This window comes from Anguilla rostrata, chromosome 1, assembly GCF_018555375.3.
Source record: "Anguilla rostrata isolate EN2019 chromosome 1, ASM1855537v3, whole genome shotgun sequence".
In the NCBI taxonomy this organism is placed as follows: domain Eukaryota; kingdom Metazoa; phylum Chordata; class Actinopteri; order Anguilliformes; family Anguillidae; genus Anguilla; species Anguilla rostrata.
Genome location: NC_057933.1, coordinates 61,379,318 through 61,523,496, shown reverse-complemented (window position 1 = coordinate 61,523,496; position 144,179 = coordinate 61,379,318). Strand labels below are relative to the sequence as shown.

Genomic DNA, 144,179 nt, shown 5'->3' with positions numbered 1-144,179 from the left:
ATTAAAGGTTAGAGGAATTAATTGCCAGATGCAAGGCGTTTTGCATTAAAAACAGAATGTGATGTTCTATAAATAGTGTGTCAAATTAGAAAAAAGTAACCATGGCTGTTCTTGCATTATTGGAAGACATTGAAAACCGTGCTTTTAGAAGGGAGAGTTTTCAGAGACTGGAGTGACTTTTTTGTGCATGATGCTCTTCCAAAAAATTTGGAAGATCATCTCTTTTGGTCCATGGTTATTCCTGACTAAACCCTTATTTGTACTAGCATTATGTAAGGGGAAATCGCTGATTGTAAGGCATGTTCAGGTGGCGTCGATTTCAAGTTAATTTGAGATTTATAGATCACAGGTGCGTAAGTTACAAATGGGCTTCTTAGAACCTGCGTAAGCAAGGTTTTTTATGCTCAGTATCTTTTATGAATCGAACGTAAGCACACCATTGGAAATGATCTTAAGACTAAGTTCAAGTATAAATCTAAGAACATTTTTATAAGTGAAGCCCCAGGCAGTCTGATGGGTTGTCATTATCAGACAAGTTTTTCAAATATTTATTCTACCCTTTGAACTACCTGAAATAAAGTACAACTGCACATATAAGGCCTCTTTGTAATGTAGTATGGATTCATTAAGATAGAAAATATAATGTGGGTGAGATTTTCTCATTCCTTCAGAACTTGAATAATGACATGTTATGTGTGTGAATGTATGTGTTTGTTAAATAAAAAAAATCTGCATTATCATGTGAAATAAATGTGAATAAAATGAAATCCCAGGTAAATACTTGACTAGTTCTTTCCATGTGGGTTGGCAGGATATAACAGTTCATACAGTCATAACGAATGCTGCTAGATTCTTCTTTTTTCACTATTTCCCCCTTTTTCTTGTTCTCCAAAATTTGGGATTGTCAACTGGGCCTCTCAACTACCACCAATATCACCTGCACCCACACAAGGAGGAAACCACCGTGAACTCCGATGCATTGGTGGCTAATGATATAGACATGGGTCTTGCATCTGCAACTGTGGGGTCTAATCCGCATTTGTGGTTAGCATCTTAACTAAGCCACTTAGGAGTCCTCATTTCAGTGGGTTTTCTGAATTAGGTTTACATGGCAATTCTGTATCCAGGACAATTCGTACAGACACCCAAGGCATTTAAATGAAAAACTGTCTCTCTAATTGTATTATGGTATTCTGAGTTCTCTAAGTTTGATGTTCCCTAAGTCAGATTTGAGCTGTTTCAAAGGGTTGTTAGTTAGTTAACCATTGCTTGTTAGTTAGACGTAGAAACACAGAATAAAAATTCTCAGAATTGTGCCTTGTTAGAAGCCTCTCTCAGGCTAAAATTGTTTCCAAGAAAACAATTTTCTCTCTCACTGAAGTATATTACTCATGCATGGTGTCACGGCCACCACTCAACCAATCACAGAAGACACCTTAAAAAAGCTGATTGTGTGGCTTTCAGGAAGAAGGCTAAAAGTAAGCTGAAGCCCCAAAATAAAAGAAATGACCACACCTACATGACCACATCGCACACTGTGTGTGTCCATTCAGAACCAGGAAGGTCACTGAGACACTAGCTTAGCTTGTATTAGACATTCTGTACCACCATAAACCGCCACATATTCAGTTCTCTTCATACAGATCATTGTAGAGACACTGTAGCATGTAGCATGGACATTGTTACAATAGAAATGTTTGACTGAACATGGACACTGATACAATAAAAATGTCTGACTCAACATGGACGCTGATACAATATGTTTGACTCAACACACAAAAGGCTGTATTATATATTAACGTTCTCAGATTACACTGAAATAATTGATTTATTCAGCTTTGGCAAGGTTTTTAAAGAGCATTTGTTTTTTGAAAAGATCCTTAGGGTTTCAGTGTTTTACTATTTTCCTGATCATCCTGAACACTGCTGACTTTCGAATGTCTTTAAAATCTTTTTCTTTTGCAGAACAACAACCTAGTCCATTTTCACATGAAAGCTGCGCTTGATTGTGATCCCTCTCTGGCTAACGGCACTGAAAACGTTTTTCCATTAAAGTAAACAAGAATGTAATTTTCCTCTCCCACATGACTCATCCTAACTGTATTAAAGGCTCATTTGCATAAACCAGATTGATGAGGTAAGAAGAAAGCAGTCAAGAGTGCAAGTATATTTCAGTTATCGATGAAAGGACATTTAAATGAGACATCGTATTCTATTATGAAGCTAATGCTTTCTAATTTTATGAAACTCTTTATTAAAGTAAGATTTTATTTAAATTTTTTCTCAAATGACAAGAAAAAGTAGCAACACTTTTTACTGCATATTAATGAAAATATAACTAGAAAATGAAAGCAGTTAATATAACCAAGCAAGATACAATTGTTACAGACTTCATGTTCTTATAAAATCATATGTAATTCTTCACATCTGTCTTTTCAAAGGGAATGAAAATCTTGACAAGGCAATTCTTCAAACAGCAATTACTATCCCCTGGGAAATAAATGGCTTTTATATTTTATCCACCATTTCAGTGAACCATTTATAGGAACTTTAATGTTTGTGCTACACTTGCATGTTATCTTGAGTACACACATACTAATGGTCTCACCATTAATCATAGCTTTCCTACTCTTTCACTGCCTCCTATGCAATTGAAAGATTGGAGAATGTCATTGAAAGTGTATTATGGTTCTACATCCAGCATCTGAGCAATAATGCATTTTGGTCTGAAGTCATATTATTTGAATTGAGTGGTTATATTGTGGCACTTAAGATGAGTGTTTAGAATATTAATTTAATCTTCACTGCATGTAAGAAATTTCGAGAGTCTTTCATTTTACTTTGGTATTAACTGGCTCTATGCAGAACCTACAGACAGTAAAATATTTTAGTTTCAGTATATATTTATATAAATAATTACTTTTCTAAAAAAAACTATTCAAATTGTATTCCTAAAAATACTTTTCTGTTATAAGTGCTATTGATTTATGATGGACTATACTTAAAAAATGAAACATATTTTAAAAAATTATTTCTAATTTGGTTAATGCATCTAACAGAATCCTTTTTCATGCATAAATTCATTGCTAAATTATGTGCAGACAGCACGGGAACTAAGCTCCTACATCAAAATCAGCAGAAAAATATTCAGTATCTGTGTCCCCAGCTAAGTAAACAAGCCATTATGCCACAATAACATTATAAGCAAATTACCTCAATTATTTACTCCTGTGCCTTAATGAAAATACAGCAACATACTGAGATTTTTAAAAAATTTCTTCTTTTATTAGTTGCAATCAGTGACAAGCCACTCAATAATCCATGCATTGCCTCAGGCACCCGTAGAATAATGTCCTGTTACTGGAGCTACAGTAATATGAACTGCAGTTGGTTTATTCGTATCTTTCCAGCAGTAAATAATAAACTACTGTATAATTTATGTATCTATTCCAAAAGCTCTGCCGTGTGTTTTAATCAGACTTCAGAACAATGTTCTGGCTTAATTCTTACTTCCTTTCTGCTGTTGCTCTTTTCTGTGTATCAAAAAAGAAGTGCCATCCGTTGACAATATTATTGACTACTATGCAATGCCACAAGTCAGTGCTGTAGGCTTTTTTACCTTTCTGTGTGACTGCGTTGAGTATGATTGGAGAAGCAAGTTATGTGGCACACACGTTTTCTCCAATCGAGTATATTTAATAAAACATTTTCCCTGCCATTCTTTGACAGATGAAACTGACATTACTCTCCCATCCTGTGAAATTCCCCTGGCCCCTCAATCGGTAACAGATGGCTACAGTCAGCGCTGTGTTCACTCTCAGTACTGTATTAAGAATTTGACAAGTGGCCTGGAGAGTGTTGGCATTTATCTGTCAGCATGACCGCGTTACCCTGTATTGATTTTCAATAGAGGCCACTGCCTTCCAGAATCTTCTCACTCTGCATTTTCAAAAATTCTGAACAACCTCTGACAACATGTAAGACCATCTCCTTTGCCTCAGCCTATTTTAATCATGATATTATCAACATTGTGCAAAGAAACAGGACAACATGTGGGCACGGCTGCTGTCTACATGTGTCGTTTTGTTTCTGGTACGCTGAATGATGTCAGTACAGTGTCAGTACAACATCAAGGACAATTTGTATTTCCTGTTAAATCGGGACCTGATTACAAAAATCACACCTTTTACATTTGTGTACTTGATGGCAAAAGTCATCCTCTGTGCCATTCTATCTGAAATAAAACAATTATTGAACATATTCCCTGGAGTGGAGAATAAATGCATCACCTTGTCCCCTTATTCAAAGGTAAGTAAGCCATTTAAAGAGAACTAAGTTTAAATGAAAAGGATGAGTAAAAATAGATGTCCATTTGCAGGTGAAAAGATGGCTCTTTTGAGGTGTAATCAGACGTATCCAGATTCAAAGACGTTTTTGTTCTTTGTTCGATTGGAAGAATCTCTGTGTGCATCTGTCTGACAGTAAATGATCTCAGTGGTTTCTGGGTGTGCTTGCTAAAAACAACAGTGGTGCATTCACTTTTAAAGTCCATACTGCACCACATGCAAGCAATTACAGTGAATCATATCTCCCTTTGACACTTTTGAAGTGGTGGAACTCTCCAATTGCGTGTGCTATTGATTAATATTGAATGACTGTTAGTAGGTTTTGTAACTTATCCAATCAGGCTTTATAAAAATACTGGTAAACACTTGGCAGAGATGATAAGTATATATTTAAATCTTATGTTTTCTCTTGTAGCCTAGCTACAGTGAACTTGATGTACCTGCTATGAGCCCAGCATACATCTGGCTTCCCTTCTATGTGTTTGATCACACACCTCATAAGACACATGCTGAATGCTTTTTGTTCTGCCCTTTAATTTGTAAGTGGAATTAAAGATCACCTCATTTGTTCCTCTTTGTTGCCAAAGTCGGGTGAATAGAGATAACTATATGTCTCACTGAGCTGTCTCACTGCGCTGGTGTGACCTGTTCAGCTTCTCACCTGTTTGTACAGCTGAGAACAATGAGACTTTGAAATAACAAGGCATGCCTGTCATAATGGCAGGGTGTGCTCTCCCTCCAGCTGCTGGTGTTCACACACACACACACACATGCACATGCACACACACACACACACGCACACACGCACGCAAAATTAGATACAGTGGTCCTGGAATTGCGCCAAGGTCCCAGTCAACAGCACCATCCCTGCCAAAAGCCTAATCACGTTGTTGCTGTTGTTGTTTTTAAATCAACATTTTGTCACAGTAACAGCACCTGCCTTCAACCTGTGAAAATGACAATTTAGAGGCTGTTAGGAGAAATAATTCAAATTATATGCTTAGCTGTATTGTAAATGAACATGTGCTACACACTAATCAAGCAAGTCGTTTTACTATTCTATGCATTTTAGTAAATATGAAGCTAGCAGGTAACAGAGATCTATGGATCCGTAACCAATGATATCATTCATCAATGATATAAATTCAGATGCCTGAAACAACAGGACTGGCACAACTCTGCAATCAATTGTATGTTATACAGTATGCAAATCATTAAATCTCAATCCAATCTGGCATAACCTGTTTGAATGGAACTGACAAAAAAGAATATGGCATTATATTGCCTGAACTATATTTTAAAGTGTATGTAGCTATGTTCCTTGAACAACGTTTTGTCAAATGCGTATGACCACTACAGCCCGTTTTCTTGTTGGCACTGTTGCAGCATAAGGCCCTTGGTTCAAATCTCTCTAAAGGAAAGTTTTTATTTCCCAAACACTGAATAATTCCATAATACATTGCATGTAATGGATCATGAGATGAAAGGCATTATAAACACAATCCATCATAATTGCTATTGCAAAAGCATGAATTCTAAATTTCTGCTTCCTTAAATTCCAATTATTTATTTATTTATATTCTTTTGGAGAAGATTCCTTTTAAAAATAATTCTACGGATGGTTTGGTCAAAGGCTTTCAAGTGAAACCATCAAGACAACTTATTTTTTTACCTCTCCTTCACAAGGAAGCATGATCCCTGACATTCTCCCAATGCCCTGATAAACCACTGCTATTAGAAGTCTGCTTGATTAGTAATGTCTAACATGGTTGTTTAATCATTAGTGTGGAACAGAAAGAGAGGGATGTAGATGTGAAGTAGCTCCTATTTTAGAATACAGATTCTGCGATGCTTGTCTGACTGACTGTGTTCCCTCCTCTGCTCTAGTCCGGGCTGCTGGTGCTGAGGTGTTGATAACTGACAGACCCGTGTTACTCCCGCTCCCTCGCTGAGGCACAGCGCGCGACAGCTGGGACTCGGAGCGCTCAGATCCGCGTGACTTATCTCGCATCTGCCCCGCGCGCTCAGGAGAGATTCTATTAGCGCGCGGCTGGCTTTGATAATGAGCTCCCTGTTTCAGCGCAGCTGCCCACCTTGACCTCTCTGCAGCACCGCTGAATTAGTCTTACTCTCTACTGTACCTGTTTCCCTGGGCTGTGACCTGTGGATATGGATAAGCTGGTTTGATTGTGTACCTGCGCTATCTACCATACCCAACCTTATCATAACGTCCTTCCAAATGTGCCACACCATCGCTGCCACAACAGGCCATGTGATTCCTGTGAATACATTTGAACGGTATGTCCAATCTCCAGATGAAAAAAGTGTCAAATGTAAATCTGTGTATCGACTGTATGAAAAATGCATGCAAAAACAGCAAAGCAAACCAACAATACTGTGCTCTCTTACACTTATGTGCATTGTGTATAGTGACATCCATGTAAAGAGGGAGAAGAGAGAGGTGCTTAGTGAGAATACATTGTGAATGTTGTCTTTTTCTTAAGTTGTTCACGAAAACACATTAGTATGAATATAAAAATTTTACAACACACTGAAAAAATGAAATACAACTCACAACAACTCACAAATGAGATGAGACTCATAACATGTGTGAGTGTGTGTGCGTGCGTGTGTATGTATGCCCGTATGTGTGCATGTGTGTGCGTTTGTGTGTTCATTCCTCTCCTTTAGCCTGTCCGACTATAAACCACAAACTTTGACATTTGAACAACAATTCCCCCATTGTGCTCATTTTAATACCATTACAGACAGTCCTCAGTATCCATTTGCGTTTCCAGTGCACGAAAATTAACCCCAGCCATTTTTACTGATGGAAATGTAGCATAAACAGCCAGAGTGCTGTCTCATGGGGACACTGTGTGTATATGGCTCTGTGCAAGCAGAATAGACAAACCATCAGGCATGTTTCATCTGTCTACATAATTAATAGACACTGCTACTCTTTCGAATCTTAAGAACCATCACATGGGCTGTGTACAAGAGCAATGCAAAGGATGGTTGGCAGAGGCCCAAATTAGGGTTTTATTTGTGATGCTGTTTGACAGCAGAACACGGGAAGGAGTAAAGGCATATTGTATACACATTCCTGTACAAACATGCATGCCCACACACCCCTGCACATGTGCTAAAAAGACTTAAGAACAAATATACTGCCCGTCTCTTCATTGTCAAGTAGACATAACCCCACTGCCTACAATTTCCTGTGACAATGAAATGTGCTCGTCTACAATTTTATTTTTTCCCAAGATGTTTCCTTTCTACTAACCAGGCTCTGCTCCACTTAACTTTAACCATTTGGTAGGCGGTTCTGTCACTACTGGTGTCTTGCCTGTGGAAATGGCAAAAGGTAAAGATATGTATCCAGGTGTTTGTGCTGAAAAGCCAAGATATTTTTCACTTATGCATGTTGGCAGGCAGGCAAGATTGAAGCATATTAAACCTTATTTTTTAAAAATCTTCTTTTCTAAAAAATGTTCTTTTTCATGGATTTTTTGTTTGTTTCTTATGCCTTGTTCTGTGCTTTATTGTTATCCAGGAATCCACTTTCATTTTAAATGTCCTGTTTGTTACCAATAACCCATTACTCCTCTAGCACGTTAAAATGTAATGCAATAGCTCTACATTCTTCCTCAATGCTTCTAATGGTGCAAATGCTATCAAATATTAATGTGTGTGTTTCTAAAGGCACATACTAATACTATTATAATTGACACAAACAGAGACTGGAAAATCAGTGTGGGCAATGCATTAGACTGAGTACTCACTGGTAATTAAATGAATGCTACGCATAATGCAATACACTTTAACAATATAGCATTACTGTGTATTGATTTTTACATTCAGAAACACTTCTGTGTCCCATTTGTGAGTCACAGGTACTTAAAGAGAGATGCCAAACACATGTCTAGGCAAACCAAGCATTACTTTGGTTGACATCACAATATAGGAGCATCCTGTACTGATACTTACAAAATAGATTAAACTGAAATAACCAAATTATATGCAAAAATGGCTCAATAACTAGAGACACATTCTTGTCGACTAGTCTCAATATTTCTTATGCACTTTCATTTGTATCTAAATTGTTTTAATATTCATATATTCATGTATATGCACTCTTAAACTGTTTTAAAAACTATAATCAATAATCACTTATTCAGTATAACAATTACAGTTGGACGGTTAGTTACAGTATACAGATATGCACAAACACTCTTGCCTGGACCTGGATCTTTGCATAGTAGATCAGCTACCTTGGTACATTGCGTCTGATATATAACACTCAAATACACACATATACACACACATACACAGACACACAGACACACAAACAAACAAACACACACACATGCAGACACACACACACACACACACACACACACAAACAAACAGACAAACACACACACACACACACACACACACACACAAACAAACAGGCAAACACACACACACACACACACCAGCTGCACAACATATGGACTTCAACTAAAGGAAGCACGCCAGCGCTGGTAATACAGGCAGGAGAAAGAAAATATTCTCTCAGATTCAGCTGAGGCTCATTCTCATGGGGACCAGCATTGTGACTCTCCCCAGAAACCCAGTCTGTTTAAAGCTCTGCTGCTTGGCCCAGTCCCAGCTCCTACAGCTATTCTGAGGTATTTTCCTCTATTTGGTAAACAGGAACATTAAGTGACACAGATGTTAAAATTGAGAGTTCAATTTTTATTTTATTTTATCAGCATACACCTGTCTGTTCTTGGTTCCTAACTCCACTTGTATTTAAATAGGATGTCCAAATTATCTGCTGTAAAAATCCAGGAGAGAAAAAAGCATCACATTTTTGTGCATTGCGAGTTCAGTGGTCTCAAAGGTATTCTTTATTGTCTATCCAACTTGAAGTGCCCCTGTCTCACTCAGTCTTGAACACACACACACACACACACACGCATGCAAACACACAGGTATGCACAAACTCACAAATACAGCTAGACAGATGAAGTGCATTATAATTCCACACAGACAATTTGTGTGTGGTATAGAAAAACAAAATTGTCTGTTAAAGCACAGCATTAATATACATGTATTTTGTGTGTAGAAAGGCAATTCAACTGGGATGGGAAATACTGATTCTCACATTCTCATACAGTACTAATTCTCCTCTCATAATGCATATTAATTTGGTTTTGCATTCAAGTGATACCGGATAGGCTTCCACTGAAGGAAGAACACATCACATCGGGCAATGAGATAATACTCCGGGCAATGAGAATAAGAACAGATGCAACCAACAGAAAACAATCGCTTTTCCCAAATCCTTTGTTCACTGTTACCACCATTCCCACCACCACCTCTCCCCCCAACCCCCTATTCCTGTGCAATCTTGATTTCTTCCCTGAAGCTTCTCTTAATCACAATCCCTTACATCTCAGAACTGCTCAGCTGTTCCTGGCACATTCCATTACACCAACGTACCCTTACAGTTAATGGCTCTTTCAGCGGAAAGCTGACCCCGGATCAGCTTTGTCCTCTGGGATTCCAGTTACATCAGGATATTCCATACTCTACCTTCCCAGGAGTGACACCGGAGCATAATGGAATTATTACTATACAATTCCCACATCACCACTGAAGTGCTAAACATCCCACATTTCTTATGGCTTTTTGTGCCTGGGCTCAGAACTGTGATAGTATTTTAAACATCTTTAATGCATATCATGCTGATAAACCAGTTGACATGGAACCACATGTTTGGCTTGTCGTGTATTCTTTCTGTCCAGTAAATATGAGACAGATTTACAGTGCAGTACTCAATACACAAAAATAAGGCAATAGGGTTACACTGTTTGAAATGCACATCACCATAAGTTACATTAGTGAATTATTATGTAAAACTTTCACTTCTCACAAACTTTGCAATTTACACTAATTTAAGAATTCCAACCCATTATAACCTTGCCTTTTCACAATTAAATTCACAATTCTATTTATAAATGATCTCTTTGCTGAAATCACCTTCATCAATTCAGGGAAATACAAAAGTACACATTTTCTTTTGAATAATGTTCTGCCAGCCACTGGTTCATTCACTCTGCAGTCCACCAGGTATGCCCTCGCTTGATCAGTTTAATTCTTGTGCACCTGGCAGGTAGCCTGTAGGAGCCTAATCAAGCAGAAGAGCTCCCCTTGTGCAGCGATACATGGACATTCCCAACACCTTCTTCTCCTAGTGATGTCATGGGCAATTATACAATTATGCTTTACCGAATCTGTTACCCAGTCAGGACTGACACACTCACAACTGGATACCAAGCACCTGCAGACTGATACCCATGGACTTAGCCGAATGAATGCCCCAGTAGTCACTTCAAACATTTAAAAAAATATTAGAATTTGTTTCTAATGTGAAATTGTGGACAGTATAACCTTTTTATTCTTGCACTGATCATGTACAGCCCCCACAGACATGCTATAACCCATGTAAATCAGAAGCAAACAACATGCAATCAAACAAAAACCAAGCAAATGTAGCAGATCATCAACAAAAGTCCCAGGGCTGGAGTTTTGCCTGGGACCCTGAATACTTTATGCTACATCAATGCATTGAGTTCATTTAAATTAATTATTGCAATAAGATACATTAATTGCACATAATATGGCAAATAATACAACAGATGTCATATATAGATCACATTTACTGTACTTCTAAACTGTTAAATATTAACTTTGACTGAAATTAAATAGACATTTGGAAAATATCCAATGTCTTCAGTGCTATATTTATGACAGCTATAAAATCATTCCCACAAACTTTAGTTATCAATTATGAAAAATGACAGCACATCTATATTGCTCATACAAGTAATTGTGTCTTTACCAGCCCAGTGAGCAATTAGAAAAGTCTTGGTGGCAAGAAACTTTCATAAAGAAACCATTTCCTCATAGCTTGTGAAAGAGGGACATCCAGAGAAGAAATTTGTCAGCTTGGCCAATAGTAAACACCTCATACAGTTTAACAGGTCTCTCTAAAGATATTCAACTGCACAAAGCAGATATTTATGTTTCACCATAAAATGCAGGCGTAATCTGGATGTGAAAGCCATTTTGTATGTGGCAGTAAATATCTTAACAATAACAACATGGTATGTATAATGCTTGGCCTCCTAATGGATCACACAGAAAATTAGAGTTAAAATACTCGTCCATGACTGCCATTAAAATAGTCAGTGGTAATTTAATGATGTAGGCCTACAAGAAAAAAACAAGCAAACATCTGACAAAGGTGAAAATGATATTTCTCCCAATTAGGTACTTGCAAAACATTTGCAACAAAGCCTCATTTTAAATCCTTTATGAATAACACAATGCAGCAGAGTGTCGACAATCAGTGAAAATGTAATGCAGCAGCATATGGTTAACCTACACTACATTAAACACGCTGGATTCTGCTCCTTCCATAAGCGTACATGGCAGAGTGCCTCGGTAAATAAATCATTTCTGACTGAGAGACTTATTGACATTGGCCTACATTGTACACACTCTGACTCTTGTCTCGGTAATGAAAAGTATCGCACCAGTCCACTCCATATTCCACTAATAAATAAGCACAGAAAATCGGTGTTGGGGTGTGTATGGTCGCTGTTCGGATTTCTGTTTTTCTACATTTAATCTATGCATAATGTATGCAAAGAGACAGAAGGCAGGGGCACAGTGTGGCGCAATCATCTCTACCTGTTTTTTCTATTTTCCAGGTGGAACAGCGTTCTTTGCTCCACACCTCGATATCTAATAATATCGTGGACGTGTAAATGTATTCATATTCATGAAGGCACAGCTGCGGCTAATTTAACAGTGGCGGGGACACGTCTCACTGCACGGAGTTTGCAATCTGCTTCCTCCGGTTACAAGAGGGGGAAAAAAGCTCGGGGAGGAAAAGTTTGGTGGCAAAGATGGCAGCAGATAGCGATGTAGAGGTCCGGATATCGAAAATGAGCGGCAACGTGCGTCGCGAGAGACCGGAATTGTACAGCTGGCTTGATTATGAGTGACAAATGAAAGGCGCGTGCTGAACTTCCCAGTCATATGAGTCGGTGCGAGTGGGGCGCCGGAGGAAAAGCCGGGCAGATGGAGGAAGGCGCAACGGCGCAGCGCAAACAGATGGCGGCTCCGAACTTGATATATGGAATTAATGACATTTTTCAAATAGAATTTGAAACAGGAATACGTTGCTTGAATTATGTTGACTGATTGTTTCTGTATTTATTAGCACAGAATGGGAAATGGCAAAACAAATAAGTTGTTATGGTCAAAGGAAGAGATTGCTTTATTCACAAATGTAAAAATAAATGCTTTTGAATCCAAAAAAGTGTGTGTGTGTGTGTGTGTGTTTTGGCCAATTAAATTATATAGCCTAAAACAAAGTTTTTCTGGGATCCTTTTTCATTGTTCATTTCACAATTTAAAAATATGAGTTATGCCCCATCCATTGTCTTTCAAGTTTAAAACACACCCTGGACTGTGTTTTGAAACAATGGAATTTTTAATTTACCCTTATGTTATTCAACTCTCATAGCTAAATGGTGCTGGAATTCTAAAATGCTCCTAAAAACAGCCCTTAAAATGCTGATTTACAAATAATGTTTGGTATCTCTGACTAAATGCTTTGCCTGGAATGTGCATTCACAGTTTTTGCAGAAATTTGAGATGTTAATCATGGTTTGTGAAAACAGTGGGCAATTACTTTCACTAAGCTTATCTCTGCATGATACAATCTCATCTTCTCAGAGAAATATGACAATCAGAATAAATTGAATGATTATTTCAATTTGTTAATCGTTTTGAATTTGTTTGTATAAAGCATATGATGATTTATTACCAGATATTGCCTTCCCTGAAAATCTGATATATCAGTCAATTACTTTTAGGATGACTGGATTCAGACACTTTGCTTTCCCTTGGAATGTGTTTTTAATGGCTTATATTATTTGTATAATATGTTTTATGTATTAGTTGTATTATTCTCCTTTTACCCTAACTCTACAGCTTCGATCAGGCTAGCATGTTCTGGACTTACTCCTGGGTGACATGATAAACAAACATGGAAAGTCCATGGGTCAGAAAGTAAAAGTCCTGCCATGTGTTTCGCCCACCCTTGAACTCAGCCAGCTGATTGCACAATTTAGTTCTACATCCTGGCTGAAGAATTGTGCTAATTAGCAAATGCAGGTGATTGGAATAAAATACTGGGGAGGACAGGTAAACACTGGAGCTTACTACTAAAGCTATCCAGTGATATAGTGGATAGTACTGTCGCCCTACAGCAAGAAGGTGCCCGGCACCGGAGTTTAAATATTCTCCCTGTGTCCAAATGGGTTTCCTCTGGGTGCTCCAGTTTCTTCCCACAGTACAACGACATGCAGATTAGGCTAATTGGAAATTAGCCTGTAAACTAAGAGGCTATGTATAAAAAGTGCTGTCATTTCTACATGATGAAACAAAAAACGTATTAAACAATTATTTATTTTGATTAAAGCAGGTCATCTCAAGAAAAAAAGGTTTTTGTGCCAAACGTTATTGAGGGCACTGTATAATATTTTATCTTTCTTGAAAATTGATTTCAAAACGCAAGACTACACATCATATTGCTACAAGAAGCACTTCAGTAAATACATGTGAAATGGGTCATGCAGAAGATTGAACCTTTCTGCACCGAAATATGTCAAATATTTTGGGCAAGCACCTACATAACCGGACAATGATGGAAGAGCATTATTGCAGACTAGTATGACCTCAGAGGCTGTAGGTGGCTAGTTGTAGCAACAGATTTCACTCACACATGCGTCTGGAACTATCAGAAATGTGACTGGACACAGAAGACACTTGGTATTTTTCTCCCTCATCCAAACCCATTATTTAGTGGACTTTTATGAGCGACAGCAGAACAGAATGAAGGTACTGTACATTTCAATCCACTGGGTGTAAGCTCCAAAAACAGATGCCATATTTGGCATGGTTGGGCACACACTGTGAGAGTTACTTATTGGTGATTGTGATGGTCACACTGTGTCCCCTATGGTGGTGTATTAAGGAACAGCATGTAAACACCTTCTGTTGAAACATCTGTGACAAGCCCATTTCAGGCCATCTTCCAAAGTAATGATAAAAAAGATTAGTTTCTCTCTCTTTCCCTGGCAGACTGCACTTTGATATACAACCTGCAACTTGTTCCCCCTGTATCTTTGTTTCTACCAACTCAGGCCTGAATAAAGACAATTCAGCATACCAAGTGAAAAACATCAATGCCAACTGCATAGTCTGTGTAGTCTACTAAACAAAACAGGACTGACAACTGACAACATAAATCCCCCCCACAAATTCATAGTTTCCCAGCAAGCAAACACCTATTGGGCTGATGTGGGTGACAGCTGTTTGCAAATTGGCTCTGCAGTGTTCACATAACAGTCAAGATGATCAGCTGTGTCTCAACAGCTGATCATCCTGACTGCTTCACCTTGACTGTCTGCTGGAAGAGCACGGTACCTCAGAACACTGACTGAGAACTGTGCCAGCAGAAGGCCACTTGCGGGCCACTGCTGGATTTTCATGTCCTGTAAGGGTCCATTTTTACAGAATGTGTTCCATTGAAAAAACCTACCCTCAATGGCCATCAGCTGTGGCCAGGGCCTGTATACCACAAATCATGGCACATGACATCATATGCATTAATATCAATTTGAGGTTTTAACACAGAGCTCTTCTTTGGACCTTTGTTTGTTGTGATGCATACCCTACTATAGTTTATTATAAGCTTCTTTTTTTATCACAGTAGTGCTGACCATGACCTGATCAGTGATGGGTACACAAGCAAATGGCACTGTGGATCATAACTGCAAAAGGAAATGAAGGTTTGAAGAGAATGAACGTTGAATGGAGCTTTAGCCTTCATCTCCTTTTCCAGTTTTTTAATGTTCCCTCAAAACAACTTCAAATGTTGTCCAGTATCAGTTTTGTGCTTTATAAATCAAGAATGACTAATAAAAAATACAGCCAAATATAATTTAATCTATGACTACAAATGGATCAAAACAGAACCAGATGTACAGCAGAAACATGGCTGCTTAAAATGTCTGGATTGGCTCAATACTCATTTTCTTTCATCTGTCACAAATTGCAAGAAAATTACAGAATGCAAGAATTTCTTTACTAGAGGCACTAGTGTGGAATAGAACAGAAGATTTCAGTTGGTGAGACTTGCTGAGAAAAAAACACATTTTGGTCAGAACAAAGTTCTGTACGGGGTATCGTTTATTTGTTTGCATAGTTCTTTGCTTTTTCGTGGTTGCATGCCATGTCAATTAATGCTTTTGTATGCAATTAAGCAGGATGCTTGTGTCAATTGTTTTTGTTAATGTGACCTGGTAAGATTAGGGAGAGCAATGGTATATTTGGGTACATGTACATAAGCAAAAATGGTTTGCAGAATCATTGCCACACAAAATACAGTAATTTCCAAGTGTTATACAACTAAAGTACACTATTCAAAGTATGCTACCATTCAAATATTCTCCACACTATTGTCTGCTGTCTCTTCTCCTTGACTGTATGAAAGGTTAAACACTGGTTAAACACCAATGCTAGACATAAACCAGTTACTACAGAGAAATAAATCAGAACATGGGGCCTGAGTCTGGCTCCTGGGTTCCCTGTCATCTTGTTGTGATGAAGCCCAGCCATACTGCTCCTTCTATGATGCAAAATCAAATTAAAATATATTTAATACCATACTGTATATTGCTTCAAAATGAAATAAAGTATTTAGATGTCTTCAGAATTATATAAAAAATAGAAACCTAAAAATGACTTAATTGATAAGCATTCTCTCCCTTGGCATTTACAACCTAATTTGGGCCAGGTGTGTTCCATTTTCTTGAGAGATCACATTAAATATTTTAACAAGGTCCACCTGTGTTGATTTTGAATCCAACTGTGTTCAATTCCATGATTACAGGAGAAATATCTCTAGCATTGTGAGGTCTTAACACTGAAAAAGGTGATCACAACAGTTATGCTGTCATTGTAGTTTTTTCATGATGACTTCCATATCTTACAATAATTTGTAGTTACCATTTATTAAGTTTCTCTGAAACAGAATAGTTGGATACTATAGCTCATGCAGGGATACTTCTGCAGTGTACCATGTGGGAATTAGCTAAGTTCCCTCTCCCTGGCACACTACTGCCAAAGTTTCCAGAAGTTTCCAGTTTGAATGAACAGCTTCTTCACCTGACATCCTTCTCTGTTCCATCACTTTTCTCTGCCCTACACCTTTTATAGCCCTGTGCTACGCCTCACATAAAATCCCTGCTGCTTTCATCATTTCTTTTACATCCCCTCAGCATCCATCAAAGAAGCACGTACCATGAGTCATGCTTTTGGCTTCAGACCTGTTTCATCCGCCTCCAACTTTCTGCTTTTTAGCCTTCAAGGTGCTGTGCAGCCTGCATATTTTCCACTAAATTTTACATGCACACCCCGTGCTCTGTGGCTCTGCCCTTCCTCAGACTTCACTTTCTGCCTCCATAAAAGGCTGTTCTGCCTTGTTGCCTTCTTCACAAAAAAAGTTCTGCAAAAGCAGACGTAAATCCCATAAGGGTACATTGTGTGGAGATTACCACAGCCACTTCCTGTGCGCTTTAAAATGCTGATCAATGGCAAACTTTGCGCAATAAATCAGGCTATGCGATGTTCTCAGAATAATGTTTGCATATGAATGGTCAGCCTTAAAAACAGCACAACAAAATGTGTCTCTAAAGGAGACTCTGTAATAGTGATGCTTAACTGAGATTCAAGGTAGAAAAAGGGCAATGGTAAAATTTCAACCTCAATGTATTATGCATGTATTTGACCGGTTCTTCCATCTTCTGCAATTTGCTAAAAAATATCCAAGGAGAAGGAGATATTCTGGTATGTTTTTTCTGGTCTGGATCACTTCTTCACTTTAGATTGACCTTTCTAAGAGTGCTACTATGAAGAAATGGTGGGACATCTGTCAAATAAATGCTTGTATTATATTTCTGAGCTTGGCAGAATGAACGAGAAACTTCAAGGTGGATTTTCAACAAAATATCTGCAACAGATGGGCTGCATGACTGGTAGATTTGGCTTTGTATAACAGATCATGTTTTCTACTGTATTAACCATATATTTATTTAAATTTTGCTGCCTTTATTTTACATAATAATATATTTAGACGTATTCAACCAACCAGCTATGCACAGGCTGGCTGTGGGGTGAAGGCAAAGAAATAAAAAATGAGATCCATATGAACAAGTGCTGCTTTTCCTTTTTCCTAACTTCTGACTTATTTTTGCTTGCCAGGCTCTGAGAAGAATGACTGGTGTTTTGTCTGAGGAAAACCACTTTTATGCAAAGTCAAAATGTAGCAGCCTCCATGAAAGTAGAGAAGGTATTTACGATAAGTGGGTGGAGGACTATTATTCATTATACTTAGTAGTTCAGACTCTCATTGGCCAAGTTTAAAACATTATCACTTATCACTCATGGTGTAACTAGTGTGATACTTTAGGGTAAATGCTGCTGTAAAATTGGTGACATTTTTCGGAAAATTTTACTTGTTGCTTTTCAAAACGTGGAGTATATCAACAACAATTAAGAGCTACATTTCCCCATTTCCCCTTCTCACTGTTGACACCATGGGCAGATGTGTGTATAGAACATCAAACTGTTCCATCAAAAGTTTCACTTGATCTTTTACTGGGGAGAGAGAGAGAGAGAGAGAGAGAGAGAGAGAAAGTGTGGAGGGGGAAACCACTCGAGATGGACACCTGTTAGGATAAACTGTGTGTCAACAGATAGTTTATCTCAGTGGCATAACACATAGCCATAAGGATATTCAGCACTGAGAAGCCAGAATATGAGTATGCATGAAAAGGAATTAAGCTGGATAGACACAATAAACACCTGAAAACTTCTCATATAACCAGTATTTTAATCAAAATGTATGAGGACTGCTATTTCTTCTTGAGTGACTACAATATATATACATATATACATCACTGTAGGCACTCAAGCATAATTCTTGATGCATATATATATATATATATATATATATATATATATATATTTGCATCAATAATTATGCTTGATAGGATATATCTGGAACTAGATATGATGCTTTGAGTTTGAGGTTTCTTTCTCAAGCACTTCCCTCAGTGCTCTTGTTGTGGTTAAAATATTGCCTGTTGCAAATCTGCAATCTTTCCAGTAATCTGAACTTTTTATAATGGATATTGTGGTTATGGATGATAATATCTATTTTCCTGTCTTGTTGGATTTCGTGCTCTGATCTTTTCGTATTTGAAGTTGCATTTAATCTTTTATTTCTTTCCATATTTCATTTGTTTAATATCTGACATTTTAATATCTGAGACTTTTATTTGATGATCAATAAAGTATTTATCGTTCCTCCTGCCTGTGCCACTAAACCACTGCAGCTGATACAGAATGCAGCTGTGCTCGTCAGCAATCTTCCCAAGTGCGCTCATGCCACATCCATCCGTACCTCACTTCACTGGCTGCCTGTTACTGCGTGCATAAAGCTTAAACCACTTGTACTCCCCAACAGGGCAGTTCACAGAACAACCCCACCATACCTCCAATCACCCTCCAAACCCTGCATAGCCATATCTTTCTGCTCTGCACCCTCAGAGCGACTGGCTATCTCCCTCAGTCCTCAATCCTCCCACTCATGATGTCTGTCTGTGCTGCCAGCCCCAGTGCTCCAACAAACTTTTCACCTTGGTCAGGAGAGAAACGTTGTCCATCTTCAAACACAGACAAACTGCAACACGCTTCCTCAGACTCCAGCTTGGTTCCCCTCGCATCCCCATTCCTAATATATTCCTATTTTTTTCCCCAGTTCAGGTTATGATATTTTTTTTAAGGTTATAGGGTTTCCTTCTTATAGCAGTTATGAATATATACAGATTTTTTTTCACTTAGTATAGAAAATCTATATGTATTCATATGTTGTGAGCCAGGTCTGCCGCTAATTTTCATGTAAACCAGGTGAAATGACCTACATGTTCTCTTATATTGTAGGTTGGTTTGTAAAAGTGTCTGAATATATCATTCTTGAATATTTGATGCACTGCACCTTCACCAGTAGGTGAAATTGAACTCTTCTCAATCCGTACCTTGGAAATTGAGATGTATGTAACACATTGAGACAAAGAAACGGCAACATTCAATCTATAGCACACAAATGAGATATTTAGAAATTTATCTAAATCTAGAGAGTCACAGAGCCTTGTTCGCATACTTCTATATCCATCAAACTAACACCAGTCTTCAAATCCACAGTAGATTGAATCTTTCATTAAATAATTTTATTTATTGAGTGTCAGTAAATCCTATTTTTCATGTGCATAATTTCTTTATCATTGTTTTTTGGCACATATTTTCAAGCATTTTCAAAACTGGGGAGCAGATGACAGCCATTTCCTCCTGGAATTCCGTTGCTCATTCTACTGGATCGAGTCGGATGTCCCCAGGCCCGGGAGGCAGGTGGACTGAACCTCCAGCACCAGCCGGGCCTGGCAGCGCCTCAAACCTGGCGGGCACAACCTTCAATTCTCCGCTTCCCTGGCACCAGACGCGGGCGCCATCTGCCCGGGCTGGAAGAGGAGCCTGCACCTGTTTGTGCGAGGATGGCACAGGCGGCGCCGGCCAGCTCGTGCCCACACAGGCAGCCCGTAAGTGCCCACGTAGAGCCATGCTCCCTCGCCCATATGGTGGCATCCACAAACTCGCTCTGTCAGCAGAAGACCCAGCTCTTGTCCAGGAAGGCCTTCCAAGTAAAGGGGCTAATTCTTAGGAAAGCCTTTTTTGGAGTGTCTTTAGAAATGGTAATATAGCACTGATTCGTTCAGTGAGCAGCTCCCTCAGCAGAGCTAGGCAGTTGTGACTGACCTGTAGCAGCTCATTCCCAACAGTACCTAGACTTACATATAAGCACATATATACGCATCTTTAAGTTTTCTGAAAGCTTTAATTTTGTATTTTTAATTCTATGGTTGAAGTAATGTTGCTTCCAAGATTTGAAATTTATTTGCTTCTTTGTCAGATTGGTTCTCCAGTAGCATGAATTAGGTTAGTTACTGAATTATGATAGTTGTCTTTGAAACCTGCTAAAGGTGTGTATCAATTGATTGAGTTAATTCTCTTGCATCCTACAATATTTTTTGTGTATGTGTTAAATACAATCTTCAACAAATAATATATATAATACAAAATATTTTAAGGGGCAAAATTCATTTAAGGTGCCAAATTAATGTGGGAAGGTCTTTTTCTTGTTTGAATAGCACTTCAAGATAATGTGGTGGTTTTAAATGAATCCAAGGGTAAGTCTTCACTTCCACATGTCTTTTCACATTTCAGTTGTCACGGCGACTGTGTCTTGCTGAAAACTTTTACTCACCCTTGGCATTGACGATGCTATAGCCACTGAAGCAATGATGCTGTTACAATGACTGTGAACAATAGGCTGCAGGTATGAATCCTGACTCTGTAACTGACCCTGTACCCTTTATATGGTACAACATGATTCTTGCTGGCAAATATACACTGGGACAAATGGAAAATATGAAAGCTATGTAAATCACCCTCTATAAAGGTGTCCAAGATTCAGATAGCATAATGATGAATATGACGATTTCATTAGTGCAGTGGTAACCAACACTGTTCCTGGAGATCTACCATCCTATAGGTTTTCACTCCAACCCTAGGAAAGCACACCTCCTTCAACAGCTAACGATCTGCTTTGAGCTGCTAATTAGTAGTGTCAGGTGTGCCAAATTAGGGTTGAAAATGAAAACCTACAGGATGGTAAATCTCCAGGAAAAGGTTTGGTTACCACTGCTTAAGTGGCTATGTATCAGTGTTGTGTGTAATAAGATGGAGGGGTCAGTTTTGCTTTCGTTCAGTCGTAAAACCAGTTTTTTCACCATGCTACCAATGTAATAGAGACGCAGCATATTCAGCCTTTGTGGAGATGTGACAGCTGTTTGTCCTGCGCCTCAGTTGCTGGCGCTCCCTGCGAGCTCATGTAAGTTTTATGAAGTGTTTGTAAGTGCTCCCTTGCCTAATAAACAGTGCAAGAAACAGCACCGACGACTGGAACACTGCCATCATGACCTTTGGTGAAGCATCGCTTTTAGCAGAATGACCTGGATGAGTTCATTACATCTAATGCAGCACCTCATTTTCCCCTCACATTACTGTTGTGATATTGGCCCTCCCACTCTAACTGCTTCATCTGAGCCGACAGCAGAGTCAGAGCTACTGAGAATATAGCCAACTGTTGTGTGTGCGTGTGTGTGTGTGTGTGTGTGTGCATGCATGTGTGTGTGTGTATGTGTGTGCATGCATGTGTGTGTGTGTGTGTGTGTGGTGCACGTATGTGTCTGTTTATGCATATGTGCGTGTATTATTGGTCTGTGTGTGTGAATGTGTGTGTGTGTGTGTGTGTGTGTGTGGTGCACGTATGTGTCTGTTTATGCATATGTGCGTGTATTATTGGTCTGTGTGTGTGAATGTGTGTGTGTGTGTGTGTGTGTGTGTGTGACTGTGTTTGTGTGTACAAGAGCTCCCTCTCATCTGCCTCATCTAGACAAAGTAGATTGGAATTGCAAATTGAGTTTATTCTCATTCTGATGTATGTCAAATGTTACACATAATAGGATGACAAGGATAATAAGAATGAATGATTCACCAGGAAAATCAGCAGGCCTGAACTTCTTGTTTCTTTGTTTTATTTTAAATGTCTTATCAGGAAATTGGATTTATGCATGCTCTCCTTTTCCAAATATAACAGCAAGCGATCGCAATCTAACAGCCTTTCCCTCCAGAGACAGAACACGCAGGAAATGGAGTGTATCCTCATATGCTTCATCATTGGTATTTAAGCAAAGGGGTGAGCTGCATACACTTCTAATTTCCACAACACAGGGTTCATTCTTTCTTTCTGTCCTTGTCCACACCTACTCTGTAGTCTGGCAGGGGCTGAAGATCCTGTCAGAGGAGCGTATCTCTGCCTGCCTGACTCCAGCCTGTCCATCACGGGTGCAACCGGGCTGCGCAGTCCGAGGAGGCACACATGCAGTGCAGGGGCCCCATCTGCAGACACAGGCCAGTTATCAGAAGACGGATGGTTTCATATCAGGTGTTTAAACTGAGGAGCCACCCCAGCTGGTAAATGGTTTGGGAAGTCTTGGTTTGATGAATGGGGACTGCCAGTCAGTATGACCTCGGTAGTTTCCCACTCTCTTTCTCTCTCTCTCTCTCTCTCTCTCTCATTATTGGACATCAGGGTGTCTCTCCAAAGTGTGTTTTTTATAGCTAAAGTATACATAATTAAACAAAAAAAAAGATTGATAATAATTTATATTTTCACACATGGTAATCCTAAAACTCACAAAGCTTAGATACAATTGCAATTAATCCAACACTGCATGGCTACAATGTGAATAATAATTCACCACGTGAAGCTGCAAGTTGCTTTCTAAAAGCTAAATCCTACCATGCGTATTGAATTTTTTTAGGAAATAGGACCATATCTTCAAACCAGCTCTGCTCGATTGACACCATATTCACCATATTTTACACCTTATGTGCTCTATCAGCTACAACATTCCCTTTATAACCTTGTACACAGTAAAATATTAAATGCTAAATAAAGTGATAGAGTACATTTGATGTTAGTACAGTGCATTTAATCCACTTGGATAATTCACTTGGTCAAATTTTCTTGCTCTGCCCCATTTCCCATTCCCGCCATTCAGAAAATCTGAGCTCTCCAGAAAACTGAGTGCATTATCAAGAAGCACTTATGTCTGCACAAATAGGGGTGCGGGTGAATTGCATTTATTTCATTTTTCACACAGTAGCATACATAATACACACATGGGGAATCATATACATATTATTTACTGACATATACCTGCACACAGAGTTGCATTACAAAGAATGAAATACAACCATACAAAAGCTTATTCAGCCTTTGTGGAGATGTGACAGCCTATAACCTATTCATAGGAAGTAAAATAAAAATAATGAGACTGACTACATTATTATGAAAGTAGGATTGGGTGGCAATTTTCTCCAGCTTAGCCTAACCCTTTGCTTTGTTAAACATGTATACCTTCTGAATTCAATAAGAAAAGCAAGTCTTCCATTTGATGGCATTGCTTTTTCAAGGATTTATGTTTAACATTAGTTTTGGTTACGTATGTTGTCAGCAATGGCCAGTAGATCAGGTTAATTACAACAGTTTGTCTTTAAAGTAAAATTAATTATGTTCATAGAGATACAGAGCAATAGTGGATTGTCATTATAACAGGGGCTTTACCAATGCTTACAGACACTTTTGGAGAGACTACTGTGCAAGCTGATAAATATGACTGCATGAGCTTGACTGTACAGGTACCTGAGCATATTCAAAGCAAAGTGCTTATCAGGCAGCAACACTGCAGCAATGCTGTTCCTGCACAAAAAAAAGAAAAAAAATGTTAAAAAAGCATGAGGCATAGCGATCTGTCTGAGCCAGGCAAAGCTGAAACTATTCCAAGAAAACAGACAGCATAAGCCATTATATGATTTAGCATTGGCTGTATTGCGTTTATTTACTTTTGGGAGACAATAACCTTATCTTTATCGCATGTGAAGATAAACAGGCAAGTGCAAGGGTGAGGGAGACCGAGTGAACAGAAGGATTCATTTGGCGAGGGGGGCGGGGGTGGCGGCGGGGGAAGGAGCTCTGACTGCGTGCTGTTATCAGGAGGTGCTTCTGCTAGCTCAGGCTGTGATGAGACACAGACAGGAGCCAGGGGCACACCAGATGGTCAGGAGAAAGTGCTTGTCGAGGGTAACTACAGGGCAGCCAGTGCTTTTGGAGGACACTAAACAATAAACAGACAGACAGGCTTGAGAAAGATCCGGCAGACATGCACACACACATATACATACAATTTTACGCAGCCTTAATCACACTCACACACGCACACACACACACACACACACACACACACACACACACATTTGAGCAAAAACACAATATTATTCACCAGGAACAGAGAATTCAAATGTATATAAATGTATATATTTCTGAAGAGATATGGCTCTTTTCGCCATCTCTGCCCTGACAGTATGTTAAGTGGGAGATCACACTGTGGGTGAAGGGGTTGAAGGCATTCAACTGCCTTTTTTATTATTAACCACTCATCAGTTTAAATACACTTGACTGCTGTACCAAAGTGGTTGTGACCTTTGATTAATGTTGAATGCGTCAGGCTACTATTTAACTTATACAATTTTTGGAACCTGGCCGAAAGGATAACCCACGGGAAAAGAAGCCCCCCTTAATTTTCTTCCTGACCAATATATTGTGCAAAATTTCCCCAACATGTTTGCTCTTTGGATTCTTGACATTTCTTCTGACTCACCCTATTTGTGAAATGTATTCCACCGTTTTGAGGCACGCTGATCTCATTTTTGTCACTGGAAAATTGTGTCCTATGTAAATGTGTTAAACTACATGTGACAGGTTAGTTTTTTGTGGGGAGAGTAATTAATTTGTAATTATTTGCAATTTGTAATTATTTGTTAATTATAATGTCAATAACTACTATTAGCATTGATCTATAGCTAGCTAGCTAGCAGCTTCTAGGTAGCCTGTTTTAACTAAATGCCTTGGAATAAAAATATTGCAAAAAACTTATTTTAATATTGCTTTGTCATAATCTGTGGCACACTTTGAACATTGTTGTTATCAGTAAATTAATATAACATCAATATAACAATATAACAAATTATTATAACACTTTAATAAAAAAACAAAAGAGCAATCTTTGTTCTGTGATTTCTCATTCACCATAGCTTATTGTAATTAAAAATGTCACTCAATTTAAATTTGAAACTGGATGTGTAGCGTTGTAAGTGTAAATAACACCAATTGACAGAATATGATGATGAAAATACTTTAAAATGAGTAAGTCTTATAAAAGGCTTCTCGCCCCAGGTAGGGGGATATCTTGCCCCAGTACTGAACATGAATAAACATTATGTAAATACTACTCTGATATCCAAATATTGTTCATAGCAGTAAATCGACATTCTTTTTAAGGCCGTCTTACCCGACCTTACGCTGTGTAGGGTGAAAAAGGAACGATGTTACCATAGAAAGAACTTCTTTTCAGCGCTTCCTCAGGCACCTCCCACTGATCTCACCCCGCCCAATCAGCACCTGGGTGAGTTCTGCTTTGCAGTTTGGAGCATATCGCCTTGCTTCAGGACCATTTGCAGCAGGGGCGCATCAGATGTTGAAGGCGTGCTCTTGTATAATATTATATTTTAACTGCGTGACTGTCGTAGGAGAAGTGCATAATGTACGGCTCTAGAAATTAATAACAACACGAGAGAAGAAGTTCAGAAAACGTTTTTAGTTTTGCAATTGTGGGTCTGCTTAATTTTAGTTACCACATTGCTTTATTCCGCTGCTGTTCTTGCAACAGAAAGCAATAGATTCCCTGCGGACTGTAATCTTGGAGGCTTCTGCCACGTCTTGGACAGCGCTGGACGTCGATCAGTTGTTCAACTCTTTGGACTTGAAGGAAGAAACGTAATGTTTTAAACGTTAGCCAGATCGGGGCCAGGAATGGAAACAAATAACAGTCTTTTCAACTAAATAACGAATGGTGGGAATTCCAGTCCCTATTCGAAGTAAGTGTCGGTTATGTTCTTAAAATAGTCAAGCTCTACAAAATGCTTCCAACTCCGTCTTCTAATTACGATTTGCAAACAGTTCTGGAAAATATAAAACACTGCTTTGTCAACCGTCTGAAATGACGAGTAGCCTATTAGTACAACAGATATCCTAATAACTATAAGGAATTACATTACGCACAGGTCTGCCAAACGTATTCTTGAACATACTGAAGTTACAGTAGCCTGTAGCCTAACCGGTATTTATTTATTTATTTATGGTACGTTTTTTGTTTATTTAGAATTTATTGTTTTATTTATGTATGCTATGGCTTGTTTAAAAACCAATATGATGGGCTACTTATTGTCGCGTTGTATGCCTAATTACTACCGTAGACACTAATTACCTGCAACTTTTTTTAAGCTTGGGGCTTCACTTAATCGACACAACAAGCTTATGTTAAGTTATTCTGTTACTGATAGAATAGAATACTTTAACTTTCGTTGTCAAACTCGCTAACATGAATTCACTGTAATGTTTGTGCATGGCAACGATAATTACACAGGCTATTTGCCAGTCAAATAAAATATGATTGGACTAGTTCCACCAGAATTAACGGGGCACTTAAAGCGAAGATGCTCCGGTGCCTATAGCCCACTACCAATCTCAGAATCCCTTATCAAGGAGAGCTGTGCCGTATTGTGACATTCATAATAATGCAGAAATGCGTTGTTCTAGTCACACAGAACCTTTACTAAAATATAAATAGGTAGCCTTTTGCTGTTTTTATTTTTGAAATAAGCAGAGAATTGATTTGTTAGGTGGCTGCATAAGTAAATAATCGGATTTTAGATGCAGATGCTTACACGACTACCATGGGCTGACAGTCGCCCTGTCGTAGGCTAAAATGTTTTAAGCAGAGACACAATAAGGATGAAGTAGTTACTTGCAATTGGACAGAACCGAGGAGTTCAACACAGTGTAAATTTTATTATTTACTTATATGCTGTGTTGTCATGTGACCGTATCCCCCATAAATTCCCCGAACTGAAACATGCTCATATAGTTGATCCCATACAGTTCATGGTGGATCTTCAGTGTGCTGCCCTCCAGGTGGACATTTTTTTTATTTGACTGTGTATTTTATTACGCCACTCTACAGTTATAACTCCCAGCTGTCTGTAGATCCAGTGTAATTGATTTTTCCAACCCAACTTTTTCTGTGAAATATTGGCACCATGGCAGTAATATGAATGAATGTTAAATGGTTATGTGTTGATTTTAAATTAAATGCTTTATTTTTGCTATGTCCCAGATTCAGTCTGTCCACTATAGGCTACACTATGTACATGGAGCCTACAGTATGGCTACTTCATAAATCCGGTTAACAATTTGCCCTGGAAGATCGCCCTCTTCAATGATTAAATGACTGGATTTTTATAGAAAATTGCCTTGACACTCGTTAATTGTGTATTTCTGCTTTTTACATGGTATTGCGATGGGATATTTTTTCCACAACCATTGTGTGCTTCACTAGACTGCCAGAGGGAGATTCTTTTAAGTTATGTTGATTGTATTTTTTGTCTTTTCCCAAATGGATACATTCACATTTTGGGAGTAGAGAGGTTAACTGTTGCTTATTACGCCCACACCCAAGCTGTCAGCAGGAGTTCCACTTGTGAGAAGAGCGCATGATTTTCTGCATAGATGACAGGGTATGTTTTGCACTTACCTATTCTAGTAGCGCAGTTGGTAGTCACGTGACTGTCATGTGACTGGTTCATGCTAGTGGTTCTCTTGCTTATTTGTCACAGTGAATCGAAAGAAAATCTTTTTATACATAATCCTTTTTTTGTTGAGCCATATTTGAAGTTCCATTGATTGGTAACTAGCTATTATTATACAATATAATAAGAGAAGAACAGTTGATATGGCCTGCACTTTATGACTTTTAAGAGTGGTATTATTATCTTAATTAAATTATTGTAATGCTGTTGTAGTTGTGAATTATTTGTATGTTTCCAGTTAAATCTTCTACTAAGCTAATTAAAATTATGAAAACATCTAGTTGTCAGCATCCTCTTATAACTCACATTCAATCAGTAAATATTACCAATTTAGCTGCCATTTACAGATGAGTAGCCGATATTTCTGGCTGATACATTTGTTTATTTCAGAATAAGGGCATATGCATTCAAGTCACAAGGCAGAATGTAGTTAAACGAGACATTATGTATATCCTTTTTGTATGAATGAATAATGTTTGAATAGATAAATATATTATGAATAATGTTATGATGCAATGAAGAGAAATGCATGCCTACTGTTATTTTTTCATATTTGACTCCTTGGGTTTGTTGAAACAGATGTCATTAGTTTGGGAATAGTAGTGGCAGAGAAGACAACGGTTTTTCAGAATTTCATGTAGACAATTAATTCTGCTTCATTTAATTCATATCTTTCATTTTATTTACCCATCAGCCCAAAAAAGAAAGAGAAAAAGCAATGACCATAAAATAAAAGCAAACACTAGCTGATGTGGCTAAATGTACCTGTGAGCACAGTTGTGTGTTGTCTATGTGTCTGTTCAAACAGTAAGCCAGTTCAGCGGTCACTGGGGCCATCTGTACAATAGGTCTCCAGTCTGGAAAGACGAGGTGATACCAGCTTTGGTTTAGCCACAGTTTATACACGGTCAAATGTACAGTGTAAATTAATGCTAACAGAGTTATGAGTCCAAGATGGATCAAAAAGGCTCTACTATGTTTTCTTCATGCTGGACACTTTACTGAGTATTACTGTGTGTATGGGTGCATATGGTTGGTATGGGTGTGTGTGTGTGTGTGTTTGGTGTTGGGGGAATAGAAGCATAGAACTATGTAGTGAAATCGGAGAGACTACCCATTTTTGCTTGGCTGTTTATACTGGCAGTCACTTGCATTTGTGGTAAAGGTGTGGTGACATTGTATTTAATTAAAGGATTGATTACCTGCCTTGTTGACATACAGTAGCAGGATTTAATTGCAATCTAAGGCCATGTTCAGATATGCATGTAGAATTCATATGGAACGGCAGTGATTCCCTGTCTTGTAATGCTGATGGAATTATGAAAACCATTTGGCAGAAAAGGTTTTTATTTTTATTTTTTAGATCCTGAGCTTTTGCTGAACTGTATACGTATGATACATAGCCCTGTAAAACCATCTTTGTTAAAGTCACCCTGCTTGCTCACATATATTGGACTATAGTAGGCACTGTGCGGATCCACTAGCCTTTACTAAATGGTATATCACTGTATGTGGTACATGGTATACTAATATACTCATTTGTGTCTACAGGAAATGTATCTAAGGAATTTGCTTCATGGGGCAAAAACAATGAGGTTTTTGTTAGGTCTTTTTTTTTTTGTTACGTATCACTATGGTCAAGTGTAAGAGTTTGTTTCCATGTTTCTGTCTTTTTGGAAATTAAATACCTGCCATGGTGGCACTTTATGTGTGAGTGGAAAGGCAGCGTATAATCACAATAATAGCAACAGCAACTTTTAGTTAGAACATCTTCAGGGTGATTTTCCTGAAAATCAAACAGGGGGTTGTCATTCTTACATGCACATGTCGCTGCCTGTACTCGGGTTTGTTTCATAGATTTAAGGCCGTTTTGAGACAAAGAGAAGTGAAAGTGACAAGCTGACAGGAATTGTCTACACATAGTTACAAGGCCTTGATTGATGAGACTGTGACTGCGCTGTCAGTCTTTTTATGAAGCGACATGTCCCAAAGGATGGGCTTGTTTGTCAATGAGAAATTGAAGTCAGAAAACTTCAAAAGAGGTCTTTTTTTCTATTAATTAGTACTTTGTTATTTTCCCTTTTGGAGTCAAATGACTAGTACTAAAAGTAGACATAATACAAAATGTAAAATTATATAGTATATAATATATAATGTAATATGCTGAACCATTCCCTTACCTGTCAAGGGTTAATAATTAAAATGTAATTAATATAACAAATTTTGAATGTTGCAGTTGAGAAATTAACAAGTCATTTACTGTTGTGCCTGATAAATATGCCATAATTTTAAAGGTGTTATCGGGGTTCCTGCTGTTTGCTGTACTAGTGTCACAAACACTTGTCGACGAGTGTGACTGTGTGGTGTATGTGAGAATAGGCACGTGTGGTGTTGAGAGAGAGGATAGGCGTTTGTGATGTATGAGTGAAGAGGACTCTTTTGTGTGTGGGAGAGTAAAGCTGTGTGGTTGCACTGTGGAAGATAGTGGAGATTCTGAATGACTAGTCAGTGATTAGTCAGTGCTTTTAAGGACATGCACATTGTCAGCTCATAACGATGTGGCGGACTGTGAAATTGCTGAGTTTCAGACACTGGCCTCTCAGCTTGTATAGATTTGCACTAAACATCTTGCTGCAGCTTCATTATGAGTAATGATAAATTCAAACAAGATCTTTGTTGAAATTAACAGGAGATTTAAAAAAAATGTTTAAGATGGTTGTTCCCTTCTTCTCAATGTGTCACCTCACACAATACTGTGAAAGCAAGATGCTATAAACAAACAAAAAAATCTCATTTGACTCCACAGATTATATTGGCTTCAGTAGGTTTTCAGCTCTTAACGCTGGAAATTCTGTCTCTGCCTTTGTTGAGACTAAAAGCCTTTTGATGGGATATCTCATGATGAATATTCATATTCCTCATATTTAATATTTTGTTGATAAGGTTAGGACATTTTTGAGACAAAAAATATGTTAAATAAATATTCCCTAGCTTTGTTAATAATGCTTTAACTGTGGTGTAACTGTAAACTTTTCATCACAGGCAACACCTGTGTAAATGACAGCTTTTCTCAAGAATGTGATTTAAGTTGGCTGGGCTGTCTGAGTTGGATGTGGCAGAAGGCATATTAAAGCTTTTCATCTCAGAATAAAATGGGCCATCAGTTTAGCTGAAAGTATTTTACAGACAAGAAGCGGCTTTGGTTTTTTAAGAGGCATAGTCTTGCTTTTTGATTATTTACTCTGTGGGAAAATACATGCGGTCCAATTTTGACAGCACAGACAGCATGGTGCTGGCACAAATACAGCAGTCACAAATGCAGATTGGTATTTCATTCACAATTAAATGCGATGGGTTTTTCCTCACACAGGCCAGGATTCAGTCAACATTTGTCCATTACTATAAATTTAAATTAAACGTTTTCACAGTTGTGTTTTGGTGATTTGCTGAAAAAATGACTATTTATATTTATCAGTGAGTTAAGTGTAGCAATGACTAAAATTAAGCAGGAAGAAAAGGATAATCATAATTTATAATAATACACTACCAATACATAACATTTTAATGATAGACTTGTTAGATTTGCAGCCCTCCTCACAGATATATGTGCATGATACAGCATATAGCCATAATGTGTGAGACGAAATGTTCCTGTCTCATACTCCCTGTAACAGTTTGAACTGTTTTGTGTTGCTTAGGTCTATTTGTGTCAGATACCGTGGACCAATGTGAGAGACTGCATTGCATCTTGGGGAATCTCTCTTGCTATGCACCTGTACTGCATCCTGCCTGTTTTGCATAAAAGGCTTAATTGCACCTTGTGCTGCATCGTATCTGCAACCTATCTGTGCTGCAGTGTGACTGTGTTAGAACCTGTGTGCACTGCACCACACTGCATCTTGTCTCTGCCTTACCGTGCGGTGCACTTTTGGTTTTGTTTCTTTTGCACAGTCACCTTACAGAGCAGCCTTTTCCATTTAGCAGCTGTAAGGCAGATGATTGTGAACTAATGGGAAATGTGGCCTTGCCCTTCTGCTCATCCCAGCAACAACAGGGGACGCTTTGTGACAGTGCTGCAGGAACTAAGCTTCCTTGTGGGGCACTGCCATTGTGCGATGTCAAATATCCCAAGGGTCTAAAAGGCCTGCAGGTAAATATATGAGCTCTGCATGTGGCCCTTGATATTGGTGACTGCTAAGGACATAAATAATATAATGCATCTCAGTGCTGTCTGCGCTTTGATTTAATGGGTTAAAGGCTGTCAGGCCAGCAGGCATGAAGACACTAATGGCCCACATGCTCCAAGACATAATTTTATTTTTATGAGTCAGACAGAGACTGGTCGATTTTTATTCAGGCAATTTGAACATAATTTAACCCTCACCACACGCTGCAGTATTATTTTTTTGCTTGTGTTGTCTTTCTGAAGTATTCGTTTTCTATCAGACTGCATGATGTAAACAGTAACTTTATTTAGCATCTTGCACAAATACACCTCCTGTGTGTTCCCACTTATTTTGCACTGCTGCAGTAGACAACAGAACATGTCTGAAATTACCTGTTGTCATGGAGACAACTGTGAGCCTACGAGCTGGTCCAGCATCTCTGCTGAAAACTGGAGGGCTCCCTGAGGTGGGACAATAAGGTGGGGGGTGGGGGGGGGGGGGTCCCAGGCGACAAGCATCTCCCTCTTCAGGCAGGCCTCATTGGTGCAATCTTAAAATTGGCACAGATGCTGATGTCACCATTTTTTAACAAGTGATGAAAATGCTATGGAGCCCCATAGCATAGTGGAGCTTGAACCTCGGTAGACAGTTTGACTTTGATCATCTGAATTTGGTTTGAATGTAAATGTGTGCTGTAGCGTGATTTGACATGACCGATTTGCAAGATATTTATTGTATGAAAGCATTAATGATTTTGTGCATTTATTTTATTTTCATTTAGCATTAAGCAGGGCATTTTAGTTTTGTTGGCTACCTGATTGCTTCTGCAATCAGAATTTTTTTTTTCTGGTTGGGTTTAACTTTACTTTGAAATGTTTTATCGGATTGAGTTGATATGTTGTAATATTGATATAAAATTTTGATCAGAAATTTTTATTTGAGTGTGGTTTGCTTCTGGGAGCTCAGCTATAGCCCCTGGAGTACATGTTGCACTCCCTCAGATTAACAATTGTTCCATATTCATCATACAAAATTTTTTGTGTATATTTGTATTTGTGCATTCACTTGGAAATGGAAGTCAAATGTACTCTTAAGAGGGTAAAACTTGTTTGCCTGAAAATGTCTCACAAGGGTATAGAGCATTCCTGCTGGAAAATATTAGCATTTGTATAGACTGATGAAGAAAAGTTTTTATTATGTATTTCAGTTTTAAACTTTTAAAAGTTCCAGTTACAAGTGATGCAATAATGATGCCAAATGGTTGTAACACTTGCATCAGTCAATGTATCTTGCCTTTCATACTTTCATACTCTTGATAGGGAAGCAGGATGATTATATGAACTATTGGGCCTGTACTAACTTTTGAAGTAAGTTCATACACCTTTGCATGAAAACAATTCTAAACCTTGGTAGCATTCATTTGAAGAGAGTAATTATATGAAGGTGATAGTCCATGAAATTATTTTGTGTACTGAAACACCACGATTTGCTATTTGTATTGATCAGTTTGACCTTCAACACTTCTATGTTTTGTGTCCATTTACGTGTAAATGATGAGAAGTCAGAGGTAGTGAAATGTGCTGTTTGCAGAGCAGATGCTATTGAATTTGTTTTCTTTTTTGAAACAAACACTGTCAAGATCATAACTTATTTATTTAAGTTATAAATTTATTACAAACCCGTATTCTCTAATTTGATTTATATGTGCACAAATTCATACTGTGTTGTTGCAGAATTAGTTTTTCTTTATGAGTGTTCTCATGTGCGGTCTTCTCTTTTCTGTGCACTGACTGTATTTGTCCTAATTGAAGGCATCTGATTGGCTGGTTAAGTGTCTTTGCTTGCACTCACTTTTCCCTCTCCCAGAGGCCTGTTACCCTTCATTCATCACCTGCTGTTGAAAGCTTAATTGGCAGTTAAAGCCTTCTGGGTTCAAAATAAAGAGGCACAAACAGACTGCTTGTCTGGTTAGCTCCTCTGTCCAAGCAGCTTTCACCCTCCCTGTCCTTTCTGCCTCTGTCCCAGTGCACTCTGGGTACAAACTTCTTCCCTTTCGGCGGCTTTTAGAAAATACATCCAACCGTGTGGAAAATCGGACCATTTGGGCTGGAGTGAAAGATGACTGGGCTAAATTGACAGCAGCTCTGTTTCCTATAGCCACTCCTCAGGGTCTTCCTCAATTTATGGTCTGTGGTTTAATAGAGAAAAGGTAGAAGAAGAAAAATGGAAACTGGATAACAGCTCAAACAGCCCCCACCCCCCTTCCTGTCCAAGCTGGCATGTCCTGAGCTAGAGGGTAGCCTGGTATAGTGGAAAGGTCTTTGCTAATATTTTATCGCTATTTTTGTTTTGTTTTTAGTCTTTCTGCCTGAATAATTTCAGTAAGTATTGACGATTACCTGGGAGAAAATGGAGACTGGCACATAGATTTAATTTGAAAGCAACATGCTAAGGCTTGCTCCACTTCCCTGTCAGGTTACAGCTCAGTTATACCCTGGTGATAGAGCCATGAGTTTGCATTGTATCAGGCTCTGGATGCTGTGTAGACATACGGTACCTGGGAGGGCTGGCAGTGGGAGGATTTCTCTCAGCATCTCTCAGTTTTCCTCATTTGGATGCTTCATTGAAGTAAATGCATTTTTCTGCTCTGCCAAATGGTGTGTGATGGCTTAAGTGCTGGTGGTTATAATGTTAGTTATTTGAATATGTGCTGATTTAACTGGAAGTGTTGGCCACTTTGTCAGACAAATAGAACAGAACTAGGCAAAATGCAGTAAGAGGAAGAAGCTGTCTGGGCAGAACAGAAGAGATGCAAAACTCAAAGATTTCACACGACAAATGTTTTGTTTCGTTTTTTTTTTTTTTTTTTTTTGCTTTACAGAAATGTGCTTCTCCTAACGGCATTTTAAAGTAGTGTTGGAGGGAGAGACATGGGTGATTTTCTCACAATGAGACATTTAAAGAGGGATACTGAGGGAGACAGATGATAGACCTGGCTTATGTGAGTAGGTCCATTCCAGCCTGGCCCTATATTCTCTTTCATAAAATGTAGTAAAGGGGCACAGGAGTACGAAGCACAGGCTATCATTTCAAGGAAAACAGTTATAATTTTGCACTAGAATATTTACTGCTCATGATAAATTCATCCAGTAAGAGCACAGCCCCTGTGCTTCCATCACTTCTCCTAATAAAGAATTGTAATGTTTTAATGGTGTCACATTTTTATCCTGGAAAGAGTATTCCTTCTACAATTGAGAGGAAATAATACTATCCGTAGCAGTATGAAGGTGTTATACTAGAGCAGGTAGAACTAGGGTCTATCGAGAGTCTGATCTGCTTGTTCTTGTTTTGGTTTTGGTTTTAAAATCAACAAAACCTAGGAAGCCAAATGAGTTGAGTTAACTCTGTAATCAAGTACTGAGTGACAATGAAAACCAGCGGACCCTGTGGCTCTCCAAGAACTGGGGCTGCAGTAAAGACCCCAAAGAGCTCAAAGTGCAGTGAAATGCAGAGCATTGAAAAACAAGCACATTCAGTCTGAATATGTGCTGATGGGATAAAAATCCTTAAAGGACAGAACAGTGTGGAGCAAGGGTGTAACTTTGAATTGGGGTCTATGCTTAGTGGAAATGCATAGACCCCGAGAATTGTTCTGGTACAATATGTTGTGGGCTACCTATTTTGCGAGGCTTGAGTCTTTGATGAGCACCTGTTGTCACTGGTGTTAATTAGGGAGGAAGCGCTTGGCATGAAGGGTTCATCAAACATCTGATTGCAACAAGTGATGGGAATCTTGATCCCAGTGCATTCCAGAATCTGTATACATTGTCCCACTTTGTTTCTCCCATGCAGCATTTGGCAATAGGCTGTTGTTAAAATGTGTAAGCCCATACAGATAACACTGTCGGCTATGTTAAGGTTGACATTTGCCATTCAAGAGTCTATCGGGAGAGGGTACAGAAGGAGAGAATGATATGAGAGATAGTAATTGAGGGGAGAGGTTGAAGTTCAGGCGAGAGAGAATTGGGTAATGATAGGTGATGGAGATTGCGATTGAAAGGGAAACGGTGGATGTACCTTGTAAGCATGAGAGAATATGTTAAAAATGTATTCTTATTCCACATGGGATTGATTGGAGGCCATTGGTGTTGTCAGGTGGAAGGCACTGGAGGGGAAGTGCTCATACTGAGAGAGACTGGAAACTGAGAAATTTGTAGTAGAGGCGGGCCAAAGGGAGCTATTCATGATTTTGTTGTTGACATAACTAATTAGTTGTGTTTTATGACAGATATTTCATTTTATTTATTTAATTCATTTCTATAAATTAACTGATAAAAGGAATGATAAAAAGGCCATTCAGAGATTCCGTCATTGTTGCCATCACTTCAGAACAATGCCCTTTTCTTCTTCTGAAAGGGAATCCCCATATTTATCATAGACATACTTGGACATACAGAAGCTGTTAACCAGGGAATCAGCCTTTTGTGGGCATTGAAAGTGATACTTCCTCTCAGCCCAAATGGTGAGCAGATGAGGAGAAGGCCACAGTCAGGCCTGTATGCACACATCACAAACGTCCCTGTTTTAAGAAGTGCCTCTTTCATCTCTGTATTATCATTTTATTGTTATATATTCATGTATTCATGTACTGGACACTCTTTTCCATCATGGAAAGATACTTTACATTCAGTTTATAGCCTTCCAACTCAGGCTGAAAGACTGAGCACCTCAAATCTTTACTACCGTACATATATTTGGCAAAGAGCTTCTTTATTTTCCTCTTTACCTTTCTCCTCCCCAATCCCCCTCTATTTCCATTTTTTCCTCCCTGTTCTCTCTGTCTCTTTTATTTTCCCTGTTCCCTCTCTCAGTGCTGCGGCTCTGGTGATGCTGATGAGATGAGCCTCCAGCTGCCCCCCTCCCCCAGTGCCGTTCTGCCTGAGGAGGCATGCCAGTCTGTGGCCACATGTGCTCCTGTCACCCCCTGGCATTTCTGCTCTGTGTGCAGAGCCGAGTGGCAGCTCTCCATCTGTCTCTGCCTGGCTCCTGCCCTGAGCGCCAGCCTGGTGTGTTAGGCTCAGTCTTCACAAGCAGGGGAGTCTGTGCACAGACACACACACGCACACACACATACACACACACACACGTGCGCCGTACACACACACACACACACACACGCACCATACACACACACAAACACACATATACACACGCACACACACATACACACACACATGCACTCACACACACACGCACACACACATACACACACACACGTGCTCTGTACACACACACGCACACACACACACACACACACGCACCATACACACACACAAACACACATATACACACGCACACACACATACACCCACATGCACTCACACACACACGCCGTACACACATACACGCATGCACACACACACACACACACACGCACACACACACATATACACACACACAGACAGACAGACACACATGCCCCCCCCCCCCCCACACACACACACGCCCGCATTCTCACAGAATCTCATGCACACACATCATTATCCTTGACATTTAGACCTTGGAAGTGTGTTTGATGTAGGCAGAAGAAGAGCAGCTTATTGCTCTGAAGGTGTTAAAGCGGTTGGCTGTGTGTCAGCACACGCAGTGTGTCTGGTACAGTGGAGGCATTGCTACATTATTTCACTCTGTCAGGGAGGTCCCTCACAAATAAAATGTGCTGTGGCCTGCATGCTGTAGTGGCCTGTATCATCTGCCGGATGATGTTGGCAGTAAGATGGAGTGAGGACTGAGGGGGGGGGGGTCAGGTGGCTGAGAGTAGCACCTCATCATCGGATAAGGCAGGCAGGCCACTGGCGGTATGTGTGTGCGGTAGAGGGGGAGGGGCTGGAGTGTTAGCTCAGAAACCTCTATCTGCAGATGGTGCTCTGGATCAGGATGTCCTGTTCCTGTCCTGTTTTCTGATTAAAAAGCCGCTGGAAACACCCCACCCCGTTTACCTGCCTCCTCCCCCCGAAGCCCTGCTTCCCCTTTTTTAACACACATTGACACATTGGGATACACTTTCTGCAGAGAAAAGCCACATTATTTTAGCACGGTCCTTAATAAGACATTTCACTCAAGTGTGTTGTTTATAAATTAGAGGAACTCTCCCCAGCACTCCTGAGTTGAGTGTTGGACCAAAGGGGAACATGACTTTAAAATGCTTCTGAGATCAAGTAGTATCATGGAAAAGATTTTGCTCAAGTGACAATAAGATCTAAGTGAATCTAAAGACTTGTAAAGACCACATTATCAGAAACAGCCAAGAAGGGCAACTCTTTTCTTGATATTGAAAGTTATGTCTATATCTTATAGGTTCTAGAGAAGCATTCCACCTTAACGCTCTTTTGATTTGCACTTTAGCTACAGTTATTTTATTACATTAATAAAGGAATAAAAGTACAATGATAATACAAAACATTTAAAAATGCATTAAGCTATGGGTGGAATGCCCCAACAGAGTTTCATGGAATAATTGCTTTCTTCAAATTTGTTCTGTTGCTTTTATTCATTTCACTTGCTGCTGATTATTTGATGCGGTTTGTCTGTTCTTTGTTCTCTGAAATATGCTTTATTGTGCAGACCGTTCCTGCCACACACAGAGAGAGTGGGATGTGTATTTTGATATTACAGAATGGTTTTGCCTATTGTTCTCCACTCCCAGACTAATTACACTGAACAAGTGCCAATTTTACTTTTCTTAGAATGATAAGTAACAATGGGGAAAAAAACTATTTAAGCCGTGTTATTTTTTTCCTTTGTCTATATAATGCTGTAGGATGTGATGTAGAATTGTTACCATGGATACAGTAAGTTAATTACTGTACAGTACATCATTTTGATGTGCAGTAATGGAGGGTTCCTCGAAATTGGTGCAAATTTGCATAGAAGTGATGTTTTGAGTGGCACTCTGCTCTGTAAGGGTGGGAGGTACCTCACACACTGGCTGATGAGGGAGATGTGATATGTGTGGAAATGGGGTAATGGTTTCAGCTGCTGGAGTTTCAGTTAGCAATTAGCAAGTGAAATATCACTTTAAAATGAGGGAAGTTGTCATTTCTTATCATGGACTCCCTGATTTAAAGAATTATGTCAGGCTTTGATGTAGACAGCAAAGTTTAGATTGGTTCATTATGTCTGTGATACACAGTGCCATGGATGAGGCTTTATTATCCTGTCAGGGCGCCTTTGATGTGCCCCCATTTTATTTCAGGGTCAATTGGTGTATTAAGAGCACATGCAGGCGATGAGGTGGGGAAGGGAGATAGCACCACACAATGCTGTTGTTGAGGAACTGTGCCGCATTTTTCCTTTGTCTTGTTCTTTTCTCCCCAATTTGGAATGCCGAGTCATATTTATTCAGCTGTCATTGGGTCCTCTGCTATCGGCTGGGGACAGCACAAACAAGCACATGCTCCCCTCTGAAGCACAACATGTCAACTTCCCCTTCTTATCACACCACAGTGTGGAGGTCAGGCTGGCACAGATATGAGCAGGAGGTACACACTTCAGCAGTGGCACGGACTGAGTGCATCAATGCGTCAGGCTGAGGGCCTCATCCACGCACTAGAACAGTGCCTTAACAGGATGCACCTAACAGTAGCCCATTGGGTTTTCTGCAGGAGTTTGAATGTCTGCTGGGGTGACAGATGCACTAATGCACACCCACACACCAACAAAAAACCCATGTTGAGTACATATGTTGAGATCTTCCCATATCTTGGTTTGACGTGAAAAATGGAGTGAACCTGAATTGCGTTTGTAACTGTCCAGTCATGTAGAAATATACAGACGGTGTTTTGAATTGATTCTTGAGTCACACTGGTTTATGTTGTCTCATAAATAAATATAAATGTATATATACAATAGCAGCCATTCCTAAGAAGGTGACAGACAAAAAAATAGAAGCTTTAAAGAAGATAACACTCAAAGATGACAGTTCTGTCCCATCCCTTGCATATTTCAGTATGACATGCATGCTGGATTAAACAACACAGGGATTTACATGACTGGTTACTGCTACCATAGATAACAGTGGCAGCTGGTGCTCTATGAATAGAAGCTACCTTTATTTGGTAATCACCCTAAACCTGTTTGTGATTGTTTTGCAGGATTAATAAGCAGGCCATTTGCTGCTGATTCCTTTTTGCTTGATTGTATTTGTGATACTGTAGCGTTACCTTTTGTGCACTTCAGATAAAATAAGTTATATTGAGGAAACTTCATATGAAACAATCGATTTCAAGTGATAATTACTTCCTGTTCTTTGGTCATAAGTAATATAATAATAATAATAATAATAATATATTATTATGTGACCCAATTATTTTGTCCTAATTAAAGTTTTGTATGTGTACAAATGTTTTCTAAGGCTGCAATATTAGACAAGCTACTTAAAAGAAATCTGCCACTGATGAGTGGTCTTTATTAAAACTCACAAGATATCAAAAGAAGTATCATGACAGGTATAAGTTTGATAGCTGGGTCCACGGACCACCACCAGACATGGGGGCATCTGAGCTTCAGTCCAGGCTGTTCCCCTGCCGCCTGCTGTGCTAAAAAGCGCAGTTGTGTTCTAAATGCATAATTGTTATTTTTATTTTCTGGCTGCAGTATTTAAATTCACTCACCAGGAAATAGCATGTGCTCGCTTTAAATATTTCATGTGCACAGGCCGTCTGCCAGTGCAGCTGGTAAAGCAAATGTGAGAGAGCCCTGGTGGACACAGTGCTCAAACCATCACCAGTGGTTTGTTGAGGCGAGGTGGATCAAGGCCACACTGGTGTAGCGCCCCGTAGGAATGGCAGTCAGGACTTGGTCAGGGATTGGAAACTTGGGCCATCCAGAAAGCATATGGGGCAGAGAATTCTAGGGAAGCGAATGGATCAGTAAGCACATAATATACATGACCAGGTTGGAACAGATAAATACATCAATATATAAATGCAGGCAATGCAGCCAGAGAAACAGGGACATTAATTACATTTTCCTGACAAGTTGGGGGTTTGATGGAACATGCACTGCCTACTGTTCCATCTGGTGCTGATGACTGCATAGTGTATTAGTGCTGTGTGAGTTCCTAATGTATTCTGGGGAGAGACTGCACCTGCATACCAATGGACACCCCATCCCCCCACAACCCCCCCATTTCCCCTTTGCATGTCTCTTTGACACCTGCCTCCCTATTTTAATCATCTGATGTCTCTTTTATCATCCTTCATTCATCATCTCACATCCATATCTTTCACATTCCCCCTTTTCACTCTCACTCACATGCTATTACTTTGTTTTCTTTTCCCCTCTTCTGCTTTTTGCTTTCTCCTCTCTTCTTATCTTTTCCTTCTGTTACTCACAACTCCCCTCTCTCACATTGTTGCTTTAGATAGTTTATTCTTAAGTTCTCCAGCTTTCCTTGTTATGCTGTATGATGTGGTCCACGATTAATAACATAATCACAGTATATAAAGTACATGAGAAATCATAAGCACATGGTCCCGCTGACATATACCTTCATAGTGTACAATGTTAAATGAAAGGGGGTCACTGTTGTTAGAACATGAAGCTATTAACCTTGTCTATTACAGTTCCAGGATTTTTGCAATGTATCTCTTGATCTGACGCTTTGTTATTCTAGAAATCCTTTTGAAGAAGTCAAGAATGTTAATCTGTGGCAAACACGCATTTATCAGAATATCTGAATACCTAGCCATTTTAAATCATTAAAGGAAGAGCATTGCTCGGAAAATATGTTTTGATGACGGCATTGTATAATGCATTTCATTAGTCATTCAGTGTAATTGCAGCTGTTAGTGACAGCTGATAATCATTGCATGCATACACTCTGGAGTGACTGTGTGCACAGTGCCATAGCTTTTATATGTGTTTTGTTAATAATGGTGTCAAGTAATCAATAGCAGAACAAGTGAAACGTTTATATTTCTATCCTGTCTGTAACAGGCTGGTCAGTACCGTTCTTTCAGGTGCTGACGTCCATTAGGAGGGAGGTGAAGCTGAGGTTGTTAGTGCACTTCTCTACTTAAATAAGCGGCTGGGTGCCCTCAGTTAATGGCTATTTATAATGCCACAGTGCTGCTCCAAATGCATTAAAAGAAATCTCTTTGCACGCAAAATGGAAAACACTTCACTCCTCTGGCAAGCACCAGTGAATCATTTAGCATTTCAATATCTCTCCTGATATTACCTATGAAATATTTATGGGGTCTGTATTTGGTTCCCAAATCACATTTATCATGAGTTTTTCTCTCTTTGAGAAAGCTGGAGCAGAAATATCTTATGAATGATCTCTGCATCTGAAAAAAACATGCTGTCTCCTACTTTCTGTCCACTTTCATTCAAGGCCATCAAGATTACATGGAGGATTTCTTACTAAATAAGTCAATGTACCCACTTTAATGATACACCACTGTGGTGAATGTTTGTGTGTTTATATTTTAAATATACTCTATATTTGTGTGGACGTGTGTTATATTTGGTGTATAAGAAATAATTTGATCTGCAGCTCAACAGCTGTTAAATGTGTCTGTTTAAATAAAACTGAAAAGTGAGAATGTATGTGAGCAAGTTTTGCCTACATTTGCATGTGTAATATACAATATTTCACAGATCTATTATATTCAGTGACTTTGCCTAGCGTGGGAATAGCCATTTTCAATTTTATAAAATACCTACATTATTCTTTCCTGACACGATGGCAAGGCTAATGCCACCAAGTAACTGAATGTTTATATAGTACCAATAGCAGCTTTTATTATTTGAGTAAGTTTTGAATTTAATTTTTTTTCCATGACAGAATCTAATGGATTTGTAATTTTTGTTCCTCTTATTTATTAATTTATACTTATAATGGTTGCTGAAATAGCTTTGAATCTCGGTGTATTATTTCTTTCATAGGATTATTATACAGTATTTATAGTCACTGAAAATCAACAGATAAAAAAGCCATGAAAATGAATTGCTTTTAAATTTCTTCTTCAGACAGAGAACAGAGTGTGGGTAAAATTGAGTGTGGAGCCTCAGATTCTGTGCAGCATCACAGAAGTGTATGACTCCCACCCGGTCAGGTGGGAGACTCGCTGGAGCAAATCACGGGCTCTGGGGAGCCTCTGGCCCTGCCCACACCATTGTGCAATATCCCCGCCTGAAGGAAACAGCACTAATTATCTTTGGGGGTGGGTCATTATTGTTGGTGCTCGGATGAGCTGCATCATCGCTGTATGGATGTCTCTCTATCTCTCTCTCTCTAAGATACCGAGGTATTTACGGTCACTGCGGTGATGAGTGGACGAGTGGGACGTTCATTAGAGGAGAAGACATCTGCCCACCTTGCAGGACAGGCGCGGCGGTGGTACAGCAGATGGGATAATGAGCCCTGTGCCATCTGAGGCCTGCTTGGAGCATTGCCTCATTGGGAGCTTTGCACAAGGCTCAGGGACTCATTAGACTGGTCTGGATTGCAGTTATCCAGCTTGCTCTTGGATGGAGCCCGATGTTGCTTGTTTTCACAGTTGGGTAGTGATGATGTGGAGGAGCGAATGGTGTTTTGACTCACTACCACAGGGGTGTGGGTTTGAGTCTCTTTAGGTTCATGCTGTTTAACTGCACTCTAAGCAATCATAGCACTTTAGTAGAGGTGGATTAGATTGCTCTGGATAAAGGCAATTGCAGAACAAATCAGTTCTTCAGTCTACTCTGCAGATTCAACCAACGGACTTTTGCAGTTACTTTGCAGACATTCTGTAGAAATTTCTCCCAAATTCTGTTAAGTGCTGCCAAAAGTCTTTGAATGAGAGTGAACCTGTTCCTTGATGTACTGCAGACTGTTACATGAAATGTACAGGATGGAAAAGTTTCTGGCATTGATGATAGTCCTATTGACGTTCTTAATAATGTTTGGGTAGTGATGGGGGCAGTGATATTGAATGGGAGCTTGAATGAAGGAATGCTGCATTATATAGGTTGTAATTATATAGGTTGTAATGAGTTGACCATGAGTTGTATATTTGCAGGGTGTTGAGATGGATATAATATTTGTATTGAATGCTGTCCAGGTTTGTTGTTGAACTTTTAGTCAAGTATTATTGGCAGTTGGCAGATGCATAATGTTGGGTCAGATGCATTATGTTTAATTTATTACTGTAACATAATTAACATTTTATTTTATGTAACTGATGTACAGCATTCCAACACATTCTTTCAGTCACCCAGTTCATGGAACAGGTGGCTGCACCATCATACAAGGACAACACCATTGAAAACCGTAATCAATTGTTCGTGTTAGAGCTGTCATTGTGCATTCTAGTCTGTGACAGTGGCCATTATGTATGTTTACCTGCATGGTCACACATGCAGATGATACTTGAATAAGGTGATAGGTAATACTTTAAGAAGCTGTCATCAACTGAAGTTAGCAGGGGTAAAATCAGTGTATTGCTAGGTGAATTACTTACTGGGAGACTGGCTCTTTTTGAGTGCTTTTATTGGAGCCGTTGATACCCAGAATTTAATTTAGGGGCTGTGCACTGCTATTGTTAATAATTTTGTGGCAGCACCTGTTTAACCTGCACTGGTCTGTCAGAGTCTCCTGCTTCTGCCATGGGAGAAGGGGCCCCTGGTTCTTCCCAAAGTTCACAGTCAAAGAGCAGTCTTTTAGCTTCAATGTGTGCATCCCAGCATCCATTCATATGCACACACACACGCACGCACGCATGCACACACGCACACACATAAGCTCAGAACTCAAACTACTCCCAATGCATTATGCCACTGTGAAGCTTAATGAATATCTCAATACCTGAATGTGGTAGTAGGCTAGAGATCCAGATAAATATATGTTCACTGCCACTGCTTCAGTTGGAGTTTGTAAAAGAGAAAAAACCATGTTCATTTTAAGAATAAGTTATGGAAGAAAGATACCACAGCAATGTGTACAAGTAGTGGTTTGGGGGGGGGCAATGTAAAGTGTATCTAAGTAATTTAAGTACTGATGGTTTTGACAGGGGGGATGCTTTTGAATTCTGAGCAGGCTCCAAAAAGCCAGGTTTTAAGCACACAAACAGCTACACCCTGGAAAGATAATGCAAAAAGAAATGAGAGACAAAGCTGTTTCTCTGTAGTGGAAGGTAATTCATAGGCTCATTGTGGAAAATGTCCCTTTCTGTATTCAGATCGGATGTTCAAGAGAAGATCATTTTTAAGTGTTTTTAGTTTTATTTTTTCCTTTTGTTGAAAGGTGGCTATATTTGGGACTTTTTTTGCCAAACATTCTATTTTGGTTTTTAATTATATGAAGAAGAAAGAAAATTAAATGTCAACTGATTGATTTTTCCAGGTCAGGCAAAATCAGCAATGTATGCAGTAAGAGCAGAAAAAATGAAATAGATCATGGTTAAGGGCAGGAGGTGACTTGACATTTAGAAATATAGTCAAAGCAAGGATTACGGCATCATTAATTACATCACAGATTAATTAAATGAATGACAGATTTGCCGAGGTTTGAAAAGACTAAGATTAAGCACTTCCTCACCAGGGAGAGCAGGTAATATGTCATTCCTTGTCTCGTGTGTGTTTATCATTTTGCTTGACATTTTGCATTGTTGGTCTTTGACCTTGACAAGATATGACAAAACTGAACATATTCTGTTCAGAGCTCAGTAGATTTTAAATTTGCTCATTTGAAATTGAGACAAACGCAGTATTCAGATACATCATTATGTTTTTAAATGAAAGTTTTTCCTCAAGAACTGTACAAACATGGCCAGTTGTCAAAGTGGATCTTTCTGAGCAGTGCTGAGTAGTGCTAGTGAAGGTCAGCCTCGTTTTACTGAACCCAAAATTTGATTGCTCTTGGTTTTACTGAGTGTAAGAGAGGAAGTGTCCTGACAGAGCCCTACATTTATTATACAGGTTTGTCTATGGATATGCAATATTCTTTTACGTAATTCAAGGTGATTTTATCAGTTTTTCCAGTTTTAATTTTGCAGTCTATTTGGCTGAATACAGAAGGACCCCATATTTTATTTAGAAAAAGAAGGGTGGGCCATATAAAGAAATTACATAATTTCCTCAAAATCTTTTCCCTTTTATAGATAATTAGATATTGTTATTACACAATAGGCTATGTCTCACAATATAAAAACCTTCCAGAAGCTCTAACGATCAGACCCAGATCCAGAAAGAATTGGTAGCAGGTTAAAACATGTTGACTCCCAAAGTGAAGCTGTACTTTCCCTGAGATCTGGCAGTCTATAATTTTATTCTTCTCCGGACTATTCTTGACAGGCATGTTCTAAGTGAGACAGTTTTAATCCCTGTTCTGCAGGTGACAGCAGGACAAAGTCACGTGCATAGACTAAGAATGAGTCATTTTTCATGTAGAGTAAGCGCAGGGGCTGTTGCAGTGTGAACTGACAGTGTTCGACTTAGATCAGCCCTGGTGCACACCAATACAAATAATTTCTTAATGGAATTATATTCTTTTTTAAATATAAATTTCATGATTTCAATCTTTGGCTCCATACCACAGGCTGATTTATGAACGTTGTACTTAATTAAATCTAATTAATTTTTCAGTAAAACCGGGGGAAAATGTACTGTCATGTAGATTGTAATGGTGTGCTTATTTTCCTGAAGGCTAATTAGGCTCCTACTGAAGACATACCCCAGATTTATTGCTCCCACACATCTTGGTGATTTTGGGGTTGGATTTGATTCCACTTTAAATATAGCCGTAGTTCCAGATCAGACACCCAACATGCAGGACGAAGTGTAAGAGCTTGCATTGGCCTTTTGGACCTACATTTTATATTTTATCGCTTTCTGATTTATGTTAATGTTCATTTATCTAAATGTTGCCATTTTCAGAATTGTTCTCTCTCTTTTTTTTAAATTTTACTTCTGATACTGCATATTGAGTTGCAGTTGGAATGGAATGGAATGGATTGCTTTAGGTTTTTCTAAATGTTGTTTTGGGATATTTATTTTCTTGACTGCCATTTTTCTTTTGGCATTTGTTAAATTTATTAGATGTATCAATTTTTCTCTCACAATTCCAAGGAGGGCTTAGTTATTTGGGTAACTGTAATGTGTCCCCTTTTTCCTATTCTGTAGCTTTTATTATGGTTTTATGCCCTGATAATATCCTATCAGGCCATAAAATAGAAACAGTAGTGTCTTAGGTCCTTTGTTATCACTGGGATCCCTGTTTTTATGTTTGAATAAATATCGATACCTCAGATGCATGCCAGCTGAACTGTAAAATGTGTGCATTTTTCAAAGCTTCTCTGGATAAGAGCATCTGCTAAATGTCTAAATGTAAATGTAACATTTTTATTGTTTAGATACAGTCAAAGATGAGTTGGGCTGTTCTGGTTTGCAAATGTTCTCATGTTAATGTAAGTACATTAGCTCTCTCCATCCCTCTTTCACTCCCTCTCTCTCTATTTCTGTCCCCAGGCCACACTGAGAAAAACTTTATCATGCCAGACTCACCTGTGGATGTAAAAACACAATCCAGGTTGACTCCACCCACTATGCCACCACCTCCTCCCACACAGACAGTACCCAGGACCAGCTCCTTCACTCCCACTACGTGTGAGCATTAAGCCACTACCCCAGCCATCCTTGATAACCTTATTTGCTAAATTGCAATCGCAGCCTCGCTATATAGTCGTGATTTTGAATGAATAGTACTAATAAGTCACTTTTTGTATTTTCCTCTTTCAGTAACCAATGGAAACAGTCACTCTCCCACCACATCTAATGGAGCACCCTCTCCACCCAGCAGTTTCAGCAATGGACCTTCCTCCTCCTCCTCTTCCTCTTCTTCCTCCTCTTCTTCGCTGGCTAACCAGCCGCTCCCTCCAGCGTGCGGCGCTCGGCAGCTCAGCAAGCTGAAGCGCTTCCTCACCACTCTGCAGCAGTTCGGGAATGATATATCTCCAGAAATCGGAGAGAGGGTGCGAGCTCTGGTGTTGGGTCTGGTGGTGAGTACAACCTGACATCCAGTCCACTTTCATTCACCCTCAGTAATTTTCTCCTGATTCTTTCATTAAAGCCAGGGACACACTAATTAGTACCAAGCGATGCTTACAAAAAGCTAAGTATGATGTCAAAATAGGCCTGTGCAATGTGTGTCCAGAGACACAGGAACACAGGAGCTGAGGTATGTGCATGCTGGAACTATTTTATTTTATTTTTTTGGAAATTAAATGAAGGTGAAGCGTTCACCCTCATTTAGTCACCACAAAGGACGATGTCACGGGCAGTAAAGACATAAATACAGGCTCTACAGGGGAAACGCCATGTTTTCTCTGTCATTTTTCAAATGAATCAAACAAATCACATGACTTTTTTCAAGTACCTAACCCAATAAAACAACAACAGTGCTGTTGCATGCATTTATATGTATTGCATGGAATGGCATGTCTTTATGTATTATTGTCTCTCCCAGAACTCAACCTTAACCATAGAAGAGTTTCATTCCAAACTGCAAGAGGCAACAAACTTCCCACTACGACCCTTTGTTGTCCCATTTCTGAAGGTACTGTGCAACTCACTGCTCTGGAACCCATTCAGGTTTTGTGTGAAAGCATGCAGTGATGTTTGGGAAAAGCCATTTTCTTTCCTTGATTTAGCTCTGTACTCTGTAATTTTAGATTTGTAATCAAACAATTCATATGTGGTTAAAGTGCTGATTCTTTAATAAAAGCTGCAATTTAACCACATATTAATTTATTACAAATCAAAAATGATGTGTACAGAGCTAAATCAAGAAAACATATGGCTTTGTCCCAAACATTGTGGTGCTCAGTGTATATAAAAACATATTTATATATGCTTTCACACAGGAGTACATGCTTGCACATATATTAGGGGATGGTGTCTGGATGACTGCACTGTAGTGACTGTAGTATTTTCTATATGCTTAGTTTCTAATGGGCTTTTCCTCATTTGCCATTTACTACATTTGATACATATTTTTCAGTAATATTGTAATATCAGGGATTTTAACTAGAGTGACCCTCCAGGAAATTAAAAAGTAGAAGCTTCATTTAGCCTTACTAAAAATGTACGTTTCCGCTTAAATCAATTATCATGCAGCAATTTTGCTTAGAATGCATTTAGTGCCCAATCAATTTTAAATGCTACCACATTTGCTAAAATGCACATAAAATGCAGAAATATCTGAGGTGTCTCTTTGGCTCCCCCTGCAGGCCAACCTGCCTCTACTGCAGCGGGAGCTCCTGCACTGTGCACGGACGGCTAAACAGAACCCAGCCCAGTACTTGGCTCAGCACGAGCAGCTGCTCCTTGACACCAGCACCAGCTCGCCCCTGGACTCGTCTGAGCTGCTGCTGGATGTCAGTGAGAGCAGCAAGAGAAAGTCCCCAGACAGGTGAGCCCCCAAAATTCTGTCTGAGATTGTATGGCACCTGTCCTGATTGAATCTATGGAATGATAACTGTGAGACATTGAGCGGACAATGGCAATATTGTGTGAAGTGTTATTGCATGCATACTTTCACTGGTACAATTGCAGTGTAAGTCACAAGTAATTGAAAAATGAAAATGTGTGCAGCCTAGACTGGCTGAACACTATAGCATGTGTGAGTAGCTAGGAATGTAATCTGTCCCAAACACTTTCCACTGAACTATAAATAAAGTTTATTTTTTCATGCACAGTATTTTGCATTGTACTTAACGTTGTGCTTGGAGACACTATGTATACCTTAATTTTGCTGAAAATATATTTCTGAGAGCAGCTGGGATCCAGGATGAAATGACACGACTTCCCTCTTGTCTCAGTATGTGTAAATCGCAGATGCTGGTTCTGTTTCCTCAGCGAAACCTGCCAGCTGTCACTGATTCCGCAGCTCCAGATTTTGCCTGCGGCTCTTCCTTGTTCTATTCCATGTTATGCACCTACTGTTCAAGGCAGCCATGTTGTCCATTTAATTCTTTAATGTTACAGTGTACGTGTTAGGACACATATATATAGAGGAAAAGAATTTACTGTTGATAAAAGGCCTGTGTGAGTGGAGGCTGGCTCTGTAACTGTGAATGTATTTCTTGGGGGTTGTGCAGTAGGAAAAGGCAGAGGGTAGGATTGAGGCGGTTGTAGCAGTGGTTGTGGCAATATGGCCTACTTTTGCAGAAGGAATAGAGCCATGGATTGTATGTAGTTGAATTTGGTCACAGTTCTGAATGTGGCCAATTGCCCCCCAGTCTGACATAATATCAGTTGTCACTGATTATGTTGATGTGGGGAGTTTTTCTTCTGTGTACTGGTATTGACACCATGATAAGAGTCCATGAAAGAGAAGAAACAAAATACTAACTTATTATTCTCTTCTTTTTTCCTGCCCAGATCCAAAGAGAATGGCTTCAACAGGGAGCCGCTGAACAGCCAGCCCCCCAGCAAGAGGCCGTGCACGATGAGCCCTGGCCTGCGTTTCAGCCCTAACAGTGGCCCCCCCTACCAGCCCAATGGCCTGCCCCACCCGACGCCCCCAGCGCCTCAGCACTACCGCCTGGAGGATGTGGCTCACCCTTACAGGCACCTCGCCCAGAGGGAGCTGAGGGACCGCCACAGGCAGCTAGGTGAGTGGGGTGGCTAGGGAGGGGCAGGGAGGGGCACGGAGGGGGCGGGGTGGTTAGGGGAGGGACTGGGAGGGGAGGGGAGGGTAGGGGAGGAGTGGGGCAGAGCATGAGGCTGTGTGCACAGAAGCGCTGTTTGAGCAGGGTATAACATGGCTAATTTTAACATGGATCCTCCCCCCTAATGCCCCTGCAGGGGTTAATACAGATGCAGATGGTGGTTTTACAGACTTTCTGTCGGAGGGTTTATACACTACACAGGGAATGGACAGGGAATAGACTGGTAGCAATTAGCACACAGTATTATGTGCACTTCACATTGAATGATTTCACTGAGATACTGTAGGGTTACCTTCAATTTTTCTTCTCACAACATTGAGATGGAGGCTGCTTTTTAACTCTGGCCTTAGGAATGGAGTCATTACTCCTCTCTTACTCACAGGGATGCATGGAGCACGTCAGGATGGTGTCATCGATCACCGGCTTAATGACAGGGAATGGGTGGAGGAATGGAAGCACCTTGACCATGTAAGAAAAGTAATGAAGCCTTTTTATTACTAAGACTGTAAAATGTGTGTCTGTGTATTGTGTATGTCATGATGCAATGTGTGTCATTATATCAAGTAATTTTAATAAACATATTTTTGTTCGCCTTTATGGATATCAAGATACCCACAGACCCACTGCATATTGTAGGCTTTTTAATCAGAATTTAAGATAAATGCTGATATTTATTTTGTAATCCTGGTTTTATCTTCTAGTCAATCAACATGAGTTTATAGCTTAAGGGCTGACTTGTGTTAACGTAATAGTAAATACGCTTTTGCTGTGATATTGTTACATTTTTTGACCAATTAAAATATGTTGAAATTTGGTTCTGTATATACATAATAGGTTTTATGTATTTAGCTGTCCCCAAAATGAGCAGATATTCGATGCAGCTTCTTTATCTTATGAGTGTGTGTTGCTATGTTTGTTTATGTGTTTTGTCAGTGTCATTTACCAGATAGTGAAAGCTCTCCTCAATGTATTTTGCACATTTGATTTGCCCATCACTGTGAAGGATTGGTGAATACCAAAAAGAAAAGATAAACTTTAAAGGCATTGGTTTTTGACCATTTAAGTGCTATGTTTACATTCCATTTGTGTTAGATGAGTGATACTCTTGGCACAAATGTTTGGAGTGATGCTGGATGTTGCCCCTCGCAGCTGCTGAACTGCATCATGGACATGGTGGAGAAGACACGGCGCTCACTCACCGTTCTCCGACGATGCCAGGAGGTGGACCGAGAGGAGCTGAACTTCTGGATCCGCCGCTACAGCGATGCTGAGGACCAGAAGAAGGGGACAGGCAGCAACAGCGCCCTCTCCAGGCAGCAGAGTCCAATCAGTCATGATGCCACCACACCAGGTACTACATACAGTACGTCACTCTAGAATAGGCTCACTTGGAGAATGATCTGTCAGTAATTACAGGAAATTGCTTATCCCTCGCTAAACACTATATTCAAATCAGTGAGTCATTTATTACTCTAATATGCTTCTCTTCTGTTTTGTTTTGTTTGTTTGTTTGTTTGATTTTAAAGAAATTCACAGGGAGTTATTCCACAGAACAGGGGTGGGATATGTTCCAGAAGACATCTGGAAAAAAGCTGGTGAGAACCATGTGTGTCTTCTCTGCCATATTGTCATACATTATAAGCTGCCTTCATATGTGGCCTAATTCCATGAGGTTAAGGGGAAACCATAGTTTTCTTTTTTTCAATTTTTTTTCTTTCAGAAAAAGGGTTGAATTAATTTTAAAATGCCCTTATTCAGGGTGGTGTACATCAATTCTATTTAAGTACCCTTTAAGGTGTAAGATCACAAATATGTGACCGCAAGGTTCTTAGCTATTTGTTCTAACAATTTTAACTATATGGTTTAACAATCACTACTGGTAATTCAATTATAGAATGGCTTAGAATTTTGAAGAAAACATTTTTAAAAAATGGGAAATTGTCATCTCTCAGAGGAGGCTGTGAATGAGGTGAAGAGGCAGGCCATGTCAGAGCTGCAGAAGGCCGTGTCAGAGGCAGAGCGCAAGGCCCATGAGATGATCAGCCTGGAGAGAGCCAAAATGGAGCGCACGGTGGCTGATGCCAAACGGCAGGCAGCCGAGGAAGCTCTGTCCCTCATTAATCAGCAGGAAGACTCCAGTGAGGTAAGACCTGTCCCTGGACATGCCCCCCCCCAACACATGCATGAACACTATTGATGAAGGACAATGGATCCTGTTCCGTTCCACATTCATTGGCATCAATTCTAACTGCAAAGAGTATGTTTCATGTTGATTCTGTGGCTTATGTAAGATAGGCTTCTGAAGAGCGTAGAGCACACCAAATGGTGTCTTCATGGGCAGGACCATCAAATGTACAGCTATCCCAACTATGTTTATAGTTCATTCACAGGACATAACATGTGTATTAGCTTGATGCATTGTGTAAGTACATGCTCTTCTCCTCCCACCTGCCTCCTGAGTAGAGCTGCTGGAACTGCGGGCGCAAAGCGAGTGAGACCTGCAGCGGCTGCAACGCAGCGCGCTACTGCGGCGCCTTCTGCCAGCACAAGGACTGGGAGAAGCACCACCACATGTGCGGCCAAACTCTGCAGGGCCAGAACCAGGGCCAGAACCAAGGCCAACCGCAGAGCAATGTGCCCGCCTCCATCAGCTCCGCAGCCACGCCCCGCAGTGGCACGGCTAGCCCGGAAAGCCCGCCCTCTACCATGCCCCGCTCCATATCGCCCTGCCCTGTCACACTGGTCACGCCCTCCACCACAGACATCACACCACGTGGATAACCCCTCCCTCTAAATGGTCTCACATTCCTGATGAGATCAAGGAGTTGGAACTTTTACACTACAGTTAGATGCGTCAGACTTGTCTGGGGACTAGGGCTTGCATGTTGAAGGCCAATAATGGGTCATATTGACTTACGGTGAAAAACAATACACAAGGATATTATTTACCTTCTGTTATTGCTGTTGTCATTCTAGCTGTTATTGATATTAGTCTTATATTGTTACTGTTGTTGTTATTTTATATTTATGTTCATGGGAAAAGGTGAATATGTGTAAATACAGCAAAGAGTTGCAGATAAGCAAACTTGACTTTCACCCTGTTCTTTTTTTTAATCAGTAGCTGGGATTACAAACTAGCTGACCTCATTGAAAGACACTTTACAATACCACTAACCAAGAGATGTATGTTGTTAATAGCTAAAATGTTGACAGAATATGGATTACTGTTTTGGAAAAAAAAGTGGAGAGAGTAGGAAAAGGCCTCAAGAGCATGAATTATGTAAAGTGGTTTGATGTTTCACTTGGAAGAAGATTCCAGGGATTACTAATGGAACTGAAACCACTCTTACCTAATTCACAGCTGACTGTCAAGCAGCACAGATCTTCATACTTTTACTTATTCAAGAAATGTATTCAATTCTTTTTGAAGAGAAAAGGAATGAGCAGGACAGGCTCTGAAGATGGCTATACAGCAACAAGAGTATGATTAACAAAAAATATCATAAATAAATTAGGCTTTTGTAGTAACAAAGTAGATAAGCCAGCCATCAGCTGCAGATCTAGTTCAAACTCTGACATTATGATAGGTCAGATGAATATCTTCTGGAAAAAACGGGGGGAAATAAGAAATAAAAAACATGTATTATTTTTATTCCTCAAGAATAATATTTGATATCTGGCCCCTTAATGTCTCTCCTTAAATAATTTTTTTTTTTACCATTTTCATTCCCTATTCTTGTTTCTAAGAAGTCTTTTTTGTGTAAAAACTGTCCTGTGTAGTTTTTTTGATTGTGATTTATTGTCTTTGACAGTTGTGATGCAGAGTAGTGTATCCATGTCAACAAGTTAGTTTCTCTGTTTCCTGCTGTAGATGGTGCAGAGGGAAATTTTGTACCGTGTTTATGCTGCTTTTAATATTTGTATATACAATTTCTCTAGCTCTTTGAATTGAAGAGGGAAATAAATCTTTTGGTTATCCTGATGAGACAAGCTTTTTCTCACAGCTGCTACGTCACCCAGAGGGCTCACTTTTCCTGAGAATTAGCATGCTTTATGGAATGCCAACATTAATGATTTCCAAAAGGAGTGTACAGAAATGTATCTTGCACTGTCTCCAAGACTCCGAAGTTATGGTTCTTTAGACAAACCCGTTTCCTTGATACAAACAAGGTTTCACTGATTTTATTGAGAGCTGTTGCATATCAGTGATTTTCACTGTGATTGTCTCTGAAAAGACAGAAGTCATAAATATGAATAGTTAATATTATTGACATACGATAACACAACTCCTCATACATTTGTCCAAAATTGTGCATTCCTATGAAGGCTGTTACGTATTATGGATTTTGGAGAGAAAGAGTTGAGAGGAGAAACTAATGTTCCAAATGCAGTGGTGGTGATTGACAGCTTTAAAAATGGCTGGGTGCTAGTTTAGACAGTATTACAGAGTAAAACACAGAAGTCAGCCAAAGACAGACATGAAGGACCAAATGTTACTTTGATTGAGTTGAATGAGATGCATTCAAATACAGACCTAGTCATCTACAATTTTTAATTTTATCTTTGGTCATTAGGCAAAACCTGTTTCAGCAATGCTTTTCAAAGCTTGTGAACCCATCAGTCTAGAACCAAAACATTTAACTTAATGTTAGTCTGGAAGGAAACTATTGAAGGGTGTGGAAATGTGCATTTGTGTTTGTGCAATAATATCATGTTAAGATAAATCTGCTGGGTCTACGGGACTTAAACTAATATGTCATGTTACCATTGTAACTGGTGCCACCAATTTGTCTTTCCTTGTTTTCTTGCATGGTCCTTTAGTTTTCCACCAGCTAGATGTCACTATAGCCTCTTTGTCAAACCACTCCTCAGAAAATGATCCCATTTACACCATCTCAGTACTGTCAGTTGATAAAGAAATTGCCACTAATTAAGCACAGACAGTGATTAACAACGATGTATAAAAGCGACGTTTTAGATTCTGTTTTTTTGCTTACTACTGCGGACATGCGATAATATTTTTAAATGTTGTACAGGGAGATGTTAGATTTTATAATAAGCAGTGGGAAATGACCAAGTTAAAAATGTGAGTAGTTATATAACATTTAACTAAAGTTAAAATAAAGTCAAATAAATAAATTTATGATTCAAGTAATTAACTAATTGTGGTCTTCAAAGAAGAACTTAAGTCGAATCAGGTGTCTGAGCGCTGGACTAAAACAAAAACATGCAGGCACATCGGTCCTTAAGATAAGATAAGCCCTCACATAAGACTGGTCACCCCTGCTTTATATGGATGCATTTTTATTTTTACTGAAGCAATACTCATTCCTGGTCCTGGAGAGCCACAGAGCCTGTTGGCTTTTGATTTTTGTTCAGATCAGTGACTGATTCAGACCCATGAAACCAGGTAACTTGAATTTACTGTGTAATTAACTACTTTATATGGTCAGTTTATGTGCTACTCAAGTGCTGAGTAAGGACAAAAGCCAGCAGACCCTGTGACTTTCTAGGACCAGGAGTGAGGACCACTGGGTCAACATTCTCCACAATGTCTTTTGAGCCATGCTCCATAATAGATCAACTAATTGTTTTTATAAACGTCTCAATTAGAAACTCAATTGTATGATTAGTCACTTGACTGTGCAGTTGGCGTGTCTATGGAGACCCCCTGGAAGATAAACATTGAAACACAAGTTTAAACCCATGCAGGTCACATGGTAGAGACAAACTGGTGGCCCAATCATGACCAATTTTTGTTTACGTTTGTAAGGTGTACCTGGATTTTATATTTATTTACAGATGAATTGGATGTTGTTGAAAACATGATTGTGGAGCAGAGTTTGCTCAAAAGGAATTATGACATTAAAAAGTTAGTCGATGGCACCTTTCATGTTTTGAATGGTGCTCATTTATTATTGATTCCACTGGCACATTTTTTTCTGTCACTCAAACAGCACGCTTAAGATAAGTGACAGAGTAGAGCTGTTTTATTAGGGCATAGACCGCAGCATGACAGACTCCACAGGACACACGTTGTGTGGTGATGCCTTAGCGCAGGTAAAGATGCCTTGCAGTACCACTGGTCTTATGAGCGCCGTAAATGGAAGAGAACAATTCTCTACTTGTAGAGTCAACATCAAATGTACGCCATGCTCATTGAATTAAGTCTGCTGTCTTTTCACTGTTCCGAGACACTTGGCTTGCCAGAAAATTGTGACCCTTGGGAATGGAAATATAGCATAGGTGAATTATGGGAGATCATATCCCTTATTATTCCATGTCTGAATCATCATTGCCTAACTTTGTTTGACGTTACCATACTTATACATACAGAAATAAAAAGATAGATGAAAGAATAAAACACTTTCATGCAAACATCTGCTACAGAAGGGGACATCAATTTAGAGTGTGATTAAGAGCAGAGTTACTTGAGCTGTGTCTTTTCTTCAACAAGCTAATGTTATCTTCTGTTGTGTTGTTTGGGTAGGTTTTAAACCTGCGGCAGACCTGTCCCTGTTACACTCAGCTTGAAAGAGATAGCACTTACTCTGAGCAACACAGAGAGCTTTTCTGATTCACAGGCAGGTATGAAGGTGCTAAAAGGCTCACTGTTGACTTTTGATCTCTCTGATAACGTATTTGTACTGTCTGAGATTGTCTGTATCATCTCACTTCCAGTACAGTCTAAATAGAAACTTGTTCCAAAAGAGTGTCTAACAGCTGTTTATGTTTCAAAAGCTGTGATTCCACCTGATGTTACAAAACTGCCATGATGTAACAAATTGTGTGTTTCTGGATAATATGAAGCGTCACATCAGTTAATTACAGAACACTGTGGGTTGAAAACTCACAAAAGGTCTCCTCTCCCCTGCTTTTATTTTGCCACAACCTCTTCAGTGTGAAAAATGTCTCATTCTACCTCTGATAGTGTGCTTACAGCACTAGTAGCTGAACTGACACTGGTCTAGGCAAACCAAATGTGTGTAAGAAACAGGACAAACCAAAATGTACAGCTCATACAGCTGCAGAACCATATCAGTACTGGGTTACAATATAGACCTCATACGCTCGATACACAGCAGTACAGGAACTCTTGTTCTGTTACTTTTTGCTTGTCACTCACACTCAATTAAAATGTACCATTTGTTTTCTTAATGCTTAAATATATATTAAATAAAATATTGACTTCATTTAGTAAAAGGAAAACTTGCCGGTGAAAAATATGACATCAAATATTTCACTATTTTTATTGTTGTGGCAGTGCCACCTGTTGATAATGTTTCAATGCATGTCAGGGAGGACTATATAAAACAGGGTGGTTGACTGATGCATGCTTGTTTTAACAACTTATTTAGGGAAAAACTGTTTTCCATTTGAAGAAATTAATAGTTCATGAGTGGAGTTAAATGCAGACTGAAGGATTCTTTGAGGTTAAGTTTTTGAAGAAAAAAAGATTGAAATTAGTGCAATACTGTACACGATTACTCATATACTTGCCACACGTTAAAGGTCGATGAACACTGGGGCTCCAGCATCATGCATTGTCAACGGACTCTTTTACACACACAATGTCAGGATTGCTTTCCTATTTATTCATTTTTTTATTAATTAAGCTGTAATGTATGATATATAAATCTGTAAATCTTAAGGTAAGATTTGGGTATTGTTGTACTCTTTACTGTGTAATAAATATTGTAATATCTCTGTCCAGACAAGGGTGGTTGGTATTTTCTTGTATGTTTTATTTCAGCTTTTATTTATATCAGTTTTACAATATCCAAAATGAAGGACAAATGTGAGTTGCCAAGGGGCAACATGGGTTTCAAATGTAGTGATGCTCAAGGTCAAGTATCAGATCCAACACTGCACTGGTAAATATGCTAACAGTGTACCACCGCAATGACATCACTGTCGTCATAGAGCTGAAGCACAGCATATTTTGCCAGTCAGATTGATGCATGATGCTAGTTTCCATCATGCTGGATGCTGCAGAATTTTAGTGGAAAGCAACTGATGAGGATCATTTGTCATTTGCAGGCCTGGGAACACATATCAGCCAGGAAAGGATTAATGTTGACTGAAATTCTGACTTCTGGTCTCTCACAACAGTGGTACATGCAAGGAAATAAGAACATGCATCTGTATTAATGTCTTCCTTAATTCTAGTTCCTATGAATTTACTATGACTGTGACATCACAGAGTTTCATGGTTGTGACTCCTTTCTATTTATGCATGTTACTAAATTTTCATTTTGGAGTTTTCCCTTCTCTGAGTGCTATTTAAATACATGGCTTTACTTGTCCATTCCACTTGTCTCAGTCTGACAAGTCATTAGTAAAATGAATAACTATTAAAGAACTAAATTCATTATCCAGCTTCCACTTCAAGAAACATCTTGCTTTTCTGCAGAATCCGAATTTCATTGTTATGAATTGAACTTATACTTTGGCACTGCCGTGGTCCTAACACAGCTTATTAATCAAACAGACTCACTTGATCAGAAGAATTGTGGAGCTTGATTAAAACTGATTAGGACAATTTGCATTTCTTAAAATAGTTTCTTGGGAAAAAGTGAACAAAAAAATGTAAATGAATTCCAGCAAAGTGAGTTGGTATTTGATTCAAAACACATACACACAAGTCTCTACAAGACGTTAATATTTATGAATCCAGTTAATGCTTCTGTGGGATATTTGAATCTTTAATGCTGAAATGTTGTTCTGTCAGGCATGAAATTGTAATTGTTCTCTCCTCTCCATCCTGAGACCCATGTTCGCAATATACCAGCAGAGGTATTTGTAGACAGAACTTCACCTGCTTAGTACCACTCTTCAAACCACTGAAACATCAATTCGCCATACCATTTTTCTTAGAGAATAAAACAAAACAATGTAATGTGTGTATCACTGAACTTTACCGTTCATTGGTGTATAATTTGTTGGAGCTGGAAAGAGACATATTGCCCTCTACTGGTAAGTATGGGTGTGCCGCTTAAATACGAATTGAACGGAGTTTTGCAAATACGGTGTATAAAAACTTCTCATTAACAATTCGGTTGACCACACCATCGTCATTTCCTAGGATGACAACGATGTGAAGACCGTAGGTTGTTGGAGCATTGTGATAATCAGATATTTTTTGCAATATGAACAAATATAACGTGAACTGTAATGGAAAGAAAAGCTTTTAATTTGCGATGGCAACATATGCACTTTCATTTATTTTAAAAGGCAGGCATTTAAAGGCAGTCTAGTCCAACAATGTATTGTACGTGCTTTAACGATCTATGCTGCGTCTCCGCAGCAAGATACTCCACTGTATTACATTTCATACATTTCCCACTGCTGTGCGTGTCTTTAACCCCGCCCCTTAGCTGCTATCCTAGCCGAAGCTTCAGGAGTGCTGTAAAAGATTGGAGGACGCTCATTTCTGTGTTGTTCTGTAGTGCCACCGCTTTCGCTGCGGACATGGCTTCTGATGGCTTGGATGAGCGATCTCCCCTGCTGTCAGAACCAAAATCCGGGAATGCCACACCTACAGCTCCTCCATACCTAGGAGACACCAGTCCCAGAGGTAAAATAGAAGGCAGTGCGTTGCAATGCATCCATAAACGTAACGTTAGCTAAGTTAGCTTAGCGAGCTAGTACTGGCTCCGATTGGTATCTGCAGTATCCACTGGCCCGTTCTCGGGGTGCACAGTGAGATATGGCCTCACTTACAAGTCAGCAAAAGGCCTGCGGAGATTGAGTTGTACGCAAATATTACTCTTGTTATAAATTGGCAGTGCATTGCAGTTCTGCTGCCAAATATGCTACACAAAAAGTGTACTGCTGGATAAACACCACGTCCGTGGAAGTCGGGAAACGGTATTGCTACTGACAGTAATGCTAGAAATAAGCCAGCTAGGGTTATACTTGCTTACTAGCCAAAACCTAGCGAGATTGCTAGCTAACGGCGTTAGTATGACAGCATTGTACTTGCCGAGGCTGTTCTCGCTATATAACTTTGCTAACATTAGGGGAAGACCGATGCTTGCTGTACAAATTTTATCCGACACCGCACTGTACCACATTATTCGCGACCTCGCCCGTTTAGACATGGGCGTTTGTTTTTTAATCGTATGGAATGACAAGTACTTGCTAACGTTGCTTTTTTTCAATTGATGGCAAAAATATGCATGTCCAACTTCTTTATTTTTTTAAATTATTTTTTTTATTTTTAACATAGTTGTCATCACTAAATATGTAATTATGATATGGTGCTGTACATATAGATTTGTGGTACCTTGTTAGATTACAAATAAAAACTGCATCCTGCTTTGAATGTCAATACTGGTTTCCATCGTGAAGAATTTCGTGTGACACAGCTATTGTTGTAAACAAATTGGTTTCACCCCAGCGATTTTATAGCACATTTTAAGGGTTATGATAACAGAATAACAGCACCTGACCACCTGCTTTTCCATTCTTTTGAGCCTCATTTTATGTTGATGACATGGAGTTTGACGACAGTAAAGTAACTGGGTTAACAAGATCAACTGGTCCCTCTTTCTCTTTCTGTCTCCTTAAATTCATTGATATTTCCACTGAGTTCATTTTTTAATGATCATGAGAGAGGTGATACTTGTTGGCATGTAGCCCTATTTTGCTTTTTATTCCAGAATTGGACTATTTTATTGGATTCTTTCTTTGGGTCTGCTTCTTTACAGACTTGAGGCCCTTGATGTTTCTGAGACACAACAGGATTGGGCCTCTCTGCTATGGTAAAGCAGAGCAGTAGAGCCCTGAAACTAAAAACCTACCCAGCAACACAGGGGGGAGAGTCAGTGGGGCTCTAATAATAAATTGGCCCTCTGCCTTTAATTGTCAGGGATTTGCTTCATTTGGGTAGTCAAAGAAATGCTATCATGGATCACTATGCGTAATTTAAGAAATGTTTCAAAGACTCTAGTGGAGTATTGACTTGAGCCACAGTGAACTTGAATCTGAACATGGCAATGGCGATCTGGTAGCTGGTTTAAGGGAAAAACAGCAGTGTCCCACTTGGGACTCTAATCTACAGTCCTTGGTCCACAGTCCATTTACCTCAGCACTAACTTATACTGTTACTACAGATAGGCTATAACATTCTGAGCCCCTTTCTCCCTTCTCCCTACCCCTACCCTGGTTAAATCCTTTCACAGCTGAGCTCCCTCCCCCGTACACAGCAATCGCTAGTCCAGATGCAGGGGGCGTGCCTGTGATTAATTGCCGGGTGTGTCAGTCTCTCATTAACCTGGATGGAAAGCTCCACCAGCACGTGGTCAAGTGCACCATCTGCAATGAAGCCACGGTAAGATTCGGCTGGGGATTGGCCTGGCTACTCTGTTTATTTTTAGCGGTTGTTATCACTATCTGCCACCCCCCATTTCTTGTTAACCTCTGTCTGATTGAGGCCAAGGTGCAAATCCACTAAGAGAGTTAGACTTCATGAACCCCAAAATGGCTGGGTTTAGACACTTACAGATAGATCTCTACCAGTCATAGTGATTTTATATACAATGTCTCTTCATATGGTTCATGCAGCAGCCCCACCCATTATGGCATCACTACAAAAAAACTCCCTGGATTTCAGTGTGAATCTCTGCTTTTGTTCTCTCTCAGATTACTGTTGATGATGAATAAAATGATGACAATTACTTTGTTCTTTATAAATGATAATTTGATAGTTGTTTAGCACATGCTTATATTGGGGGGTGATATAGTTAGAATTTTTACATGTTATTCATGGAAAATTTAGTTATTTATGTTGAGGCTAGGTCCCTCAGTCAAGGATGCAAATGTAGTAACCCCATCAATTTGAACCTTGTTACAAGCAGTTTTTTGACCCATAAGCTACTATTTTGCCCTGGATTACCTGTATATCACCCATGTAGCTGTATATGGCAAGTTCACGAGTCACCTTATTAAACAAAGTGGAGCTCTGCCACTCTCACTGTCCAAATTATTTTTGTCTCCCAAGAGCAAGTGTCCAAATCTTCGGTCTCTGATAACTGTATTAAACTATGTTCCTTTTTGTGTAAACAATGCAAATCTTTCTTCTTGATTAAAAACCATTCAAACAATGATCCAGTTTTACTGACCCAGTCACTGTTCTGTCCAGCATAGTTCACAGGATTTGTCATTTGTGGTTACCCCACCCCTCCAACCCCCCTGGATAAACAAGGCATAAATAAATGCTTGGTCTAGCTGGAGTGATGGATTAAAGTAAGTGCTGTGCTGTCAGAATCCACGCATGCACACAGCAGTGTACAATGAGATCCAAGCTAAGCGACATAATTGAACAATCGTAGCAGGCCCCCACACCTCACGCAGTGCTGTCCTTGTGCTCCGGAATGGTCCGTACAAACGCACTCTGTAATGAAGAAGTGGTAACAACTGTTGTAAATTTACTATGAGATAGCAATTGCCCTTGTTCATCAAGAAACATTGGGATAACATATTTTTTCTTTACTCATAGAACTCCCTACTCTTCAAAATGGCAGAATCAGTTCATCACCGCATGGATAGTTGATTGTGCAGTTGTCATTCTTAGGTTATACCATCAATAAGACGTCAAGACTTTGCTCTTGTTGTTGTTTTTTATTTTTGAATTGGATGGTAACGGATTCTGCTGTGCAGTTAATATTTTTCCTGCTACTGCAGGGCTGTTTGTCTCTGTTATGCCAGATACAGACTATGATTTTAATAGGTTCAAACCATTTCCATGAGCACTATTTCTGTTTATCTGACATAGCTGATCATGTGATTTGCTGATGTCATATCTACTGAAAGAAAGAAGCAAAGCCACTTTGGAGCCATCTTCATTTATCTGATAATCTGTAACCAGCTTCTGCCCCCCACCCTTCCCCCATTGCTAGATACTATAGCTCAACAACAACAGGGCCTATAGGCAAATTTATTTATGCCCAATAGGTTCTGATGCTTAAATGAACAAGCATACTTCTTTTATTTGAACTATCTTTGTTAATTGAATTAGATGCAATGCAGTATTAGTTTTTGTAAAAGAAAATGTTCTGGGCGTTGTTTTTCCATTTTTCTTTTAAAATACATTTCTGAAATTGAAATTGGTAAGCTTCTCTGCATTACAGGGAATATTCACATATTTAAATATGTTGTTACTTTTGTTTATTCTGGTAGTATTCATAAGAAATGTAGCTTTATTAACTTATTGGAGTAAATTGTACCTTATTGAAATACTGTCATGCTCAGCAATACCAGTTTGTAATTTTTGTACAACTGTAATACAGTTCACCTCAAAGAATTTCATTGACAACATAGGCAATGCCTTACAATGAAGTTTGAGAGATTGTGGCAGGTTAAACATTGAAATGGCTGCATATATTCTCTTTCATGAAAAAGTTATATACAGATTATAATTTATGTTTTTTAACACGATTTCTGTTAGAGTTATTTCTATTGTGTCCCACTACACTGTCCTTGTGTCTGGTCTGGGTCATCAGCCAAGACAAATACTTCAGGAATGCTATAGATATGAAGAGGCACTAGTTGTATCCTGTCAACATGACACAACACCCTAATTCACTGGCTCTCTGCTGAATATTGACACACAGTTAAGTGGTGCATTGTGGTGCATAAGCCTGGAATCAATGCTGTAATGATGGCTGTAATGCGGTAGTCCTTTTACGTGTGTAGAATATTAATGACTTCCTGTTTCTTATTGTCTAGCCCATCAAAAACCCACCCACTGGAAAAAAGTATGTGAGATGTCCTTGTAATTGCTTGCTAATTTGTAAAGACACATCCCGGAGGATAGGATGTCCGAGGCCCAACTGGTAAGTGTGATATTCTGTGATTACATCCTCCTTCATTCTCAGGGATACACAGAAAATATGTTTTACACATGGACTCCATGTGGATACACATAGACGTACTGTCATAGTGTGCACTGCAGTACTTACAGACAAGTGTTTAAGTTTTTGCTTTTGCAAGTGAAGGAAAATATGACCATATATATAAATAGTAACCAAAATGGCTGACTCAGTGCTCACATTGAGTGTTCTGTACCTGCATTGTTATATATAAAGTTCCAAAAGTAGAACCTGGATCCATGTTTTTTTATTGTGACTGAAACTCTTTATCCAGGACCATGGGTTGTTAAACAAGGTTAAGACATACTGTGATATATCCATGTGCTAAACTAGAACTCTGCAGCTCCATTCATGCATGTGGGGCACTTCTTCTGGTTTCACACCAACGTATGGATATGTGACAATGTGTTCTAACCATGTATTGAATACCCTGGTAAGAAACAGGAAGAGTTGCTGTGTGCGGCTGTGCTCAGTTTCTTAATGGTTAAAGATACGACGTCTGAAGCCATCACATGATCAGCAGGCATTGTAACATCATTGTGCCATTTCTTCTCTCCCGCTCCTGCAGCAGACGTGTCATCAACTTGAGTCCTGTGATGGTGATCCCAGAGGAGCAGCCAGCCCAGCCAGCCCTGCCCATCCAGCCTGAGGGCATGCGTGTTGTCTGTGGACACTGTGGGAACACATTCCTGGTATATGGCCCCCGGCCTGCCTGTTGAATAGCGCACCACGTGGGCATACCCTTTAGGCCACTCAGATGTGGGAATGTGTTGTTCAGAATTGAATTGTGAATGCCTCTTTAATTCCAATTCATTTTTTAAAAATTTGAATGGAAGCAAACAGGATGCCAAATTTGATTTTGAATTTGAAGTAAAGGAAGCAGAATTAAAATTCAGCAAACGTCAATGCATTCATATGCATTGGTGTAGTGTTTTACAGTAAGGATTTATACACATGAAACACATGAAATAACCAAATATTGTTATAAATTTTAATTAATGGTTTGATTATGACTGCGTAGAGTATGTTCGTGCTGATGAAAAAATACACATATATTTTTTGATATGTCATATCAATTCAATAAATAAGCAATGCCTCAAGTGTCTGTAAAACATTCCGTTGGAAATGAAAGGGACTGTGGGTTTAAATATAAAACAAAATTCTCTGTATGAGGTCTAGAACATGATAAAACAGCATTAATTTTGGTAATCTAGTTGGTACTAAGGTTAAAATGAAAAGCAATATTACTTGTTATTCTACACAAGGAAATAGATGGGAATCATTTCTTGAAATGAATGATGTAATTGTTGGTACTTTTGTGGTAACTTGTATGTCAGATGTAATGAAGTTCTCTTGTGTGACTGAGTGGAATTTCTTTGAATGGTAATAAATTATATTCCACTTCCTGTCATTCCAATTCAACATTCAAATTCCTGTAGGGTGTGGCCAATTCAATTCAAATTTGAACCCATGAATGAAATGAGAAAAATTAAGTCCCCCACTTTTAGAGTCGCAATTCAGCAAAATGCAAAGAACCCTTGGGCTTCATTCTCCTGGAGTAGTCTCGCAAACAGAGTTTGTAGTCAGATCGGCTGCAGACTTGTGTTGAAACCAGTGTCAGTGACCTGAAACCTGAACCGTGCTACTCTTTCTCTCTTTCAACACTAATTGATCTATGCTTTTCCTTACAGTGGATGGAGCTCAGATTTAACACATTGGCCAAGTGTCCACACTGCAAAAAAATGTAAGACCCTAAAGTATGGAATTCTCATTTGTGTGTGTGTGTGTGTGTGTGTGTGTGTTTGAGTTCATGTGTATGTGATCACTCATTAAAATCCATTTCAGTCAGACATGACTGAAAATTGTAAGAAATTACGAATTAACTAACTAATTCTTGTTAAAATCAGCCATGCAATAAGACAAAGTTACATTACTAATCACATTTTTCTAATTCCCCAGGGATTTCCATCATTCCAGCACTAAGTGTGCTTCATGCAAACAAAAGCCTTAATTATGATTAAGTCAGGATGTTAGTTATGATGGATAATCCTGGGGCTAGAAAATAATGCAATCATTGTGTGTCAGTGCCTTGGAGGTGTGGCTTATGCTTATTTCCTCAAGCTCCAAACAGTTTCTTCAAATTGTTTTGTGCAAGCAACAAGTACAGTTAAAATAATGGTTGCCATTTTGCAATGAATAGTTTTTTTTTTACTTGATGGCTTACTGATTATTTTGATGAATATGCTGTAGTGTATAATGAGGGCTCAACTCTGTATTAATTACTTTAAAATTAATTTCCTAGTTTTATTCTGCGAGAAATGTATATCTCTAACAAAGTAAGTTAGATGTCAATAGGTCGCTACATCAGTGGTTTTTGTTTTGTTTTCACTTTTATCAATGACTTGAATCAACTGGTTGGTTGTGAATTGTTGATTCCTCCTGTCTGTGTCATCACTTTATTACGTGCATTTCATTAATCTCCATTTCATTTTGGCTCCCAAACTCTATAGATACTAAAATTATGATAGGATTGAAATGACTGTTTGTACCGTATACTAAAAATATTGGATCTGTTGGAACCATTATGTCATTTGCTCATCTATATGTTATTTGTGTGCACTTATACAGTGCTTTTGAACATTGGGTGGTGTATAGGGGTACAGGTTCACTTAAGGTGAGACCACGTGAAGCAAAAACAGGGTGTTGCTTAATGTGAGAAGCACTGAGTTTTTGACAATGCTTGCGTGCCTGCATGGATACGTGTGACTGTGTTTTGCCCGTCTGTCATGCAATGAATGAATAGTTTGGCAAGACTACTTAATCTGTGGATTACTCAAACCAAATGGACATGATATTGGGGTGATAAAATAAATGGACTGCTTAGATTCAAAGCAAATAAATTGATAGTACATGTTTGTTTTGTTTGCATGTGTCTGAAACAAAAGAAACCCTTTAACAACCCCTTTGTGGCTTTTTAAGTGTAGCAGAAACTTACTATTTTTTCCAATTTTTACTAAAATAATTAATCTTAGTTGAGGTTGTTGGTACTGAGGGAGCAGGACCACTGGATGGTAAAATGCATATATAATATGGAAGTGACCTATTGTAGATGTGCAGGGAGCTAAAAAATAAAAACTGACGTATGTATGAAAAAGGCCCAGAGCCTGGAATGGGGAGAGATTAATTTGTCTGAGCCTGCCAATGTGATAGTTCTCCACAAGATTTTTCTCCACTCTGGTCACATGTGAGATCTGACATGTGAAGGGATATCAGGTGATTCGACTAAGAGTTGTTCCAGTGATGTGTGAACATAGGCTTGTTCAGCTGACAAGAGGCACCAATCAGAGGGCTTAACCTCACAGTTCAAGTTCAGTTCATCAACTCATCACCCTGAATCTATCCTGAAAAAACAGATTCCTGTATACCTGTTGCCAGCTATGGTGTTGCTGCCATTGCATGAGCCGGGGACAAGGCCGGGGGAAGTTTGGGGGAGCTGAGTTGGGGGGAGCTGCACTTCAACCACACGTCAAACTATTCACATGTGGTCGAAGTGCAGATTCGGCTTTTATTATTTTAATATTTTTATAATTTGATTTCACAATGTAGAAATTATGGTGCCTTTTATGCCATAATTTATTTTGGACAAATAGCTTCACATGCGGTTCTGATTAGACAGGTGTGTTCTAGTCTTAATCTTAGGCCTTTGATTACCTTTGGAGTTATTGATGTTTGTCAACATGAGGACCAGAGTTGTGCCAATGAAAGTCAAGGAAGCCATTATGAGGCTGAGAAGAATAAAACAACAGTAAAAAGAATCCTAATAAAACAAGCTTTACTGCTTGGACCCCTGATTATGTCTTTGTCCCAAACATTATGGAGCTCACTGTATTTATGTTATGTACATCATCCATGAAAATGATGCTAAGCAAATAATTTAAGTAAACAATTATATAGAGTGTTTAATGTTTATAATGAGTGTTCATGGTTGGAAAGTTAAGCTGAATTTCAGAAGAATGCTAGTAAGCTAGCCCGCTTGTTCTGATGAGAGAGACAGCCACTGATTGCTAGCTAGTTATCTGCTCATTACCATATCTGTCCACTCCAGATGGAGTTTTACTTCCCGCTGTGAAGAGTTAATATGGAAAGAAGAAACCACATATAAAACATGGTCATAAATGAGATGTTGGAATGAATATTTTCAGTTCTGTGAAGCCAGTTCACATTGTAGAATTGACAGATCACACTAAGTGCGTGTAAAGATAGTACCTTTTTAGCTTACCCCACTAAGAATCAAATCAACTTTTAAAGGTACTTGTGTGTTCAGTTGGATCTGATTACTGTTCTTTATTCCAGATCTTCCGTTGGCAGTGCCCTCCCACGAAGGCGCTGTTGTGCCTACATCACTGTTGGCATGATCTGCATCTTCATTGGTGTTGGCTTAACTGTAAGTACTCACCAACAGTCCCCGGGTATACAAGACTGTCCCTCATCCTGCTCCCAAAAATTACTGAGGATTCTAACATTCTTAGGATATACACACTTTAAATCAAATAGTTCTACCCCACAGATTTCCCATTGATGTGCCTGTACCATTTATCAATACAGATGTTAGGACATAAAATAAAGTAGTACAAAGCAATATTTTCAGACAATCCACAAAACTAATATGGACAGAAAGATGGTCAGCCATTGAAGATTCAAGATTTTAGTAGCCTTGTAGTTGACCCTAATGCTACCCGAGTTTTTGCTATGACTCTGTAGTATTGTGGGTTTTGTGCTCAGTCTGGTCCTTCCATATCATTAAGCTATTTCAGACTACTGAAATTATCATTTGCGGTGGCACAGGTGTTGTGTTGTGAGTCTGAGTCCCAGGTTAGAAACCCTTTATACCCTCGAGCATGGTACCTAACCCGTGCTGCTTCTATGAATATCCAGCCCTATAAAAGAACACTATGTAAAATTGTATCTGAGATGAGTCATCCTGGTTATGGCCATCTGCCAAGCAAATGAGCAGTGTGAAGTAAAAGCATCCGTCAGTCTGTGAACCATTCGTACCAACTGCAAAGCTTCCAATAAAGATATAGCTCTGGTCAAGCTACATTGTTTTACTTATAAGCTAGTTCTGGTGAGAACATGTCCTCTGATGTTTCCTAACTTTTCTTACTACATGTTCCTCTCTGCAAGGTGGGAACCCAGGACTTTGCAAGACGTTACCACGCCACTTACGTGTCTTGGGCTTTTGCATATCTCCTGGGTCTGATCTGTCTGGTACGGGCCTGTTACTGGGGAGTCATTAAAGTTAGCTATCCAGAAAACAGCTTTGCATAGACTGCATGTCTGTCAAGCACAGGCAATCGTGTATTGTTCATTTTATTTGGATTCTGCTTAGGGTCTGCCTATGCTGGTCTTCAAGACAGCAGTCTTGATTTAAATAATGAAATCAATACAGCAATTCTGTAATTAAATAGTACAGTGATCTGATAGTATTCTTCTGGGTGGGTATATCTGCTGGATTTCCCTCTTGAGGGCAAGTATTTGCCACAAATGGATATTTACATGTTTTAAGTGCTGTTGTTACAGAGTATACCAAAAGAGTTAATCTTTTTAAACACAATTGCTCATTGCACAAGTGTTATGCAGTAATTTTGTTCTGCTGCTAGAGTATTCAGCTGTTAGCAGCTGAAAATGTGTTAATGGTAAATGGTCGAAATTTCCTTATTTTAAATAATTCCAATAATTATTTAAGAAATTGAACAAAACTGACCTTGACATTTGTTCAGTACTTTTCTGCCATTGTCAGTATACTTGCCATACGCCTTTATTAGCCTTTTAGAAACTGACATTTTAAAGATCCTCTGCACATTCATGTCTTATATTGGCTAATTAAAAGGTGAAAAATTGTGTGTGCATGATTTTATTTTACACCATTTTATGCATTTTCCAGCACTTACTGTTTAAGTGTTTTGGCATCTTTGTTCTCCCTGTTTATAGTGTATGTCAGTCCTTTCTCCTCAGAACTCTGTGAAACTTTGATAGTATTGCAGAAGTTCAGTGTTCCTCTGAGAAAAAGGGCACAGCTAATCTTCTGAATGTGTAGACCCAAACTCTTTGTACACACATACATACTGATGTTGTTGGGTGAGTTGGAGTATACCTTGTGTCTTTTTAAAATAATAATTTATCAATAAAACTTTAAAATGATTAACTCCTTATTTGTGCCTGTCATGATTCAACATGTTATGGGTATCTGCTGATGGTTAAAATAAGTTAGATGTTATAACAGTACAGCTGTGAGACATAGTTGGGCACTTGGGCTTTTAACTAGATGGTTGCAGGTGCAGTTCCTAGGTGGGGCAGTGCAGCAGTAAATATGAAGGTGCCAGATTTATGATTTTTACATTGAGTGTCTAAATCAAATGATGTCATATTTATATAGAAAATTATATTTACTTCAAAATTATATTATTTGATCACAAAAGTACTGAATCTCATTGTGCAGACCATACCCTGTTCCAAACTGTAGACACTGTTGCAAACAATGGCCTTTTTTGCAGCAAAGTCAAATTCTGGAGGATGTCAACAGTAATTGGAGAACTGTTACACCACTGAAAAAATAAAATTGATTAACCAGCTCCATGAACGTGTTGCCTGAAGGTGTAAATTATTAAAAGGATGAGCAGTTTGAAGAACAACCTAAGTGTGGGGTCATGAAAATGGATATACTCATTTCATTGTATTTATTATACAAGAAAAAAGAAATTTATACACCAACAAATGGTTGTAAGAAAACGTTGGCCCTACTCAGCAGAATTACTGGTTTCCACTTTGCAGAGGGTTCCTGTAAAGGAGAATGAAGGATTAAGGAAGGAGAGAATGGAGCGAATAGATAAATAGAATATAAGACTCGTTTCCATAATATGAAGGTATTAAGTCAACATGAATGTCTATCCCTCGTGTGCAATAGAACCCTCTTGTGGCATGAAAAATGAACTGTTTTCCTGAGCAAGTGGATACTGACCTGTTCTTTGGCACTTGGTGGCAAGTGCACGGTAAACTTAATGTTACACCTTCGCGAAAGTTAAGCCTAAAAATTATTAATGATGACTGATATAGTTATTATACATAGTCAGAGGTTAAAATGGGGAAATAACTATCTAAGATAAGTGATTACTCTAGGCTACTCATTTATTCAACGCCTGGGGAAGCTGCAACCCTGGTATTCAAACGCGTAACTTAGGTAGCCTAGAATTCAGTGCTGGAAATAGGCAGGGTGTATGTATATTGCTAAATAATAAATAAAATGTGGACATTAACATATGGCTGATTTGTCATAAAATCTGTTTTACCTTAAGCACCAAAAGCTGTTTCCTATATTTTGTTTTATGCATGGTTAATCTGAAAGAGGTTATTGTATTGAATATTTATAGACACAAGCTTGCATCACGAACTCCGATGTGTTTGGAATTCATGGCTAATTAGATTTAACGTTACAGCATCACGGACAAAACTGCAAACGTATCCCAGATTTTACAGCGGAGGCAAGCAAGCGTCACGAGTTCAAATCCCAACGGCGTGTAGTTTTCTGGGGCAGGAGGACTGGCGGAGCTCACCGCATCCCTGTGGAGAGCTAGGGGGAGGCGGTGTGACTGGGAAAGGACCAGGATCACATGAGATCACTGTGAGAATCTGTCGTATGACATGCAGTAAAAAATCTTTGGCTGATAGCGCTACATATTACATACAAGGTATGCGAGCTAATTGGCAAAACATTTCCTCGATCGATAGGCTGCTGCTAGGTATCCAGATAGCAAGCTAATTGGCATTAACAAACTAGCTAGTAGCATAACAGGTTATTCGGAAATGTAAAAAGTTAGCTAGAACGGGGCCCGCCCCTTCTCTTCGTTCGGTTTGGGATGACATTATCGAAGTTTGCTGCTGTGGCTTAAAATAGAACTATTGCAAGCTAGCAATGCTGGAAAGTAAAATATTTCAAATATTGTTAGCTGTGTATGTTACTTAGAGAAGATTACAATACATACATGTGGTGATCTAGTTTAGCTAGCAGGCGATGCCTCTGAATAACGTTACGTGGTGGAGCGTACGAGCTAATGAGCAAACGTTATAGCCACACAATCTGTGAATGTCTAGCAAATATCAGTTGCCGTGTTATTTAACGGTTATTTGACAACAGATTGCAAGATAACGTTAGTCTAGCTGATAAGAACTAGATTGTCGGTTTGTTTAGCTGCCGAGCGCTATCCTGGATTGCCTATCGTGCATCTAGCTAGCTACGACTGGGTTTAGCAGATCTGTTTTACGGTTGCGGTAGTTCAATACACGGCCAAACGCTATTTAAACATTTTAACTTTTGACGTTAGCAGTAATTAACTTTAGCTTGTTTGATAGCAAGCCGCTGCCAATGCCCAGTGAACCTTGAGTTAGATGCTAGATACTGCCCTGTGCTTCAAAGCCACAGACTCGTATAATTTATTAATTTGCTACATACATGGCTATTTAAATTATTGTGGTTTATCATGGCTTGGCACCGAACAGTTAACACATTACTTTACGTCCCACTCATTGTCACTCACAAAATTCCATTTCCGTGTAAACTTTTTGCGTGAATGTCTTTACATGGTTTTTAATTCTAGACGGTCTTTACCACCCTAAAGTACTGTAGGGTCGTGTTACAAATAGCCAGCTCTATTTTGCTTGCAAGAGAAATTTTGCACTTGGTACTTGGAATTTATTTTGGCTTGAGGCTATTCGTCTATAGGTACATCTCAGTGCCAGCATTCAAACATTAAATGGCCACATCGATTTTTGTAAATTAACAATGACCTTACGGATTTTTTAAAAATCAGGGCGTGCATTCAATTTGACACTTGCGTAAATTCGAGGTCCGGTCAATTTCAGTGAAGCGTGACTGCACCTGTGAATACTGACTTGACATTATTCCATTCGTGACGGACGAAGTGAAATGCCCATAAGCAGGTAAAATGAACATGTTTCTGCAATTCATACTTTTGCGGTTTAAGTTCTAACGTTAATTTGTCACCACGCTGCTTGTTATATGCTTTGTGATGCTCATGTTTTTTTTACTTACTATCTTGTTAGCGCTCCTGAATGGGCACTAAACGCATGTAGGTTTGCTGCATGGGTCACAGTCGATTTTGACTTGAAAGCAAAGTTATCTTGCTAGTCAATTTAAAATCTCAGTTGGAATTGAATGCACATGTTTGGCTTTAAACGGAAAATCGGGGCGTGTACATATTAGTTGACACAAACATTCAATTGAATGACGAAATGTAGCCGCATTACATTTAAAACTAACAAGCTAGCCAAGTAGAACCCAAGTTTTGCAAGTGGCTTGTTTTGCATATCCATTTCAATGCGCATGACTTCGTGCTTGGACAAAATAGTCCATCCGTCTCCTCCACCAGAGGATAAAATGGGTGGGTGTTGACTTTTTGATTGACACTTAAGTCACATTTCAAAGAAAAAAAACGGACCTCAAAATGGCAACGCAAGTATTGAATGAAAACACGGTACGACTTTATAAGATTCAATTCAGTCGACTCGTTTGTTAATTCATGTGTTGGTGTCAAAATTCGACCATGTTATCGTTTATTCGTTTAATGTCAATGAGTTTTTCTAATTGGATGTGAACATTTATTAATACATTTTTCATAATTCGACTAATCCAGGTGTTCAGTTAAACACCCTCGACGTGGTTAATCCATGCAATACATTTTAAAAAATTGGATGTGTTCGTTTGTCAGTTCTGTTTGTCATAAATAGCTGTTTGGACACCTAGCATAACCAATATCAAGCTGGCGAGGGTAATGTTTCCAAATGCTGGGGTTATCACGGGGATTGGGGCATATCTAACTTAACGTATAACTAGTACAGTGTAATATAACATTACGTATGTAACTTAGGCTATATTTGTCAGGGGAAAATGGAAGTGTCAAGAAGAAGGATCTACAACAAGCACCTCCAGCCAGCAAGGCCTCTGCGTCGCTTGAATATTGATCCTGGTAATTGGGTTGTTTTATTTTTCAGTGTCTATTAGGCTATTTAGCCATTAATGACAGCCTATTCCACTGTTTATAATGTATGACGGTCCGTGTTGGAGAGTAGTTTAACTGCTTGTAGGTAAACTAGTAGTTTAATTACATTTGAGGCATTTTGATGGTAGTTCAACTATATTCAAATTTGTGTTGTGGTTGTAGTAAGTTGTATTGAGGTGTATTTAACTACAGCAACAACCACCTTTTGGCCACACATTTTTTCCAAACAACTTTTGACAAAAACTGCCTCCTCCCTCTCTCTTCCCTGTAATCCTGATGGGTAAGAAGCACTCCGCTTCACTATAGTTGCCAGTCATCAACTGCCAGTTGCCACACATTACTCATTGCTGGTTCTCCACACCGAGTTAAATAGAGGTTTTTGCCATGTGCAAAAAAAAGGCATTGCTCCCACAGGCATCATGTCTGGGGAACACAATATTGATCATTTTTTTGGTAGTCCCCCCCCCCCCCCAAAGTAGTTTGAACTACATTTTTTTGTGTAATTGTAGTTTTGCAAGCTACATTTCTCTTCATGGTAGCTTGGCTGTACTACTTTCAGTGTGAAGTAATTGGTAGTTTATATAACTATGCTTTCAGTTTCCACAATGCTGATGAAAGTACATCCTGAGGTATGAATAAGCTATACTTCTGCAGTGGTGAAAAAAATAATGTAATATGTACCTTCAAGTTTATTTTTGATGTTTACTTAATATTTGTTTTGCTTATTCAGAACCTCGAAGAAATGTTGAAATTGAGACATATACATGCTCACACACAGAGGACAAACCAGTAAGTTATTTTTATTGTTGATTTCCTTTTGAATGTGAACATTTGAATTATGTGCTAGGGAAGACTTGAAGCAGCGTGCTATAAACCTTTCACCATAAGAAAGACTAGCCCAGAGAGCTGTCTGCTTTAGTATTAATATTGTCTCATTAAAAAGCAGGACTTTGATTAATATTTCCTGTCTCGTGGGAAATTATTTGTTCATTTGATAATCTCTCTTCTGTCTTTTGGAAAGATGAAAAACATTGGAGTGGATCAGCTTTATGAAATTATTCATCTTCATAGCCAAAGTCACCAAAAACCCAAGAAAGGTAAGATGGTTCATAGGTTATGGCATATGTAGCTTGACGGAAATATGTAGCATGGGGGATTATGTATTGTATGTGTGGTCTGAACGTGTATTTTATGCAAGCAGGCAAAACCGGGCTTTGTATTTGAAGCTCACTTCCTGGTGTTGTTGATGTTGCTCACTAGTGTCTAGTGCGGTTGGCTCCAGTATGGGTGTTTTAGCTGTCCATTTCAATGTAATTCAATGGTAATAATATGGTCAAAATATCAAGACAATTTTTTTCCATACGAAATTTTAGTCGCAGTGTCTCCCCATGTACTGATTTAAGTTATTCTGTAATTTGGACAATCTTTTTAAATTTTGTGGATGAATCAGGGACAGTTAGCATCACTGCCGAGTCACTGTATCTCACTCGCTTAGTGGATGACAGACTCGGCCGGCCTTCATGCCCATATAAGGGGTCCCCCCTTTGCCCTAATGTGCAGTCTCAGGATCCAATTTTTACAACATGGCGGGATGAAAACTGCACTTTCGCAGTTTCAAAACGCTTTTCACAAGCCCATGGAAGGCCAGTGGGTGACATTTTTTGACATTTGGACTAATACCGTGTTATATTACACAATCTCTTGAAGCACCAAGTATAAAGAAATTGGTCATCTCATTTGTGTCTTGCCTTCCATGAACTGATTTTCAAAATAGCCATGGTCAGTTGTAATTAGCCCACACAATTTATAGTTAAAAAGAGCTGTTACACTAATGGTGTCAGTGAAGAGTAAACCAAGGGGAAATCTTGCTGATGCAAGAGGAATGTTGTTCTGGTTCATTTTCCTCTGTGGCCTTTTAAACATGTTTTATGCCCTTGTTCACAACAGTGTAATCACAAGACACAAGCTGTTCTGCAGGGCTGGTCAGAGGCCTGTCGCTCTATTTTCTCCAAATCGACAAATGTGCCACTGTATATTTTGTGCACTGCACTTTTGATAAGCTTACTGCATCTTGATATTTTATTTTATGATGATAATGTATTCTGCCCTGCTCCATTAGAAAGAATATCATACAGCAGAGAATTTCTGATCAAGTTGGCCAGCTCCCCAATTGCCAAAAGAAGGCCTGATTTCTTACCAGAGCACCCAGTTGTTCTGGATAAGCCAGTAAGTAAGTTATAATACAAATGTTTTTAAAAATAAATTGATTGTACTTTTTATTTAATCCTTCAAATGTAACACACAGGTTTTGTAGATTAAAAAAAAAAAACAGTTACTACATTTATAAGATGTATTCAATGTTTCAAGGTTCTAATGTTTTGGGAGACTGCCTTCATGACTGAAGTAAACAAAGGCTGTTTTGTCAGTAGCATAATTGTTATTTGATGTCATTGAGTCTTTCTTTCTTTAGCATTCAGTTGACATCTTGCTCCAACAGAGAGACCATGATGTATCAGGATTGCATCTCTGACGTGCCCTGGATCAAGATGACTTGTAAGTACAATTTACAATTAACAAGTATTTACTATACTATTTCACTGTTTCTTATGTAATGTTAATATATTGTTTATATGTTAATTGTTTGTATGGTGTTTCTTAAGTGCTATCAGTATGAAAAAAATACATAAAAATAGGCCTAGGTAACAAATCATATGTAGGTAGGTTTCATAATTTAACTAACGGATGATTTCATTTTTTTTTTCAACCTGGGTCTTATGCTGCTTCATTGTCAGTTTAAAAAAAAAAATTGTTTTATATGGAGGTTTCTTTTTCTGCAGTTCTGCAAGTTGAAATGGAATTTTTGGCAATTTCAGCAAATTTAAATTTTCACATTCATTTTCACTTCCAAATGAGATGTTTTGATAAACTGGACTTGCTTGAGGTAAATTGAACCTGTATCTTGATATGTCTGACACACTGTTGTGAAGCTGTTGACATGGAGGAAAAAAACCTCTAAAAGATCATAAACCTTGACAATGAAGCAGGTGTGTAAAATACTCAGATCAGATCCAATAGAAATGATGGAAAATACGATGCAAATAAGACCCAGGCTGAAAAAACTAAACTCATAGTATTACTTTGTAGCAGTAGTGTCATGCAGTGTTTAGAATTGCATTGTTTCTTTATTGTAGTATTTAAAGTGTTTTATATAGTTGTAGTCGTTTTGTACTGCAATCTGTTCTGCTCTGTTTTTGCCCATCTTCATCCCCCACTAGAACTGAGAACTGCCTTACCCCAGAAGAATTCAGAATGGCTCAAGATTTTTTTCAAATGTACCAGTTCCTCGCCTCCTTGTTCACATGACAGCTTGCAGATGTGGAACGATACACAAAATATTCTGCTTTTGTAATGCAGTGTAGGTTAATGTAGGTGTTATAAAATTACTAATTTTTGTTTGTCTGGTGTCTCCTGTGTACAGTTCTATATTTGTATAATACTAAGTTTTCCATTTAACTTATTGTAGATGAGTAAACTTTCCTGTTGTTTTTTTCCCCCCCAGGAAGTGGTTTAAACACCATTGTTTGCATTATTGTATTTCTAAATTGTAGTCACTGAGTTTTACAGTAGCATTGTTTTAAACATGACCTTTTGTTTCCCATATCTGGATTGTTTTGAAAAAAAATCTTAAATCTTGCTTGGAATTCAATACAGAATAGTTGTTGCATTTCTTTCAGGTGTATCACCTAAAATCATCCGTTGAAGACTTATGGCAATGAAAGAGGTTGCCTGTTAACCTCTGCAAATCACTCGCATCTTTAAAGGTACTAAGGGGATTAACATTTCAATGAGATGTTTTAAGAGCATTTGCTCCTGAAAGTTGATGTGTGCTGATTGGAAAAATAATTTTGTATCACTTCTACTAATTGGGATGGATTAGTGTGCTCCTATATTTTTCAACTTGGGAGCACATGTTTTCTTTGAAATAATGTTAGTGGTATGGTAATACGGTAATACTCTACCATCTATAAATGGTGATGCATCTGCAAGGAAGGTATTTAGGGCAGTGTCCTTTTGGTTGCTAAGCATGTTATAGGTGCAAATAAACCTGTTGCCTTGGTACATTTGAATTCCAATTTATTGTATTATAAATGCTCGTTATTTTTCCATTGTCTTAGTTGTCTTGATTTCATATAAAAAAATAATATAGCTTGATGGCTACCAGACAGTTATTAATGTGCCCACAGCTGACGTGACTTCACTGTGACTGTTGAGATTAGCCAATTAAACTAGCCAGTTGGCTGTAGGTAGTTTGGTCTTTCCCTTTTGTTCAATGAGGTACATTTATAATTATCACTGACAGTTATTCGTAATGGACATGTTGGAAAGGAACAGGTTATACCAGGAAATGGTTCTTGGAGAGTGGCAGTAGTGTACAAAACTTTCTCCAGCCCATTATTGTTCATTAATAAAAAGTAGAAAGAGGAGGGAATAATACATCACCTGCTTCTATTACTTTTGAAATAAGGGACAGTAGCATCTTCTAGAAGGAATTAACTTAAATTTGCTAAAAAATAAATAAATTAAAAACAAATGTAAAAAGGGGGGCTCTTCCAAGGCCATTTTATGCTTTATTTCCAGCCCTTTGTTGTAGAGCATAACTGGTGGATTTTCTGTATCATATGAACCTTCTTCAGAAGATTCAAATTAGTTGTGTTTGAGTTTCCAAACCAGCAAATATGGTGGTACATGAAAACACCCACAGAAGTGCGAAAATGGCTCCTTTTAGTTTTTTTTAATTTTATTTAAAAGAAAGGTCCCATTATATCATATTATTGACCTGCCTACTATATTTGATGTCTTGATTCAATGGGTGGAAGGTTGGTAGCTTTAGGGTGCATGGTCTCTAAAGCTACCAATTTGCTTTTAGTTTTTAAAAAGATAAAATTTCAAAAGACACCATTTGGTGTCGACATGGCTTTCTCTTCTAGCATAAGTAAAGACTGGCAGATGGGGAAGCTAGACTTACCGTGTGTGCCCCAGATCTAGGGGCATGTGAACAGACATCCAGTGGATGAAATTGCAGCACCACAAAGAGCCAAAAGGGGCCCTCAAAAGAAGGGCCCCTTTGCCTGGGACTGCTGCTCTCAATGAAAGAAATAGTATGGCTTCTTATAGGCCAGACTGCTTCCAGAACCTCATGCTGAAGTCAGTGGGTTTCGCGAAGAAATTTATTTTGAATCCGATACCCTGCCGACAATAGCCTACATCCCGGGACCACAGCAGCAAATGTTGCTAATTTGCATATTAATCGATTCTGGCATTCACAATGATGGTAAAGGTGTAGCGATACTACTGAGCCATTTTCAGTAGTTTATTAACGTTAAACATTTTTGGTTGAAAAAAACAAAAACAAACAAATATTGAATGATTTTCAAGATTTTAAAATACACCTGGAGGGGTACTTTAAACGCTTAGGTCTGCGCTTAGGAAAATTTCTTCCAGGTATTTGGTCACGTGCCAGAAATATCGGCGTACGTGTGTACGTGTTTCTGTGCTCGTAGCACAAACGGCCTACCGTCCGAAGACAAAAACCACATCTGCACAAACTAAACCGGGCTTCCTCAATCACGGAATCACTGGCCATTTTTAAATTCACGGAGGTCATGTGTGCGTCCTGTGTGCGCAAATCACAGATCTTGAAAAAGTGAGTGGTCGATCACAACTGATTCTAAGAATTAACCAGCCGATCTCTCCATATGTACATCCAAGGAGAAGCGACGCAGAGAAATGCGAGCACGAGTCAGCTTATTGGTGTATGCTAAAGCGTAGCTACCTACCCATAACAATACCTCACTGCAGCAGAAGTACTGTGACTGAACACACTGGATAACCCACTGACTGCTTAAAGTAGGACGGGTATTTTAGGTAAGTCAATTAATAACCCTTATATATAATTTTTAAAATACATGTTAGCTAATTATGAACAATAAGGTCCGCAGGTGATTGATGTTTAACTTGTGATTAGTCCCGTCAACGTTGACGCTAGTCTATCACGGCCAAGTTAACCTGCTGCGTTTTTATCGAGTTCTCGTTTCATTATCACTTCGTCTGCATCTAATTAAGAACAATCAACAGAAAATGTTAGCTAAATAGCAAGCCGCCAGGGCTTCCAATATGTATCGATATGTATATTACTGAGCGTAATTTATTAAGTATAACGTTAGCTTTCTCGCTAGACTAGTGCTATCTCAGTGGGGCAACAACATCGCTAGTTAATTTACTGTGGTGAAACGTGACATACCATCGTTATTAATTGATCAGATAACATCTATTTGGTTTTCATGGTTTTACGACTGCTTGCTAATTTAAAATTAAATTGATATAGCTAAGAATAATCATCAGTGAATGTTTCGCCGTTTAGCCAAGGTGCGTTCACACAGTGATCAACTCATCAACCAGGTTGCCGGAAGTCCATTCATTCTCTATGTAGCTGAGCGACCCCGAGCAACCAAAGTTGCCCGAAAAATGTTTCCCACAGTTTATCAGGCTTCGCCCGTCAACAGCCAATCAGAGTTTCGGGCTTCCTATTTCTCCAAAAATTCTGGTAGGCAAGATTTCACTCAATGTAACTACCTCTCACCCCTCCAGGCTTCCAATAAATTGTTTAATTGTAATTGAAGACAAGGGTGGCTATGTTGAAGAAAATCATGTCTAAGATTTTTTATTACTGTTGGTGGAAAAAAATGTTTGTAATTTGTTATTTAATAAATTTTCATATATTAACTGATTTCTTCTCTACCTAAAGTTAAAAAAACACATATTTCCTAAAACTTTTGGCCTGTACTGTAGATCAAACAAAAAAAAAAAAGTTATAGCAACACAATTCATATAGTTGAATATATTTACAAAACCATTTAATTATTTCACTTGATTGGGTAGCAAAAAGATACAAGTACGTACAAGACAGAACTATGTGAGCAACTCTCAATAGCGATGCTTGTAAGCCAGTAATCAATGCAATAAAATATTTTAAACTCTCAGGGCTGTGTACTTCTGGCGACCTAATACTTTTGGCCTGCACTATAAAGTTTCTGGAGATCAATTTTAAAAAATCACAGATGAAAATTTGCTCAATTTGGATTTATTTTAAATATTATTTAGGGGTGATAATAATTTTTACCCCAAATGTTTCCGAGAAAAATAGGCTACTATTACAAAAAAGTTTTTATAACAAGAATTTTTATTAGAGTGAAGGTGTATTGTGTATTTTATAGCCTATACAAACATTGTTGCTCAGTTTCATGAAGGGAACCAGTCATTCTGAAGGTGACTGTACGGTCTCAAGTGCTTCGCCTCAGGCTACTTCCTACCTATGTGTTGGGAATTCAAACTGTATAATGCCCAGCCATTATTCCTTACTTCTACCTGTGGTGTGGGCATACCACAACTAAAATACAGATCATTCATGGTGAGTAGGTTTTTTGAGAAGGACTGCTCAATGTTACAAATGATGGCTAATGTTACGTTCCAAAATAGCTTAACATAAATACAGCTAGCAGCTCAGCCAATACACTCTGGGTAACTTCACTTAAAAGGACTTAAGGAAATACAGCTAGCAGCTCACCAACATCTGTAATGTAATGTTCTGTATTGTACTCTTGTCTTGTACAAATTGTCTTCTTTTCTCATGGTTTAGCTCAGTTAATTATCATTTCAATGCAATATTTAATTTCTTTGTTAGTGCTTTACTTTCAGGAAAATAATATTGTTAATTGTCAGGGATTGGCAAGAATATAGCTTGTTATATTAAATTATCTTGCCATCTCAAAATTGTTAAAAAGCAAAGGTCTGATTTTGAGAAAATGATAAGCATAATAAGTGTGAAATTTATGTTCTCAGGAAAATGGCGCCAGGCTTCAGCGATCAGAAGAGTGGAGCAGGCGAAAGGTGAGGGTTTTGGGAATCAAGTAGTAACACAATGACTGTATTCTGAAGGCTGCAGTATCTAAAATAAAAATAAACACTGTAAATGTATCATTTGTAATATCAATAAAAGCAGGCACTGTTGAATTATTATCGGGATTCTGGATGTGCTGTCTTATATATATATATATATATATAATTTAATTATCCATCACTTTTGTGAAATGACAAGGAATAAACCACTAGACAAGGGAGTCCACTTGACAACAGGCAGTAAATACGCTGAATTATATAATTTCAGCTTTATTTCCAAATGGAAGTCACTCAATATCAAAAAGGGTTATAATATTTGTACCTACAAATGTACATTTGGTATAAATGGCAATCTGAGATATAGCATATTATAATGACAACTGCAGTGCAGCATTAAAAAGTGACATTTTTAATGCTATACTCATATCTCTACATACAGGATATGTTTGAAAAGTCTTTCTCATTCTGTAATGGGTAAAACATAACAACAGAAAAAAGGGAAATTGCTCTCTATCAGGAGTGTTTCTGATTATCATGGTGAAAACCCTACTGGAACTTCCCACATGTACACACTGAAAAACCACAGAATTGCCAAACTGTAAGTGTAGAAACAAAATAAACATCCTCTAGTTGTTGTATTTGACCCAAAATGTGGAACAGCAATAGCAGTGATACTAAATAACAATGTTCAGGCAACATTCAACATTTGTATGATTACTGCACAAGTATTAAAATAAATCATGTACCATTTATGCATTAATGTGCTTTGGCATCAAATCTTCCATCAAAAAGAAGAACATTTAAAAAGTTGCTAACCAGGTGATGCAGAAACCTTAGCATAAAAGCATGAAAAATAATAGGATCAAGGCCATTAGTGAGCCAGTGGTATATTTCATGTTTACAACATGTTTAAGTTCAACCCCCAACCATTGTGAGTGCAACATGCAAACACTTGAGGGGTGTGAATCACTCCAAAGGAAACACTATTTAGTTTACAAACTGCTTAGAGGTTGTGCATTGGAATGCCATCTGGGGCACTGGTGCTGTTCTCTAGAGCATGACCTAACCTAAATTTCTTCACTAAATATGTGGCGATTACAAGTAGGCTAAGTATGTTAACTATGCAAGCTGCCAAAGAAAAGGGCCTTTACTTAGCAAATGTAATCATCCTAGTTGCATTTTTTCTTTCCTAGCCCAAGATCTGTCCATGTGAACAATCCACACTTGGACTCAATGAAAGAGGATGTACTGTACCATTTTAACCTGGGGACAGCCACTCAGGATTTACCAGCGATGTTTGGGGATGTTAAAGTAAGACCCAGTGCTTATGCCACTTGGTAATATTTACTAGATCCCATTATATTTTAAATGTGGTTATTCGTAAGTATGCACATGCGTGTGCACTCATACCATTGTAATAAATAAAATTCATTTTATTTTATTTAATCTTGTCCCAGTTTGTCTGTGTTGGAGGCAGTGCATGGAGAATGAAGGCCTTCGTCCAGTACATCGCTGGAGAGCTGGGCTTTGGGGATCCTAAGGCTGACTACCCCAACCTCTGTGCAGGAACTGACCGCTACAGCATGTACAAAGTTGGCCCTGTGTTATCTGTCAGTGTAAGTGTGGGTATACGTACGTTGTGTGATAATGACAATAATCTACTGCTGCTCTGTTCAGTCCTGTAACTAAATAAGTGCTTTTTATTTTATTGATAAGGAATATTTTGTCTGCATTAAATTTGTTGCATTATTTGTTAAATTAAATTAGCATTGCTGGCATGTCCTATAACAAAGGAAAGGCTTTTTACTTTATTAATAAGGAATATTTGGCCTGAATTAAATCAGCCTTGCTGGTGTGTTCTGGGTGAATTGATCAAGGTGCTAACCTCGTTCTGAGTAACCAAGCAAGAGCTTAACAGTATTGAGAACATTAAAAAAAATAAATAAATAACGTCTAGAAATCCAGTAATTTAATTTTCCTCTTAAATATTGTGTAGAATTGAAGGATGCAGGGCTTTCCAAAAATCAAACGTAATTAGTGCTCTATGGGATGACGCTGATTAGAGCTTGGGTCTAACATACAGTGTGATGTGTTTGACTGTGTTTCAGCATGGCATGGGCATCCCTTCTATTTCCATAATGTTACATGAACTCATCAAGCTCCTTTACCACGCAAACTGCTCTGATGTCACAGTTGTGCGAATCGGGACTTCAGGTGGAATAGGTAGCTCTTTCCGACTGATACTCTTTTGTATAAATGTGTCAAGAGAACTTTCAGTGTATTCAATTGAATGTCAGTAAATCTTAAAGTGAAAAAATAAAGTAGAGATAATGGTTTTTCTTTTCTTTTTTTCATGTTAATGCAAACATAGTTCCAGCAACCCATTTCTTGAAAGTTCATAAAGAAATTTTTTGAAATGAGGTTTGGGGAAAAAAAGCCTTGTATATCTTTCTGTGCAACTTTTAATTCAAGGAATAGGTAAAGGCATATTCTGTACTTACTATATTTGGAGGGAAGTCAGAAGCCATTATCTACATGTACATAAAATGGTTCTCTGTCTCTCTCATCAGGCCTAAAACCAGGTACTGTGGTTATCACCAAGCAATCGATGGATGCTTCTTTTCAACCAAAGTTGGAACAAGTAATTCTTGGAAAGACCGTCGTTCGAAGTACTGACCTGGATGAAGAACTGGCAGAGGAACTTCTCCAATGTGGGGCAGAGTTGGATGAATTTGAGACAGTCATAGGCAACACCATGTGTACACTGGACTTCTATGAAGGTATCAGTCACAGGTGTAGAGTTGTCCCTGATTCAAGTGCCTACCATCTTTGGTTGTTTTTAATCTAATTCCTGTTGAAGTATTGATGACCTAAACTGAAGAGAAACCAAGTACAAACAGAACAATGATCAGTCAAGGTCAACTGAGAAGACCTATTGTAGTGGTCAATCATAACCATAAATAAGTGGCCAGGATTTGAATCACAGTTCATCTGTAACATCTCAGTTATGATGGACTGATTAAGTGTTGTTTTGTAGGTCAAGCCCGTCTGGATGGTGCTTTCTGCTCCTACACTGAAGAGGACAAACTGAATTATTTGGGCGAGGCGTATGCTGCAGGAATCAGGAACATTGAGATGGAATCGTCTGTGTTTGCAGCTATGTGCAAACTCAGCTGCCTTAGAGGTATGGTGAGGTATTATTTGCAAACCAAATACAGAAATACGTGATGCTATTTATGGTTGTACCAGTTTTAGTAAATTATGAATTTCTTAATTGTTCAATTTGGTTAATTGGAGACAGGTAGACCAAAAGGCAAATGCATTAACATAACAACATAATGATGAGAACAGGCCATTCAGCCCAACAATGCTTGCCATTTTCCTAACTTAATTGTACCTGGTGCTCTGATTACCTACAGACTAGATAGTATCTAACTGTATCAAGCAGGGTCTTGAAAACCCACAGAGTTTCTGCCTCTACTGTATGACCTGGCAGGCTATTCCACACAGTGACTACTCTCTGCATGAAAAAATGCCTCCTAATGTCTGTGCGGAATTTACCTTTTGCTAATTTTCATTTATGTCCCCTTGTTTTACTAACCTAAAGAATCACTTGTAGTTCACTTTGTTAATCCTCGTTATGAATTTAAAAGCCTCAATCAAATCTTCCTAAGCTAAGAGATTAAACTTTTTCCTCATTGTGCTCTTGTTTATGGAAACGCAGTCAAAGAGTTTGTGATGATGTCAATCTTTCATAAAAGCTACTTACCTATCTTACCCTCTTTGCCTCCTGCATTTGTGTCAAGTCACATGATTTGTGCTCTACTGTGTGACTGCACTAAACTTGATCACATAGTTAAATAGAGCAGCGAGAGAGACCCATGGCAGATTTCTGCCAAATTGCAGCCTACAAAATCTGTTTATCGGAACAGGCCCAAGTTGTTGTTTACAAATTCTGTGGTCTTTATTGTTGGTATACCACACAATTAAGTAAAACTGCAGGCTATTTTCTCAGGGATAATCCAATTCTGAGAATTGGAGATTCCAGTTGGTATACACAGGCACATTCTCAAACAACTGTCATGTCTCTCTTTGTGTACTCCAGCGGCAGTGGTGTGTGTGACACTGCTGGATCGCCTCAAAGGGGATCAGCTGACAAGCTCTCATGATGTCCTCAACAACTTCCAGCAACGACCTCAGATGCTGGTGGGGCACTTCATCAAGAAGCAGCTGAAGGCATCCCAGAAAAGCTGAGATGTGACGCTCAGTGATTTCAATGTTGTTGACTCATTGCAGCTTAATTGAAAAAACAAAAACACAATGATTGTCATTATAGAAAGGGAAGTCTGAGCTTAACCGTCATATGTGTTGTCTGAAATAATTATATTGAATGATATCTTAGTAGTTCTGTCATTTAGGAATGATTTGCATTGATGCTATATTTAGTTTGCAAACTAGGAAGATGACACTGGTTCTATGGAAAGTAAATGTAAATGTTACTTTTAAAAATGTGCAACAGTATAATCACATTGAAATGAAAGTTGTGTACATGTAAGCATTGGTTTCTTAAGAGTTAAATTACAATTTAAATTATATTTATATTTTTATCAAATTGTTTTATCAGAAAATTACTGAGTGGAAGAACACAATCCTTGCACTGTCTGTATATTCATACTTTGTGAAATTGTTTCACAAATGTCACAAAAGGGGATGTTATTTTTGCTGCACCTGATGTAATTCACTGAAAGGTCTTAAAACACGGTGTAAACAATCCTTCTGTAGCAGTCCCTTTAAATGAAGAGACTCCTAGGAATGTGCTTTGTTAATTATGGGAGCATGAGGCCTCATGAACCCTATAATGGATAGATATATAGCCTTATGGGCTTGTACTAACAGCTTGTATTTCTCATGCACAGGACAAAAACATGTTCACCAAACCTCTTCCTTCTTTTCATTTAGTATTCCTAGGCCTACTTTGTACATCATATATGGATGTACAAGTATTTAATGAACACAGGTAACTATATTTTTTCTTAAAGGTTTTGATTTTGTAGAGAACAGTTTTGTTTCCGAATTTGATTTTTTTAAATGGATTGTGCCGTTTCTGTCAGGCCAAGAGAAGTTATCAAAGTTATCACTATGTAAAAGGCATATGCATATGTTTTATTGTACTGTAGAGAGAGAAAAAACATTAAATCTTGTATTGCTTCCAGCCCACCTACTACTACTACTATTATTATTATAACAATTATTATTACAGCCAATACTAGTTTTAATTAGCAGTATTGTTGATTAAGATTGTGTCTGTGGACTCACTGAAATAAGTGTCTCATACTTGGGTCCACTGTTTTTGGCTGGACCGCAACAGCAGGGCCAGCCCTACAAACGCGAATGTCTGTGACTGAGTGAGTGATGAAGTTACACCATTGGTCGGCCGAGTTATGAAGTTACACCGTTGGTCGGCCGGATCATGTGTGTTAGGTCCAGCCATATACTAGGTTTTGACCTGGTCTTGTTTTGTATTACTCTAATAAAATACATTTTCCATGTAAGAGAAGTTACATAAACCAAGAAAATACCTCTGTACATTTGTAAACAATACTGCTATAAAACATGTCTATCTACCATACTATTAAACTGAATTTCAGCTAAGACTTAAACACGAACAAAGCAAGCCATGATCTGTATCCATCTTTTCCTTCATTTCAACCTGGCTCTGTGTTTCTTCCTGTTTCCCCACCAACAGCAAGCAAACAGCTGAACAAGTTGTGATTCCACATGGTTATGTAAAATCAGTCACCAGCAATGGTTAGAATTTGATGCCAGTATCACTAAAAAAAGGGAAAAATATATACTACATATGGATCTGGAAAAAGTAGTGTGTGCTCACTGTAGCTTTCTATAGCAGTTGTCTGTTATGTGCTGCTTATGTTACTGACCAAAATGTTTGAAACGTACTAAAGCAATTCATACCTTTGTGTTCCCAGATCACCATTAACATATTGACAGTGGTAATGTTAGATGGCCATCTTTACTTACAGAGAATGTAACTGGTGATTCTGGGTAGCTAAACCTCAGTGGTTTAATTGTAACAGATGGAAGGTTTCTAGCTGGTTGTTTTAACGATGGACATGGGTTTGCAGAGTGCAAATTCAGTATGTGGTGTTACAGCCTAAATCTTGTAGTCACACTTGGTATCTGAACATCTAAAAAATGATTCAAGGTTTACATGTGAAATGAAATTTATGATCTCAGAAAAAACATTTCTAGTGCAAATCATTTAGTCATTACTAATAAACAAGCAATGACCCATTGACGGAAATTACATACCATTTTTTGAGCATGTTCTTTAATACTTTGCTGTTCTGAAATATTAATTTATAACCAAATTATGTATGAATAATTGGCAGAGAATTCACAAAACTGACTTTCCAGGATTGCGAGAAATTGAATCAGAAACTCTATCTCTGATGATTTTAGATGCACGGTTTAGGGGTAGCATAAAAAAGTTTCACTGTTAAAGGGATACATAATCCTGAATTCAGTTATTGTTGGCTTTTAAGTGCAGATTGGTACCACACAGGGAAGATAAAATTAATTTTTTTACTGGTAATGAAATAAATCAACACATTTGGAAATTACGGCAGTTTAGATGGTGATGCGCGTATCTTATACAAGACATACAAATTCTGTTCATCCTCTTAATAGTTTGGGACTTACTGTTTTACAAAGAAATGATGTGCCATATGCACTGCTACTGAATCCTGACCATGCCGGTTCCTTTTGGCGCATAATTGGCCAGGGAGAGAGGGCAGGGGTTGGATTAGTCGTCTCTGACTTTGATGTCACCAGAAGTGCGTCCAGTGCGCTGACAGGGTGACTTTTTGCTACATAATTATGCAGAGTTGGATGTCATTGTGAATGTGAATCAGTGGGATTTTTTGCAACCTTCTTACAGGTGAGCTTTTGTGCTGACCGACTAAACATAAAAATTTTAATTTATTTGTTATGCTGAGGAGGTGAATAAGATATCTGATGCACTTGTGCCAGTACAATAGAACTACCCTATATTGTATTTCCTTGTGCATATTTATCAAAAAGGATTTACATTTGTTAGAGACGCTCCCCTTGCCAGGTTAAGAAACTTGCTGTAGCTTTCCACATTAACTGCAATCGGTAAATACATTTTAATGAAAAACGCTGCCCACAGTGAAGCTTATCAAAACCAGGATATTTTCACCCGATCCTGCCAATAACAGGATTACAATTTCAACACACTTGCAACACAAATTTCATATATTTCAAACCTGTTGGGTATTACACCGTATGCAGTGCCATTATCTAAAGGGCTACAGCTTTTTTTTTGGTTGAAGAAAAATATTTCCAAATCAAACCAAATCACTGCTTGGAGTCTTAAATGGTTCGGTAGCAGTGTAAGGCAGTTCTGAATTTGAGATCATGCCCATTTTTTAATATAGGCAGTGATTGTTCAGCTCTGGAATGTTTTCACTTAAGAAATTTTTAAGCAGTAAAAATCACCAGTTTCATATGAATGGCCAGGCAGTGAATGAGTTGATCGGGAGCCTCAGGTATATGCTGCCAATATCTCCCTCATGATTGGCCAGACAGGTCTCAGCAGGCCTGACTTTATACAGCACTTGCAAAACAACAGGGAGCCACTGCAAATGCACGGTGAATGTTAACACTGGGAACACTTAACTCTCAAGTTGCTCCAAGGCACTGAGACAATCTACTAGGTGCCCAGTACAAATTCCTTTTTAAATAATGGTGGCCATGATGTAACATATAAAGATATTGTGGTTCATTACTCTAGCTTCAGTGTAGTACACTGTGCATTTCAACTCCTTCAAATCAGAAACTAGAACTAATTTGCAGGTCACATTTAACTGTCAAATCCAGAGAGCTTATGCAAAGTCTAAACTGAGAGCAAAATTTATGACAAAACCAACAATGAAATTAATTTGATATATTCTTCAAAAATGAGTCTTCAGAAGAATGATTTAAACATGAGGGACCAACCAAGAACATCTGCTTTAAATTCAGGTTTTAATTGATTTAACAAGGCAAAAAATTGCAGATGTGCCTTTTATCCAGTAAATCAAGCCTTAAAATAATCGCCCTCTGACAAAGCTCCAAAACAGTAACCAAAATTTCCATCTGTCCCCAAAGCGAAAACAAAAAAGCAAATCTCAAAAGTTCCAGAAATTTATCGCCCCAGTTTTATTCTCTAGTTACACGTGCTACCCCTTTTTAAACTTTCCCCATATAGAACACCACACATCCCCACATTAAAAGGTTTCCTGGTAGCCAGAGTATAGTGCATGAATTGCTTGTGTGCCATCAATTTGTGTCTTATGCATCCAAAACTATTTCTAGCTTATTTTTGCAGTTCTGCATCACAATTTCAAACTTTCCTTTGAGCTATTCATGCGCCGGGTCTTACCTTGGGTCTGCCAGGGATAAACTTTTATAAATCTCCATAATAAAACAAAAAAATATTTTATATAATTCTTAGCCAAAGCAGGGAGATACCCCAAAAAATAAGATCCAGCAAAACTCAAAATGTGTCAACTGGGAAAAAGACCAAGTGGTGCCTACAGCTTTTGACCGTTGACAAGAATTTTTCACTTTTTATATACTGAATTGAGTTGCTCTTAAGACAGTCCTCTAAAACTCACCTGCCCTCCCTCATTACAGATCTGAGTGATGACTTAAAAAGCCCAGTATAGCATGCCTCCTGCCAGCTTGGTAATTTACAATCATGATAAGTCACAAAAAATCAGTGCAAAATTAAACCAAAATTCACAGATTTGACAGAAAAAGAATTAAAATGAACGAATGAACAAATGAACGAGTGAGCGAATGAAATAAGCTCCAGGGTGAAAATGAGAAGATTAACACAAAGGGAGTGTTCCAAGTACAAGTTCACTGGTATTCAATGGAAGGGTCTGAAGGTGAGGAGGCGAGCTTGCTGCAGTGATTATTGGGCCATCTCCCCTGCGCGGCTTGGCGGAGACTCTAGTCTGGCATGTACGGACGGAGGTGGTCCTCGATGCCACCCACGCCCCAGGAGGTCAGCTGGTCCTGTGGCAGGTAGAGGCAGATGCTGCACAACTTGAAAACGGTGGCCTTGGTTTTTGGAGTCTGCTCAATGGTGAGGAAACAATATTAGTCAAACTGGAAAAACCGTATTAACAAACAACACCTGTAAAACTTAATGGCATCAAAAACTTAATACGGTCTATATAAAAATCAAGAAAAACTACAAACCCAGGTGTGTCGGTCCAATATGAACAGCCAAGTAGAAAAATTTAGAAGACCCGCACACCAGTATAAAGTAATTAAATCTGAAGAGACTTCAGTGAAAATATTTAAGTACAAATTGCTCAAAATTCAAAGCAAAAGAACATTTCAGTCACAGACCTTCACCAGTGTCTAGATACACATGAAATAATGAACCATTCCACCATTATTCCATGTGAATCTATTTTCTGATGAAGGCCTATGACCAAAATGTTCATTTGCTTAGAATTTTGAGCAGTTTTTACTTAATATTTTTGCTGAAGGCTCCTCTTTGGATTTCATCCATTTAAATATACACCAGTGTGCAGATCATCTACATTCTTCAACAATAATTCAAGATCGGCATTAACTTCAAAATTAAGGAGTGGCATGCACATAGTGAAGAAGAGATTTAGTGCAGCACAGAATTAACTTACCTGTAAGTGCTGTCTGTCCATAAAAAGGAACACAGACTGACTGGGGTTGTTCATGACCATTCCTGCCTTGTCCTTCCGGCTCACGGCGTGCAAAAACTGCTTCTCGTAGTCTCCGTGATGAAATTCAAACTTGGCCTGGGTGCAGAGATGAATACATTTGAACAGGTAGCTGCATTGGAGATGGCTCCAAAAAAAAAAAACAAGTCTCAGGAGAGTACCAAAAGTCCAGCATAACTTAAGTGGTCATCTGGTAAATGGTAAATGGACTGCATTTATATAGCGCTTTTATCCAAAGCGCTTTACAATTGATGCCTCTCATTCGCCAGAGCAGTTAAGGGTTAGGTGTCTTGCTCAAGGACACTTCGACACGCCCAGGGCGGGGTTTGAACCGGCAACCCTCCGACTGCCAGACAATCGGTCTTACCTCCTGAGCTATGTCGCCCCATCTCATTTCTTTTTAAAGGATTTGTGTTTATTTATAGCAAGCCTGCTGAAGTGAACACAGAATTCTGGGTAGGCTTAATTACCCTTTGCTGCAGCAGTACGGTTGTATGAAAACATTCATAGCAGCAGCAAAATATTCATGAATATTACTGTATTCTGCAACAGTCATCAAAGCCAGATCAGAGAAGAAGTAAATGATCTGAAAATTCAGAAGACTTGTCTGCTCCAAGAGCATTCCTAGGGAGGGGAGGGGGAGGTTTAAAACAGCCTGGGAAGATTTTTTTAAATGTCTTCAACTCACCTGAACAGGCCGAAAAGGTTCATCTTCAGAACCCTTCCATCTTGAGAACAAAAGACAGACTATCTTCTCAATGTCATTGCGTGGCCAGAGGATGAAGTCCATTTCCTGGGTGCATCCTATGACATCCTGAAATTAAATAAGATAGGAGATTCAGGCTGAGACCATATCCATTGTATATGTACATTATTTGGCAGATGCTCTTATTTAAGGACAAAAAGTGCTTTGAACAGTATGACAACACAGCTTTACATCCACATATTAGCAACAAGTAACTACTGTCCACTCAATTTGTCCTATTTTTTGTCCTATTTGTCCTATTCACTTCAACTTTCTGAACACAAACACACAAAAAGCTATCACACATTGCACAACTTAATCCTGAACACTTATTCCCTTTAAATTTAAGAACTCATTTTTATACTGGGTTACCCTAGGTATATAATGTTTCTCTACCTTAACCTACCAACGGAAATATTTAGCATTGCTGTAGAGGATTAATCTACAACTGTGGTTCCACTCTTGGATAGCCTTGACTGTGTATCACTACAATGAAAGTAACCATGCATGCAATTAACATTCTGTGCTTCATCTACTCTTAATATCACTCACATATATACATTACGCGTAGTGGCCCTTATCTTTGGGGCTTGAGTTTTTGGATTGATATGCGATAAAAACTGGCCCATCATTCCCAATTTCTTAAGCACAACAACATGGTCACACAAATATGTATTCACTGGTAGATATAACTTACCCTACGCATCGACTGGTAGCGAGGGGCATGTAACTGTACCACGTCCTTCTGCAGCAGTTCCAGAGAACTTTCTAACGAGTAGCTGGAATCCCGCACGCCTTTAATAATATTCTCTTCATAGTTATTGGTCATCACCGGTACCACTTCAGCTACTTCGAAAAGTGCAGATTTCTTCTTCTATTGAATGAGGGAGAGGAAAGACAGGTGCATTACTGATTAGGCAGCAGTTACATTAATGACCAACTGAACCGAATGGAGAGCTTGTTCTTATCGATGAAAGCAGACTGGCTGCTTAAATACCGTGGAATTCAGGCAGCAGCAAAGCTCACTGAATTTTGCACGTCACACAGGCTGGCCGACGACGGAAAACGTTAAGTGACAACTGAATGTCCCCTACTGTTCCCTCTACAGGTGATGGTATCAATTATCGGTCTGGAGTTTGACAGTGCTGAATTGGACAGTCTTATCTGGGCGGGGAGTACCACAGTAGTACCTTCGACAAAGGTACATAACCTCCACTCCAGGGTTTAACATCCAGTGGCATACAGGGGCAAAAGCGTAAAAGGTAAATCATATGAAGTACAATTCAGACGTCAGACAAGGCATCCGTGTGACCTTGCTGACAGAACTGACATTGTGGGAAATGTACAACAACCATACTCCACCAGTCCTGAGACATCGCATGAAATGTACGCTCACCTTTTCTTTGAACACGAAAGCGATGTACATCTTAAAATCAAACTGGTCAGCAAGAGACTCCTTTTTCTTCCGAAGCTGAGCACGTAGCCTGTTCATTGTTTGTTTTCTTCGGGAGTTTGGGTCCCCCATTGTGAAATACAGATGGTTATCGCTTTCCTTCTGTGGTTTTGTCGTTTAATTAACCCTAACTAGCACATTGTGTGAAATGAGGAGTTCCCTTTTTGGAAACAAGACAAAACAAAGAATCCTACAAAAAGCTAATTGGAATAGCTACTCTAACTTTAAACAAAGTGGCTGATGAGAATTTAAGTCATTTTCTTTTCTACTGACTCAAGGGTGCGCAGGGTAAGGGGTTACATTTTGGGAAATATTTTGATTTTAATTGATTATGATCATGCTGCAAAAATAGGTGGATCTAGTTAGTTTTAAGCCCAAATATTCTTTAATTCATCTAAGGTTACTCAGTCTCACCAAGGGTTAACAAAAACGGCAACTTTAACCAAGAGAGGAAAAAGTCAGCTAAACTTAAGATGCGATTTATTCCTATACAAAATGCAACTGACAAAACATGATGCCTCCAAACGCATGCTGACCCAGCCGCTTGCTGGCTAGCTAACGTTACCGTAATACAAAACCAAAAATAAAACAATACACGTGGCTAGCTAAGTCTGTTTTCTCCCAGCCTCGTCCATGGTTGGCGTGTTGGTTTGTAGTTCTTTGGAGAGGCCGTTTTATGAACGGGTTACCATCCAAGGCTGTGGGGTACAGAGGATCGCGACTGGTAAAAGCAGGTTCGAGGGTTTGACCCCAGGAAAAACAAAAGAAAAGTGAGTCGTCATTTCGGAGTTCTCTAGCAATAAAACTGCCCCAACATCTGCGGTCATAGTTATGGCGTTATTTAAGTGCCCCGGGATAACGTTAGCTACTCTGCAACTAATGTAGCCAGCTAGCTAACCAGCCAGCTACATCTTATCTTACTCGGCGTAATCGAGGCCTACCAAATAACGTCCTCCGTTTTTACATTCTCAGTCTGGTTCAGTTAGAACGTTACACACAATCCAGCTATCAACTACTTACTGTAGCTAGCTGGAAAGCTAGCTACCATTGTAAGAAACGATTTTATTGTATGTCGACAGCCATGGTTAATATGCGTAGCTAGCTAGCCAGCTATCTGCGCTTCACTCCATTAAAAAAACAAAACGAGTTAAAGATAACTGCGAATAAGAACAGCTAGCTAGCTGGCGAAATTCGCTAGTTAGCAACCTTGATACAGATAGTTACCGCGACTAAGCGTCCTCGGTGCTGTCTTGGTGGTAACTTACTCGCTAGCAAGCCAAGTTATTATCTAACAAGCTAGCTTGTTCTCTTGTTTTCTTCTGTTGTTTTTTTTTTTCAGTAACGTTAGCTACGTTAGCTGGTCAGCTCCCACACCTAGTACAAGCCATGTCAAGATAAACGGACAAACCAACTGAAATCCCCCATTCTTTCAATCAGTATACATCGAATTTTGCTCCTTGGCGGCCCCATACTAAACAATGTATGTATAAATGTTGTTTCGTCTCCTGTTTTTTGTCCTCGGCCTGCGCTTCCTTGTCGTCTGAAATAACTTGTTCGCTGCTGAACAAACAACTCAAAATGGCTGACCTACGTCACGGTCTAGCTAGCTACGTAAATACAGGAGTTCAAAGGAACATGAATAACACATCTGACGGTTTGTAAGGACAAAATATCCTTTCGTGATAATATCGAGGAAATCTACTAAAAATACATCGAATAAAATAATTACAACTGCATTTACTGAATATGTTTTTTTTCGTGTATAGCCTATGCATATGACTGTGACGATACCGTAAACAATGATTTAGATGCGCAAAAAAAATTACGTGCCCTGAATTTATTTCCAACTGTAAAACATGATATTGTGAAATATGATAAAAACTTACACGATATTCCAGTTTAAATATAAAGTGTCCACAGTGTCCTATTTGTAGCAGCCTAGAACATAGGGAAAGGTTTAAGAAATATTTCAACTGTACAGTGCATACTTGCCAAGACCGCATTTTTGTTCAAACTCTAAAGCTATACATTTAATCCTCGGGTACAGACATCCAAGGACCACGTCCTGTTTCACATGGCATTCCCCCACCACCATAACCGTATCACGGCATTTACTGATTCAACCTTTCCAATTCTTCCTTTACCACCTGAAAATCTGTTCCCCCTGGACTTACTTGTCACTGATCCAGTGAATGACTAATGAAAACACAGTAACTGAATGTATACGTTCCCTATTTATCATATTTATGATATGTCAGGCCTATATTGTTGTGTACTTACAATTTATTGTGTTTATTTAGCTACCATTCCAGAGTATTTAAGGATCTATTACGTGAAACAGTGAACAAAACAGAAACAAAATAGTCACAAAGTTTTTTGGCAATTAAGATAAAAAATTAACAGCAAAAATATTCTGCCCAGAAATGCAACATTATGCCACAATATCATAATAGACTCTATACTATAATCCATAAAAGCATGATTGACTTAAATCAGGGGTGCCAAACTTCAGTCCTAAAGGACCAGACGTGTCAGTAGTTTTTTGTGGTTTCCTTTCAATCACTAGCCAATATAGGCCTTGGAAACAAGCTAGGTTTGTGTGCTCTTTAGCAGCTCAGTGAGCACTCAAGCCTTCCAGAATTCAAATTTGACATCCCTGCTTTAAATAATAATGCATTTGCATGGTTCCAAACCATTCACATTCAAGGATTCACAAGAGCAACATTCATTTGCACACATAATGTCTAACAATGAGGCAAAATTTACATGGTGAACGATATCACAATTAAATTGTGATTTATTTGCTGATAATGGACTAAATTGATCTTCAAGTAAGGTATTAACAGCTTCTTGAAAGTTAGGTCAGCAGTGATCACAGTCAAGAGAAAGGAGACAATGAGAGAAGAAACATCAACATATTTTGTTAGACGGAAGAACAGACAGTAGTAGCAGTGGTCTGAATAAGCTGAGGTAGTCTGGTTCCACATATTGGAAGACCAGTTAATAGACAGTTATAGCAGTGTAGGCTCTTACAAGGAGTTGGGTAGCATATCAGTGGCACAAAATGAACTTCTCTAATGTTTGAGGAGGGCTGCAGGACTGACAGATAGAATACAAAGTGAAGGAATGATTCTTGTCAGTATTTACAGAAAGTTTCTCTGCCATTTGGGAGAACACCACACAGATGTGTGGAGAGGTCATGGAAAGTGGAACATTTCATTCTGTAATTTTAAATTCCTTGTACTCGTACTATTTGCCTCATTAAAGGTTTTCTTTAGACTGTGTTGCAACAGATAAAAATAATAATCAGCTAATACACAAGAACTTGACAACTGATGCAGGCTAGATTCTAGAACAGGGCTCATGTTTATTTGAAAAATAATTCTTCCATGGTAGGCAAGAGACAACAGATTTGGTTTACACACATGGCTTCACTCTAATGGTCTGCAATGTCTTGGAACGGTCAGCGGCCAACCAGTCACATGTCAACTTTTCATATCACACAATAGATGACATCCATCACACGCATTTCAAGTGTATAATTAACTCAAGGGTTTATGCATACCTTGCAGGCATTACCAAGTCTGACAGTCTTTTATTAAATAAGGAATATGTGACCACATTCTCACCAAAAATGTGAATCAAGATAAATAACTTGACTGTAGATACTGCAGCTGCGTATACCTCCATAAATATTTGAATAACATCTGTTCAGTGTTAATCTACTACTCAACCATATTTCACATGATTTCTACTGTAATGATGATTTTATTTTTTCAAAGAGCAACAGAATTAAAGCAGAATCAAAACCCAATCATGAATATGCACAGACATATAATTGTGTATATAATTATGCAAAAATAAACTTTATTGCCACAAACAAAAAAACGTATGATAACCTTAAAAACAAGGTGGAAACCAAACAAAACTCAAACAAGTGGGACCCAAACCTCAACGAATATTACAGTGCAGGTCACTTAATTCTGTACAGAATTTCAGAAGAAATAACATCTGTTTAAAGAGCAGATAAAGATAAGATAAGATAAGAATCAGTGACAGGAGGAAAACAAACTTTCTTTTAATAAGAAAAGTTATTTCAGTGCAAAATGTGAAATCTTCCAAAAATCTATAGCCGCGTTTCCACCAAAATTACCCGGAACTTTCAGTCCCAGGAACTGCTTTACCAGGAACTAAAAGGTTCCTTCAGCCAATGGTTGTCTGCGTTTCCACCGGGGTCTAAAGTACCGCGAAGATTAGGCGAATTAGCCCACTGACGTTGTCGTCGGTCCATCTGTCATATGATTTCTTCTGTAACCCCATACTACCACCGAAGTAGCCTACATTATTTTCTAATAACCGGGACAGCCCGGAGGGGTTTATTCCACTTATATACAACGGGTTACCAACAATGACTATATATGGTTACTTTTGTATTTATTGATTTTCATATATCCTCTCAAACACATTCATTAACAGCAGAAAACATGCACACGTTGTAAACAATTTGCTGTTTTATTACTTTCTCGCCGTCAATTCCATATAGGCTAATCGCAAAATGACAAGAATAGAACGAAAACTCGGACTTGCGTGAAAATGTAAATTAGTAGTGGTACAGCCACCGTTTGCTTTCCTTCGAAGTTACTGCTAGCCGAGCAGCGAAGTGTGCCCTCCAGATGCGAACCATGCACCATAAATGAGTCCATAGTCTTCCTGGTCTTTTCGTGGAATTGAAAAATGGCAGTAAAATTGAGTAAAATTACGGCAGTCTGAAAAAGCTAAAGCGAAGATTACTAGAATTAACCTGTTATTTTACCCGGATAAAAAGTGCGGAAGGTGATTTCCAGTTTGCTTGTACTGTATCACCAATGTTAATTATGCAGAACTACCGCATACCTCACATAACTGTATCAAACGTTTTGAGTCAATTACAACGGGCTAACAAAGAAAATCCGGAAGAAAATATTCAGCAACCGAATTAATCCGTTTGAATGTTTTGGTAGCCTACGTAATATGCTGTCCCAGCACGAATGCTTAGCATTTTATAAAACGAATACTAAAGCAAGAAAAGAACGGAAGAGCACACGTTATAATTCCAAGACGTTGACAGGCTATAACGAAAAGTAGGCTACTGCGCCGCATAACATACAAGTTTGATTTGAAGTTATTATGAAAATAAATTGGGTTGCCGCTGCATATTTTCAAACATGGCGGGTAATGGCGGAAAATAAATACAACACAAATGCTACGAGTACTCGACCAATCAGAAATGTTCAGCGCTGCAAGCTCCACCCAAAAGGTTCCTGTACTTTCGGAAAGTACTACCCCCCGAGCAGGAACGTTTTGGGGGGTAAAACAAAGCCCCCAGAACTAAATTTAGACCCTAGTTCCTGCGGTGGAAACGCACTGAGTTCCTCAAAAGGTTCCTAGTTCCGGGGTATAGTTCCTGCGGTGGAAACGCGGCTTATTTAAATATTGCAGTCAGTTATCTTTTAGCTTGTTTTACAGTCAGGTCAATAATTAATGTTAATTCTTGTGCTGTGTTATAGTATTTTACTGAATACAGACCACTGCTTGGAAATAGGCCTAGATGTTTCTGTGAGAAGTACATTTTTTGTCAGTCAGAATCATTTTGAGGCAATATAATTGGTCAAAATTAATAAATGAAACCCAAGAATCCATTATTGGATTAAAATATAAATCACAATGTAGTTTTTCTTTGTAATAAAAATATATAAGATAAAAATCAAAATTTCATCACTTCGTAAAATAAACAAGCAAGTTCTCAACATCCGTATTTCTTACCATCTTGAAGCCTTAATATAGAAGACCACAAAGGAATCAGTCAGTTTCTCAATTTCACACGCAACATACACCAAAATCTCAGGGTCCAAGAAAGTACTGACTAGTAACTAACCATTTGTGTAGTTCATGATTAGGAGAACAGCTACACCTTTTGTTTTTGATATATTACATATTACATATGTCATTAATAAATGTAAATAAATACAGATTCACAGCTTATTGTACAGAACAGGCCAAAAGTATTAGGCCATGTGTGGTTTCAAAAAAAAAAAAAAGCTTTAGGTAGGGAAGAATTCAGTTATGTTATGCATATTTATTGATTAACAAACCAAAGTATAGACATTTAATTTTTTTCAAATTCTACCTAGAATAACACAAAAATGTTAGTTTTATTTAAAATAATCTTAGACACAACTCAAAATAGCCTTATTTGGCTTTAATTACAATTAAACAAATTAGTGGAAGTCTATCCAATCATTTTGCAAAGTGGGAAGTGAAGGGGTTGGAGGGAGGTGGAGGGGTAAATTTACATATATTAACTGAAATCTTATCTACCTCAAGTTGTTTTAAAAACCACAGGTAGTCTAATGCCCCACACATCTAAGCCAAACTCCTTCTTTTCAATATTTCTCGCAACTTTAGTGCCTATTTTACTTACACTACAGGCTAAAGGCATTTGGCTACCGGTGGTTTAAAAAAACATAAGGCAGATAAGATATCAGTGTAACTACCCCTCCACCTCCCTCCCACCCCTCCACTTCCCATTATGCAAAACGATTGGATAGACTTACAATAATTAGTTTAGTTGTAATTCAAGCCAAAGGAGGCCATTTCCAAGAAAGTCACATCTAAAATAATTTTTTAAGTAAAACTCATCTTTTTGTGTTATTGTAGAAATTGAAAAAAAATGTTTACACTTTATTTTTTATTTAATAAATGTGCATATATGAACTGAATTCCCCTCTACCTAATTAAAAAAAAACACAGGTGGCCTAATACGTTTGGCCTGTACTGCAGGTTGAAGAATATTTACAAGAGATAAAAAATGATCTATTTTGTGAAGAACACAACTCATCTAGTTGAATATATTGACAAAATTGACAAAAATTTTATTACTCCACTTGTTTGGTAGCACAAAGGTAGTACGGACAAGACTGAACAATGTAAGCAACCGTCAATAGCGATGCTGTAATAAAGTAACCAATGCAATAAAATATTTTAAACTCTCAGGACTGTGTACCCCTGGGACCATGAGTGGACAACACTGATCTAAGCAATCCACAGGACACAATTTATCTTTCTCTTGAACAAATATGCACCATCCTCCTCAAATCACCATGTTCAGACCACTGCCTCAAGGTGTCCAGAACAGAAAGCTGTCCCAGACAATGGCCGCCTTCTCGTAAAAGATAACTGACACTTTCTCAGGGCACGTGTGAAGTAGAGAGTGTTCGATTGTAAAGATGTGTTGCATCAGTGTGTAGGTGGTTTGCTGTACATCCATGCCTCTCTGTACCCTAACACAACATAAATATCCTGGAAGTATAGAAAATGCCAATTCTAAACCTCACACAAGAGAGGCTTACAAGGGTGGTCCATGTGTTTAAAAAGGAAGCTAAAACGAATACATCCTTTATATTACTAATTGATGCATGATTAGTCTAAATTAAAATGAGAATCACCCACCAACAGTTTATATCCATTTTATTTGATTGCATTGAATGTGGTATAATAATTACTGTTGTGAGCTTCACATGGAACAATTTTAATTATAACAAAGACTAGAGATGGGTCATTAAGTTAATCTTCTGCATATAATTACATTTTCTGTTGTGGTCAAAAATAGATTCAGGACAAATAACAGATCCACGTAGTGTGATTACTCATTTTAGCGATCAATAACTCATTGTATTTTAACCAATCACAGTTTTCGTGAAGAGTAAAGTCTGTGATTGACAGTTTATGATTGCTCCAGATTAAATAATACATTTTAGGCTTAAGCAGATACTCTTATATAGAGTGGCTAGATAAGAGAATCTGGCTTACACGGCTTACATTCTTTAATGTTACATACAATCCATTAAGACAGCTGGATATTTACAGAAGCAATTCAGGTTTAGAACCTTGCTAAGGGTACGACAGCTGTGCCCAGCTCCCAAACCATTGCACTATACAATCACCCCCTACTTATTATGGAGATCATGTTCCTCTCCCATGACTAGGTGTTAGAAGTGCACAACGTTTCCTGAATCCCATGATGGGTGGAGTTACAATGGCTGCCAAACACAGCCTAGTATAAACCAGTCAAACAAGCTTCCTAACATCTGAACCATTTATGAAACTGTGAGACTATATGGACCCTGTTGTAAAGCATGAAGCATAATTGTGGTAGATAAAAATCTCTCACAATAAAAGTCAAATGTGAGATAAATATAGAAAAAATATATAAAGCATGATATGCCACATTTACAATACAAGTACAATATGCTGTACTTGCCTGCTTGTAATGCAGTTTCAAAGTGCAAATGAAAATTGTGACTATCACCAATAGAAACAAATAATATTAACATTAACCATTAGTAGTACGAACACAAATGATAAATTGCAAATATTCGAATAATAGTTCTGATAAAGTCTGCACACACAGAAATGGCTTAACGGTTCAGACTGAACACCTGTGAATGACTTCAGTCTCAGAGTGAAAGGGACATCAGGGCTACGCTGGGCTGGGGTCCCCTCCATAGGGCCCCATCAGAGTCTGCAGGCCCCGCTGGGGGCCCTCAGAGGGCCGTGGTGACCGCATTTCCTCGCCGCGTGCCCAGCCGCACCATCTCCCCGGGAACCGTGTCCAGCTGCTCGTATGCCAGTTGCCCTTTCTCACCTATGGAGGAAGACATATGGCATTCTGTGTCCTATCACCTTCACAATTTCACCTGCACAGGCAACAGCCAGCATATACATACGTCCCATGGCCCAACAGGCATCTGGACATGGTCATTTTTAACAGACACTATGTCAAAATCAGACGATATTCTTTTGCTATCTAGCAATTCTTCCAAGGTATATGAAAAAAGACCAGCACCCTGGAATTCTAATAACCAGTGGATGTCCAACAGAATCACAAATGGCAGATGGAACAGTAGCATTTGGTCTGCTGGAAAAGTGGATTGGTCTTGGCTGCGCCGGCTGGGAGAGAGCACATGCACCTGGGTTGCATTAATCAGCCCAGGTGCTTAAAGGTGTGTTCCTCTCCACAGTTCAGCAAACACAGGAAGCAAACACCGAGAGAACGAGTTTTGATTTTCATTTTGTTTAGTTTCAGTTTTGTTTGTCCCAGCACAAAAAGAAAGTTAAACCCGCCCCTGAAAAGTTGGAGGAGCTGGTCAGCTGACAGACAGACCAGCTATGAACGGTGACCCAAAAGACTTCCGCTCAGCTTTGCTTTCTTTTGACTTTCTTATTTTAGTTTGTTGTTTTAGTTAATTGTTTTTGCCCGGAACACGTGAGGGGGAAGGGAGAAGGTGTTTTTTTATTTCAGTTTGTGTTGACACGGGTGCTCTCTCTCTCTCTCTCTCTCTCTCTCTCTCTCTCTCTCTCTCTCTCTCTCTCCTCCCTCCCTCCCTCCCCCTCCCTCCCTCCCTCCCTCCCTCCCTCCCCCGCATGGAATTGCTGCATGTCCCTCCCAGGGGTGTCACGCTGGCGTGTGACAAGTATATATGCTGTATTGGAGATATCCTGCCTATGTGGTCCACATAATGATTTATGCTCAACTACTGGCTTGCTGTAACTTACCAAAAGTAAGGAGAGTTTCTATGGCAACATGGCGAAGTTCCTCATCGGCTGAGTTGCACAAGGACACCACTGCCTCAGTGCTCTCACTGGCCTAAGACAGGAAAGATAGAGTGCAAGTTGAAATCATGATTTACAAACAAGCAGGGGTGTCTTCATTCTGTCCTGCACTCCTCACGATTGGCTGATAGACATCATACGAGACTGGGAAAGTCCAGGGTAAGCCTTCTTCATTCAATTAATTACTCAAACTTGACGTGGTTTAAGTTTCTTGACATATGAGCTTTAGAGAGCATTACTTCCAATGAATAATGGCACTGTCACAAAGCATCTCCCTCAGCCTCTAAATCTTGCTGCCAAACCTGCCCTTCCCTCCCAACAACTGACCTGTATGCAGCTCAGAGCGACACAAGCTGCTCTCTGAGTCTGAACGCCTGCCTCTGACAGAGCCTGGATGTAGCAATCCACCGCCTGTGCAACAAGAAAACACACACACACACACACACACACACACACACACACACACACACACGCACGCACACACAGTCAAACTGATTACAGCCTTCAAAGAGAGTCCCAGTCAAAATTTACTATCCAATTTAAGTATTTGAAGGTGACAACAAACCACACTGTGATGCAATGTCTATTCTGAGAACCTCACAGTTAAATTATATATCACAGATATACGGGTTTGGTAAATGAAAATAAGATGTGTACACAAAAATAAACCATTGATAAAGTATGTCTAACCTTTGACCTGAAGTGTGAATGAGCAGAGGCTGAAATGAGGAAGGCAGTTGCAGCCTTCCTGAGCCGTGGAGTGTCCGCCACTAGGAGCGCAGCCAGGGCCCTCAGAGTTTCCTCCTGGGGCCACAGACTTGAGGCCTGGGCCTCCTGCAGTTCCCTGAGTGTCCACTCGATGTCGCCAGAGCGCAGACCAGCAACAAATTCAACTGAACAACAATACACAATAATGAAACAACACAGTGCGTGGCAATGTTTCTGAGCCCATAACTAGACCACACAAAGACACAGTAACGAGGAATGCTTTTTCTGGTAGTGAACTACGGAAATATTAAGATATCAGAATATTTCTGAATCAGTCTAATATCTGAATATTCGGTGACTAAGAACTTTTCAGTATAAAAGGAGACATGACATAAATCACAGTGTTACTATTTATAACCATGGCCAGTAACTGAACGAGGACCTGCATCTGCATCAGTTATACATCACTTTTTTTTTGCATCACTATGTCTTTATCTAGATGAACAAAGAAATAAACAACAACATTTTACAGTCCACTTAATAGGGTGATGGACCACAACTGTTCAGATTAAACTGGCTGCTTTCACCTCAGGCTGAAATTTTTGGTCAAATGACCTTTGACCGCTGATCTATTGTGCCTTGCAGATCAAATGAATGTATGGACATCACAACCCTAGTGCATGTGCTCCCATCCACTGGATCTTTTTGCATTTAATATCTTTACTTGTGTTCAAAGTTGAGCTGTCTTTTCAGAAGCTCCAGCCAAACAAAGCCCAACAATCATCCCTCTTTCAGTGAGGCCTTTTTGTGCTGGCAATAATTAAAGGCAAACCAACCTGTCCAGAATTTTATAAAGAATCTTATGCATGCTGAAATCTTACGCATCGCTTCGTTAATAGATGAGCCACACCTGTCTTATCTTCTGCTTTGTATACACTCGCTATTCCTCATTTACCTGGGTGTTATTTTTTGTTTAATAAATTCCTTAAGCTTCTGTTTCCTTGCTTACCACTGTATCATCCTAAGGATGTACAACAGCAGTACCCCAAGGTATATTAAATAACTGCAGCTGTAATTATAAGTCCAGTTCTCAAATCAATAGATCACCACAAAATGACGCCAAATTGCCTATGCCCTACCTTCTCCAGCCACCTGCAGAAAGTGCTCCTCCATGTCATGTATGCTGTGAGTGCAGGCGTAGCTGTGGAACTGGAACACAGTGAGGATGTCCTGGTTTGGGGCAGGTGGTGAGGGGCAGGGGGAGGAGACCAGCTCACTCCTGTCCATCATCTCGGTGACCACCAGCCGAATTACTGTAGGATGCAATACAACACACCCCTCTCAGAGAACAACACATACACACAGCTCTGTCTCTCAAAAATATCGGTAAGGACCAGCATGTCTGCGGGCATTCTAGAAGGGCTAAAAATGTATCATTCTTATTTGCAGTAGTTTACCTTATATTACATATGTATCTTCTGGAAAATTCACTTCAGTTCTTCTACTATTTACCAAAATGTATTTCCAAATATTCACAGCTGAAGGGTTGGCTGCATGCATCACACACAAACTCAACAGTCAAAAGACAAATTATACAGTTCCACTGGCAGCCATACACAGCATATTCATTGTTTCATTTCAAATCCAATGTGCTGGAGCACAGGGCATAACTCATCAGATATATCTAACTGAGAAAGAAACACTGCAAACACTCCTGTAGAAAGAGGAACAGGATTCGCGTAAAGAGGCACTTTACTCTATAATGAAATTTGCAGCTGGTATGAGAAAGGTCAGTACAGAAGTGTGATGGTACCTGTGTGTGCAGTGTCTGGGTGTCTCTCCTGCAGGGCTGCAGTGAAGCTGTGGTGCAGGTACTTTAGCACTCTGTCCAGAGAGCTGTGAAAAGGGCTGACTGGACCACTGAGCTCCAACCACAGAGACAGCAGCGCTGGTCTCTCTGCCAGTCCTGGGAGCACTGAAGACAGACGGCCCACCACAATACATTATTAGCATCAGTAGTATTTGTAGTAGCATTATTTGTAGTAGTTGCAGTAGTTGTAGTAATAGTATGACACTGACCATCAGCAGGCGTGTCAATGGATCCCTGCTGGTTGGCAAATATCTCTCCCAGCTCCTCCAGCAGCTGGGTCTGAGAGGAGAGTTTCTGGAGCTGGGCTCTGGCATTGGAGGGGCTCCCTCTGCTGGACAGGAGCTGAAATAACATTGAAGTATCAGAGGTAATCATACCCACTTCACATACAGTACTACACAAAGGAGCTGCTTTTAGAGGAAACTCAATGTTTACACATTGATGTAATAACTGTTTACCTTTGAACGTGTTTTACTTAGTATTACAATTAAACTCACACTTACAAATTATTTTAGTCTTTACAAATAATTGAATATTTGCAGTGATTTACACAGTCAGAAATAAGACTAAAGATTAAAATCAATGCTTTTACACATTACTCTTTCCAGGTCATCTGATGTGATGGTACACAAGGAGATCAATAATGACACAAAAACTACAGAATGAATGCTTCTAAATTCAATATTGATGTATTTAATACCCTTGGTCAGTCAGGGATATTCAATCAATCAGTCAACCTTACACTGCGGAATGAAAACACTGCTGTTTACACTGCACCCACAACTAATGCTGAGCTTTTGTTATGGGGTTACTAGCCCTCCCGATGCTACATATAGCACTACACCCTCAAATCCATTTGCCAACAAAACCGCTAGGCCTTCAAGCTTAAGGTGTATATACTGCCTCTACTATTGACTGTGGCATGGATGACTTGTCATAATCTCTGCTCACTGCTTAAACCTTTACATACGTACTTCAATAAACTGCTCTGTCTGCAGTCTGCTAACACAGAGATTTGCATTGTGTTTTAGGTATTCAGCACGCACTCTAATCAAGAGTGATTCACAGAGCTTACAGTCTACACATAAAAGCCAGTTTTGCATATACTCCACTTTGGCTGCAGGAGGGTGAGCTGGCAGGACCGCAGTTGAGAGGCCCGAGTGTGGGCAGGTACAGTACCTGGATAAGGTGGCAGCAGTACTGCAGGTGCCTGGTGATGGCAATGTCCAGACTGTCGCTACCCGTGGTGAGGGGCAGGGGCGTGCCCGCCATGCTGTTCCCCACCCCCGTGTCCTCCGTCAGAGCCTCACTCAGGTGGCCCCTCGCCTCAGGGTGCTGACTCGCCCTGAGGAAGTAGAGCAGGGCGTGAGCTCCGCTGTGTCACAGTCCACTGTACTAGCGTTCTGTACAGAGCGCTGTAATTCATCATAAAGCCATGGACATCCTGGATATCAGCAGCGAGAGTAAATGCGACAACATTCTAGATGTCTCTCTCACACACACACACACACACACACACACACACAAAGATGAAGCGAATGGCACATATAGACATACAAGGCACCTCAATCATCAAATGTAATGCAATGCTCCATACAGACTCAACCGTAACACACCTGCAAATGCTTAAATTCTTGGTAATGTTATTTCAATGTATGTATGAGAAGGGAATTTTGGCTGCAGCACTGAATACATGTGATATTGTAAGAAAACGTGTGTTTAGTTAATGCAATTCATGCAAGTCCACCAGACTGCAGGTGCACAACAACTTTCCCTGACAGTTTTCTGAGTCTGCAACTCCAGCCATCCACTGCAGCACATGGTATGGCAGCTCATGTTTGCATAGTTGCAAAATCTGAATTTCCCAATTTCCCTATGCACACTGAGCTAGCACATGCTCCCTGCATTGTGCAATGTCACCAAGCACTTTAGGGCATGTGTGTGTGCACTATACATTAGCCCTACGAGTCAGGAAGCCACAAAGTGGGGAGGCTAAGATTGGAGTGGGACACCAGGAAGTGGGCGGTGAGGGTTTACACTCACCCGATTCGCTCTGTCTCCATGTCGAAGAACGCTGAATGAGGGAGCTCATCATCACCTGTGTCATTATCATCAAAGTCTGAGGTATTAAGGAAGTCGAAGCTCTCCAAAGCGCTCTCCACTGTCAGACTGAGACTAGAAGATCTGCTCCTGTGTGTGGGAGCTCTGCTCTGAGAGACACAAGGCGGGCACGGCAGTAACACTTTCAACAGGCCATTTTTTAAATTTAAAAACATTGTGTAAATATTAGAATGCACTTACAGTCAGTAGCTGTACTGGGAATTTATACAAATGTCAGATCAAGATATGATCGAGCTAATTAAATAATTAAGAGATGCTGGCACAAAATTCGGAAACGGATTGGTCCTTATTGTGCACCCATGCTCTACAGTCACTCTCACGGTACCCTTTCTTACCTTCATAGTGCTCACCCTAACCCCAAAATGCCCTCTCTCACCTTCAGTACATCCTCCAGATGCAGAACCTCCCGTTCCAGCTTCTGCACCTCCCTGCTCTTCTCCTGCAGGCCCTCCAGGGTCAGCAGCAGGCCATGGAAGGCCTCCTCCAGACTGCTCCCCCAGCCCAGCGCCCCCTCTGGCCGCACGGGGTCTGGCAGCATGTCCGCAGAGGTCAGCCTCCTCACCAGCTGCTTGGTCAGGTTGCCCTCCTCACCGTCCAGCTCCACGGGCTTCAGCTCTGACCCGTCCTCCTGCAGGAGCGCGTCAGACACGGAGCGGTCCAGGAAGACGTCTGAGGCGGACAGCCGGTCCGAGCCCAGTGACGCCGACCTGTTGTCCAGGCTTTCCGCCTGCTCCTCCCACTCGGACCCCGCCTCGCTGGCCAGGCTGATGCTAATGCTCCCCTCTTCCTCGTCGTCGTCGTCCTCGTCCTCCTCTCCATCATCCTCTTTCTGCCGCCCCCCGTCGTCCGCGCTCTCTGACTGTAGAGAGTGGCAGTCATTCTCTGGGGGCGTGACCATGATTGCGGGGTTGGACCAGCTGGGGAGAGGGAGGGGGCTGGACCCGGGTGTGTCGGAGAAGGTGAAGGACAGCCGCTTGCATTCTGTGACGCCGCAGCCGCCGTTCTCAAACACGTCATCCGCCAGCGTGGACTGCCGGGAAAGATAAAGGTCTTTACACTGGGGGAAGGGGCTCTTTACCAGACAGTGCTGAAGCAGACAACACCCCAGATGACATGAAACTGGGCATACAGTCCTTGGCACACTAAAATCAGGACCAGAGCAGGTCACACAGTACAGGCACAGGACTGGGCACACGGCACTCACATAGACCTCCAAGCTGGACCTGGGGCACAGCTGCAGGGAGGGGAGGTCCCCGTGCGAGCGGCTGTGTCTCAGCTTCGCTAAGAAGGTTTCACGCAAGGCACTGAAAAAAGAAAAGTGCTGGCCTTCCTGCAGCTTGGTGTCCCACTTCTTCACAGGACAGACACCATGGTTGGGGGGGGTGGGGGTGGGTGGAGGAAGGTGGGGTCAATGATGCGACACAGCATGCCTCATGGACATACACGCACTTGACAAAACTACACTTCCCAATCTACATTCTGAGAATACACTCAACGAGACCATCAGTGAAGCTGCATGTGCCAAACAGTTCACACAAATCGCACATGAAGTATGGAAACATTAAATTGCCTGAATGGTTCTCTAATCTTTCAGCCTCAGTGTGCCAGGCACATTCACAGTTCCTGCCTCATACTGACTTTCCCTTTTGGCTGTTTTCTGGCCCTGAGGGGACACTTTCTAGCCCTGAGGGGACACTGAGACACTCACAAAGTACGAAGAGTCCTGAAAGATGGGCGTCTCAGGCGTTCCCTGACTGTACACAGACACTCGTCTCTGCAGGGCGGCTGCCTTGGACAGGTTCCCCAAGGACAGAGTCAGGTCCTCCACATCAAATGGACTAGGGAGAAGGGGACAGACAACATGGCTGAGCAGATCTGAAACGAACAGCAGCAGTAGCTTGGATTTTGCTATCCCAAATACTGCTCCACTTACAACCAAGCGACCTCCAGGTTGAGTTTGATGGTGCCCAGGTCGTTGACATCAACGGCAACCACCTGTGGCATGGCTGTAAACAGGTCCTTGGTTTCACAGATGACACTTCCTACCAGTATGTGATTGGCCAAGCCTTTCAGTTCTGACACCTTATTGGACAAAAAAAAATCAGGAAGTGATTACATTTTATATTCTATTTCCCCATTTCTGGTAATTTGAAAGCAATACCTAACATAAAGACGGACAATCAAAAATCAGCAAATTAACACTATTATCATATATCTCATATAACATATAAAATACTGCAGCAGGAGCCTCACAGAAGCTGGAGAAATATACCTTAGCTTTAGCATAAAAAGACTGTTCCGGGCCCATAATGCATGCTGGCTTCTTCTCAACCACAGATAATTGGAATGAGCCTAGAACTCTGGACTCCTCCCACCTTGATGGAGATGAGTTCTGTGATGTGGGGCGTGAACACCATCTCCTCCCCATCCCAGCTCTGCCTGGAGTTGACCTCAATGCGACCCTTCAGCTTCCAGCGCTGGCGCCCGTAACGCATGAAGACCTGATAGGAGAGAACAGGGATCTTTGAGAGTACTGCAATTCGCAATAGAAGAAGGACAACGATTCACTAGTAATGGGAGAGAGAGGCATTACTACCCCCAAAATTGGCTGAGCTCTTGTGTATTTTCAAATGTTCACTTATTTTAACCTAACATTTATGATTAAATGAAAATGAAAATTCCGCCACCACACAGATGAGACTAAGGATTAAACAGGATTATAAACAGATTGAGGACTATTATGCTCATTAGTGAATAAACTGAAAGTATTTCAGTAAATAAAAAATAAGACTATGAGTAAAAACTAATTAAAAAACTGTGGTTTTACTAAAGAACGCAAGGCCCTTTGATTTAAAAAAAACGCTAATTGACAGCACATGGTAGCTCCCACACTAAAAAGCTCAGGAATCTGCTGATTTCACAGAAAATGGCTTATAATTGATGGTACTAACTTCATATTGATCTCCCGAACAGAGTCGTGCAAAGCCAGCTAAACCTGGAAGAGAAGATAGCAAGAAACATCATTGGCTTTATACTTGTGTAATCAAATATGTGGATATCAAATAAGTACAAAATAAATACGATATGGAAAATCTGAGGTTATTGTACACATATATGTATGTAGTACTTACCCAGTGACCTGAGGTAACACTTGCAAAGAGCTTACATATGTAATTACATCTCTCCATAAGGTCTGAAGTCTACGCTTGGACTAACAGTTATACCACAGCACAATATATTGTGTTAACTGTTCTGATTGTTACAGTTCACCCATTTTAAACTGCTTTGTTTCCTAAAACGTCTTTCTTTTATAACACAAAGTCACGTACCAAAAAATGCCTGAGGGCCAGGATCCTGAAGATTATTATTAAAACTCAAATAACAACACATCATGACAAAATGCTCTTACCTCGCATCTTAATGTGAAACTCTCCCAACAGGTTCTCCAGCTCATCTTCAAAACTGCTCATATTCTGCCAGAACAACATGTGGCCCATTAAACAGTGCAAACCAATCATTCCTGATGTCACTCAATCTTACAAAGAGAAAAACATAGGCTTTTTCAAGACACTATAGCGCAGGATTAGTTAGCGCAGGGGGTGTGTTCTGCATGTGTACATAAACACAGATGTATTTTTGTGTTTGTTCATGGGCGTATGAATGTCAATGCGGAAAAGTGTGTTTGCATATACTCTAAGAGTGCTTGTGTATGTGCTACATGGTTGTGACAGAATTCAGAATCCCAGGATGTGTGTTTATGCACAAGTGCGTCTCTCACTTCGCTGTACTCCTTGTAGCGACGGTTGACCTCAGCCAGACTCTCACGGGAGCTTTTGGAGGAGGGAGAGGAGGAGAAAGCCTGCTTCATCCTGCTGGCTCCATCCCGTAGGCACCTCTGGATGCAGAAGGCTTCATACAGCTCATCCACCTACGGCAAGGTTATACATTACTGTGCTAATAAAGTAATGGCACTCTTACAATACTGACATTGCATTCATCCACTAAGAAGCACACACACACACAAAACACACTTTCACACACACAATGAGCTACAGTATATCATGTACAAACACCATCTCTGATGTTAAAAATCATTCACATACACATGCACATGCTGACATGCACACATTCACCAGGCAGAGGCCACCAGCAGAGAGAGACACTCTAATGAAGAGCTCTCTGCAGTCAGCTGTGGTTTTGACCTGCTCCCCTGCTGGTTCCCCAGTAGGTAAAAGACACTGCTGTTTGACAGGGAAACATGCTCTTTCTTCACTCCTTTCAGCCATCCCACAGCCCAAACAGGAAGGAATCCTTAGTCACAGGAGCAACATTGATGACTACTGGAATTAATTATCTCCCAAGAAACCACACATGACCTTTGAATGTTATGCTACAATATTGGAAAAACTGACTGTGGGAATAAAAAATAAAATAAACAATAACAAATGAATACGCATTGCTAATATTCACTAATATTCAGCTGTAATTAGGATAAATGGAAGAATGGGGTTATGTCTAGACAGAAAAAAAAATCATTTTATGATACACAAAAGATGATCAGCTCTGACATTTAATCTCCACAAATGCTCAATAATAAGGTAAAATCATAGCATGTGGGCAAACCCTTTAGATAAAATCTGCCTATGATCTTGATGTAAATGTAAAATATTAGTGTGGGTTAAGGAACATTTGGAAATGCAGGATTTAATCTCATATGGGAACAAGGTCAGAACTGACAGCTTGACAGAATTCAGCCAATAGACACACAGACATGGCAGACAATCCTCTTCCTTTATAAACATGATAAAATGACAGACACAACTAAGACCCCAGCATCCATATGATATCACTCCGACTGGTTCCCAATCATGTATAAGAGCAATTAGAAGAGATGTTGATAGCTTGACCTTAATTCTCTGCTTCTGTATGCTGCTAACTAATGAAGTGGCAAATCACAAGCAGTATAGTCTGAATTGTGAATGTTCAGATGTGGTCATGATTACAAGCAAAAAAAAAAGATTCACTTGAGGTATAAGGATACAAGAAATTAAACCATGTATTCAGAGAACAATATTTGAACAACAGGGGTTATCATGAGCAATAACTCTCCTTTCTCTCTACTGAGCTTCAGTGCTTCCATGCTTTCATGCCAGGTTTCCATGGATACCTAATACTGAGCAGTTATTTTATGTAAGAGGCAAACAGGCTTGGTTTGAGTGCAGAAGAGCGTGGGAGAGACGCCATGCTCCATCCTGCTTTCTCACAGCACAGACAGCACCAGGTGGCCACTGATTTAGGTGCGTCCAGACAATCTGAAAAAGTACACTGTTTGTCCACTCTCCGCCCTGTCTGTTATGAGTTTAACCGTGAGTGGGCGGGGGTCAGCAGGGGGCGATGATGGCTGCGAGTTTCAGCAGGATGGATGATGTGAGAGGCAGAAGAGGAGGAGCAAAAGGAGGTCAGAGGTGTCACAGCCTCAGCAGACCTCTTCTCTCAGATCACCAAAGGTGTTTGATGTATGTAAAGATGAACAGACACCTTATTTCTATGGACAACCGATGCTACAGCAGGCATATTGGAGGGGGCAGTCCAAGAGGTTGCTCCTGCTTTCTTTAAACGCATACTCTCAGACCTGAGCAGGGAAGCTAATCCGGTTCAGTCTAACAAACAGGGGTTAGTTGAGTCCAGGGCTGAAGTGTCTGGCTCAAATGAAATCCTCCACACTCTGGCCTTGCAGGGCCAGGCTTCACAAAGCCTGATCTGCAGCCAGGAATCTACAGCTGGGCCAGGATAACAGATATTGAGCCACTCGTCACATCTTCTGTGGTCTAAGCCAGACTGGGATATAAACCAATAACCCTTACGCCCACACTCACACTCTTTATATTCAGTGTCATCTACCAAAAAGAACAAGATTCCGGTATGGGAGAATATAGTGATTTACATAAGGGGTGCTAATCAATCCTTTGAAGAGTAGGTTTTCTGGAATGTATTTTTTCAAAATTCAAAGTCAGTTTTCTAGAATTCCATTGCTTTCAATTACCAGTAGGGATTGTTACATCAGCATTAGAATGTTCAGTTTAGAACATTCTAATCACATATTTGTAATTTTACACCTTAAAAGGTTAAAAAGATTACGCATTTTAATTAGGCAAGTTATCATGAATTTCTTATCAGCACACTTCAAAATAATCAGTAGTTTCATGATTTTACCGTTATCATTTAGCATGTACTGTTTTACACATTATTGCGATACACGCAAAAAGCATGTTGCTATCAAAATACTTGAGTAACCAATGACTTTTGATCATGGAATTAACGTAAAAAGCTATAATAGCACCAATTACTGTCCAGATAATACAAAGGAATAATATCGTCACAAAAAACCAACCTTACTCATGTGAAACTCCAGCCGACGGATGTATCGCTCGATTGTCTTGATTTGCTGTAAAAGCAATAGAATACCTTTAATCTGGCTTGAGATTTTTTTTGAAGGAGAGCAGACAGCGCGCGCTCCTTACGTATTTCGCCATTTTATCCAGACAGGGGGTTACAGATAGAGATAGGATCATGGTACAAAATATGCAAGCCACACAGGGGGATTCATATATTCACATTAATTTTAACAGGGACAGTGCACATTCATCAATGTTAATATTGCAGTAATGCAACATCCAACATCCATGTAATAGATATTAATGGCCAGCAGAACAACTGAATGTTTAAGTCATCAAAGTGAACTCACCTTGTCAAGATCATACAGCACCCCCTACAGAACACAATCAGGAAAACATAACATGAACACATTAATGTCTGGATTTATCTTATAAGACATTTATTCATTACTAGCAACATTACTGTTTCCCAGGCAAGATGTATTTCTGGTCTTATAATCTGACTGAAGCATTTTTGCTTGTGGAGTATGATAGCCGATCCATCAGAACAGTATCACATTTTCAGCATTAGATGAAAATAGTGTTGTTGCAGTATGACTATACAGAGCAGCAGTACTAGAAAAACTGTTCATATTATGCAATTTATACTTTTATTATGCAATATACATATACATATTATACGCAAACATATATAAATATATGCGGAAATGAGGAAGGAGGCAAATACTTTGGCACTGTGCTTAAAAACCAAACATCAAACCAGGTGTATAAAAATAAGGCATGAGTATTAGTTGCAGTTATCATATTGTCATTGCTGGTCTCACCAGTCTGGAGTTCTGCGTCATATCTTTCATCAGGGATGTGAGTTTGTCCAGCTCCACCTGGTGCACCTCCAAGTATTCACTGGCACAGAGCAGACACAGATACAGTTGCAGGTCAGCCCAAACACTTGACACAGTGGTGTGCATGAGAGTGTGTGTCTGTGTTGCTATGTATATAAGAGATTGTCTGCATATGACTACACATAAGTGCAATTGCGTATGTGTTTGACTGAGTGTGTGTGTGTGTGTGTGCATACACGTGTGTATGAGTGTGTGTATGTGTGTGTGTGTGTGTGTGAATGTGTGTATGTGTGTGTGTACTCACACCAAGCCCTGTTTCAGGGCCCCGTACACCTCCTCCACCCTCTTGGGGTGCGGCTCACGGGAGCTGCCGCTGGCCTTGTGTCCTGACAGGTGTGACTTCTTTGGCTTGGACAGGGGCTTCTTCAGCACCAGCGTGTTCCCTATGAAGGAGTTACACCTGGAGGCCAACATGAGCGTCAGTGCATCAGCCCTCCATGTGGCTGTACAGAGACGTCAGCAGGGTTCCGCACTCCCATTTCGCACCTTTGCAAAAATTTACTTTGAATGAATTCAAACATTTCTAAAATAAAGTTAAAATTTGTGTTCATTTTAATATTTCTGCAAAAACCTGGAGGGTAAATTAGAGGATTCTGAGGCACAGGTAGTTTTACTGTATCATATTAGGGACAACCCCTGTTAACTGGCTTAATCATCTCTGAGGGAACAGACGTCAGGTCTGTAATCAAAATTTGACATATCTACTAATTGGTGCCAAAATGAACCAAAGGCAGCTCCATTTAGATCCCACTAATGAGTAGATACATCATAGTCTGGTTTAACTCTGTAAATACCTGCTGTGATTCCCTGAAGTCCATCATGCATCATAAATCCCCTTTATCCAGAAGGGGCTTTTCCCATAATCCCCTTCCTATTGACTTCCAGGAAGTCAGTGATAGAGCAGGTTACCCAAAACACCTTCCGGCACAATCCACTGAATGTGGCAATGTCCAGGTGCCCTGACCAGCACAGATTCCAATTCACTTTTCTCTCTACAACGGACATGCCTCTCATATAACAGTTCTGTAGTTGCACCCAGTCACAACTTAGTTGTACAAATGGTAATATGATCAACATTTTCACTTCACTAGTGAAAGCGAAAGAGAGCTGAGAACTGCATCAGGGATGAAAATGCATGGTAAAAACTGAAAAAGTGCACAGGCTGTGCAGATTAAGATTTATCAGCTGAGCAGATGGTTTTATCCTGGGTGACTTAAATTTTACATTTTATCCCTGTATACAGCTGCATATTTACTGAAGCTATTCAGACTGAGTATCTTGCTCAAGGGCACAACAGTACAGCCCCCCTGCGAATTACTGCAGGTCAGCCCACACAACACTGGGCCTAATATCCTAAATCAGCCAAAAAGGAAGATTTTGACCATGGGCAGTTTGCTCATTGGCTGCTAGACTGCAGCACAGTGCTTCAAACCCCAGGACATTATCATGTGCCTTGTTTAGATTATCGTGCAGATCATAAATACACATCACTCATGTTATTTTAAAAATCTCATGTTATAATGACTTTTAATTTGCCATGCTCTGCGTAACACTTTTTAATGGCTTCTGCATTTTATCCACTTCTCCCGCCCACTCCTATTCCCATTCTGACTCTCTGTTCCACCCGGGTTTCCTATCACACTCCCACATCTATTCAGATTTTTACTCACATTACAATCCAACTCCTATTCCCATTCCCAGCGCTATACCCATTCCCACTCCTATACAAATCGAATCCAGCCTCCCTCCCACTCTCCCTCCCTCACTCACCGCGAGCGCTTCTCCTGCAGGGTGCTGAAGCCAGCGAAGGACTGGCTCCGGATGATGCCATTGGGGCCCCCAGGAGAGTGAGGCACCGAGGCCATGACCTCTGGGCCAGGGGAGGACACTCCTGTGGGGAAACAGGACACACGGGAGAAGACAAGTCAGGGTCAAGCAGGGAAATATGGACAATAACGTCACCCATTTAAATCCATCGTGGGCCATTGTGCACCCTTGTGTGGCAGGGTATTTAACTTTTCCCAACTTAAAGTATGACAAAAATGAATTGTGAAATGCAAAGATTTGTTGTTCTCAAGTTCCACTACCCACCTCATCTGAGGTGAACAACACTGTCTCTGACACTAAAGCAAATACACAACTCTTGCAATGCAATTGCAATGATCCATTTGCCAGTTGGTTTGATGCAGTTTAGTATGGGATCATTTGCAGCTTAGTCTACTTCAAAGGCTTGATGTCAGTGGCAATGAACACTTGACTTGCTTTGTTCATTAGAAAAACCCATTTTGATTTGCAGCTGTGTCATCTCATGTCAATAAATTAACATATTTTTAAAAATTTCTACCGAGTCCCAGGAGAATAAGTGACAGTAGGTTTCTTCCATTTTTGGTAGATTACATTTCACAATTCCATTTTTGAAGGTTTAATACTCATGTTGGCAACAAAATATTTTACTATGACTGTACTCCTCCAATTATGAGGCTGTTTCTGTGCTAATCATTTATCAAAAAAAAAACAAAAAGAAAGTAAGTGTACATATAACCTAGTAGGCATATGAATATTATTTTAGCATACTTTAAATGGTTTACTTGGATTGGAATGTTTCCTGGGGGTGTTGAATATTTATTCATATTGCCATATTGCCCAGCCTTATTGCTCGGAAAATGATTCAGTTTGAAATAGGTTCCCACACTGGGTATGTTTCAACCATATTTCATCAGTTATATTTTTATTCTATAGGTAGTCAGTTTTTCCTTAAAAGTTGTGATGTCACAGCTGTTCTCGTTTTGACCTGCCACATGTAACTCAATGGCTTTCCTTAAGCTTGAAATTGCAAATAGTTTCTCAGATTTGCTTTTCAAATACAGTAAGGCACACAGGTTTTGCATCAAATTTGCTGGTCAAAGTTTGGATCGCTTTTTAGATTAGATAAAAGGATACCTCAGACGAGAGATTGCATTTTCTTAGCCTTAGGTGTTTTCAGTGAAGCAGAGGGCTTGCCTAGATTCATTTTTGTGTCCTCATGGGAATTTGGTTATCTACTTTTTGAGAATGATATTTGCACCTCATTTACAGCATCTGCAGTGCATCAAATGAATCACCCTCTGGTGCATCCATATTGCATCACCATATACGCCCATTGTATCAGCTGCAACCTTAGCTAATCAGCTGATACCAATAAGATTGTTTGAAGCTATCATTGCCCAACTCCAATACCACCCTGATGTTGTACATCCCTAGTATTACTTAGTAGGGCAGAAAGGCAAAGTAATTTCACAAAAATCAAACAAATGCACACAATCTATTGATTTGAAAGGAGGAAATAATGTGGTAACAGTAAGGGCACAGCGCAAGAGTATTTAGGGGTAGATGTCCTGTAAACTGTTCATAAGCATGCTGACATATTTTCAGTGGGGTTCTGACAACATTTATTTCCAGTTAAACTCACAATCACCATGGAAACTACATACAATATACAATGAAAATAAAACAAGAAGGCTCTTATAAACCCACCATCAAGCCGTGGGCTGCACCCTCTGCTTTGAACACTGTGGCCTTGTTGTTCTTTCCCATCTAGAAACCAGTTTAGTCAAACTCCTCTTCTAATCGTAGTACTGATTTTTCAGTCTGATTTCCCCTACATGGGAGAAGAATTCTTTCATGCAGGGATTGGGTGGAAAGATCCTACTTTTTATTCATTACATTTGAGAATGTGAATGAATTAAAAGGGTTTTTGCTCACTTGAAATGTATTCCTTTCATCATGAACAGCTGGTCTCATTTCATGGCTACTCACTGATTTAGTTTTTGCCATAGAGTGACCTTCCTCGAAAGTTATGTTCACAAACTGTTCATACTCTTTCTATGAAATATACTTTGAGGCATATGCCCTCTAACTTTCTGAAGTGGGCTGTGTTAAACTAAATTAAAATGAATGACTGATATCAACTACATATTTCCTGAAAAAGTACAACATTTATATTTAATTTGATTATGAGGTGTATTGTTCAAGAATGCATCATTGCTGTGAGTCTGTACTGCTAACATTTGCTCACATTTACAAATGTTTACTTTCTTCAATGTAGTTCAGTCCATACACACATATAGATGGACAGAGAGCCAGATTCATACATTATTAAAAAACTGAATCACTTGTCTTTATGTGAAGAGAAGATAAACACAAATCTGTTTAAAAGACACATTTCATGAAGATACATACACAAATATCTACAGAAAATATATTTCCATCTATAGTATAAGTACATAATCTCACATTAACTTGCTCAGCCTAAGAGTTCAGAAAGATTTCAGCCTAACTCCTGCTGTTTAGTACAAATTACAGTCAATAAACAAAAAGAAAATAATCTCAACAACCAAAAACACAGTAACCAGACTGTCAGATTATCTTCTGACCATATTGATCAGGTGCTATGTTTAAAAGCTGTCTTAAAAACATCCTAATAGGTCACAAGCAATTGTGTTGGCCTTCTTTAATGCTGGGCCTAAACAGGAAAGATTATTACAGAATACATTTGTACAAGAGGCAAACTTATCAAGGACAATTTACGAAGATCAAGTTTAAATATCACACTCCAAAACATTGGACATGGGTATGTCCTGAAGTAATTCTTATTATATGCCACACTCAAGGTGGCACGGTCCCAAATCCCACCAGAATTAGGGATGTGTATCACAAGTTATATAATCTGCTACCACAATCAAATACTTGAATAATCAAACTGATTATTTTTGTCCAGAACTGTGGATGGCCCTTGTTTTTGGGTAAATGTAAACTCCATATAGCCCTATTTAAATGCAAGGAATAATAATAATAATAATAATAATAATAATAATAATTATTATTATTATTATTATTAAGAACAAAAAACTATGAGTTCTGGGGTTTCAATAATATGATGACTGAAATAGATCACTTATCATTAAAAGTGAAACATGGGACAGGAGAAGCTCTAGGCAAATGATTAGCCAGCCTCTGAGCTGCGTGATTAAACAATGGATCTAAACATTATACTGTTATACATCCCATTTTCAACCGACAACACACTTCTAGGATAACACATTTATACCAACAACAAAAAAACAACACAGTTTATCTATTTTGCAGTCATTAGGTAATGTATATAAATATTCACAACAGTACATGACACATATATTAAAAATAACCAGTGGACTGCTGCCACAATGGTTAATGTAGGCCCATTTGAACGGTACACACATAATAATGCTTTGCAGATACTTTTATCCATTATTTTTTCTTATACTGAATGTGCATTTAAAGTTATTTAATCCCACAATACAGGTTCAATACCTTGCTTAAGTTTACAACAACAGTGACCCATCAAGGGGGTCAAACCAGCAGCCTTTGGGGAACAGCCTAATTCCTAATATGCTATTGCACACACTGCATTTCCACTTCTGCTGTATTAGAAAATATAACTATTCCAGAAACAACACATACAAAGGACATAAGGGGGGCTACATTGTCAATGGGAGGATGTGGCCAGAGTATTGCATCTCAGTTACCATGTGACACGCCTTAGTAAATGACTGTTAGCTGAGAAAATGCGAGCCACTCCTCTTCAAAAAATGCTCATGCAATGGGAGGGAGGAAGAGAGCCAAAAGAGAACAGAACACACAAAATTATAACCTCTAATTTGCTAGATTTAAAACCCATAGCAAGTGAGACCTAAAACATGTGCATGCACACACACAAGCAGACACACACAAGCACACACACACGCACGCACGCACGCACGCACGCACTCAAGCACGCACACATACACACAGGAACACACACACACACATACACACACACACAGTTTTAGCCAGGATTCTGGAGCCAATGTTTGCTAGACACTGTGTTGGTTGACTTCAAAGAGGTTGAGGTCAACCAGTTCCTGATATTAATTATTTAATTAGCCTCATGATTTGTGTGATTTCGCATTTCAGATAATTTAGTAATAAGCTCATGAGTGAGCTGAAGACTGTTACTGTGCCCCTATTTTAAAACGTTTTACCATGGTCTAATGAGAAAAATATGGCTGGAATATAGAGCTAATTAGCTCATTAAGACAGGATAATAAATGAAAAACAAAACCTTTTATATGCTCCAACCCATCAGGAATGGAACTGTATGTTCCTGAAATAGCAGCCTAATGTACTTCACTCAAAAGGTCAGTACTTACTGGGTGTGACTGAAAAATACGGCCAGAAAAAGGTATTATGCATAAAGTACTCAACAGAAAATTGAGTTCCTACTGGAGCCACAAAACTTTATTTCTAAATATGTTACATAAGCCAAAGAAAATATCAAAAACAAAAAGTATTTTACTTGAGGCATTGGCTCTCCTCATATCTTCCATTTGTAATTACTAGTGTGTTTAACACAGCAACTCTTATTCGGGACAATTTATTATCCATGAACCTTTCAGTCACAAGCTCAGGAATCAATGCACTCTGTCACACCAATGCTCAGAAAACATGCAAATCATTATTACTGAAAATGGTGGAAAAACTCAAGCTAAACTCTACTCTGTTTCCATTGTGTACGTGTGTTTTGTGGAGAAATGTTTATCTTAAAAGTCTTCCCACTCATCTGTTAATAGACCATTTCAGTCTGCCTTCTACAGTGCAAAATGAAATTGAACATATGGGAGAAAGGAATAGGCCCATGTGATATCTGAAAAGAAGTTTCTTGGAGCTCTGCTATCAGAATGCAGATGTGCTGACTATATGAAGCACAAAAGGTACTTCTAAGATGGAGGGACGTCCAAACCCAATGACTTGTCATGACACTACCAACCATATTTTTGTATACAGAGCCTTACACTTTCTACCTTAGGGCAGGAGATCGACGATTTTATCACATATTGTACTAGCTTGGTGGTGTGGGAAGACTAACACTAAGCAAAAGGCTTACTTACTACATTTGAAGAGGTTCAACCTACATGTAAGCACCGAAATAAATTCAGCCATAGAGGATTCTACCAAAGAACTAAACCGTTTCAGTTACTATGATGACATTAAACCCAAAAGAAAAAGAAAACATACAATCGATTTGACTCAAGCGCAACCTATAATCCCTATGTAGGTTTAATCCCGTTTACTGCGCCTGTGGCTGGTCTTCATATGCGTTGTGCTAACTTCGGAAGTCACAGTAGTGCGCATTACACCACGTCTAACTATTGTACACGAAAAGCACTGTTGTATACATGTAAAGAAATACAACAAGTTATGCAACACTCACAGATAAAGGGCAGTACGCACCTCCGGAAATATTCGCAGAAAATTAATGATCAGTATCAATTTACGCGGTTCTCCAATAAATTGATGACCCATCCGACAGCCATATCTGGCCGTTCACCCGCTGCTGCTGTCTTATATGTCCCAATTTCTGTTGTTTTAGCTAATGATAACATGTAGAATTCTAAGTAAGCATCTGATAAGAGTGCAGTGGTGTAACAGTTAACAGCACAGTTTGTTTCTCCAACGAAATGACTTTCATGTGAAATGTAGAGCGTCCACCAGCAGTTTTGATTTGTGCAGTAATACTTTTTTTTTCGCGACAGCGGACCAATAAGCAAGCAGGCAACATTCGGGGAGGTAGGCGTGAAAGACCGGGCTGTTGTCGACCGGGGTGATCAGGGCAGAACAGCTGATATTTGTTTGGTGACATTTTGTGAAATAATGTCAAAAAGGCAATTGTCATGTGTCAGAGGCTAACAAAATATGCACTATAATGGTCACTACTCCGAACACGCTTCCTCTTTTACAGGGGGTTTCGAATAGTTTTGTTACGTGTGTAATAATCCTACAACGAAAGTCTCGCGCATATATATCCTTTCGATCTGTAATTGCCTAAGATTTGCACATACCCCTAAACCATGTTTTTGTTCGAAAATACGACCAATAATATCTTTATGTTATTAAACTCTGATAAGACTCGGTTAAGTCTTGAGGTCGGTCCAGACGCCTAGTGGAGACGCCTCACTGTCAACTGACGATAAATTACTAATCGGGGATACCGGGGTTAGTTGGCACACTTTTCACTCTTTGCCATATTACCCTGGCATAATTCATATTAGAATATTATAACAATAGCAAATGAAAAGTTATACTCTCAGCTATACATACATATATTTATTTAAATATATATATATGTCCACAGATGTTTTCTAAAATTATGTGATTAATGTTTAAATGTTATCATGTTGCGGGTTGGTTGGCACAATGTTAAATGCCATAGTTACAAAGAATGAAGCAACCAATATAAATTATTTGTGACATTTAATATAAAAATAATAAATGAAATGTACAATGGAAATAAATATAGAATTAATTTGAAACCAGGGTTCGTTGGCACAATTATTGTTGGGTTGGGTTGGGGTGTGCACAAATGCCCATTTAAGGATGTACCCCTTTAATTTGCTTTGTTAACAGATACATATCAGATGTGGAGTAATAGAATTGGAAGCTTTTCACATATACTTTACAGTGTTGCTGTTAACTTTTGTTCTCCTAATAATGATGAAAGGATGAATGCCATACAAATGGCTTTTGCATTTTCAGTAAGTTGAGATCAGTTATGTGAACAAGAGCATCTGGAAAGATCCTTGTGACCCCACGGCCTACAGAGTCACAGCTGTACAGTACTTTTGATGATCAATTGCAAGATAAGCCATCCCACCCACAGGCCCTGTTGTGTTAATAATATCACAATCTCATTTATCATTTGATAAAAAGAAGCACAAACTATTGCACATTTGATTATATTATGTATAATTGTGCATTTGGCGAAAGCACTAAAACTACATTCCCATGAAAACAATATATTTATAAGCACTTATAAATATATTTATTTGTTTTAATTTGTTCTCATTACAAGATTGTCATAACATGAACACCTGTTAGCTCACACGGAGAAAGAGAATTAAGCTTTGAAGAAACTGCTACAGACAGAATACTCTTAATTTTACCATTTCCTGTTTTAGCATTGGGATCTTGCACTTGCCATGGCTTAATACTCAAAGATGCAGTGATCTCAGATTATAATGAATCTGGTTTATGCATGTTAAGGTCAATAGCTCAGTTTCAAGATTCTAAAGGTGATTCAGGGGTTAGTCTCCAATACTTCAACTAAACATAATTTTGGGATGAAAATTTAAATAGAAATATTTTCTTTAACTTTGTGAATGGCCAACTTTATTCTAATGTGTTATGATATTACTCCTAGGGGCAATTTCAACTCAAATTTCTTTATCTATTCTACAAGAAACAACTATTAAGTTGGAGTGCCTCAATTTTCCACATATGCATTTGATTGACTCCCATCCACCGGCCCACCTACATACCCGGACAATTTCTGACTCGGTCGAACAGAAAGGAGGGCTCAACATAAGTGGTGAGTTGATGAAACAAGTTGTAGTTCTGAAGATGTATCACTTACTGCAATTAACCACATGCATTTACACAGCTGTCCTGGATTTTTTTTTGTTTGTTGTTGTTGAAAACATTGCCCTATTATTTATCTATTCTGAGTAAGCTTTACGTTTTGATGACCTTTCCTTTTAGAAACTTTAAGTAGCATAAACATAATTCATGATTTTTTTGCCGGTTGCCGATGTCAGCAATGGTAATGGCTCCTTAATTGGATTGTTTAGTAAACTTAATATACTCTAAGTAGAGATTGTCCTTCAAATTTTATGTCAATGAAAGCTGTTCATTTTAATTTAAATGAAATTATAAGCATGTTTAAATATGCATTGTTGAATTATACCACTTTTTGAAGAACTATATTTGGAGACTGGCAAGTATGAAATTATGTTAGCAGGGTGTTTTCTATGATACCCCATTTTATTGTTTAGATGAAATTTAAATGGGATTCAAACACCAGAAAAAAGGTTCATCTTGGCATGTGGGTTTGGTAGCTGTAGAAAAATGCATAAATCAAAATTATGCATATGTCCGAACATGCATAACCATGGAACAACTGTTTTAAATTCAGCTCAGTTCATAGCCTTTTCACTTTTATCACTTAAAGTGAGGCTAATAATTTTGCTCTCACATGCGATTTCTCCAGGGAAAAGCGAGCTCTACAATAAAATGATGTTTTAAAACACTGATTTTGGGTAATTCACCTTAATTTGCATAACCACATACTTTTGATGGCTCTAATTTGCATATTTTCCAGGGGTATGATATCGTCATTTTCTAACATCACAAATACCAGTAAAGAAACAACTATGGCATATAGTTTATATAGTTTATCATATTGTAATGATGCATTTAGGCCTTTGAAGTGTACATTTTTTGGAAGTGTATTTTTTCAAAAAGAGCTCCATTGCTTTCAGTTCCCAGTAGTGATTGTTAAATTAGCAGTAGAGTGTTCAGTTAAGAACATTTTAATCACATATTTCAGAAATACTGCACGAGAGGCAGTGCTGTATTGTGAATACAGTCACGGCAACGGTGGTGTTGTTAGGCGTGAGGTGGAGTGCTGCAACCCCTAAAGCCATGGCTGTATTCATGATACAGCATGGCCTTAGGTGCCATATTGCTTGAATAAAATGGTTACGTGTAGATACGATTAATTGATTATTTTTTATTTTGTAATCTTATTTCATAAGTTATGGTTTGTGCGCAGTGTGGTACTGTTTACACACAGCTTATTTGAATAACCGTTACTGTATTGGATTTACAATCACCCTCAAACCCAATCTCAGCCAATCAGCATCCAGGACCAGAAGTATCCATTTTATAATTGTGTGATTATACACCATAAAGGGTATGCATCCACGCACTTGTATACATGTAACCCCACCCTGAAGTTGATTCTTGCATAGAATTGTTAAATCATCCCTCTTGTAGCACTTCTTTTTTAATGATTGACTGTTGTCTTATCCTGCCCACAGCATGTAGACTGAGTTTCAGAGAAATTACGTTCTTAAAAGGTAATAAGTTGGCTCTGTTGGAGCTATGGGGACTACAGAGTGGAAAAGAGAAAGTGGGGAGCCATGGAAACTGGATTAACAGCCAGTGATTACCAGGTTGTGCAAAATAAATTTTGTCAGAGGAACTGATCATGGGAATAGAAGTATTTCAGGGATGAAAATGGGACGGCAGTCACTGCAACTTTCCTGCATAATTCAATGTTTAATGTCATATTAGCATTGGTCTAATGTAATATGGGAATGGCAATGCATCCCCATCCAAATAGGAATTACAGAAATGTTGCATATGATAAAACAGAAAGAGAAAACCAGGGAAGATATGCTGAGAAATGGTCAGCGGGGAGTTTTGTGTGACTTAACAGGTTTTGAGCAGAATGAAAAGAGGAGAGGGTAACAGAGGGACAGAGAGATCAACTGAATTGACAGTAAGAGATCAATTTGGGAAAGTCTGCATATAATGCATAGAGAATGCACACTGGCAATGTTCTATAATTAGGTAGGATTGCTTGATTATAACTGTTTTTTAAAGGCTGCTTTGAGAGCACTGTGGGTGGAGAACTATAGTAACAGCAACTGTCAAATGCTCAGCTGCATCAGTGAAAGGTAATGGTGAAAAGGTACTGAAATGCATTGGATTGCTATTATGCTACAGTATACATTTTTGAAAATGTACACATATGTACACACATATAATATGGTTTGCAGATGGGAGGTTTTTTTTTGCAGATCTGTTGCATAAATTCTGTTTTTTTTGTGTGATTCTGCCTGTTTCTAAGCAACATGGATTCTGTAGTACCCTAATCACCACATAATCTCAGCTCAAACAATTTAAATTGCCAAGAGGAAAGCGGAAAGTGTGTGTGTGTGCGTGTGTGTGTGTGCATGCGTGTGTTTGTGTCTATGTGTCTAACCAACTCCTTGCTGAATCTCCTTTCAATCACACAGCTATAAGTGTGTGCTAACTAGAAAGACCAATGGTTATAACATTTGCCAGTATTTTTAGTTGCCATGATCTACAGTGATAAGTCCATAGGGCCAATGGCACTGATGTGACCCTGGTCTTCAGATGGTTCAATTGCTAGCGATGCTTGCACCCCATCTACAGGTACATTATTGAACCATACATTGAATATTTATGTCTTTGCAGACACAGTAAATTTATGTATCATTGGCCGAAACTGAACATTTAATGTCTCCTTGATCACTTGCATGTATTGTTTATGTTTTTGTCTGAAATTAAAAATGTATTTCTTAGATTATCCCATTTATCTTTTTGTATGATGCAGGAATCAGTGTGTTACCAGGGAAATAAGTCTACAAACTACTTTGTCTATAAGTCTACATCTATACTATGATGGAAATTACATTGTCAATGTGCATGGTGGATAATTTGGCCTTATAGACAATTATTCCCAAATGGTGCAACATTGTGTAGTGTCTCTTGAAAAGCGCACAAACCTATGTCTATAAAGACAACCAAAACAGCTTCTGTCATATGTTACAAGTTATGGTAATATTACATAAATAATAAAAGTATTAATAAATAATAATTGTATTAGTAACATTAATAATAAAATGTATGCATTTAGTGTAAATGTCAGAAATTTCTGAAGGATATGAACACAATCATCTCATGGAGGATCAGGAAAAAGATTTGCCACGTACTAAGAAATGGCATATCCTTGAAGTCAGAATCAGAAATATGGGACACAGGTGTGTTTAGGCTATGAAAAATGCATGAATTATAGAACACGTTTCAGTTGCAAATGTTTTAGCAGTGATCAGTTAATGGAGACACACTTCACAAAGACAAGCCAAACACAAGCAGTCTGATTCATCAGTATGTTGGCAATTCACATGCAGCATTCGAAGTTAATGAGTAGTTCACAAGAACCAAGATGGTATAAACAAGATACAGGAAGAAACATGGTCCTTGGATAAGACTTTTTGGACATTGCATCTAATTTAGCTATTGTGATTAAATAATGGCTTAATGTAACTTCATATTATTATCTGATCTAAAACAGAATCTCTCATATTAGGGTGAATAGTCAAGTTTTTCTTTGTTGACTGACACTAGCTGAGCTACCATTAGTACCAATTCATGGGTAGAAGAGAATAATCCTACACTGATGTGTGATGAGTAGGTATTGAAGCATCCTCTGTCATCAACTAAGTATTGTTACATAGCTGTACTTACTGTAAGTAACAAACAATAAACAATTCATAATTCAAAACTATAATACGCACTGAGAGATTTTTATCAGAATGCCTACACAGCATTCTGACCACTAGAATGGGTAAAATCCAAATATGGAGAATGTACTCCTTACAAATTCTTAAAATCCTAAACATATAATATAAAATATTAAAAGCCAAAATGTGTGTGTATCATAGCCATAGCCAACATCAAATATCCCCAAAATAAATCCCAGCCACTATTTATTTCCTCATCTGTATCTCATCTGTTGTTGTTTTTACCTTGCTTCCATCATGCAAAGCCATCATGCTAATATGCAAACTCGCTCCAATCAGTAATATTTATGAGGTCCTTGTGTTCTGAATTAGTTCAATACCTGAATACGACCCAGTACACAATTCACTTTCAAACACACCAATAAGTTGCAGCCCCTCCCCTCGTCACCCTTAGACTTCCTACCTTCAAGGAAGATGTCTGCAGCCTCCTCATGCATCATGACACTTAGGTCATCCTTCACAATCCTGGCCATGGTAACCCTTCAGCTGTGTCAAATGGCAGTTTGTGGAATGAGGAATCCCTGGCAGTGAAATTTCAGTCAGCGTTACCCTGTTCCTAAAGGCAACCTCTTTAAATAAATAAGGGTGTTTTTTTCTGTCAGCTTCAGCCTGAGAAGAGAGAAGCACAGGCTGCTGTAAGTGCCTCTCCTCACTGCATGGAGATGACTGTACAAGAGCCTCCACCGCCCTGGCTGGGTTTCATCGACAGCGCCTGTTTCATAATCGCCTGTGTGGAAAGGCAGGGGGATGTGATCTGCAGATCTGCCTGGTTTTTCTGGTGATTAACAGGAATAAGGGTTGCCTGAGAGGGGGGGGGGGGGGGGGGTTGGTGAGGGGTGCCAGTCAAGGCTCTATGTTCCAGTCTATAATTATACACTTTGGAACCATGAGATGGCTCCCGTTCTATAACAAAAATGCACTAATATGTATTGGATGAATGTGCTTAAAGTGGAGAATGACTATTAAGTAGATTTGCTAACACAGAGATGGAACATTTCATTTAAAAAACGTTTGGATCTATATTGAGGCAACTCAATATATAAAGCACAAAGTCGATAAAAGAAAAATAAAGCATTTGAAACCCTGATGTCATGCATATCAACCCACAGGGCACAGCTATGCTTGTCAGTTCAGTTGCTTTCAGAGTACTGTATGATTCAGCTAATGAGGCTGAACCCCAATCCCAGCCAGTAGCACAGCATTAACTAGCAGTCGGGCCAGTTAGTTCAGAACCATAAATGAAGCATTGGCTTTGGGACATTATAGAGAGACTTCAACTTAAGGGCCCCAAACATAACAAATATGAAGTACTGTGCACGATGAAGAGCACAGCAAAACCTATCCTGAATCACAACAACCGTCAGTTCACGGTGAAGTGAAAGCACCTCTTTTGAGCCCGTAGTTGCTCCTAATTGGTGTTTTTGGCTCCCATTCTTCCCTCCTAGTAATATAGGATACTGAACTGCTATGTATCCAACAAAGAGTCATCTTCAGACAGTGAAAGTTTAGCAGGCTTTACCACAAGGACATATTTACTTCAGGCTTCAAAGCTTACAGCTGTTTGCAATGTAGAAAGGACTCCCAGCCATTAAGATTCAAGACAGCCTTAAATGAACTAGCTGGAATATTGCATAAAGTTTGTAGAACCTTTTTGTTTTTAATCTTAGTTATTCTTTAGAAATACTCAATCAATGTATGTCACATGAACATTTTGTTGTCTTCAGTGGAGGATGCACTAGATGACTGACTTCTTTAGAGAGAGTTTAAATGGGATAAAATTGGGGTAAAAAATATGGATTCCCAATTTTTTAGCAGTCTTAATTCAACATCATAGGCAAGGTGATTTGATTCATGCCATCTAGATTAAATGAAAATGACTATCCTGAAATAGAAACTAGGTTGTATCTGATTGACTTAGTTTCTATGATCTTGTCTCCTTATACCCAGTGGAACCAAGTTTAATCTAAAGTTATCACAATGTGGTTCATATGGACAATAAATTGAATTTTATAGCAGTTATATAAGATACAATATTATATAGCTGTATCTAATACATTATGCATTATCTTATTTTCTCAAGAGACCCTCATAGTGACTTACAACTAATAAAGTTTTATTTATTACATTATCTTAACACATGACACAGCTGCATATTTTATAACAAATGAAATAACTCAGGTTAAGTACTTTTCACAAGGGTCATGAAATTGTGACTCACCTTAAACATGAGCCTGTGTTGTTCTGGTTGGGCTTACAGTTCATTAGCTAACCACTCAGCCACACTGCTGCTGTGGTTCCCGGGTCATAAGATCAAAATAAACCCTGTATACTAGTGTTGAAACTGAGAGGATGGGCTGAGATCTGGGCTTGAAACCCAAACACTGCAGGTTTGAATTCCACATTGAAATGAGGAAGGTTTATATTAATCTATACATCCTATAAAAACATCTGGCTTCATAGCATGTAAAATATTATACACAGAAAAAAATACCCCATGTAGGGTTGGCTAGCAATCAACTAAACAGTGTAAACCATGTGATAACACTGTTGTTCACTATGCAAGACTTCCAATGGACTGTGTAGTACTGCCCAGTTTTTAGGTTCAAACCTCAGATGAAGTACTTTGATTATGTTAATTATAAGCACATGGGTGATCACTATTTATGTTCATGTCTTCACACAAAAACCCTGACAAGTGTGGCATAATAGGGTTTTTTTTGTGTGCCTTGCTGTCATGGCAGTAAATATACCCCTGCAGGCAGCTATAAATAATGGACTCGGAGGAAACAGTAAACCAGGCACAGGAAGAGACACAGGAGAGTTATGGTGTGTTAGGTTCTACTAGTGCTACTATGCGCTTCGTAGACTTCTGCCATGGTAGTGCTCCACTGGGTCTTTTCTTCATTTTAAACACAGGAGGGCTAAATGACATTGACATTCAAGCACAACATTTCCCCAACCGCTATCTGCAAGACTGGAATACCTGGGTAGTCAACATCCTGCTGTTGCCATGCGTGCTTTCAAATAATCTACTTGTACTGTGATATGCAAAGACTCTGATGATTTATTTTAGTGCTATAAACATTTAAAACATGGAAAAGTCAAGATAAGAGGCCAAATAAAATAAATAATATTTAATGATAGATGATATTTCACAAGGCATGGTAGAGTATGTATAAGAATATAAATGGGCAGAAAATATAATCTATATATCATTATCAGGTCTAAAAACATTATTTCATACATTGCACCACCTCTTTGAATCTGAGGACATTTAACCTCATAATTCAGATGAATTAGCCAGTAAATAACACAGCACTTGAAACAAGACAAGTTTTCATGATTTCCTGGATGACACTTCATGATTTACTTTCAGCTTTTTCATGACCATGGTTATATCTGACGCCACATAAAATAATGTAATTTAAGGTAAACATTGCACACAGTCCCGGGCAAATGGACAAAATTCATCAGTTGAATGCAGTATGTGAATTGGGCTGCAGAAAGCAGCTCTGTTGTTGAGATTGCAGTCACTTTCATTAGTCATGCAACTTAAAGGAGGCTTCATGCCCCAGCCCCCACTAAACACATCCCACTCCCCGAGCCGTGAAGCCTGAAGTCGATCTGTTTCACATTCTGCGATCTGTCTCTGCATCATGGCACTGCTGTCAGTGAAATGCCTTCCTATCAAATTAAAATTTTATCAGTGTGAGACAGAGCTGTAAGTAATCATGGGCTTCATTTGGGCTTTTCCGGGTGGTTTTGTTTAAATGTATGCTTGCACAAGTAATTTCAGGGGAAAACATTTTGATGCATACAAACGTATTGGATAATTTAATATTTAAAAAGAAATGGAAAGGCATTCAGATGGTCCTCCATTGTAAAGGAGATGGCCAATGAATTACTGGAAACTGTGGTTGAAATCTGATACATTGATGCAAATACAAATCTGAAATATGCTGATACATACAACTCATACATTGTTGTGCAGAAGAGTAAGAAATCACGTCTTCACGTGTCTGTATCTCACAGAAGACATTGTCAATGTCAGGTCAAATTAATGGGCTGAATTGTCTTTTTATTCCCCAATCAGACAGTCAGACAGATGTGGAATATCTGACTGATGCCGCAGTCTTATTTAATCCACATGATAGAAAAACCAGTGGAATGCATAGCTCAAAATACATATCTAAATTAATGTCACATGCTCCTTGTCTAGCATGTGGCCTTGTTATTTCTTTATTTAATGTAATTAATGTACTTTTATCATCCTGCACAAAATCACAAATCATTATAGACCAGACATTGTAGTGGGGCAGTGAATAGGGTGAGAGAAATACAGATCAGAATCTGTAGAATCACCGCATCATTAATCCAGTAAAAACAAACCCCTATGTTCCAAGAGATTGCAGATTGGCTGTAGCGATGTTGCCTCTGTCCTTGAACACAGACTGAAAACAACAGGCCATTGTTTCATGAAGCACATAGTATAATTTACTTTTCCACCAGGCACACACACACACACACACACACACAGACCAGACTGCTAAACTATCACTAGCAACAAGCCAGAATTTATTGGGACTATAGGACTATCCAAAATCATACTATCTCTATGTAATGGTATATGTCTGTAAATCGTTGGCCACTTTCAACAGACCTGGCGGTGCTAACACATCTCAGTGCAGATTAGAACCTTCCCATTCACTTTGGCAGACAACATAAAGCTGTCAACATGCCAGTGAATTAATCAGTCACAGTCACAGGTGAGGAAAGCACAGAACAGCTTTGACTGGGCTTCGGCAATTTGCAAGTTCTCCAGAACAAGGGAAAGGAAGGGGCTGACTGGCTGCATACATATCAGAACATGCGCATGCAACTGCATGGACAGCACAAATCATAGACGTATGTTGCAGTGATGTATGATGGGACTACAATTACAATAGAGTATTCCACATTTTTCCATTTCCCTTCAGTGACATCTTGATGATGGACATTATCCGAATCCTTGAGGGCAGGTGATGTGATACTCATAAACAGCAAGCCCTGATAGGTAGAGTACTGAACAAGTGGCTAGTCTGTTAGTCATTCTCTCTCATTGTGGATTCAACACAAAGGCATAAAATTATGGATAATTTGAAACGGTGCTGGGATTCCATGGTAACAGTAATGACAGCAACACAGAAAAAAAATGACTCTGATTAATCAGACATTATGGTCTCGTGGGAAATGTGCCACACAGTGTGTTCTACCCTCAGTCCTGAACATAACCTCCCTATGCCATGATTTCTGAGGGACAGCAACTGTTTGCTTTATTCCACCAAGTACAGTACCTTTATTCCCTTTTCCACAGTTTTTGGCAAAGGTGCGACTAACTGGTCTGTTCTGTGTAAATAGTGACTTTACAATGTGCAAGAATTACTCACACATTCATCTGTACACATATTCTGGGGCCGAAGCACATGTTAGCAGTACTGCAGCTGTGACCCTTGTTCAACTGCGAGGAGGACACGGCCAAGGCAAATGACAAAGCCTTCTCTATTGTACAACAATGGACAATTATAACAAGAGGTTGTTCAGAAATTCAGAGAGTTAAATTTCATAAGAAAAAAAATCATTGCCATTGTTGTCTGATTACCTTGCATAAGTCAGACATGGTAGCCCTACCCAGCCACTACGGGACTCATGAAGCTACACATCACCGAAAGAATGGACACCTCCTGTGAATCATAATCCTTTGTTACAGGTTGAACTTGTTGCCCGGTCAATAACTGACATAAAACCGAAGCACTCATATCATCATAGGTGCTGGTAAGCAGCTCTTTGTCACAATGCTGAAAACATTAAGGAGCAGCAAGGGCTTATCAATATGTATAAACCAGCACATGAAAGGTGCAAGCGAGATGTTCACAGACTCTGCCCACATATATCAGTATTGTGGTTCAGTCCACAGTTCAGTTCCCAAGGTAAGAGGAGAGTGAGTTAAAAACATGATGCCTCCCACATATTCCTGCTGGAAGGAAAATGTTCAGTGTTGCATTATTCATTTATTAATTTTTGTGATGGACAAAAAAAATAGTTTTTTTTCAGGCTTATACACTTATACAGCTGGATATTTAGTGATGCAAAGTATATGCTGCCTTCAAGGAAATAATAACAGTGCCTAAAGAAAAGTAGCACTGACATTTTGAAGCCTGGGATTGTAACCCACAACTCCTTCATTCACAAGCCCTGTAGGTACAGTAATGTTGGTAGTGATAAGGAACAATATACTTCAGATACTGAATTCTGGTGCCGTACATATATCAGGATGATTCATGTGTGACTTCATCCACTCTCTCTGTCTAGAGAGTCATCTAAAAGGGAGAATAGTGATCTGTTGCCTTGGAAACTCCCATGGCACGGCATCTATACCTTTTCATATTGCTGGATGTTATAGTGCGCATTTGTGTGTGGCTGTAGATGTGTGCATGTTTCTGTGAGTATGTGTGAGGGTGCACTTTTTCTTGTATGCACGTTGTTTCTATTTGTCTGTGCTTCTGTGTCATCATTTCTGATCATGTTCAAAATTTCTTTGAGTAAGTATCTGCATGCACGTTTGTGAGTGCTTGTTTCTATTGGAACTTAGTATCGCACACCTCAGGCTAGTATTATGTAAAACCAATACAGGTCACCAAAGGTTCATTTGACACTGATTGTGACCTCATAGGAGTACAGTGTTTGTTCAAGTTAAAAATGTTCAGCTATCATCAGAACATCAGGCAAGATATATGGCTATCTTATGCACCATTTCTTATTCATCCAAGAATAGAATTAATATTGATTGATGCTATGGCAGTAAATACATATGAAATGCATCTTATATACATTACTTTGAATATAAGTCATTGTTCTATGACCCAGCTGTTCTAAAAATAACAGATAGCTGTGTTTTTAACGGGGTGACAGCTACCACACATGCCTGTGTTACGTATTACAGCTGTCATTGCATTTAACAGGCATGCAGATTACAAGCACTGCTATCAATAATCTAAAAATAAGACCGTGAACAGTGTCCAGATTCCTATTTTTAGATTATTGAAAGCAGTCCTCCCCCAGATGCTGCACACCCTAACCAGATAAATGCTGCACATACAGTAGTGCAGTTTATCTCTGTCACAGACAGAACACGGATGCCACATGAGCATCCAGTGTCAGCCACCGCTCAGCCCTCATGACAGCACACAGCGGCAGCACTGCTCGCATGCAAGGGGCTGTGAGGCAGCTCTCTGTGCCTTCAATCAGCCCTGAAGCTCCCGCTCGTACTGCGCTGCTTCTAGGCTGGGGCTGTGTGTGATTTCACTGCCTTTGTTCCCTGTCACACCTCGCAGCGCTGGAGAGAATGACCCCAACAGGAGAGCTCAGAGAGAACACAGCTGACTGCACACAGCAGCAACACTGTGGTGGTCAAGTTCACACTGTTGAAAGGGAGTTTTCATTGTATGTCTTTGTCAGATGGCACAGTCCGGTAGTCGATCAAAGTGTTGGCTAAATGGCTAAATTGGCCTACCTGGCTATAGAACGTACATCCTTTACAGACCCATTTTCAAAGCGTTTTCAGATTGCAGCATAACCTTAAACAAAATTTTGATTGTGGTGAGAGTAGTCCACTTCCAAACTAGGAAATCTTCCTCTTGAGGCATAAATATAGTATGATTAGCCTCCTGGATTACAGACTCATCAAGCTTATTGATTCTCTGCACCATACTCTGAAACCTACAGAAGACCATTTGTATACAATGTCAACAAAAGATTTTGAGCAACAGAGGTATCATATTGACAGGTACAATGATAATGATTCCACAGTCCTTTAGAAATGCCACCACAGCCCAGAAACCAGGCAAGTTAGTAACCCTTTCATTTGCCATGGTGGATATTCAGTATCTTCGTTGCAATGTGTATTAATGCACACAAGACAGTGTACTTACATAACAGTCCATAACATGTCTACTTAGTGGAAATCCCAAATAACACTGCAGTTTTGCTTGAAAGAACATTCCAGTGGTACTTGGAAAGGTTCAATCACTTAATGGTGAAAAGGCATAGTGGTGAAAGTGAATGGATGGTTGAGCTCACTGTTAAAAACATTTCTTTAAATTAACAGACTTCAGAAGACTCATACCAAATGTAACAAAAATCTCTGGAAAAGAAAAATCCTGGATTTAACTTCAGTGGGAATGTAATGCTGTCTTACAATCTGATTTTAATGAATTGTCTAGCAGAGGCAATTCTCACTGCATCATAGTAAAAATTTACTAATTCAATTCAGGTTCTACCTACCTTGCTATCTTTCGGCTATAAATTCAGTTCTTTTGCCACTGCAACACTGTCCTACCCTGCACTGCCAAGATATAATAATAGGCCAAATGTAATAATGTACATTTATAAAGCATCCAAACAAATGTGTTTGCGCGCATGTTGATGATATCCCATTTGATGTAATCTTGTACAGTTTGTGTTGTGATTGTGATGCTTATCATCGGCTGACTGGAGCTTGGCTTTATTTCCAGTAATAAAAAAAGACACGCATAGATATGCTACTCATATATCTAAATGCCATTAAACTAGGAAGGTTTTATTTCATATCACTTTATATGAAACAATATTTTGTTTATCACACTGTGACCCAAATGTGGGTCTTCACCTCTATCTTTGATTTTGTGTGACATGGCTTTAAGTTTATTTTAATATTATGTTTTGAATTTGAATATTATGTGGTACCACTGAAAAATCATTGGTATGTATAAGAGGTAAGAAAACATGGTAGTCTAATTAAAAGTATTTAACAGAAAATAAACAACCCTTGGGCTGTTTGTGCATATTGAATTGATATTTTATTGAAATGTGAATGTTTTTTTCCCCCAGTGGACTTGCAGCTATTACACACCCCTGGCCCCTTGTAAGGCAAAAGGAGCAGAAGTACCAACTGCGCCCATGATTTTGTGTGAGTGAAGCTGCAAAGCTAGTAGAAATACAAAAGATGGGCATAATGGATGTGGCTCACGACCTGCTTATAACCCTCTAGCTTGTTTGTGTGGGTGTGGATGTGCCTGTAGCTCCATCCATAAACATTTTATTATGATTTATGATAATGAGTGCTAAAACTATATAACATTGCCCCTTAGTGGTTATTACTGAAATAACCTGAGATGTTGAAAAGGTTATTGATGCGACAGAACACGAGGTAATGCTGGGAGTAATGTCTTATTGCTCCCACGTACTGCACTCTTTTTCAGAAGTACAGATTTGAGTGGCCGCAATGTGTTGCCACTGTGATTAAACTGAATCTTGCTAGTTTCAGGGCCCAGCTACTCACACGGCTATTTCTGTTGGAAATAAACGCAGGAGAACTTAGATGAAAAGAACTTTGTCTTACATTAGCAGCCTAATGAGCAGCCACCGTTGGGGTTTGGCAGTGTCTGCTTATAGCTGGGTATCTAACCCATTGCTGAGAATAGTGACAATGTCACTACCTTCCGAGATAGGATGGAAGAAGGGATCTGGGTCACACAAAGATAGGTCTGGTTGTTAATTTGCCAGCTACATTTATGTCTATGCACAGACATGTCTTGAACTGGGAAAACTGCCTTCACTCCCACAACACCTTGCCCATTACCAAGAGGTTTTGAGAAGATTTTACCTTTCAGAAGAAATTAAATATGCATCTCATAATTAAAGTAATTAATAAAGAATCATAAAATTGAGAATCAAGTTTTCTGAGTTGCTAATTTTACTCACCACCACCCAACCCTCTTCCAGACAACACTATTACAGAGAGTATTTGCATAAGAGAAAACTAAAAGAGTTTGACTTTGTGGAGATTGTCATCAAGAGTATTTTTCAACACATTACTTTTCAGTCAAATTATGTCATTTCCATGTCTCACCCCGCATAATGCATTCAGCTGGTCAGGAGTGGGTGACTCAAATTCATAATTTGAGCTGTCCTGCCTTTTAGAGTCCATAGTTCGCACATTTAATATTTTGAAGTAACTTTACATCTCAGTATGCTCCGCACACTGGCTTTCTCAACAGTATATTATTACATTATTTATTTGATTAACAAACACCTCTATTTACCATGATTTATGTAGAATACATGTCATCCATTTATACAGGTGGATATTTAATGAAGCAATTCAGGTTAAGTACCATGTTTAATATTAAACAGCAGTGCACCACCTGGGAATCAATGCTGGAGGCTTTGGGTTACAAGCGCAGCTCATTATCCTCTACTCCACACTGCTGACAGAAGCACTGCATGTTGTATTCATTTCAATCTGGGCCCTAGTGGGTTTAAACCAAAGGATATTTTACTGGCTTAGCAGACACATGTATCCCGAATATTTCTCAAAGCTTATGTTATACATGTCTCACAATGTTGCATATTTACAGTACCATGGTACTCTGTAACCCTGCAGTAATGAAGCAAACATCCTTCATATCCACGACAATGCTGACACTGCTACATTATGTCTGACAACACACCACAACACAACAGAACCCAACACACCACAACATGGCACAGCACAGAACAACACAACAGAGGAAAATGCAGTACACCTCAGCACAGTTAGCAAAGTGCCGCACTGCACAGTTATGGTGATCTTACGGTTGAACTCTCGTCGGTGGGCCTGGGGCCTGCCTGTCCGGATTCGGATCCATTGCAGCCGTCGTGATATATCCATGGCCTATGTCCCGCCAGGGAGGTCGGAGTCATTCCCCACACCCCCCTCATCTGTGCCAAGCTGTAAACGACGCCCCTCTAGGCGGACCCCTCATCCCCAGGACACGGGACAGGACTGGTCGCTGCCCCTGCCGTGTCTTTGACTATTGTTGGTGTCTCCGCTCTCTTGGCTCCTGCCTCAGTGGAGATGTGTGTGTTCCAGCTCCTCTGTGCGCTTCCATCATTAATGCATGAGACGGGGAACATTACTCCCTCTGCGGCTGAGACGATCCGGCGTCTCCCCGGGTCACTGCGCCAATCGGCAGGCAGCCTCCCAGGCCCGGACTGTGCAACCTGCTGGAACATGATCCCTGCTGGAGACCAAGGCCCGCACAAATACACACTCCCAAATATGCACACATGCTCAAATATGCATACATGGACACACAGACACACATACACACACACACGCGCATACACACACACACACACACACGCATACACACAAGCACACAAGCACACAAGCACACACACACACACACGCACACGCACACGCACACGCACATACACACACACACACACACGCATACACACAAGCACACACACACACACACACACACACATACACACAAGCACACACACAAATTAAAATTGAAAGACAAACATGCACAGTTATGGTCTCGATATTCTAGTATTTGCCATTGCTTAGCTACTTTATTACTAATATTTTAGTTTGTGAACAATTATTTTGGAATAAAACAGACATTAAAAGATTTAATTCCTTCTACTTTGTCAAAAAGCACATATACAGCCTTAAAGGTATAGGAAACTGGATTTAAATTCTCGTTAGATTCCCCAGAAGTGACATTTGATTGCATTCTTAATATTTTGTTCCAGTTTTTAACCCAAATATAACCATGATATAGTAATACACACAATTAGATTACTGTGACCTGCTCAGCAGATAAGAGCAGGGTGGGCCTGTATCCTGCGCTCATTAACATTCATATCTATAAGACCCGTCATAAGTAAACCATTCTGCGTTGTCACATTAGACCAGGTTGTCTCATACAGTAAGTTAACATTAGACAACCAGACAGCTTTATGAAGGCAATGCACCATACATCAGTTCTAGCTTTTTAGCAAAGCCACATTTTGTTTTTGTTCAGAAGAGAGATGATGAAGTCCTTCTCATAAAAATGGGCCCTACAAATACACACTTTTGGGTTATTACAATATTGCAGTGTCCATGAGCATCCACAAATGAAACCCATTTCTCGTGGGTCTCTTCATTTTTTGAAAAAATAAAAAAGCATATTGGTTTTTCTACATTCAGAAAAGGTGCAATGCACCAGAAAAGAATTAACAGATTTTGGTTTCCTGGCTCTATAGTTATTATTTTTTAAACTGATAGAACAAGATGAAATCAGAAATCTTCCCCGAAAATAGAGCAGACAGTGATGTTTTCAGATAAAAATGATCTCATAACAAAATTCAGCATCATCCACTGCGCTATTTATGCAAGCTATGGAGCCAAGATACTAATTTTGTGTAATTTCTAGGTTGTCAGCGCATTATCTGGAAATTTCTGTGTCCTGCAGGTAATTACAGTAAAACTGAGTAGCATTGAAAAAGACACGCTGCTATCTGCTGCCCTCTGCTGTTAACTACACGGACAGGCTGGACCGATGACCAACAGTGCAGCATTTTAGCCGTCTTTGAATTGATGAGTCATACATGGTTAAGAGGTGTGTGTTTTGATGAAAGCGTCTTAGTCTGTAAATTTCCCAATTCTCCTGAAGAACAGATGTGGAATATTTAGCTGCATTATCACATTTTTGTAACATTTTTCAATAGTTTGTATCTCTACTCTGTGAGTACAAAATATGAATACTTTGCATATTTCAATAATATCTATAATCTATCTTCAATGGATTTATCTTCTGAACCAGATACCTCTTTGATAATAAATTTAGAATGGTGTTACCATATACCCCAGAACACTGAAACATCTTGTAATTTATACACAAAACAGCATTGGGGTCTTCTTCAAAATAAAAGGTCTGAGTTTTGAATATGGTTGTACTGACAAACATGCAACTACTACTATTGCCCAGAATAAAATAGATTAGATAGTAGATTACATTTACTCACCAGAACTCACAGAAAATAAGTCATCCATTATGGGACGATATGGTAAAATGAAATTGTATGCCAAGAATACCATTTGGAAAGGGTCTTTGCTTTTATGGAAAAAAGAAAAATGTTAAGAAAAAAATAAAAATAAGAAAAAACCCTCCAAGGTAGCAGCTGCATTTTAATAAAGCCTAATTTAAATTTCTCAGAAAAGGGAATGTCTTGGATTCCTTGACCATTTTCTGCCATTCTTTCTGTGAGTTCAGCACGTTTTTCCGACAGACAAATGGCAAACAATAGAATACAGGAAATGCTGACACATCACACAGTAAAGATGCATGTTGCAATACAGTATATGAGTCAAACCATCCGGACACCAGGGAAATGTGGTGCTGTAAAAGCAGGCAAGGCCGTATGGCCTTTGTGTACTTCAGGCCACTGTTGCATTATTAATAACAAAAGACCAGGGTTCAATTAAATATGTTTTATTATAAGAAAAAATAAATATATTATAAAATTATCTTGGAAACACCAAGGGATAAGTGTATCAGCACTTGAGGGTCTTGAGGGTCTGGACCACGGTTCAAAAAAGCCCTGTTTATACAGAAAATCGTTAGGGAACCATTTCTTACAACCCTTTCTTATATGCTTGTAAAGATAATACCTCCATGCAAGACATATATACAATGAACTCATTCATTTAATTAAACGTCATTTTTGAGGCTCAATTAAATTATAAATTTGCATAATTTAAAGCAATCACAGACAGGCTCATAAGGAAGGCACATTGGGATATCAAAATGGGGTTTTCCGGGGTTCTTCAGCCTTGACCGTGTTTTTCATCGCTATAAATGTATATCTACACGCAAGGCCTAATTAGCTCCATTTCTGTGATTATTTGTAATAGTCGAACAATTATTTATATTATTTATTTATTTTACAATTATTTATACATTATAATCAGTCTTCAAAAAATGTTTATCGATCAAATTTCGGATGAGAGCGACAGGAAACCCATTTTTACAGTGCATATCCTGTGTTGCTGTACCATTAACATATATTCATCGTTTGAATGTGATTTCAACAGCTTAGCAATGGCATAGGCTTATCCATATCGGATTTTATTCACTACAATTTAAACTAGGCTATGGAGATAGCGAGAACGCCACAGTCGGTAGACGCTGGATGCGCGTCAGGGGACCAAGACAGCCAATCTGCTTGTGCGAGAGAACGATTGTAACTCACCAGGTTGTGTCTCGAGCTCTTTCTTTCCCACCAACCCTGCATCTGCTGACTCAGTGCCTTAAAGCTGCTGCTCTCTGTCCACTGGACCACAACTGAAAGACTTGCCTTCATTCCGAAGTGTTACTGCGCCAACAACAGCAATGGCTAAAACCGCAGTTGGTAAGTATATGAAGTAGACTATATGTCTTTATTTCTATGTTTGTGGATGGATATTGGTTGTCTATTAACCCAAAGTCAACGATGGCGTGAGATGCGACGACCTCCTAAGAAAAAAGATGCCCGGGTTTCTGCGTCCATTCAATTTAAGGGAGCGGCCAAAAACTGTCGCAGGAAAAAAGTTTAAACGAAGCGACTGAGCATCTTACAATTAATAGTCACTATAATGTAACAACCTTCGTTTTCATGAACACGGCCGATATAATACCTTGCCAGTATGACACATACAGCAAGATTTGTGTGTTATACAATGAAGTGAGCCGCGATGGAGAATTTGTATTAGGTTGCGTTTTTTT

General features: G+C 39.2%; 6 protein-coding genes across 11 annotated transcripts in view; 4 read left to right on the top strand and 2 right to left on the bottom strand.

Annotated features, from left to right (window-relative positions):
• Positions 1 to 25,735: 25,735 nt before the first annotated feature.
• On the top strand, positions 25,736 to 54,793 carry LOC135261092 (protein CBFA2T1-like). 2 transcript variants are annotated; one of them, XM_064347012.1, is made up of 11 exons: positions 25,736 to 26,159; positions 47,609 to 47,746; positions 47,879 to 48,138; positions 48,606 to 48,695; positions 49,369 to 49,550; positions 50,522 to 50,754; positions 51,194 to 51,279; positions 51,961 to 52,162; positions 52,338 to 52,406; positions 52,764 to 52,954; positions 53,275 to 54,793. In XM_064347012.1, the coding sequence occupies exons 1-11, from the start codon at positions 26,132 to 26,134 to the stop codon at positions 53,590 to 53,592; spliced, it is 1,797 nt and encodes a 598-aa protein (XP_064203082.1). In that variant the 5' UTR covers positions 25,736 to 26,131; the 3' UTR covers positions 53,593 to 54,793. The 2 variants fall into 2 exon arrangements, with proteins under 2 accessions (XP_064203082.1, XP_064203075.1); XM_064347005.1 differs by having other exon boundaries at positions 51,194 to 51,288.
• A 5,387-nt stretch (positions 54,794 to 60,180) lies between these two features.
• On the top strand, positions 60,181 to 75,547 carry LOC135261087 (type 2 phosphatidylinositol 4,5-bisphosphate 4-phosphatase-like). Its single transcript, XM_064346992.1, has 9 exons — positions 60,181 to 60,388; positions 61,998 to 62,146; positions 64,543 to 64,649; positions 65,254 to 65,377; positions 66,377 to 66,429; positions 69,039 to 69,129; positions 69,870 to 72,430; positions 74,627 to 74,725; positions 75,489 to 75,547. The coding sequence occupies exons 1-7, from the start codon at positions 60,283 to 60,285 to the stop codon at positions 70,011 to 70,013; spliced, it is 774 nt and encodes a 257-aa protein (XP_064203062.1). The 5' UTR covers positions 60,181 to 60,282; the 3' UTR covers positions 70,014 to 72,430; positions 74,627 to 74,725; positions 75,489 to 75,547.
• Positions 75,548 to 80,410: 4,863 nt separating this feature from the next.
• Positions 80,411 to 88,405, top strand: upp1 (uridine phosphorylase 1). Its single transcript, XM_064346962.1, has 8 exons — positions 80,411 to 80,683; positions 82,658 to 82,705; positions 83,908 to 84,025; positions 84,172 to 84,330; positions 84,823 to 84,937; positions 85,285 to 85,494; positions 85,752 to 85,898; positions 86,820 to 88,405. The coding sequence occupies exons 2-8, from the start codon at positions 82,662 to 82,664 to the stop codon at positions 86,966 to 86,968; spliced, it is 942 nt and encodes a 313-aa protein (XP_064203032.1). The 5' UTR covers positions 80,411 to 80,683; positions 82,658 to 82,661; the 3' UTR covers positions 86,969 to 88,405.
• Positions 88,406 to 90,762: 2,357 nt separating this feature from the next.
• Positions 90,763 to 96,305, bottom strand: c1h6orf62 (chromosome 1 C6orf62 homolog). Its single transcript, XM_064346976.1, has 5 exons — positions 94,653 to 96,305; positions 93,954 to 94,130; positions 93,200 to 93,325; positions 92,455 to 92,589; positions 90,763 to 91,879 (listed from the first exon to the last, which is right to left on the bottom strand). Exons 1-5 carry the CDS (start codon positions 94,779 to 94,781, stop codon positions 91,754 to 91,756), a joined length of 693 nt encoding a protein of 230 aa, XP_064203046.1. The 5' UTR covers positions 94,782 to 96,305; the 3' UTR covers positions 90,763 to 91,753.
• A 5,893-nt stretch (positions 96,306 to 102,198) lies between these two features.
• Positions 102,199 to 130,286, bottom strand: LOC135261058 (rho family-interacting cell polarization regulator 2-like). Of its 5 annotated transcripts, none has more exons than XM_064346916.1 (23): positions 129,986 to 130,286; positions 118,127 to 118,247; positions 116,601 to 116,756; positions 116,279 to 116,357; positions 115,805 to 115,828; positions 115,451 to 115,504; positions 112,838 to 112,987; positions 112,469 to 112,532; positions 112,011 to 112,054; positions 111,435 to 111,560; positions 110,993 to 111,141; positions 110,768 to 110,897; positions 110,264 to 110,410; positions 109,436 to 110,089; positions 108,982 to 109,148; positions 108,118 to 108,283; positions 107,148 to 107,280; positions 106,882 to 107,043; positions 106,208 to 106,381; positions 105,051 to 105,253; positions 104,688 to 104,771; positions 104,304 to 104,394; positions 102,199 to 103,392 (listed from the first exon to the last, which is right to left on the bottom strand). In XM_064346916.1, the coding sequence occupies exons 1-23, from the start codon at positions 130,053 to 130,055 to the stop codon at positions 103,292 to 103,294; spliced, it is 3,249 nt and encodes a 1,082-aa protein (XP_064202986.1). In that variant the 5' UTR covers positions 130,056 to 130,286; the 3' UTR covers positions 102,199 to 103,291. The 5 variants fall into 5 exon arrangements, with proteins under 5 accessions (XP_064202986.1, XP_064203000.1, XP_064202994.1 ...); XM_064346930.1 differs by lacking the exon at positions 129,986 to 130,286 and adding an exon at positions 123,624 to 123,907; XM_064346924.1 differs by lacking the exon at positions 129,986 to 130,286 and adding an exon at positions 123,644 to 123,907.
• Positions 130,287 to 143,605: 13,319 nt separating this feature from the next.
• Positions 143,606 to 144,179, top strand: part of LOC135261050 (stathmin-2-like) — a 6,146-nt gene continuing 5,572 nt past the window's right edge. Inside the window, exon 1 of the mRNA XM_064346908.1 lies at positions 143,606 to 143,826. Within this exon, the coding sequence (XP_064202978.1) occupies positions 143,808 to 143,826 (19 nt within the window). The 5' untranslated portion in view covers positions 143,606 to 143,807. The remainder of the gene's footprint in view (positions 143,827 to 144,179) is intronic.

What these genes read in the sequence shown, in the direction of transcription:
- LOC135261092 (XM_064347005.1), top strand. Translation starts at nt 26,132, where the DNA reads ATGGTGGGAATTCCAGTCCCTATTCGAA. An exon ending in TTGTTGTCCCATTTCTGAAG is followed by an intron (nt 48,696 to 49,368) that starts GTACTGTGCAAC and finishes CTCCCCCTGCAG; the next exon opens with GCCAACCTGCCTCTACTGCA. An exon ending in ACCTTGACCATGTAAGAAAA is followed by an intron (nt 51,289 to 51,960) that starts GTAATGAAGCCT and finishes TGCCCCTCGCAG; the next exon opens with CTGCTGAACTGCATCATGGA.
- LOC135261058 (XM_064346916.1), bottom strand. Translation starts at nt 130,055, where the DNA reads ATGGCCAGGATTGTGAAGGATGACCTAAGTGTCATGATGCATGAGGAG. An exon ending in GCCCTGAAACAGGGCTTGGT is followed by an intron (nt 116,358 to 116,600) that starts GTGAGTACACAC and finishes GCTCTGTGCCAG; the next exon opens with TGAATACTTGGAGGTGCACC. An exon ending in TTCAGGACTCTTCGTACTTT is followed by an intron (nt 110,411 to 110,767) that starts GTGAGTGTCTCA and finishes TGTCCTGTGAAG; the next exon opens with AAGTGGGACACCAAGCTGCA.
- c1h6orf62 (XM_064346976.1), bottom strand. Translation starts at nt 94,781, where the DNA reads ATGGGGGACCCAAACTCCCGAAGAAAACAAACAATGAACAGGCTACGT. An exon ending in CTTTCGTGTTCAAAGAAAAG is followed by an intron (nt 94,131 to 94,652) that starts GTGAGCGTACAT and finishes CTCATTCAATAG; the next exon opens with AAGAAGAAATCTGCACTTTT. An exon ending in GCTACCAGTCGATGCGTAGG is followed by an intron (nt 93,326 to 93,953) that starts GTAAGTTATATC and finishes ATTTAATTTCAG; the next exon opens with GATGTCATAGGATGCACCCA.
- upp1 (XM_064346962.1), top strand. Translation starts at nt 82,662, where the DNA reads ATGGCGCCAGGCTTCAGCGATCAGAAGAGTGGAGCAGGCGAAAG. An exon ending in GCCCTGTGTTATCTGTCAGT is followed by an intron (nt 84,331 to 84,822) that starts GTAAGTGTGGGT and finishes ACTGTGTTTCAG; the next exon opens with CATGGCATGGGCATCCCTTC. An exon ending in CAAACTCAGCTGCCTTAGAG is followed by an intron (nt 85,899 to 86,819) that starts GTATGGTGAGGT and finishes TGTGTACTCCAG; the next exon opens with CGGCAGTGGTGTGTGTGACA.
- LOC135261087 (XM_064346992.1), top strand. Translation starts at nt 60,283, where the DNA reads ATGGCTTCTGATGGCTTGGATGAGCGATCTCCCCTGCTGTCAGAACCA. An exon ending in CCATCTGCAATGAAGCCACG is followed by an intron (nt 62,147 to 64,542) that starts GTAAGATTCGGC and finishes CTTATTGTCTAG; the next exon opens with CCCATCAAAAACCCACCCAC. An exon ending in ACTGTGGGAACACATTCCTG is followed by an intron (nt 65,378 to 66,376) that starts GTATATGGCCCC and finishes TTTTCCTTACAG; the next exon opens with TGGATGGAGCTCAGATTTAA.